Source organism: Pseudopipra pipra, chromosome Z, assembly GCF_036250125.1.
Source record: "Pseudopipra pipra isolate bDixPip1 chromosome Z, bDixPip1.hap1, whole genome shotgun sequence".
Classification (NCBI taxonomy): Eukaryota; Metazoa; Chordata; class Aves; order Passeriformes; family Pipridae; genus Pseudopipra; species Pseudopipra pipra.
Genome location: NC_087581.1, coordinates 55,637,068 through 55,746,396, shown reverse-complemented (window position 1 = coordinate 55,746,396; position 109,329 = coordinate 55,637,068). Strand labels below are relative to the sequence as shown.

Below are 109,329 nucleotides of genomic sequence, written 5' to 3'. Positions count from 1 at the left end.
TCCAAAAGCAAAAAAACTAAAAATCTGGCACAGGAGGACCTGAACACAGGTCCTGAACACCTTCTCATGCTGCTCATGAATCATCCCGAAACAATGGAAGAAAATATGGCCTATAATCACTGTACTTCATTTTTTCCTGTTCAATGTAAAAACAGTGGTAAAAACAGCATGAGAAAAGATCAACATAGAGCTTTCTGAAATCTGACTGCCAGACTATTTAGTGTTGTTACCTACTCTGAGATTTCTCCCCTCAGTTATACATCACACTACTTAGATTCAATAGTGTAAATGCAGTTCTAAGAAGACATATTTATTCTCAGTGCCAAGAGTAAACCCTGAAATTAGAGACACTGTTGATTATTTCAAAGGAAAAAACCCCATCAAACTGAAAAATAACAAACATAATGAAATGAAGTTACAACAGCCCAAAATAAACCAATTAATTTTTACATTTTGAATTTATTTTGACAAATCTGCAGCAAGCATTATCAACTGTGTGAATAACATTTAAAAAGAATAGAGATTTTAGATATTTGATTGGCGGTGTATTTTCTTACAGCTTCTATATTTCTTTTATGTCTAAAAAATAGATTTTACTCCTGGTCCCTCACTAGTATGCAAATTTCTACCAGAATTAACTAACCCATAGAAAAGGATGGAAGAAAAAATTAAATTTCTGAAGCACATAGTATTCTGTTTTGGTTTGGGTTTGTTGGTTTTTGTTTTGTTTTGTTTTTTTCCACTGCAGGTAAAGCCATTTTTCACAATTGCTCAGCAAACAAGAGAAAGTCCATTAGAATCTTCACACTGTTAACAAAGACTCTTGGCTAACAGTACTGGTCTAAAAAGTAGATAAGCCATATAATTTTACAAGAAGCAACCCACTGAATCCTTCAGCAAACACAGCTTGGCAATCTATCTTCAATTCAAAATAATGAGGTGGCAGGAGTGTGATGGAGAAATAAGTCTTCAAAAACATCACGTAAGGGAATCCAGCTGTGCTTGTATAGTTTCCAGCTATTTAAAGGAACAAAAAGAGAGGAAAAAAACTCCACTCATAAAATGTTGTTTAGAAACATGCAAACAGAAATAAAACCACATTCCAGTATCTTCAACTATGCATACCAAATCTATTTGCATAGCAATATAAAAACTCTGTACTCATGAATATTTGTTTTTACATGAAGCTATTACAATTCATTGCTGCAGTTTAAATATTCAAATTTTAAAAGAAACAGTTGTCTAAATACTGCCTCTTTTACATGCACAGATGTTTTGCTGTGAATTTCCAATGCATAATAACAAGGTAAAAAAATAATAGAGTTCACTTTGACTGGATTACAAGCCTGGCATTTCAACTGAAGATGTAACACAAAGATGCTGTTTCCAGAGAGATCCCCATTGTTAATCATCAGCTACTCCTCCTGATCTAACTGCAAGGTATGCTTACAACAACCCAAGCCCTGTCTATTCCAAATCTGAATGCGCAGGCTCTTTTTGAAAATGCTTTATGTGATCAAACAAATCCAACAGCCTTAATTTAAGATGGATCCATTTTTTTCTAGTTTTATTAGATTTAATTCATACAGGCAACACTTCCTGCTGAGCAGCATAAGGTGTTTACAAAGAAACTATAGTATTGTAAAATCTACAGACCTTGTTATAGAACTCAAACAGCTCCTGATGGCTAAATTCTACAAACACTTTCTTCAGGTTCTGTAACGAAAAAAGAAGGAAGGAATAAGCATATTTTTTCATTTCTTTTTTGCATTAATTCCAGTAAATCAGAGTATGAGATTAAGCTACATGAATGATGTTTGCATTCAATATGATGTCCCTCCTACATGTATATTCCATTTCAGTGAAAAATTCAAGTCTCCTGGTACATCCTGTGAAGAATAGTAATAAAGTAATCTATGAAAAGGATTTCGTTACCTTATTCTTAAGTCAAACAAAAATGAAAGATTACATTTGTCTTTCTTAGTAGTCCATCTAAGACTTGGTAAATACCATTACACAGTGACAAAGTTAGTAGTGTATTTGGTTGAACTGGCACAGCTATTAATGTACTGCACCAGCACAGAGCTGATACTTCTATTCATTAATCTAACAGTTCCCATCTGAGCATGCTGATACTGTTTAGGCATCTCTGCACAGATTCAGCCCAAGTTAACAATTAAGACAACAGCTTCAAAGCAGTGCTTAAACACTAAAAAAACCCACAAAATAACACAACTGATGAATATGTGGATAAAACAGATGTGGTAATAATCCTTTGCACGCATATGCTGATGTTTGTGGAGATGGAGGTTAAATTATAACTTCTGTCCTGCTTAACTTGCTGGCAGTAACAGGAAGTTTAATGCCTGCTACCTTCAATCACAGTGCAGATGTATCCAGACAGTTTCTAGCTTTATTCCTTGTACTTCACTTTGTGACTTTATTCCTTTAAAAATAAATTTCTATTTCTGCACATTCTCTTTGTTGTTGCTAGACTTTTCAAGGCTTGGAGGCATTCCTGAACATAACAGCTGCACTTCCATGAACGCTAATAAGGCTCTGTGAAAGCTGAGTCTGTGGACACCCCTACTCACAAAATATTACCAGCTGAAATAACGTACACACACTACTTTGGTTTAACTGGTACCAACTTCACATACCACTCAGGTCAGTGCAAAAACACTTGTTAATCAATTCAGCTTAAATGAGCAAGGATACTTTCACATACAGACAAGGCCAGTTTCTGTGTACTCATAGCAATGCAAGTCTCAAGTTATGCCAAACAATGTCACTGAATTTGGCGCACCAAATGCACAAGACCCATAGAAGCCCTGGGAACACAGTATAGGTACTGCCTGGTGTCTGCTCCTCAAAAGGAGCTGTAAGAGACACAGGAAAGGGATAAAATGACTGGGGCCAGCCTGTCTGGTGCAATTCCTCCTTCTTGCTCTGCAGAAAGAAGGATCCCTTCCAACAATTTCGGGAAGGGTACAAAAGCCTAGAAAAGCACCAGTGATTTGCATGAGAGACCAATCTTTTCCCTCTGGGAAGGAACAATGCAATTCTGTGAATCGTACGGTGAATACAAAATAAAACTACCAGGACAGCAGTTCTCTTTGCCATGACTCCAGCTGGTCCTCCCTCCAAAGAGCATAATGCCGTGACAGGGAAGTAAAAGCATTTTTAAAGGCTTTCTAACAGCTAAGAAACAAAAAGAAAGCAAACAAGGGGTTTCTTCAGGAAAGAAAGTGGGTAGAGGAAAGAAGGAAGATACACTAATAGCAAAGGGATCTACCATTTCAGCCAGGATGTTTGTTTGGCATTTGCCTTTCTAGAAGGGGTTTGGTGCTTGAATGGAAGGAAGCAAAACTGCAGAGAGGCGATTCAGAACAAAAGGCAGATATCATATATCTTAAAAGCTTATCAGTCACAATTAATAGGGTCATCTTGCATGCTTTCTGGTAGAAGAGTCTGCTGGATTTTGATCTGACAGTTTAGCAACGCCTCCAGAGAGGGGCAGAGGAAGACCTCTGACTACCAGATATTTCTCCAAGCTCTTTGTTTCATTCAAGACAGGCATCTTCTGGTACTACTTTTGATCAGGAAGCACAATCAGCTTCTCTCGCTCTCTCACACACACACACAAAAAAGAAATCGAAAAGCTTGTCTGTCATATTTTCTTCTAACTACATTGATTACTGTTAGTTAAAACCTAGGGTATGCAAACAAAAAAAAGTGTGGACATTTAAATTCAGATTCTCTGTACTAAAAAAAGAAAATCACTATGTTTTATGAATAGGATGAGATCTCTTTTCCCATTATTATTTAATAATTGTAGTCTGATAACTAAGATAAAATCTATCTTGTATTCTGGCAGGCAAATGTCTGTGGAGAGCTAAAAGAAAGCATGCCATGCCAGGCTATGTTTCTAACCTGGGGTGGGAAGGGAAGTATCAATGGGAGAGAGGATGTAAGAATCTTGTACAAAATCTGTTGGCTATCTGCACTTAATCATCTGCTAAAACACAATTGTTTTTATGTGTAAAAACCTGGTACACCTACTATGTCAATTCAGCAGACAGCAGTGTCACAAAAAAAAAACCCATGCAGAAGTGTGGTATCAATTAAAAATGTTATTTTTAAAATATTACATTTCTCACTAGCATGAGTCCCTTAGAGAAATGTGACAAATTATCATTGGTATGTGGTCAGAAGTCCTATACAGACTACAAAAACATCATAACTAGCTCCCTACAAGAAAAAGCTATGTCTCAGCAGGGTGACAGCCCCCCATTTTCAGCTGAGACATCCATTATTCAATTACTTGCTTTATTCTGTGTGAACATAAACAACAGTAATTAAAACTATGTGCCGCAGGACTAGGTTCCCATTCAGTTCTTTAATTACTCAGTAAAATAGTCTTAAAAACTACTGTATAGATAGAATATTGCTAAAGACTTCCAAGCAGGCAAATTCCTAATTTACTTGATGGAATCTTACTCAGATAAGTATACAAAATTACAAACCCCAATAATATTTCAACTGCAACTAAAACATAGGATAGAAAAAAATCACTTTCAGTTTACTTACTTAATTAAATGTCACTGTGTGCAGACAGAGTCTCAACCTATTTATGAAAAATGCAGCTAAGTTGACTTCTTTTATCTGCACATACAGGTTTTCAGATGTTGCCTCTGACCTAGTACGCATTTCCCAGACATAAATAAGAAAACAGCAATTTGCTCCATGTCTAACTTCTTTCTTCTTTTTATCAAGTGTATCATTCTCTTTTCCTTTTTCCTGATAAATTTTTTCCCATTCTTCACCTTCACACTACTCTTTCTCTCATTTCTGGCATCTCATTTTCTCTTTGCTGTCATTATCTTCATGTGAAAGAAAACTACATCGAGTAACCAGAAAACTAAACTGAGTTCATTCCCATTGTCACACTCTGTAACTCCAATGTTTTTTCTAATTACATCCCAAATTCTGTCACTGTGGCAATGTAAATCCTAGCTCCTACTTTTAAGAGTTTTAGCCTTGAGGATGACAGCTTCATAGTGTCAGAGAAACACAGCTGAAGCTGTTATTCTTACGAAAACAAAGAAATCTCTAAAGTACCAAATGTCCATTCTTTGGGCTGCTTTGAAAACATGGAGACAGGTTTTTTGTCTAATACAATACCCGTGAACGGTGGCAGGGACTGCACTGGAGTGATACGCTCAGTGAGCACAGCTAAAGGGTATGTGCAACATCTTCAGCTAAATAAAGTTGCTGTTCAGTTCAATGTGTTCGTCTTCTGTAAAACATGACAAAGCATTGCACTGACTACTGGAAAGGTCTGTGTGAATTGCAGGTGTCATCCAAGACAAATCTTTACATCACTCTGAATTGATTGCAAGGAATATGGTAATAAGTTTTCTGAAATGTATGGTTTAACATATTTGGCCATCACATGGATCACTAGTGAATGTATTTTAAGTATTAACATTAAACTTTAGTGCCATTTTGCCTTTATACATCTAGATAAAATCTGATTTCATCCCACCTTTTCTCTCACCCCAGGGCTGTATCAATTTACAATTTACAGCCTCCTGAGAGCTGTGAAATTCTAATAAGTTTAACTGATAGGGTTCTTTTCTCCCCTTAACTATCTTCTCACTTGCTGTTTGGTATCATTTTAAAAACATAACATCTTCATCAGTCTCTAAAACCAAATTTCCTTTGGGATGTGGGAGGGGGGCAGGGAAGAGGAGGGAGAAATGAAAGGAAAATGAAGATAAAACCTTTGTGTTCCCAATCAATATTAATATGCTATCCTATCAAAAATAGCCATTCTGAATGTACGGCTAATTCTACAAAATAGCCACAGTCATTTAATATACACTTAGCTTACAACCACCAACAAACAATTAGGTAAATTGCTAGCTGAACATGATCATCAGCATAAAATGATCAAGATGCAAGTATACAAGCTGCATAAGAGTCTCCAATTTCCCATTGCCTCAGCTAACTATTTCAAATATGAATATCGTCTTGCTGCAAAATGTTTCTGTGGAAACAAAAAATGTGTCCTCAAAATATTTCAGAAAGTAGAGGCAAATTTCTGCTTATAATCAAAGGACTCAGTATTGCTTTTGGGGCTTTGTTTGCTTATTTTTGTTTCGTTTCATTTTATGGTGGGGATATTTGTTTGTTTGCTGGTTGTTGTTTTTTTTTTTTTAATACAATGCTCTAGATGTTTCTATTTTCACGTACTACTGCAAAAAGCTTCATTACTAATGATGGAGTTTTGCAACCTTGCATACTACACAGTTGTATTCCACACATTTACTCCCCCAACCCAAGCATAAGGACAAAGTAATGCCCTAGAAGTTATAAATAAAAGGTAAACTTCTGGGTTTAAAGCTAACTTGAATATGAAAAACTGATATTGCTGTAATAGTTTTCAACTGCAAAGCTGTAACTACTTCAATGATGTTGCAAAATAAATGCCAAGTATTCTGAAGCAAACAGGTGGAGGGACAGGCTGGCTTGTATATCTATCGATATGTCTATCGATAATGGTAATGTTCTATGACTGAGGACATGTAAAAAATCACAGTATATTCAGAGAAGTTTGTTAATAATAACTAAGTGAAGTAACACATATCCCAGTCTTCATATTGTAATATAACCTTGAATGCTATCTTGAGACACTTCTCAATTAGGTTTGAGAGAATATTTTCACATTGCCTATCTCTTCTCCAATTTGTTGCTATTAGATATCCTTAAAATCTTGGATACAATAGGATGATGTGAATAATTAATCTAACCAATTTATGGACAAATTAAGATATATTCATAAACAGATCCCCCCGTAGATTCTTAGTAGTCTACATTTCCTTCTGGAAATGTAGACTACCAGTTTCTGTGCTATATCAATTCAGACTTCCTTTAAATTTCCTTGGACTCTGGAGAACTGTGCATTCCCTTAGGACTTACAACTCTTTTTCCTTTTGTATCTCACAGAATTTATCAGAAAGTTTGAGGTGCTTGGTCAGTAAATGAATTGTAAGAGGAGCATATGCATTAAAACAGACCAGTATCTCATAAAAGCACACCTGTTCCTTAACTCTCTGCAACTAAGAGACAGCAGTTAAAATTTCTTCATATTCTTACAGCTGTTCATGGATGTAATTCAGCTCAGGGATTCAGCAAAACACAGAGACTTTAATACAGACTTATATATTCCTAATTAAACTTCTTCCACATCATCAAAAAATGTGAGCTTCAAATTTCATTCTTTTTCCAAACTTATTTCTATTTGCAATACCAAATAATTACTTTTGTAGAGAAAAAAATCACGTCTTATGACCGAATTACACGTTTTTCAAGTGTCAGCGTGCAACTGTTATATAAGAAAATATCTTTCATTCTAATCCCCTCTTTTCCTGATTGATACATTAACATTTAGTTTGTATATATATTGCTGTATACCTTTAAAAGTTGAATTTCTTTTTCATATAAGCTTAAGAATTGCAAATTCCCTGTGGATTTAGGGAGATCAAAATCTGCAGCATACTAAGGATGTCTTTCACTCCCCTTCCAATCTACTTGTAAGTTCCCTAACCAAAGCTCTGTGTTGATTTCTGAGATCTAATCAATGTGTTACTGGAAATTGATGGTTTGGAGATACATACAGATAATTTTTAATCTCACTCTAGCAGATACAGGATTATTTAAGCATGTTTTCATGGAAAGTGGCGAGAATGAATTTATTGCCCAGTCTGGTAGTAAGCCGACAGACTCTGCAGGCATTTCAAGACCTACAGAAGACCTGACATACTTCCAAACAGCAACATGAACTGTCAGTCATTACCATTTTCATTCCTCCTGTTCCCCTCTGCTCTCATGAAAATATCCATTACTGGCTGGCTGAACTGGTGCAAAACTACAGACAAGAAATGGGACATAACTACTAAGAAGACCATGTAGGCTGGGAACACCACACGGCATTAGAGGCAGACAGGTCCCTTTCTTCATAGCAGGTAAGAAAAATGCTTTTAAAACTGAGAGAATTATCTGGGAAAAACCCAAAACTACAGTTTGCACCTCAGTACACCTAGTCAGAGTAAATATCATTTTGCTAAAAAAAAGAGAGATAGAAAAGCAGGGGTTTTTTTCCCAACAGCTGTATGCAGGTAAATGGTTCCTTTGCCTTCAGTGTCTAGGAATTTACATTCCTATTAATAACATCATTAGGTTGGTTAATGATACTTTTGCATAGAAAACCTCTCAAAACCAGAAATCTAGAGATGACAGTTGTCATAAAGTGATGTTAAATACACTTTTAAAAAAACACCAGTGGACAAACATGCTTTCTGGAGAAATGGGTGGTAAATGTGTATCAGTGCATGTCTGTCACAAGATATATTTAAAAGCCTGTCTTTTGTATTGATACTTCCCTGTATGTTGCATGTACAGAAAATGGTTCAGAGAAGATCTATTGAAAGGCTTCTAAGCCTATTCTGTATTTTGTATATACCTTCACATGCCCTTCCCTTCTTTGAAGACAACTATATACACAGCACAAGTTCATTATTGATTCCTTGCTAGACTCCACATGGATTCAGTCATTAACAGCATAAAGCACCTATCCACACAAATGTGTCATTGTATTTTTGGTATTCAATAGCAAAACATGCAGGTATAATTTCCAAATACAGTATAACCAAGAAAAAGTGTTTAAAAATTATAAGTTTCATTCACTAATAGGCTGCCACACAATCACTAAGAATGATTAATCAAACAAAAATAAAATTTTCATGTTTCATCTCTCATCTAATTTTGCAAATTCTACTGTACTCCCAATACTGTAGAAAGCTCTCTGAAAAAGTAACCTCACTAAAAATTTTTAACAAATACACTCTTTCTTCCTATTAAATTTCCTGGTATCAAGTTTGAAAAAAAAAGAGTCTGTGGGAAAGCATGTACAACGTGTTTATTGCATATTGCTTATCCAGTGTATTGTCTGTAACTATCAGAATACAACTTTGTTCTTTAGAACTATACCAGAACTATACTGTGATGACTAATTTTATTCCTCAGAAGAAGTTAAATTCTTGTCTTTCACATTTTGGTACACCTTATTTGGCACAGAACTTACGATATTTCAAAAATTAAGTTCAGGAACACTGCAAAGGAAACTAGGGAGTTGCAACTCTGTTTCATTTCTTTCCACTGGGGCTAGCATGTGAGTTCACACTTCCATTCTAAAGATAGCTCACATCAAGACTGACACAGTAGTCTCACATTCACCTTGAATGATAAGGAATTCACTTTTCTTCTTATGCCTGTACTCATAGGTAATGTCTGCTGAAGAAACAGCCTAGCAAGTAAGTATGCTGGTACCAGAAACGCTTTCAAGCTTTTCAGACCTCACATGTTCAGCAGATTTGGTCACAGCTACATTCATTTTTATGAAGTACATGTGAAAAAGATGTCACATAGCTATAGTTGTGAAACAGTTTCATTCTTGCACTCAGAAAGTAATCAAATTCTAGGAAACTAACAGAACTGAGTATAAATAGTAAGTGCAACATTAGCCTAGTACTGGCATCCAAAATTTAAGATTATGGGGTTAAATGGCAAACATTGCAACTTGGGTGTGTGTCTTAGAACAGGGAAGCTCAGCCTATAGCACTGAAAGCAGACTGAGATGTATTTGTGTCTCAACACACAATGGTCAAAACCTCCTCTAGTAACACCAGGCTCAGAGTGTTTTAGAGAGCTCCTCACAGTTTGCTTGCAGTTGATATAATTAACATGGAGTTGCAAATCCTTTATGTTCAAATCAGTTACACATCTTATGTTGGGTCTGAAGTAAGCTGCACTCAGAGGAAGCTTAAACTGTGATCCAAATTGCTCAGGAAGCCACCCCTTTGGTCTCATCTAAAAGCCAGATAAAACCTCCTTTGCCTGAAGAAGAAACCTGGGTTGTTGTCATCTGCATCCACATTTAGAGCTACAGATCTGACAGGAATTTTGTATGGTGTAGTCAAGCAGATGAGTAATATTTTAAGAAGGATTTATTTCTCCACTTAAGAATGGAGGAAGCTGGCATCTTTTTGCATTATTAGTTTCTGAGCCTACCTGCTCAGTTCAATAAGATACTCCAATAACCCATTGTTTTACCACAAAAGGCCTTTCTTCACCACTGGAATATCTGAAAATATCTATTGTTTCCACTGAGGTACAAAAAAAGAGGCTGGAAAAAAGATGCCAGCAGCGAGAGGAAAGATCTAAGGAAGTGCAGATCCACATGAAATACAAGTAACTGATGTGAAAACACCCTTTCAAAAAATCTGCTTAAATATTTACAAAATGTCAAGATTAGATAATATGTAAATTAGTTCTTTTTGTTTCAGATGGGTCACTCAGAGTCCAACCAATTTGGACTTTGTTAGGCAGACAAGCAAAGATAAAATGTTGGGGTTTTTTTTCTGAGCTAAAAGGGCTGTTAGTGGCTGTCAGTAAGTATATCTCTGATCTCCACCGGGTAAATAATTCCAGCAGCTAGCAACTGGGGTCTTGCACACAATTCTCAGCTCCTGAAAGACTGGAAAGCCACTCCGGAAGGAGGGATGTTAACTAGCAGTCTAGTCCCAGGCAGGATCAAAGACAGAGCTCTTAGGGAATAAGGTTGTTTGTAAAGTAATGTATATTTTATTCTTTTTATTTATTTATTATTAGGAAGTGACCTACTATTTTTACCGTACTCTAACAGCTGGAATATATCTACATTTTTTGCTAAAATGCTCACATTTTACAAATAAGTGGTCGTATCTCTTCCTGGCCTAAGGCAACCCAGCAAAGCCTTGAACCAGGGCAACCTATTTGGATCAAGGAAACACCAATGTTGGAGTGTGAACAAAATTACATTGCATCACCACCCTGACACAAATAAACATCAGCATTTCTCAGGCAACATGGCACAGTGCAAAACAGGAAGAGGTCATTAAAAACAAAGTTTCTCAAATGAGGCAAAAAAACTTCTCCTTTTTACAAGGATTAAATAAAGATTGTGCAGTCTTTTCTCGTAACATCACAAAATTAAGAGGAATGTGGAAAAAACCACACAGTCAAGCAACAGCTTCTCTTTCTCAGTTTGTCACTAAAGGTTACACATGTTCTAATGATGCAAAAAATTAGCTATTTTGGATTTAAGACAATGTAATTTCAGCAATGTTCCTTTATTACTTTTGCTGACTATTTAAAGCTTGATGCAGTTGTGTGGTGTGAATTCTCATTGCCTGCTGAAAACTGGACAAAGTTAGGGTAAACAGGTTAAGATATTAAGAGTATCTGTGCTCTCTTACTGGTGAGTGACAGAATTATCAGTTGAACACACACTAAAGGGAGATGCCATTAGATTCCAGGCATGAGAAAAGTTTTGTGTCTGTTGAAGAAAGTAATTCCAAAACCCTGCACAGAAGAATGAATTACTCAAACTGCAAACCAGTTGTTTTAATGAGAACAAATAGTCTACTATGCTTGGGACCATTATTTTAAAAGGATTAAAGCACTATTGGGTAAGAGAATCAACTCTGTTTGGATTGTTTTGCCTATCTTGGAGATAAACAGATTGACTTGTTCGCAACCATAAACTAGCCAGAACTCTGTGGCCAGGTAAAGGCAGTATGGGATCAGAGGCTGTCAAAGAATATGTAGATCTGACAGGTGGCAATCCAGCTCTCAAACTGATAAACACAGTACTTGGGTTTTTGTGGCATTGGTTGTGCTAAAGCTGAAGAGTAGATATTAAAATCTAGTATGCTAGAACCCAGCCTGAGATTACAAGAGGAAGGACCAACTGAATAAAGTGCATCTCTGTGTCAGCAAGAACTTTAATACATATTCAAAGTGAGGTTTTGTATTTGAACTAGAAGTTTCTCCACTAGTTGTTCATATTTTCTGTGTGCTGAAAATATTGAAATGTGAAAATAAACACATGGGAGGTCAAAAGCTGCAAGCCATTCAATACCTATCCTTAGTACAACAATGAATGAAGATCCAGAATACTGGAAATACAGAAAGACTTTCCATTCCTATTTATTTTGGGAATAAAAACTTTCCCTTCTGGAATACACCCTTCAATATTCATACATGCAAGACAAGAGACTTCTCTTAAAACATATTACATCATAAGAGGAAGAGAGCATTTACCTTCACTAACAAAACCACAGCCATCAGCCACAGTGCAGTGATTCTCCTCTACTCAGCACTCACAAGGCTTCATCTGAGACACTGCATCAAGTTCTCCACAACCCCAGTACACAACAGATGTTCAGAAACTGAGGGGAGTTCAGCATCATCTGGATGCGTATCATCTGCATGCACCATATGTGAAGAGACACTAGAAGTTGGTTTGCTTAGTTTGGAACAGGGTTAAGAATGGGGTATCTAACTGCAGTCCCATATGTAATAATTTTAGAAATTAAATGTATCTCTGTGACAGGTGTTTTTAGTTTATCTTATTAAATACTATAGATCTTATCTCTTTAGGGAGTTCACCTTATAACAAATAATAATGTTTGGCAACAAATAATAACAATCTCTTTGCTGAAGAATTGACAAGGAATACAGTTTCAATCCATCCATGTGCATTCAGTTTCTCCAAATGATTCTCACAGGGAGTTGGCCCACGCAAAATTCCTAGAAGTTGGCCACACCTTTTAGATGGCCACTGTTCTTCACTCTTAGAAGACCTAGATCTGGATGCACAAGTAATTTCAATAGCTACTGACTGAAGAGCAGTGAGAGTAGCCAGAAAGATGATCTAGATAACTTGCTAGCAGGCCAGTAAAGTTCACAAGTGACAAGGCTATTGAATGGTCAGTCTTGGGATCTGAAGACTTGCTGGCCTCTTGTTTATCAACATCAGTTTAAAAGTGCTGCAACTGGAGTTTGATTAAATACTTTTAAACAATGCTAAAGTATTCCAGCACAAATTTCAATAGCTCTGAAACTTTAAAAAGAATATAAAACGTCCATAAAGATCAAGTATAGAACTGAATACCCAAAGGGTCAGGAGATCTCGGATAAAAAATTGCCACTTATCAGTCAGTTACACCTCCAGACACCATCATTCAGAGCATCACGTAGCCATAGGGCTCTTGGTGCAGAATCACAGTGCTGTTGTCAGATAATACAAGGCGCTAGATTAGCTTCAGCAGTTAAAATGTCTTTAATAGAAAGTCAATACATTAATTTTGCATTAGTGGTTGCATAGCCCATTCTCTCCGAATCTAAGACAGCATAAAAACACAAGGCTGGCATAAACTCTGCATTAGTTGCATATATTTTAAATAATGTGACTGAATGGCTATCATGTACCCAACATTACAATTCATCTGTGAGCAATCCAGTAGTGCAGAGACATAGTATTAATGATTGTGAAATTGTGCCTCGACTCCATGGCATAAACTTAATTGTGAAACCATGGCATTAGACTTAATTTATTTCACAGCCAGGTACTGACTGGCTGTGAATTGAATTGAAAATGCTATTTACAGGCCAGTATGCATCAATATTTCCAAGCAAACAAGAGACTGAAGAGGTGAAGATAAATATCAAAATGGGGCTGTAAATTACCTTGCTGAAAGCTCTTACCCCAAAACTGCCTGAAATATTTCATTACTCTGAAGCCATAACAAAAGGAATCTCATGTGGCATTATTCACAGGATAATAATAACAATGGTTACTAGAAAATCCTGTATTTTCTGCACTACTCTTTTATACAGCATGGCATCATCTCCAGAATATTGTATTTTCCTGTATAATAATTTTGCTAACACTATTTTATGGAAACCAAGAAACACTAAACACTGACAGAGATTTACATTCAAAAACTGCATGAGCTAACAACATTTTAAGGCAAGTAACTTCAGTTACTTCATAAAATCTCAGCACCTCACTGCTTCTAGAAAAAGCTCCAAAATTTTTTCTAATTCAATTACTACAGTTGAAAGTACAAAATAATGCAAGGATTTTAAAACAAAATATAACTTTGTCCCAAATCCTGTCTTCCAACCTGACTATGGTGGTTTAAATATGTAATGGCTTCATAGCCAAGAAAATGTGTGAAATCAATTGTGACTGGGGACTGCAAAGAAAGTAATTAGTTCATGCAGATCAATCTAGAAATCATCATAGACCTTGGAAAAGATAGATCTTAGGATCAAGAGCCTGCAACAGTGGCTGCTGTCCAGCCCTGACATCACTCTGTAAGAGCCAGAAGGAAAAGACAGCCCTTCTTCCACCATCCCTGTAATTCCCAATTAGATGATACCTGCACTTTGATAACAGCCTGTCTCTGTATTTCTAAACTACCATGTTGGCAGCTGTGCAAAATGAGGTAGGGAGTCTCAGTCACAACCCACAGCATGCAAAAAAAAAGCAATTGAAGTTCACATGTTTTATTGATCTGAACACTTAATCAGAGAGAAATAAAATACTCACTGTGCTGGGTTTAGCTGGGGTAGTTAATTTTCTTCACAGTGGCTGGTATGGGGCTGTGTTTTGGATTGGTGCTGAATACAAGGTTGATAATACAGAAAGAGGTGTTTTTGTTATTGTTGAGCAGTGCTTATACAGACCCAAGGCCTTTTCTGCTTTTCAGACTGCCAGGCTGGCGAGGAAACTGGGGGTGCATGGGAGGTTGGGAGGAGACACAGCCGGGACAGGTGACTCAAAATGACCAAAGGGACATTCCAGACCATATGACACTGTGTTCAGTATATAAAGTGGGGGGAAGAAAGAGGAAGGGGGGACGTTTGGAGTGATGGCATTTGTCTTTCCAAGTCACTGTTACGTGTGATGGGGCTCTGCTCTGCTGGAGAGGCTGAACACCTGCCTGCTTGTGGGAAGTAGTGAACTAATTTGTTTTGCTTTGTGTGTGTAGCCTTTCCCTATTAAAATGTCTTTATCTCAACCTACAAGTTTTCTGGCTTTCACCCTTCTGATTCTCTCTCCAATTCTGCTGGTGGGGGACTGAGTGAGCGGCTGCATGGGGCTTGGTGTTGGCTGGGGTGAAACCACGACTCTCATACAAAGAGGAAGCCAAGACAGTACAGGAAGTAAACACTGTTCTTCCATAGGAGTGTTTGAAGAGCTAGGCATGAAAAGAAGGGTAGCTTTCTTATGTATTAGAACTGGAAAATAACAATGTATAATACAGGAATGGTGGAACAGAGACCAACCATTCTTACAGCAAGAAATGTTTGTTGCTTTTTTTACTGAAAGGGACTGACAATGGCAGATACCATTATCCAATTTTTTTCTACCAGTGAAAAGGAATGCTGATGGACTAAGGTGATAGACCAGCATAAAGTCTGTATATTAAAAAAATATACCTACCATCAGCTTATTCCTATTGAATAAGGATTTGACTAGAGTGCTTCACTAGTACCATAGAGAAATTTTTTTAAATTATATTTTAAAAAGAAGTTAAGTAGAAATGTTAGGTTTCGCAGTGACAAAAACTTTCTGCTCCATCAGTGCAATAAATTTATTTAATGCTTTCAACTAAGTAAACAAATTTTAAGAATCTCTCATTCACTTAATGTTAGGGTCTCAAAGTATGCCCAGTATTTTTGCCAGTATACCTACTTTTCAGTGAACTGCTGTGAATGCTTTATTATTTGAGCTTTTTTTGTAGCTGCTCTTCAGTGAATTGCAGTGAACTTGTTATCTGGGCTTTTTAATCTTTTTTTTTTTTTGGGTCCCCAATCAAGAAGCCTATCCATGTTATATCAGAAATGGTTCCTTCTGTACTACTGTTCTCTAGTATCAAAGGAAAAGAAGTTGTCCTAAAAACTGTGGATAAATATATGCAGAATTCATGACTGAAATTCTTGTATTCTGTTCTTTAAAACATTTCTTTAAATTCAAGCTTTTTTTAATAACAGGGAGGAAAATGGCACCTGAAATAAGTAAACTAATTTTAGAGATAATTTTAAACAAAAATTAAATGTGCTCATGGCACTCCACACTTTATGTAAATGCTTAACATGAAATAATTTTATTATGGTTAAGATATATTTCAGTGGACAAAATAAAGGGAATGGAACAGGGTAAAAGTGTGAGATTTTAGTGTATGTACTGAATTAAGACTACACCAGTGTAGACTAAAAGATCCACAACAGTAAATGCAACCGTATAAAAATGCATGTATATGAGCTTTCCAGCATCCCTGAGAATTTACAGCAATATACTACATTTGTTCGCAGGTTTGTGTGTCATCTACAGCCCAGCATGAGATTAGACTGGCTATACAGCCTAATGCTTTCTTGATAAGTTTACCTAGCCATGGCTCTGATGTTCAGTTCTCCCTTTCACAGAAAGATGAAATGACTTGCAAATGCTTCTGCTGATTTCATTTTCCTCTTGATCCTCAACTGTAACAGCTGAAGTTTTTTAAGTGGCACTTCTAAAAAGCTTGGGAGACTGTAAGAGTGGTAAGTTGTCTCATACATATTTTCCTACTGGCAGTTTACATTTTTTATTAGGAGTAAAGTGCAAATGTGTATAAATGAGTGGTAAATTCAGTTTCCTCACGTTGTAGTGAACAGCCATAACAGCTTGACTCTTCAGATATTTTTATTTATTTTCAGTCCAGGCTTGGACATGTTTTGCATGAGAGATGATTTGAATTTCTATACTACCTAGGTTCTACTTTCACACTCCAATAGAAATGTTAAATCACACAATGTAATACTTTCTTGTGGCCCTTTATATAATTCTTAAAAAAAGCCCTATGCCTACAGTATGAGAAAATTTCTATAAAAAATTAAGACTGAAACCTCATTTGCAAATTACTTGCTCTTCAAAAAATCCAATTAATTAAGAAGCAGGTTTTAGGCAAATCCATCTGTCCATTCCAAAAGACAATTAATATCTTTGCCCAGAACATTAAATCTTACAAGGCCACAGAAGTATAGACACTTAATTCAATACTGTACCATCTTGCTAGAGGGAAAATGTAGAATAGCTCTTTTGTAAACTCTATTAAAAATGTATGAGATATTTTTTATTTTGTAAAATTTAATTTTTTAATCCATAACCCATAAATGTCACACAGATTAAAAACCAACATGCATTCTAAGCAAAGTAGATCAGAAGCAGGCAGCATATATTAATAACAATGGGCCTATTAGCATGGAATCAGAATGCCAGTCTTAACATGAGTATGTCACGTGTCTGTACAGCAAGTGGACTGACAATATGAATTTTCTCAATATGCAAACCTTTTGTCCCAAAATACTTTCATGGCAATTGTGACACATGTATTTTATACTGTCAGGAGAAAAAAAATCAGTATTTTCATCATAGAATCATAGACTGGCTTGTGTTGGAAGAGACCTTAAAGATCATCTAGTTTCAACCCCTGTGCCAGGGGCAAGGACACCACTCACTAGATCAGGTTGCTCAGGATCCCATCAAACCTGGCCTTGAACACTTCCAGAGATGGAAAGTGTAACAGAAGGATTTTCTGTTGCAATACCAGAAAATCACAGACATATTTAAAGTTTGACTCTATTCCTAATCCAAGGAGATCCCAAAGCCCTGGTCCCAAAGCCCTTTAAACACTTACTTCTCAAAATTGAAATCACCTCAACAGTCCAGAAAGAAACACCTTTTGTCATGCTCTGCTAACCATAACTTCAACTCCATTTATATTCAACCAATTTCAATTGGTACACTTTCTTCAGACTCTCTCTTCTCCCTTCATGTGTTTGTAGGTAAGTATTTCAAACACTTTGGGATTGCTGTCAAAGGTACCCAAAACTGCCTCTTGAAACAGGGTGTCTGGCCTTCAGAAGTCATCAACCATTAATTTATTTTTCAAAACTCTACCTACAGTACCGAAAGAACCCTTGCATGCATGTCTGTCTAACTGACAAAATAAACTTTGAAATATACTCTTTGTCATTACAATGTTTGTTTAGTGTTACAGGAATAGGCCCAACTGGCTCTTCAGTTTCATTCTACCTTAGAACACAAAACGTGATGAATTCTCAAGCAAGTCATACCATGGATCAAAATGTCAGCAATTATGGAACAACGATTTGGAATGACAAAGGTAGAGGAAATGAGTAGGCACAGCTTCCCTAAAAAGATAATTAGCTTTCCAGATTAAAAAAATACACATTTTCCAATTTCTTCTGTTTCACTGTGAACATTCTGAAACCAACAACTTTAAAGGTAGAGAACAAGCATCCCCATCGGATCCCCTTCCAGATTCCAGCTGGATTTCTTGAGTCTCCTGTAGGTTTATTTTTCTAATTATCCTCAACAGACCCCTATTCATAAGCTTGTGCTATCTTTCCTTAAACTCAAGTAAAACATTTGCACCCACTTTTTGGGCAAGCCTTTCCAAGGGACTATTACATATGTGATCATACCAATACTTCAGCTTCAATTAAAAACACATCATCTAGGTTTATAAAGTTAGTATGAGTCAATGACAGTTGTATTGCTAATTTCAGTAAATGCTTTATGTCCATCTGTTAATTGTCATACTATTGTCAAATTGAGAGGAAAATATTAAGATGCTACCTAAAGGTTATACTACATTTCATCCACTCAGCTTTAGAAAGATGTATTTTATAATGCAATAATGAGGGATTTGCTTTAACTCCCAAGGCACCTTATCTCTCAGTTCAGGTTTTTTTCCATCTTCAGTCCAGTTTCTCTTTACTGAGGAATCTAATTTTCTCTCTACACACAGAACTCGTGGTTTGCGAGTCTTTCAGTTCCTTTCAGAAAAAAAAGAAGATGCTTAATTCCAGGAATGGGCAAAATATTACTTTGGAATGTGAATGAACTCTAGAAAAGCATGATTTCCTGCATTTAGTTGTTATCAATACAAAATTACTAAAAGTAAGAATCTACATTGAGTCTGAAAAAAAAAAATTATTCTGAAAAAAAATTTTTTTATTATTATGATTGTTATGAAATTGCACTGGTAGTGAAATGATTAATGCTCATCATCAACCCTCTAGCAAACATGCATTCTTTTCTAAATTAATTTTTTTCAACACCGTGATAACTCCTTCAATTTTGCATTCCCATTCCTAAAGCTGAAACCTCCTTTTTTATAAAACAGTTTTTGTCCTTTGGAGTTAGGAATTCCAGACCGTTATATTATCTATAAGTAAACACAAAGTGCAATAATTGATTCAATTGCAGTTTCTTCAGAGTAAGTACATATTATTTCTTTTACACTTACACTTTGCAAATTAAAGGACCAAATGATTTATCTTTTTACCAAATAATGGATATGTTAACTATTGATAAACTTATTAAATTTACAGTAAAAATAAATTTAAGTAGCAGCAGAACTAAAATACTGCTAAAAATCATAATCAGACTGCAAAAAGGATGTAATTGATCTATTTTTCTGCTGCCAAAATGCCCACCTCATCTCTAGATATAAATTATTCTTCCTCCCTTTTGCAAAGTTATCACTTCAATTCATCTGCTTACTCTATTTATTTCATAAAAATGTAGTCTGTTGCTATACTGTAGAAAGCTTCAAGAGTTCATGTGCCTTTAGGTGACAGCATATTAGATTATTGTAAAAAAAATTTCCATCCAGACAAATCTGGTAATGATTTGCAATAGTTGCCAACTGTTTAACAGCTTATGTTAAAATAACAGCTCATTTCTATGCCTTTGCAACTGGTTAAAGCTGTACAATATAGAAGAGTTCAGCTGACATACTTTTACCCACAGAGAGTAAACTGGGTAAGGTGAGGCAACTTCTCAAATCCACAAAGACTTTCAGGCAGAACGTAGATGGCTCATAACAGCTCAGCCTCTTCAAACCATTGCAAACTTGATATCCAACCACATGGTAGGAAGTACCATTACCAAGCCATCCCAAAATTGAATGGGCAGCAGATTTTCTATCTTCTACCAAAATTTCAGAAAGAGCTTTTTTTCAATAATGAAGCAACAACTTGTCTGAATTTAAAGTAAAAGAAGTTCCTATTTCTTGAAAGAAAAATAAAAGTTTTAAATTCAAAACACTGTTTATAGCAGACAAAATACTGTTGAATTGTTTTGGTTTTTGTCAGGGGGTTGTTTATTTGTTTCTGGACCTAAGCAATTAAAATTTTATCTAAAGACATATCAGTAGACTATTCACATTTTTTAATCTTATTTGGAATTTACAGTAAAATAGATAAGAATAACATTGGAACATCCACATATATTAACATTTAAATTCAATTTATTTACTTTCTAAGGTCATATCTTTTTCCCCACTGAAAGCAATGTGATGTGTTTCATTAAGGCTTCTGTTTATCATGTAAAACTTCTAATTAGGAACAAAGAAATATTTCCATCACCTTTATCAGAATTCTGTGATTTTTTGCCTGCAACTGTATCAACATCATTCTAAGATTCTAAGTAACACTGAGGTTTTTAATAAACACATAGACTTACATAGACTTATGTTCACTTTTTTGATAAAAATAAACAATAGGCAAGCTTAATATTCTCCTAATATGAAAAAAAGCAAAAAACAAAGACAACACTATAAAACCATAATTTATTCTGATGACTTGAGGAGTCATAACATAACACTCAGTGTTTAACATTCTTCAGAAAAGCAGAGAAAAGAGACAGAAAAGAGGAAAAAAGTCTGCAAGACACATATTCTACATATAGGGAAATATTTAAAGATACTGAAAGTGATTTTCTCTCTCTGAGTATCTGTCACAGCACTTTTCAGGAACAGTATCTATACTTACACAATTGTTAATATTACCATAATGGTTCTCTAAATTTATTCTGGCTCAAGCCTGTTATGCTTATAAAATTCAACACAACAGCAGCACAGTTCTAGCTGAAGATCTTGCTGTGTCTCCTCAGCTGCCTATGCAACAATCTCAAATACAGGCTGCAGAGAAAATCTTTGTTCTTTGTTTAGCAAACTTTTCTTCCCTGACAGCTTTGGTTTTTTTCCTTTGGTTTTGCAGTGAAGAAAACAAAGAACTTGTTGAAGGTGCATTATTGCCTTAGTCCTTGTGTACAGAAGTAGTTTAGTATTTGATAACTCTGCAAATTTACTGGTATTTGTGTAACAAAAACCAGCTCAACGTTTGGACAGCTTACAGCTTCATAGTACATCAGCAGAATTCATACATAACGTATACTTTTCTGAGGTTCATCCAAATAAAAGGAACTGAACAAACAGCAATCTGTGCTGATGACATGGATGTAAGCTTAGTTAGAAAATTTAATGCTGCATCTAATATGTCAGAATTATATTGCAATAGCTAGTTTGGACATTTAGAAAGTTCAGCCTTCATGAATGGTCTTTGCAAATATGCACATACATGCACAAAAATACTATATTTAGTCTCCTACATCATCAAGCATGAAGCGTGCAGGGCATCTAAATGAGAAAGGGAATATCGATCCTAAGGAATACTGAACACTTCATATTTAGCACTACGTTACTGGTATAATCCTATACACCTCAATGTAGAGAAGAGTGGCAGTATAAAGACAGGGAGAATATCAAAAGTAATTAATTATTGAGGTGCTTGCAGATGGTTTGCCTGAGCTCCCCCAGATTCTTTCACACTGCAGGATTTCTTAAGGTTATTATAGAGCATTAATAGAACAGAAGCTTAAATACTATTGAGAGAGAAAGATGTCAGAGTAAAAGAACATTGGAATGAAAACAAATGGACATAAATATTCAGCTCAAATTCAAATGAAAGTTTCTAAACACAGTGATTGACAAGCCTGGAAGAGTCATGCCATCAAAGTAATGGGGCCAAAATTCTGAACCAATTTTATAATGAAGATCAGAGAATTTATGAAGGTGCTATATGACAGAGCAATCTATTGAAAGCAAGGAAATCATAGCAGAGGTTTCATTTTCAGTTCCAGATTCTCAAATTCTCATTCAAAGAATGATGCACTCAAAATCAGAAGTCATTTCTGAGTGCTGTATCACTAGATATATTAGAACAAAGCAACTTCCAGAAGCATTATAAAATATTAGTTTCTCAAAACATTCTAAATGTTAAGCCACGTTAAAATTAAGCCCAAAACCCACTGGATATTGACAGCTAAGGTCATCTAGTGCCACAAACTTCCCTTGAATCTTAAAATCATGAAGCTCAAGACTTTACAAACAAGCAGCCATACCTTGCTCTCTGCCTATTGCCTACAACGCTGTTGCTAATATGACCCAATATGACATAAAGCTTTCAGTTCTACATCTACATTCTACATCTACATCTACATTCATCATCAATAGCAACATGTACCTCAACTTTATTACACCTGCAAAATCTCCGAAGCAGCTTTGTACTATTGTGAAGTGATAGAATAGTGTATCAGATTGTCACACAGTTAATTCGTTTCTTTTGCTTCAGTATATGTGACAGCTCATAAGTCAAATATCCCCTCTGCCAAGACTCTCAGTTTAGTGTAGTATCCCCAAGATTATTGGTTACACTAGCCAGCATCTCTCCCACACCTAATTTTCCATCAAACATTCTAAACCATGTTAGACTAAGCGATGTCAGAAATAGCTTAAGGGAATATTGTGTATTGTCACTGTGAAACAGGCACAGCAGGTTACTTCAGAGAATAATCTCTTTCATTAAATTTTTGAGAAGTGACATATCATTAGGTGATTCATTCCCTGCAATCTGTATTGTTTTGTGAAATAACTGAAAAAGGAGTCCATTGATCCATGTTTTACTTTTTTTCCCTTTAATTCTCTTGGGTGTAGAGGAAAGAGAACTGCTTCAAAACTCTGAGAAGCAGTTTGTTTTATTCCTGCATTTGAGACGAGTCCCAAAAGGGCCAATCTGCAGCTAAATGAACACTGGCAGAATATTTAATTTTGCTACCATCATAGGACTGATTTCTACACGACAGAAAAAAAACATTCCCAGTCAGCTCTTGTTCAAATTGAAAATCTCCAATTTCCTATCTGTTTCCATCTCATCTCCTACAGCCTATTGCTTCTGCACCTTTCTTTATTCAAATTTTTCTTTAAATGTAGTCTTCTGATGCTTTTTTCAGATACAAAACAGAAACTAATTTTAGTTTTCTTTTTGTGCTTTCATTCTGTTAATGGATATAAAAAGAACATTTAAACTGTTTTGCTGAATTTTGGAGACTTTGTAGAAGGATCCTGTCACACTTCAGTAATTGCACATAACTAACAATCTGTACTTGCATGAAAACAAGTGTCATTGTTTTTCATGAAAGTTTCCTCAAATAGTAAGAAAAGTTTCACATTCCTCAAAAAATGCTTTGAAAACTGAGGACCTGAGTAAGGCACATTCTGATTTCTAAAAAGAAGATCTGTAAAAAAGTGATGTGTAGTAGTAGCTTTGGCATCCTTAGGGTTTTTTATTTAGAAGAAAGAGGAGCTATAAACAAAACAATGACAAAGTTCATTCCTGCGAATTCTTTGTCAGGTGCATGTCTGTATGAACGAATATGGAGGAAGTAGTAACTTCACATATCAGAGAGGATGACGCTGTGCAAATTAAAGAAGACACTGTGCAAATTCAAGCTAAGTGGTTCATGGAAGCCACAGCTTAGGATCATGTCTGAATAACTTATTTTAAATGGTGAAAATGAAAAGGGACATTGTGCTTTCAAAAATATTTAGAAAAGGGCAGTGTTCCTCAGCATGGGTTGAGAGCTAACACTATATTAAACCACTAAACAAAATGCCTATCTTCACATGCTACTTACAAGGATCTCTCTGTTGGGAACAACAGATGGAAAAGAGGCAAAATGTGTAAAATATATATTATAAATTTGACACAGAAGAAAGGAACAGTACCAGCACGTGAGCACAATTTAAAGTTTAAAAAATCTGAACGTCTTGAAATGGTCAGAATGACTAATTCTCTTCACAAGCAGTTGCTGGTGAAAGATCTACAAGATATTACTATTATTACTACCACTACTACTACTACTATTACTATTATATAATATAATTTCAATATTCTACTACTACTACTACTTTTATATAAATGACATTTCAATATTGTCCTTCATTTTAAATCAAAATTTACTGTATCCCTAGATGTGGATATTGACATGATCACCACAGCTCATAGGACAATGAATTGTGTGGTATTAGACTCCAATATGTACTTAGAACTAAAGTACTGGATTTGCATAGGTGTACCCAAAAAAGGATGAAGCAGAACAGGAAAGGGAGCCTCTGCTCCTGGCCACCTGCTTTTCCTGCCTCCTCCTTGGCTATCTTTCCTTCTCTGAATGATGAATCTGTTCTATCACATTACAGTAATAACTTTTCATAACAGGCACTTTAAGATCTGATATTTCCAAATAGAAATATCAATTCCAGGCAGATAGGGGAGGAGAAAGAAAGGGAGATAATCTAATGAGAGTAGCAATCCACTTGGGTTTTTTATTTGTTCACTCTTGATGTGCTTTGGGATATATTGTTTAATTAATATTACATAAAGATAACAACTGTGCTCAAGGTAATCCTTGTAAAAATTTAGTCAAGAACATGCACAGTGATCATTCTTTGATTGCAAGTAGGTTTCATCAAGCTTTACAATGTATTTGGAAACGGGACATACTGTTCTCCCCTTCTCTGGTATGCCAGTAATTTAAATAAAAATAATTAATTGAGATAAAGGTTTTGCTATGAAACTCTGTAGTTTTAAAAAAAACTTTAAACTAGGAGCTTAGAAGTTGAACAAATATTCAGGAATAGAAATGTAAGCGTGAAAATGTTTGAGACTTCAACTACTGAATATATGAGAACACCTCGGATGGCATACCACCTCGTAAACTGTTGATTGTGATCTGCCACAGGGTAAATCAGGATTAAAATGTGAGGAGAATTAGAAATTATGCACAACCTCTTTCTTATACACAATATCTTTGTTCTCCCTCAAATTTTCAAAAAATTTCTAAATGAACTGCAAAACATTTTATACTGTTTCAAGCTTCTTCTTGGAAACCAAAGACCCAAATCCTTATTTCTTCTGGATATTCTGGTTTTCTGGCCTGACTTCAGAAACAGTATTGTAACCACACAGATGCCAAGAAGGTATCACCAACCTCCAATCTCCTAAATTTTTTTTCTTCTTCCAGATGAAAGAATTTAAGCTTTTAATACGACTGGTCAAGAATGTTCCAGTATAGCTGCTTTTTGCTAGAAAATGCTGAATTTGACATGTCCCTGCAGAAAATTTTAATTCTCACTAAAGCTGAGCTAGAAGCCTGTTTGCTCTTCTGGCAGCTCCTCTGGGAGCCCCTTCCTGGGGCCTGAAGACTGTCAAGGACACAAGGCCAATGAAGTTCCCACATTTTCTACCAATCCAGATGGCTGCTGCAGAGCAAAAGTAACAAGACACAAACAGCTCGGGATTTCCAAACTGGTGCCATCCCTGGCTTGTGAACAATGAAGATATTGGGATTTCTCAGCTCTGGGCCTATAAGCAGCACCATCAGAGCCTGCTGTAAGCTTTGCCTTCCAAGATCCTGCCAAGAAGCTTTCTGGTGGCCAAGCCAGATCATCAAGGCTACCAAGTGCTTTGGGGTGGCAGCTGGCCAAACACCTGCTAGGTCAAACACCGCAGGGTGCAAAGTCATCCAGGTTATCTCGGAGTCTGATAAGTTCCTTTGCAAAAAGCCAAGATCCCTATCTTTAAGTGATTTTCCCACACCTACTGTTAGACCCTAACAGGGCTTTGTAGTTATTACAGTGCTCAGCCTGCTTGATGAAGACAACTGCCTTTTGTTGCAAAGGACAAAGCATGGCAAGTACCTGGTAAGATCTTTTCTCTCCCCCTGCCTCTGTCTGCACTGGGACTTGATTTCATATCTGCAATGCTGCAAATTGAACCACAATTGTGTTATCAACCAAGAGAACCAGTCCGCCACTTAAAAATTTGGGTTTGGACACAAAATTCAGGCTGTTTTCACTTACACCGCAGTTAAAACATTCTAACAGAAAAAGACATTATATATACTATGACATGTTGTATCCAGAAATTCTGACCCATTCTGTATGAAATATCTACCAACCAAATCTGAAGGGTAAAATCTAAGAATTGATGAATAAACAACTATTCATTGAATAATAGATTACTTTTGGCATTATCATATAAAATGGACCAAATAAGCATTAAAAAAAGCCTAACAGTCAAGCACTGTATCCATTGCAATGTGACCAACACATAACTGCTTAAAAAGAGGAGTAAAATAATCATCTTCTGAGCACAGACAGTAAACCATGAAAAACAGAGTGGTTTCTTAAGCAAAATAAGTTTTGAAATGAAGTAGAAGTACACTGCGCTGAAAATGAATGAGAAGCTGGTGAGGTGTCCAGTAATGATGCATTTAAATAAGCAATTTGGCTAGAATTTGCAGTCATCTGTGAATAATTTATTGTGGTGGGGGAAAACAGTTTTCTCCCTGAAGCTATAAAATGGAAAATCCCCAGGGGGTGGTGACCCTTGAGGTTTGAGCCAATGAGTGCTTCTGCAAAATATAAACATATCATAAGCAGACCGGAAGAGAAGGTGAGGTAGTTGTAGTGGTAGTTGTTGTTGGAGAAGTAGCCACATTGTAGAGCCACGAGCTGAGGGGCAGGAGCCCCCCTGGGGGGCTCTGCTCCCCCCCAGCCAGCGGCTACAGGGACTTGGAACAGTGTTAAATCTCTTCTCAAAATACTGAACATCAAGCTGAACAAAGAGCATACAGACATGTTCAAAGTCTTTAGCTTAACAAAGCCAAATGACTCCAAATAACAAATTTCCAGAATACTTAATTTATCAACAGAACAGAATGGCATTTCTTAGTATTTCATGGGCAAAATATGTTGTTAGATTAAGAAAAAATTAATTTTCCTAATTAATAAACCCCAACAAAAACCTTCCACTTCACAACTTCAAAAGTAGAATACTGAAAGGGTCCTAAAGACTATTAATTAAAACACCTTGACTCATTTTGCTGAAGAAAGCCTTCAGATTGCTGAACGTAAAACAGATCATTATAAGAATATTGAAGATAGTGAGAAAGTACTCACATTTGCACTAAGCAAAACAGTGTTTCCTGTGCACTTTTGGGTTTTTTTATATTAAGAAAAGAAAAAAAAAGTATCTGCTCAAGAAAAAAAACATGCATGTATTTCTTTGTGTATCCCAGAACAAGTCTGAAAAAAACTTCTACTGACTTAACCTGGTTTGACAGTAGTGATCACTGCAATGATTTAAAAGAATGTATATAGATATACATATACATATATAAAATATAAATAACTGTTGTGAAGCACATATATGCTACTACATATATTCAGATGCTATTTCAAATAAAGTAAGTTCTACTAATGTAATCTATATTGCAGCATTCAGGGAGTATAAAAGAATAGGAGCATGATGCAGCACCCCTCAACAGCTACTTTTAAAATGTTGTATTTGAAATGCAGCAAATGGAATAAAGAAGTGGAAATTAATACAATCTTAACTCATGGGTACATAGATCATGAGTTAATTCTATTGAAATCTGAATAGAATTGTGTCAAAATGAAGTATAATGCTGAACAAACTTCCTTCGTCATTCTGATTAAGTGAATTAAACTTTTCTTGATGTATTCTCACTTGAGGCTCAAGAATCCATTACGGATGTCTAAACCAAGACTGGATAACATATGTCTTGTGGCTTTTTCATATTATCATTTTAATTTTAAAAATATCTCAAGAGGTGAAAAAGCACGAAAGATGAAAGTGCTTCTATCAAAAGAAAAAAGAAAGAAACCCCGCATAATTTAATTAGCTGAGAAACCAGAGCTTTGTTAAAAGTTGTAAATAGAATAAAGATTATCACTCAGCCACAGGAAAAAATCTCCCAGCATGCCTCTGAAGAAGGATATTTAAATTCATGAAAAGATCAATTACTGTTTGCAAGGATAACTATGAAAGTTAATAGAGAGCATTGGCAAGCGTTGTTCTCATAATAAGCCGGTAAAGTACCATGGATAAAGTAATACAAAATATTAAGACTTTAGAGACTATGGCTCTCCCAAAACACAGCTCAATCACATATAGAAAATGAACAGAGGAAGGGCATAACTGAGACCAAAAAACCACAGTCCAGAAGTTAATATTCAATCCCTTGTTATGTTTCGGTATTAGTGAGTACTCAAAACTCAAGTTCAACAAAAGTATTCTTCCTCAGTTGGCTCCTCTTAAGACCTCCCTCCCCTTAAGGTACTTCATGTACTAACGCCTCTCCATCTGAATTACACCCTGTATGGACTTGCTGAGCCATGCACACAGGAATGAAGCAACAGAACTTCAGCAATTTATACCTGGACCTAAAAACTTTATTTGAAATTTTTCTGTATTAGTGCCTTCTTCCAGGTTTTCCTATGAGAAGTGAAGATGGAAAATAACGAGAAAAAAAACACTCTTTAAATCTATATGTTTTGAATTTTCCCAAAGCATAGTTAATGCAGTTCAAGTGTGCCAGTGGTGTCTCAGATGCTTTTAGATGCCTTAAGCAATGAAAAACAATGTACTTATCACCTCTGCAATGGGACTTTGGCTATGAAGTCAGGGAGCTGCCAACAGTCCCCGGGAATGGTTGAGTGACAAGGGTTCATGGATAGGAAAAACCTCTGCAATTAGTAGAGGTTGTCCATCTTTTGATTTCTTTGGAGCTCAAAGATTAACTCCTGAAGAAAGCTACTGTCTGAGAAACCCATACAGGAAGGACAGCCAAGAGGACAGACTAAATGATGGTTCTCAGGGGCCTGAAAATTGCTACAAGATACATGAATAGATATGTGAATGAACTAGAACAATGCATTATTGTTTATGCTGTATTCACACATTTACATTCCAGCACATATTTGCAAACACTCCAGCTGCATTCACTATGTTAACGCTCAGTGTGGCAACCAGTGGAGTTGTTAGTGAGAGCAGCCTGGAAGAGCTGCATCTTGTGATTTGAAAAGAGTATATATTTATCCCAAGGAATCAAGAATGCTTCCTTTCAGGGCTGAACTGAATTGATTGTGTGGGAATGATTCAGCTACAAAAGTTCCCTAGAGATGAACAAAAATGCCTTCATGTCATGGAATTACTAATAGCCTACTGGCATATATGACAATGAATCCTGAAAGTATAGTGATGGGTAAATGAAAGGAACATCTCAGAATGAAACCCCAGGCAAGTCTGGTGTAATTTGTGAAGAGTAATCTCAGTGCTGGGAAAAGCCCCGTACCTACTTAAAAATCCAAATTTTGCCAGGCAAAGAGCAACATGTTAGGGCTTTGCTCCACAGGGCCTAGGTGTTCTGCGCCCAGAACAGTTGGAGCACCTGCAGAGGCTGTGTAGAGCATGTGAAGATACAGCAAGGCATCATTCCAGAAAAGCAGAATTAAAATCCTGCAGTGGAAGCTGAACACATTAAATCATACGCTTTCTGCTTTCTGGAGTTTTTGTATTAGCTATTCGCTACATCCTCAAAAAACTACAGAGCACCAATGAATAACCTTAACCCCATGTTGGTGAAGCTCTTATTCATTTATTTCCTTAGTCTTCAAAGCAACAAATTTCCTGGCAGGCCCTTAATTCACATGCCTAATCCTTCTATCCATTTGTGTGAATTCTTTGAGGAGACACTTCTGAATGCAGAACGCTCTAATTACCCCTTTCATTGCCCTTACATCATCCTCCCATTTCCCTGCTATTCAGCACAGCCTGGCTCACACTCTTGAGGTATCTTCCCAGAAAAGCAGACTTCAGTAAAGGTATGGGGAACCGAAGAGCAGAGGATGCAAGAATAGCAAAGGAGAGGTTTGCAAAAAGGCTGTATTTAAAAAGTTATGAAAGGGCAGGGACCAGCAGTACAAGAAGAAGATGGATAGAAGCAGGACTTACACCTTAGGAAATTCTGACTTCATATTCTGCTCTTACAAGTTTATTATGCAATTTGGGGCAAAATACTTAACACTTACCCATGCCTGAAGTTATACTGTGATTTGCCTATATATAAGCAACTACTGTTAAAGTTCACAAGGAAGTACAAAAATAACCTGGCTACCTTATCAGGGCTTGGAGAAGGTCCAAATTATCCTGCACTCCCCAGAATCAGAAAGCTATTATACTGAAAAATATAACCTTATCACTGATATCTTCCCTCTTTAAACCAAAAATGTCACCAGTAATAATAGAGGATACATCTGTGGGGCATAAGCTGCTAATGGCCAATGACTTCAGGTGCTCTTCTTCGCATCCAGACAGTCTGCCAAACCACACGTTATTCAGTGCACGAGCTGTACATGCAAACCAGAGGCTGAGTGCATGTTTGTAAAATGCTCTTAGCCAAAATGCAGAGTGCCACATGCAAGCCCAGATCTTCCTCCCCATATGGGGATGGTGCAACAAGCAGGAGGCAAGTTTTCTGCGTTACAGGAAGGAGGTGCACGCTGTTGGTGATGGCTTCCGCCTCTGATATTTGTCCCTGTCCTTCAGAGAAAGGCACAGGCATGTATGAGGGGAAGAAATTAATAAAACCTCCTAGAAGCACAAAAATAAATCCTAACACAGATGATTTCTACTAGACTAGTTAACGTCTGTGCAGGAAATCTGGCAGACTGTTGATTAGTCTTCAGACGTGACCAGCTACATGGAACTATCAATTCTCAGAACTTAAAACCTTCTGAGAGGAACCAAACAAGTACTCTAGAAATTTTTTTGCCTAAGAAAAGGGGAAGTATTGCAGTACCCATATATACTAGAACCAGAAAATACTGTTGCCACATTTCTCAATTTACTTTAGAAGTAAAAATATTGCAGGTATCCTCACTCTAAAAAACCAAAACCACATGTAAATGTGAACCACTAACATTACTTCACAACCAAAATTCTATCCAAATTCTGTATTTTAGAACATTCAGGGTAACTGAAAGAAAAAGTACCTTAATTATAGGAAGCTGGTGCTCCAAAATATTAATGATTCTAACAGCATTCAAATAAATAGATCAAACAATGATAACACAGACAAAAAGAAAATTATTCCTTCTTCAATAATTTGGTATTGTTAGATTTCAACTCTTCTGCCCTGCACAAATTGTGTGTTCCTACCTTTAGAGAAGACATTACAAGAAAGTTTATCCCTTACTTTTCTTCCACAGCAGATAAAGCATACACTCAAACAATTATAAGAAACCACTGGAATCAGTTCAAACAGTAGCCTGGGTTGCAAACAGAGAAAATGCAGCTTCTTATTACATTGAGCAATTCCTTTTGCAATTTTAATAAATGCTTTAATTAGGGAAAAAAACCCAGCAACATCTCAGCTTCTGTATGAGGCTATTACCTTCTTCCTGTTTTGTACACTATAAAAGTATTTGGAAATCAATATGACTCAAGCAGCACACAAAGTACTGAAAATAGAAACACCCAATGGCTCAGTAGGATGCAGAATTCTTGAACTTCAAATGAGAATAGTTAAGAAATAATTATTCCTGTAAAAAATGGCACTTTCATCCAAACTATAACTTCCAAAGAGCTTCCAGAAAACTTTTATAATTGCCATTATAAAATGGCATTAGGAAAAGCAGTATTCCACTTGGTCAGCACAGGGGACACAATTCTAGAAAAAAATTAAACATAAAGAAATTAAACATAAACATGACACCTACTGAACATCATGTCCTATGGAGATTACTGTACTTTTGTAAGTCACGAGACATGCTGTAAAAATGCAAAAATCCTCATCAAAATGCAATTAACTAAAGAAATGTTGATTATTTTTCTCACTCCCTTATTATTTCATCCCATTTGGTGAAATTTTTCTGCTCCCAGAGTATTTCTCTTTTACTTCATGACACCAGTTGCCTAAGATATAAGTAAAGTAGTCTTTTTAGGGACATCCCTAAGGTCCTGTCTGCATTTCTGTATCATTCAGTCTTTCCCGATCCTCAGGAGATTTGGTCACTGCATTTCTGCATGATAGTCATAGCCTAAAATTCACTTTCACTAAAAAACTGGCTTGAGAGCTGCTGGGTGGGCAAGGAAGAGTAAAGAATCACACAGAAGGGGACACTCAGGCTTACTGAGGCAGGAATAGCATTGTATTTATGAAATACTGCTCCTACTGCTTTATCCCATGAACTTGGATGCTTTCCTAGGCAGCCGGATTGCAGCCAGAGGCTGCTGCCATCAGCCACACATCTCTCCAGCTGCTTGGGGGAACCACAATGAGGATTCCAAAGGAATTCAGAAAGTTTATTCACACTTGGGCAAGGGACACTTTTAGTAGGAGTTCTTGGCTCTACATTTCCATTTTGTTAATCACATTACTTACAGCCCTTCTCATAAAACATTCTTAGAAAGGTGGTCAGTGTCCAAGGAAAAGCTAAATTATAACAGACACCAATCATTCATTCCAGACAGGTGAACCTCTTTGGATTTGCACCCCGTTGTATCTTTTATCTTCAGAACCAAAGAGGTACCCTTTTCAGGAACAGGTAGCAATAGTACTTTACCTATTCAGTCTGCTTCAGCTTTTTTAACATCACCCAATAATGTTAAGTTATAGTTTTGCCTCTTAGCCTCAGTTCAGATTTAAATAAAATAAAATATCTCATGAGAACCACAAGACCTACAATACACTGAAGAGCAGAGTGAAAGCCAATTTAAGTATTATAAACTAGGAGAAAAAGTGATCTAGAGTTGTATGGTTATTAAAGAAAGGTTTTATTTCTGAACATAAGAGCTTCGTAACAGTAAATTTGTGTTTCTTAACAATCCAGCTTTCAGTATCTATAATACCATTAGATACACCAAATGCCAAAAATAAAGAAAACAAAGAAATGTTAAGAATAAAAAAGAAACTCATTTAGAGGACATTGTATATATCTTTAAAACTAAAATAAGTGAGCCATACTTGTAGTCCACCTTCCCCTCAGTAAGACAAGTAGGGCAAATCTGAAACACTGACTGTACACTTATGCTCAAACATTCCCTAAGCACTATGACATCCATGAAATACATACGCGCTACCATGTCTTTCTGTTTATCTTGTAAGAGGAGTTCTTGTAACACTATTGTTCACAAACGTCACTTCTGTAAAATTGCCAGCATCACACAGCCTGTTTTTCCTAAGTCCAAAAATAACTTCTTTTGTCTATACTTGAAGGAAACAGTTTCAATCACATTTCAGTAAGAACGCTTGGGTTCTTTATTTAGACTGCTTTTTCAGTGCATCTCAAGTGGACTTTACATACTGATCCATTTATTAAAGATGAAAAAAAAACCCAAACGAAAATCACCTATTATTGTTCATTCATTCAGACATTTCTGAGGGAAAAACTGAGTCTCTGTAGGATTGATGAATACATACAGCCTCACACATATCTGAAATTTTGTCAAGAGAGATGTCATTCAAAGATAAATTTTTCTGAAAATAAAGAAAATCCTTAGTGTACTTTCAGAAGATCATCTTAAGAGGTGACAGAATGTGCAAGGACTCAACAGATGCTGTTTCTGTAGTTAATATACTATTGTATATTAACTACAGATTTTAACACTCCATCACTTCTAACAGAACTAGCAAACTCTTTTTACCAAAATATGTATCTGTTTAATATTATAATTTGTTTAAACTAACAATTCAGGTGGCCCTAGACTGCTTTGAAGCATATGCATTTAGCATCCAAGTCTCCTTTGCTTTCAGGTAAAGAAGTAATCTTGCCATCTTACCGGCCAAGTGGTACCAACAAGAGCACAAAAACCAAAGCCAAGCAATAAACCAAAACAAAACAACAAGCAAAACAAAACTAAACAATGCAGAAAGCATAAGTCTTTTTTCTCATTACTCCACCAAAGTGCTCAATGGAGGAACTTTTGTCTGTTCAGGAAAATGTAAAATGTGAACATAAATCCCCCATGCAATTTTGAGGCTGACGCAATAATTTTTATCTTCTGACCCTAGTTGCTCCAATCCAACAGAGTATACAAATCTAACCACTTTCAAATACCTGAGCAGTCCCATGAAAGGCAACATAAGTATCACAGGTACAACTTTAAGCACACATAAATGGGCCGTTGGACTAGAGGTCCCACACATAACATGTAGAATAAAAACAATGAAATCTTACTGAATAGTTCAGGACTTGAATGGCAAGAGCTTGACATTTCTTTAAGACATATGAGGAAAACAAAGTATTTGGAACTTGTATGGCAATCAAAGGAGGTAAAAAGATTGTTCATGATGAGTGAATATGTCGTTTTCTTGGAGAAGTAAAAAAAAAAAACAACTTGAAAACCTAATGAACTGATAATTATTAAATATGGTTCATAATGGGTTGTGCACTTGTACGCACACATTTATGTGGCCCAGGTAAGACTGAGGCATGACTTCTCTTCCCTACATGGACTCTCTTTGTTCAGAGCGTTTTACAGAACGCTCTACATCCTTCACTCAAGATTAGCAGGAAAGAAATCACCTTTGATATCTTTCTCTTTTTTCCAAACTTAGAAGTAAACAAATAATAGCTTCAGATTGCTAGGGGACAAGAAGACAAACACTGACTACATAGATCACGCAAGGTTTACTATGTAGAAAAAGACTCATCAGGATAAGAGCAGGAACCCAGCTATTAAATTGCTGGAACACTTTGGATGCCGCAGCACTGGGTACCAGTAAGATCTCATCAGAACTGAGACATGCAAATCCGGTGATCCGTTTGCAAGAAATATGATTCAAGTTGGCAGAAGAACAGGAAAAGGACGCTAGGAATTTCTGGGAATGGAAAACTTATTTTATTAGCAACAAAAGTAGTTTGGCTTACATAAGGATTGCAATACAATGACAATTAGGGAATAAGATTGCTCTTAAAATGTCAGAGGAAGCATTATAAAAAAACTCTCAGGATGAAAGATAACTCTTACACACACAAAAATAAGGAAGGTAGACTTTGAAAAGAGATCAAATATTAAAAGGTTCATTGTCATCAGATCACAGATTCTAGTCAAAAATCTAGTAGCAACAGCAAAAGTAAAGCATCTAACTACAGTAAAGATGCATATAACAATTACACAGCTCAAGATATCTTTCAGTTTCATTCCACACCTCTTAATTTTTCCCTTACATGACACTTTGTTTTCAATATAGAATCATACAATGGTATGGCTTGGAAGGGAGCCTAAAGATTATCTAGTTCCAACTCCCCTGTCATGGGCAGGAACACCTTTCATTAGACCAGGCTGCTCAAAGTCCTATTCAACTTGACACTGAACACTTCCAGGGATGTGGCATCTATCTGTGCCAGCGCCTCATCACCCTCACAGTAAAGAATTTCTCCATTTATCCAATAAAAACCTACCCTCTTTCAGTTTAAAGCCATTCCCCTTGTCCTTCCCCTACATGCTTTTTTACAAAGTCCCTCTACAGCTTTTTTATAGGTCCCCTTTAGGTACTTAATTAGCATGAACATTCAAATATGTAGCCATAACAGTTGCAGCATAAATACAACAAAGTACCATGGCCTTAGTTGCTACATTTTATTATTCTGCTCTGAAAATAATTAAATGCTGTGCCAGTAGCCCCCAAGATGAAAAGAACTTATTTCAATACATGAATTAGTAATTCTTGAATCTGATTACAAAACCAGAATAACACTAACAAAAATAACAGGTCTTGAATAACAGGGTGCAGGAGGGAGAAATCTGACTTTGCTAATGAATTTTAAAAGGTGTGTGGCTTGGTTTTTAAATACAGAGAAAGGGAAAAGGTTAAAGAGATCTACTAAGCAACTCCCAATATACATACCTAAGTTTCCAAATGATTCCTTTTCACACTAAGTTCTGGAACATATACTCATTAGCAATGAGACGTGCTACTCCAACATCTGAACTATTTTAGATCTAATGAATCAGCAGGAGTAATACATATGGTGTTAATATACCAGCCAACACTTTTCCTCTGGGAATGGCACAGTTCTTACGAAAAGCTCAACAACTGTCTAAATATTCACTGTTGAGTAAAACTTTGAGAACCAAAAAATAAGCTATTGTTCTAAATGGCAAGGCTTCACAAAATGAAACCACAAATGTAGCAGCTGTCATAATAGAAACCCATATGAAATCTCTTTGCTGTCAATTTCTGTGAAGAAATACAAACTTTCAAGGCCAAGATTTGGATAATAACCTTGTGGGCCCTCTTAGGCGCTCCTGTTTCTCCAATTCTTTTTATGTATTTCCTTGCTCTGTAACAACGGTATTACTCTTTTTCTCACACTTATGTGCACAGTAGCTGGGAATGAAACTAATTTTCAAAACCAAGAGTTTGAGTTGTCATCTGAATCATTCCATTATCAGGACTATCACACATGCTGAATTGTAATATTGAGCAAATCCTAAAAAAGAGTTTATTTCAGCTTGCTTCTGAAAGAGGTAAAAAATCTTTGCAACACAATTACTAATGACTGAAATGCATGCAGCTTCTCTATTTTGTGTGAGTTTATTACTGGCAGAGTACTTAACCTACATGCTGCTACTGGAAGCAATGCAAGGGACTGTGACAGCAACTTCTATAGATGAGAGCAAGCAATCCTGCTTGCCAGCAGCAGCCAGCTCCCTGTCCAGCAGCAGCGTTCAGATGGCTGGCTCTGGCACTGTATCCAGCAAGGTCATGGTAACTCCCCTGCCTGCAGGGCAGCAGTACCAGGTGTTACAGCCCCTCCCGAGGCACCGGGCTGTACATTACTGATTTGCTAAAAGAACTCTGTGTTTCAGAAATAGCAATAGAAGCTCTTGTGATAGGACTCGCAGGTCAAGATCTGACAATCGATTCAAGTTGAAAGAGAGGTATTAAGGACACTGCTGTTCTTCAGACAAGTTATTTCAATGATAAATACGCAGAATCCAAAGAATCATAGAAAACAGAAAAAAATGGAGCACTGCTTACCTCAAAGGTGAAAATTTCAGTCTGCTTCAGAATTAGCCTACCCCGATGAACAAGATGGGTCCATAAATATTCAGCACTAAATATACTTAGGTAAAGAAAGATAATATTTGTCTCCAGCTTTATAGGGAAAGCATTTAAGTCCATCATGACGGGATATCCAACTGCAATGTATCACCAAAGAAAGCAAAGAAATAAAAAGACAACGATCTGACTTCCAAAACAGATACTGCTCTGAGAGACAGACTGCAGAGACTCCATTCTGCAAATTAAAAATGCAGAATAGTAGAATAAGGAAGAGTCTGTTCACCATTGTTTTAAATGTTTCATATGATCTTTTAGGCTAGTGTTATCATAGCCTTTAATGAAAGAACATGAAGACTGAAGAGAAAAATGCCTCTTATTAACCTTCAAAAAACCTGAATTGCACCTTTCAGGGCATTAGGGGCTTATGAAAATTCAGAACCTGGCAGCTGTTACTAATGATAAATTATGAGTTATAAACTAGCATACCTAGATATTTTCTGAGAAAGAAAGTGTATTCAATCTCAAATTTCAGAACTCATCTGAAACTAAAAATGTGCCAGAGGCATATGTCAGTTTGTTTGTTTGCTTTACATTTTAATTTATTTACTTATTTTAAATCTGTTCTCCATGTTGGCAAAAAGCAGGGGGGTGGGAGAGACAGAGGGAATTTCCTGTAACTGAGTTTATTTTTGCAATAAATACCATCTTAATTCTTAACACAATTTTACTCAGATAAGAATAGCTCTGTCATTGTTTCTTTATCCTCCCCTCAACACTAGTCTCTAAAGTGATTATAGCTAGATAACAAGATTTAAAGGATAGCAAATTCAAAGAGTTTGTAACAGGGAAACAAAAATAAGGCTACACGGTTTTTCAGTAAAAGGACTGTATTCAGAAACCTTTTCCATGTAAAAAAAGAGCAATTTTATATAATCACACAATCCTGTGCTCACGTTCACAGACAAGGCAATATGGCAACATGTTATAGGAGGTGTACCATCTTATTGTAATTTTAATGAAAACTCCAAACACAATTGCATATCATTTCTATCCAGACTAAGTTAACCAGTACTTAACAGTGTGCCTTATTCACCCACATGGGGTGCTAAAGTGACCTTTTTCAACAAGCTGCTGCTGAGGACTCAGATAGAATAATACTTACACTGACATTTGGCTCAAACTCATATGAGTGGCTAAAAATGACATGTGCTTTGTAACCACTGTTTCATGAATATCAGTTCTCCACAGGAAAACATCTTGGAAAGTTAATACAATGATGCACACAGGTGAAGTCAATTGCATATGACTTTTGCTGGGCCTAACAAATCTGTATCAATGCTTTTACTTTAGACTTAAAACATATTTCAAGTGCAATCTAGATAAGACACTTACACTAGCAATTTCCACCCTCTCTGTTTTTTCACTCTCTCATGCAGTATCCATATAACCCATAAACATTTAATCACTTTTATTCTTCCAAGGTTTCTGCCACACAACATCATTTATTCACAGTAGATAAAATCTGCACAAGATGCAGAAAATACTAGATACTCTGGAAACTGTTAAGTTGCCTCTGCTTATTATTTTTAATGACAATTTTTCACAAGAATGCTAGATTTACATGTCGATGTATTCATTCTTTTTCATAGATTTCTTCGGGAAATATGATCTGAAACAGAACCTAAAGAATAAATTCTAATGCTCCTAGAGGGGAAAAAAAAAAAGGCAGCTGTATTCTCCTCCATAAGCTCCAAGACTAAAGAGCCATCCCTGCTCCCATAAAAATGAATGAAGAATTCTATCTTCCTAAGCCGGCTTTTGTTCTTTTCAGAGACTTTCCAATGGAAAGATTTGCATTATGGCACTCTTTCCTGAAACTTTTTCATTTTCCCTTTGGAAAAAAAAAAGTCTTAGAATTTTTTTTCTCTATAGAAGAGTGACCTCTGCAGTCAGACTCTTTTAATGCTGTTGTTTAATCTCTTTTTCAGTGTCACAGATTTTGCGAGGTAGGGGTGAGGGGGATGGAGAAGAGAGGAAACAGGAAGAAAAACAAAGAAAACAATCAACCTCTCAGAACTCTGATATCAAGCGTTTCAAATGCAGATAGTTCTCCCCTCACTTTCTTTTGATACAGGATGAAAAATGGTTCCAGATTTTGAGGAAACAAAAAACAAAGCCACTGCCAAAAAAAGAACCATGCCACCAGTACTGAAAGAAATTTAATCCTCAGATGTTCAGAGGTTATCCCTTACAATCTGTAGAAAAGAATTCTGAACCTACTGCAGACCACAAATTGAATCAACAGTGGGATGATGCTGCCCTCTCTAGTACATTAACAGGAGTGCTGTATACAAGACACACAGATGTTTTGTGTTTTGGGGGATTTTTTTGGTAGAAGTGAGGCATCAGCTGTGTCCAACTGCAGTTACTTTACTTCAAATGCAGATAAACTGAAATGAATTCAGGGAAAAGCAGCAGCATGAAGTAACATTCAGGGAACACGAACTAAAAAATTGGAAAAATAATCTGCCTCAAGTAAAAGAGCTGATCAACGGTATATACTTAACAACTTGATACATTCAGAAGACTGTAAGAGAGACTCGTGCTCCATGGCCAATTCACATCGTAAAGCTACTACACAGACCAATTTGCAGTTAGGGTGATTTAGTGTTAATATCCATATAGCAGGAAAGAAAATTCACGCCATTAGAAAGCCTAGAAGAAACCTAAAGAATCTCTGCCACTGGGAAATGTAAAGAACAGTTATGAATTATCTCCTGATGAGGGCTTAAGCACAACATATTTTTGCATCAACTTGCTTTTGCCTTCCAGCCCACTGTTTCCACTGCAAATTCAAAAGGACAAACACAGGGAGTGAGACCAGTGACTCCTTCCTCCTTGCCACCTTCTCTCTTTCACTGAGAAGTATGCCCATGTACCACAGACAGCTTCCAGAACAACTAGAACAGTTACCACAGGTGTTTTTACAAGCGGTCCAAAGCCTCTACCTTGCTGCTTGTAGGATCTTTGCACCACTTCAGGCCAGACCAATACACATTGCACCTAAAACACATGCAACCATTTTACCTAGAGAAACAATCATCAGCAAACTTCCTGCAATAATGCAGAATTAATGCAAATCCAGCAATACTGTGCAGGATCCCATTTTGCATGTCCTTCCTTATGCTTTTTCATCCAAGCAGGCAATACAACAAGCCTTCACAGATTCAGAGAGGGGTTCTGCATGTTCAACAAGTTTGCTTGCTCCCAGCCTGTTTTAAATGAAGGTCTAGATCTGCCATCAAGGAACAGTAAACAAAAATTTGCTGAATGAATGAAGGATTTGGTTAATAAATTAGAAATTATTTACTAACATACCTCATGGAGAAATAAGTAATTATGAGAAATATTTTTCTTTTCCCCAAGTCAATATACATTTTCATATATACCATAATTTCAGGCTATATTTGATTAAATGAATGGCCAACAGCTAGAAGAGAAAAAACAAACCACACTGTTGCGACTACGTAGTAAAAGAAAACAATTAAACAATACATTCCTTCTATATGCCAACAAAATGTAGTGAAAAAGCAGCGCTACAAACAGTCCTCTTCACAAACACTTTTTCAACATCAAGATCATTACAGTACCATAATAACCACCTAAGGTTATGCAGCCCATTTTGCAAGTACAGGAAGGTGCAATGTATGAGCTGATCTTAAAATAAGTGTTAACTAGGCATTTGTTCATGGTCATATTTACCACACATGGTACACAAACCACAGAAATTAGTACAGAATAAAGAAAAAAAATCCTAAATGCTTTTCCACTTGTAACTGAGTGAAAGTAAAAGAGCTGGCTTGCACTTTCAATATTCCTTGTGTAGAAAGTGTTGTATCTTTCTGATACACAACATCTTGTCCTAAACAAAGTAGTCTCTGCTCCTTGAAAGAAAAATCTTGATTTTGCAAGAACTGGTTACAAGTGAATAATGAAGAAAGTCTAAACATGATGTTTTGTAAATCTACTCAGGACCAAGGTATTGAAACCACAACAGAATGCATCAACCAGAATTTAGAGATCAAAAACACAGCTTGGATTTCTACAAAATCACCACACAATTTGTAATACAGCTGAGCTGCCTCTTCATTTACTCGGTATCTATTTTTTGCTCTCCTGTAATACTCTGCTACGCTGGGACATCCCCTTTTATTTTCCTCCCTCTCCTATCCTTCTACATCCTGCTATTTAAATGTTGTCATTATGAAATTTTTAGTCTAAATTACCATCCACTTTACACATTCTGTTGTAAGTGATTCAAATATCCAAACAGTGCCTCTAGACATGTAAGACCTCTACAGTCACACCAGTAAGACCACTGCAGTCAGGCATCACTATAAGTTCCATTAGACATTTAAGAAAGCCTATTATTTTTGTCTGACAACCTAAGCTTGTATTGTATTTGATTAGCCAACCTATATTCAAGGTACCTCTATCTGTGAAATCTAACTGCAAAATTATAATAAGTAATGTCATACAATTTAAGGCTAAGCACTGGTCTCATATCCAAAATTAAAACAGGGCAGCTGAAAATGCCAGAGCCCAGATTATAAAGGAATCACTAGTTCTGTTCTACATAACACATTATCCATAATTTATTGTGGGTTTCAATTGTGTAAGGACAGACTATTTATTAAATTTAGTATTTTTCAAAACAATGTAACAAATGGTGCAGTCAAAACAAGGACTGCAAAAAAAAAAAAAAAAAAAGGAGAACAAAGGACAAGAACTAAGATTAAATTATTTTAAAATGTGCAAAGAGAATTTTAGAGGAAGATCTCACTTCAGCAATAAACTTTTTGTTATTTATTGTCCCATAAAGGTAATAAAAATGAATGATACAATAGTTCTGAAATAAAAATGAAAGGCAACTATATTTATAGGTGCATATCTATTAAGAAGTGTTTTAATAACCAGGCAATATTTTATCACTATCAACTTCAAATCTACTCTAGACTTTTATTTAAAATACACAGTCCACAACTACCACATTAAAATCCCAGATATCACAAATCACAATACAAACTAAAAGCTCTTGTCTACTAAATCAAATTCCTAAAACCTAAGACTTTATTTAGTTCTTAGCACTATTTTTGTGTAGGCAAAAAAATTAATTTTCCAATTAGGTTTTTTTTAAATCCTGCTGTTCTGAAAATAAGATAAAATAAAACATGATCTCAAATTAAAACTAAGACTCTTGTGCTTTTTTTTAAGAAAAACATGTTTCAAGTAGTAAATCCAGGATGTAAATGTTTCTGAAACTTTTTGTGAACCTTTTTAGAAGGGCCATAAATTTAGTCACTAGCTACAAAGCACTAAATCTCAGCAGAACATGATGCACTGTCCCCAACACATAACAGCTTCTCTCTCTAAACTGTGTATTTTGTCAAATCACATTAAGCCTTAGAGAAGTATCCAAAAAGTTCTTCCAGAATGCTTCCTCCTTGTGGTGTATACAAGGTTCAAATGAGTAACAGTTAACATTCAGGATGCTTGCATTTTTCATATTTCTCTATCTTTCTCCCTAGGGTTTAGTGGTTCAATAAATGTATTTATTGTCTAGAAAGGATGTTTATAGTTAGTTTGCAGATTTTATTTTGTGGGTGAATTTTGAAAAAGGTGTAAACAAAAAGCAATAAAAAAGGATGGTTTCCAAAAAGACAGAGTTGTACTTAAAAGTCAGAATATTTTAGACGAATAGTCAGAATATTTTAGTCTATATTTTAGACAGAGAGAAAGAGAGAGAAGTTTGATTTTCAAAAGTTATGAGTAACCACTTACTGCTGTCTATGTAAAGATAATTCCTACAGTAGGTGCACTAAGATATCAACTAACACAAAAATGGTCAGAGTAACATATACAGATAAAATTAAAGAGAAATAGACCAGCGTGTAACACAATTTCTTTTTAATTAAGCTTTAAAGTCTGCTATACAACTTCAAATAAAATTCCAAGGTATTAGGAATTTGTTAAAAATTACTTTAGATCTACTGACCTTTGAAATAAATATGTCAACTCTCTGTAAGACTACATGTTATACATCTAAGCTATCTATACCTCATGAATCCATCACTTCATCCAACTCCAGTTTTCATAAGAATATACATAGAGTGTTGGGGATCTTTTTAAGAAGACTTCTGGCAACATTGCCAAAAAAACAATACTTGGGCCAAAATTTTCCATGGAGTTGTCTGCCTCAGAATTTGCTTTTAAATTCATTTACTTAATTTTTGGCAAAAATTGATTTATCTTTTCCCAAGAATTCTCAAAGAATACCCCAATCTCTTTGTCTCGACTGTTATTTCTCTTCCTGGTGCCTTTTGCCTCAGTCACTATACAGTTTCTACAAAACAGAGAAATGCTATGATAAAACAGCACATTGTCCTGTAGTCAAAGAATGTTGAGCAGATGTAGCCTCTACCTTCTGTGTTTGAATTTGTAGTCTTAAGCTCAATAATGCTAATACAAGTAATTTACTCAGGACTATTTATTAAACTTGCATCAATTCTATAGACTGCTCTCCCATCAATCCACAATTAGATATTCAATGAAATGACAGCTCAATCTTCCTTCTCACTACAGCAACACTTTGAGCAAACACATGAGGTTGAGTATCTACGGTGAAAAAACTGCAGATAGTTATCTACAGCAGTTTTTCACAAATGAGCATCTTGCACGTGACATTTTACTTTCTCTTTTGTTTTACTGACTTTTACAGAAGATCAAATTACCATGGTGAAAAAGGACCTTGAGTTTCACAAGTAATTTTGACTCCTACTGGTTTGCAAATAATGATGAATCTGGATTATAATAGACTAAGCTTTACTTCTGTATTTGTGTTATGGGTGAAGGGAAGGTAGCAAAGAAAGCCAATACCATAAAACAGAAAGTCTTTTTTTCTGGACCAGAAACTGACAGCAGGGAAGCCACATCACAGATCAGGTTACTGAAACATTTTTTAACATGCTATAATAAATATACATAATGTTGAGACAAATGTCACAGACAAAACCACAAAATACAGGACAAATTAGTTTACACTCATTCACTTAAAAATGGTAAGTCTCTCTCACTTTTAGGCCACTCACACCTTCTGTTGATAATGAGTCTACTATCCTTGAACCTTGACTCTGTTTTGACTGTAAATCTATTTATCTAGAGATGTAATTAAAACCAAAAAGCTGCTGGTGCTCTCCAAAAGATAGTTTATCAATATTTTTATACTCAGAAGTGAAAAAAAAAGATTTTAAAAAAGTGATAGTCATAAAAAACCCACTGTTTCTTTTCTTCCAATGTCACATACAGGCAATGTACAAAGTTATTTGTGTAATTCAGGAATATCACAGCGAGAATTTTTAAAACTTGGAAGCAGTTTTTAAAGTCTTGAAAGTTTAAAGCAAATGCGTCAGGTCGATTTTTTTAAAGGAATACTTAAAAAAAATACAAAAGCAAGGAAGCAATAAGACTGGAGCAGTATTTGTATCTTCTGCAAATCATGGGTTAGATGACACAAGCTTCTAATTGCTGCATGAAAAAATATACCACATCACTGTAGTCAGACTCATGATAACTCAAGCAACTAATACTCGAACTTTTCAAATTAATGAATTAAAATAAAGCCTTAGAAAGTAGGTATTTTCCTGCAATCAAACTAGGAGCTCTTTTCAGCTACACTGAGCAAAAAAAAAACCAACCTCAATTAAAATAAGTAGTTGCATGTTATTCCATGACAAAGATGAAATTACATCACTGCCAGCAGCAGCAACAGAATGGCAGGCAGTAATCATGACATGAACTTTTCAGGACAATGCAGGATCAGCAAGTAGCACATAACTAGATTAATGTCAATAATTTAGTGAGCAACTTGGCAGGTAGTCTTTTTTTTTTCCATCTACATTTACAAGGAGGATGTTTATATCAGAAAGTTTAACAGTGCCTACAAGTACCAAGTTTTTAAATAAATAAAGTACTAATGAATACTTGAGGCATATGGTCAGCCCAGAATGCATACACAGGTATACCTATAATACTTATCTAAGAATAAATGCATTGCTTCTAGACTAACTCCTTTGTATAAGTAAGGACTTCTTTTATCTTCATGTTAGATTTACAATAAATTAATTTATATTAATCCAAAACCAACAAACCTCCAATAATAACCTGCTTGTACATCTCTTAACTCTAAATGCTGTATTTCAGCAATTTCACTGAAATGTATTTCTATTCACCAAATATTTCTGTAAAGAATATACTAAATGTCAACTGCAAGGATGACTGGACAATAAGACCGAGGACAATACCGTGCTGGGATGTGCCAAAGGAGGAATAAAACTGTTAAGTACATGCTGTACTGCTTTTTTAGGTGCATTTTATGAATACAGTTATGACTGTCAATATTTTAAATGCTGTGCTCTGATACATATCTAAGGTTAGACAGAAACATAATTCAATCTTTCCTAGCTATATGAAGAGTGACAACACTGAAGAGTTTCTAACCTGTCCTTCACCTCACAGAAAAACACAGCTGGCTCTTCTGAGCTGCAACAGACTCGCAGCACCAACTCTAGTATGTTAGTTGTATTCTACAACAGCAAGCTTTCAGGGAAACTAAAATACCTTTCAAATTTCTTAGATGTCCACGCTAAATCCCTGAATTTTGCAGGATACCCATCTTGAGTTAATTTCTTCCAAAGCACATGGAGTTCTGGCAGAGCATTTCCCTCCTACTCATGACAGAGCTATGCACCCATCTCTTAATTCCTGAGCTCTCTTTTTTTTCTTCATTACCCACGATTCTCCTGAGTTTACTTTTATGATCTAGGTGTAACTTAGAAGGATTCAAAATGCTGCTGTATTAAAGAGGGATATACAGTCACTTCTGGTTTTAACTGCAAACAGTAGTAACTGGGATGAACTAAGCTCTTGTTGGTCAAGCATATCTGAATAACAATACAGATATTATTAATAATACAATTAATTGCCTTCAAGCACATCACAACAAAAAGGAAAGAATCTCCTAATGTAAGAGATCTGTTAGCAATTAGGTCAAAGATTACTGTCTTTTCAGGTGAGGAAAAAAAAAGAGACAGACATCAAATTGCAGAGCTTAAAAAATCCCAAACCCAAAATAAATTAACAAACAAAAAGAATGCCATATTTACATCTTTGTGCATCAACTTCCTACACCTTCTGAAATACTGAAAAAAAAGGCCTCTGGGCCTATACAAGACAGAGGCAATTCACTGACAATATGGCTTCAAGAAATTCCCCTTTTTATCTCATATTTCTGAAAACACGGGGATATTTCTGTAGTCCAGGACCTCCCCATTACTTAAATGTCTATGACAGTCTGAAACCTAGATATACAGGGGTTAAATACACCACTTTGAGAGGGTTATTAAGGTGCAGCATCTGCAAAAGTTTATCAGAATAAATATTTCCAGTCATATTAAGTTCTGCATTTTTTCTATTAAATGAAATTTCAGGTTGAGTAGATTTCCAAATTAATCTATTAAGATTCAATTCCAGTGGCTAAACCAAACTTGTCTGAAGAGATGGTTGGCCAGGTTCCCTCTCTGCTACACTTGGGAGAATTTTCACAAAAGCAGTGTTACTAGTGGAGATTAAATTGAGCTTGAATGCCCCAGAAGTTTGTTTGGCACCACTGTAATGTCTCCTCCATTGTGCTCTGGGTCCTATCTCCCACGAGAAAATGTACCAAGTTCTCTTCTTTAATTTTCTCTCTCTTTGGACTGTGTTTTATAATTGCTAACAAAGCACCAAAGGATCACAACCCGCCCCTGAGTAGAATAATTCTCAATGCAGAGATGTGGCAACATACAGCTACTTAAAAGCCCCTCTGATGGCAAAAGAAAAAAGCATATTTGATTGAGAGAGGGGATGAACATCCATAGATTGTATTCATATACATAGGTTGAAGTGACACATACATTTTTAGTGTTTCCTTCTCAGAACTGTCTTATTTTTAATCACTGCTTCCCATGCCCCCCAAGCTCCACAAAGACCCCAGGCTCACCATACTGCATTTGCACTCATCTGATGGTATCAGGATGAAAATATATCTGTTTAAATAGCCTTAGTTACTAAAACCACAAAACCCTACATTACATTTTTGCAATCTAGAGAATTCAAAACATATTAAAGAGGTTTGGCTGTAAGTTTATCAGCCGTTTATCTGTTTCTTCTCTTTGATCATAAGTTGCTGCTAATATTGTGATGTTAAATACTATATTATGTTGTTAAATATAGCACTCTTTTCCGCAAAAAAATTTATGGAATAATAACAGACATTAATTACATCAAGTAATTACAATAATTTTGACTGGAGCAGACAGAGAGTAGTTACAAGGGTTATTGCCAGTGTTTAAAAAATTATAGTGAGGAACCGTGAGAAAGAAAAAAGAACACACTTTGTTTTCTTTGGACAGGATCAATACAGTAAATAGAAATAGAAGAGGTATTTTCACACCCCTAAAAAGTCCTACTCCTTTTCCCCCTAAATAGTATTCAGTCCTAACACTGTGTCTGGTTACCTAGCACAACTCCTATCCCATCAATTTCTGTTGAATCATCACTGAAATGGCTTTTTCATAGATGCATCTACAGTATCCAAAGCAAAGAAGGGTTTTTTTGCTGCTACTTAGCATTGCACACTGTTGATGGTGTCAGTACCACTAAACACTACAATAAAAACAGGAGAAAATTACTCACAGCCATCTATAGCCAGCAACTTTTCACTCCATCGTTACCCATGATAGAGAAAAAACAAGCTGTATCACACACACAACTGACCTCCCCCTTGCATTATTTAAACCATTGTGGTGAAAAAACAATGCGAGCACATTAACAGAAATCCAGTTCACAATTAACTGAGCCTAGAAAGCCTAAATGACAGGAAGGTCAGCACCCATTGCTCTGGGGTAGGTTTTGCAGTGTTCTGAGCCCAGTCCTAAGCACCTCCCAGTACCCAGCATTTCCTATGGCACCGGATGCTGGAAAGTTCGTTTCCTAAGGAGAATAAGGAAATCCAAATGGGAAAGATTTCAAGCATGGAGAGACATTTATGGAGCCTGAATGGACTGATATCTTACTGGACTGACTGTTATTCCCCAGTTTATCATTGGTTTTATATCAAGTTTAATGTACCCCAATGTTATTCCCCTCAGTCCCCCAGATTTTCCCACCAAAAGTTGTTTACTCCCCTGTTCTCCCCTGGCTTTCCCGCTCCTCTGTCACTGATTGGCTGAGAGTTGTCGCAGTGCAGAGGGAGCCCCCATTGGTCCCTTCCCTTGGATACCCACAAGTCACACCCACCTTTTCCCTGTCTCCCAATCCCTTGGTTGTCAGTCCCATGCACCTCCCCAGTTATGAATCCTCCCCTCAGACTTACCCTAAAGAAGTCCCTGTGTTCTCTTAATAAACTGGCATTGCACCCAGACCCTCAGCTGCGTCTGAACCCTTTTGTATGGTGCGGCGTCCCTTTCCCTTTTCCCCTCGGGCCGTGGCAGATGGCGCCCAACGTGGGGCGCAGTTGAAGGTCTCTCATATTGAGAGAACTCCTGCGTCCTCACTTGGGCTAAGAGATCACCAGGAGTGGTGATCATCCCGCCGGTCCCCCCCAGCTGGACGGACGACTGTGGGCTGCGGAGTCGCACGGGTCGACGCACCAGAAGAAGGTGAGCAGCTGGGGATAGTCCACTTCCCACTCCGACACCCTCACCCAAAAAACAAAAATGGGAGGAATAGTAACACCAAGGACTGTTGCAGAGGTCTTTATAACATCAAAATGGGACTCTCGCTGTCTACCTCCCAAAAGTTTGTTTACAGACGCCTCAAAGATTTCATCATTGAGCACGGTCACCCCCCAGATAAAAAATCTGCTAAAGCGCTTGCCAAGTGGCTGGACCACAAAGGTCACAGACTTAGAGAAGACACCTCTGTAGATCAGTGGCAAGCCATCGGCTGCAGCCTGTGGCGAGATAATGACAGGGGGGACCGGACAGCGAAGGAGGCGCTGATAGCCTGGAGGCTTGTTCTGATGGTGCTACAGCACCAGATGATGAGCACGAATGACAGCCTCTGTGAGACCACCAAATCAGGACTGATAGAGATACAAGATGGCAGGAGGGAAGGAAAAACCACCTCACGGCGTGCACAAAATGGCGTCGGGAAGGAGGGAGGCAGAAAGCGCGAGGAGCAAAGGCGGGAAAAGTCACCGGGGTAGTCACCAGCATGGGAAAAGAGGGGGCAGGCCCCCTCAGTACCACCCTCCAGACAGCCTCTGCCCCCACCTGTGCGCATCAGGGACCCCTCCCCCAACACGCCCACACGCACGCCCTCTCCCTCCAGCTCCACCTCGTCACCAGAGAGACCTCCCTCCAGGGATGGAAGGGTAGCGAGGGGCGGGGCCAGGGCAAAGGTCAAGTCCAGTTTCCGGTGACAGGGCCGCGCCCATACGGCCTGTACCACCGAGGTCTACCCTGCCTGCCGCTACCCCGACTTGGACACGGATTACTCGCAGCACTCCCCTGAGAGGCAGTCAAAACAGCCTAACATCTGGAAAGCCTTCAGGGAAGAGGCTGCGTAGGCAAATGATGTAGACTTTCTTAAAGCATTCCCTATTTACTTGGAGGAGGGCAAGGCCCCAGAGTGGACGCCCATCTTCTATCCCATGCTGAAGGATATAAAAAAGGCAATAGTACAGTATGGGCTAGGAGCACCTTTTACTATTGGCCTCCGAGAGTCATTTTTCTTGGCTTACAGACTAATCCCTTATGATATACGGGCAGTAGTGAACGGACTTTTTTTCCCCATCCAATCATCTGTTTTTGAAACAGAGTGGAAAAAGTTGATCACTACTTATGTTAACGAAAAAATGGAACGAAGAGGGATCCTGTTGAGACAGGCCATAGACATGCTTTATGGCGAGGGAAATTATTCAAGCAAAAACGATCAGGCCAGAATTGAACCTAAATTTTTAGATGTTACAAAAGAATTGGCAATGGAGGCAGTCAAGAGGGTGGCGGACGCCTATGTCCAGACCCCCTCTTTCACATTAATTAATCAGGGCCCTAAAGAACCTTTTGTGGACTTTATTACAAGACTAAAAGAGGCAATTAGCTGCCAAGTCCAGCAAAAGGAGAGTCAAGAAATTTTATTTAATAAATTGGTAATTGAAAAAGCTAATGAGGACTGCCAAAAAGCTTTAAAAATGTTGAAAGACCCATCTCTGCTTGAAATGATAGACGCTTGCAGGAATATTGGCTCAGGTTCCCATAAAGCACGTCTATTGGCCACTGCTCTCACCGGGTCACAATCACGTTTTAATTGCGGGCAGAAGGGACACTTTAAAAAGCACTGTCCAACATTAACACCTGAACCAAACATCCCTAAAATACTCTGCTGGAGGTTTAGGGGGAAGGTTAGTGGGAAGGGCCGCCATTGGTCCTCCAACTGTAGGTCACTAACAAACATCAATGGCGAGCCCCTTCCACCCAGAAAATCCCCATGGCTAAAGAGAAAAGTAACATTCAGCTCTTCAGATCTTCGCCCGTGCTCTTGTGAGCATTCGGGAAACAAGGGGCAGAGTGCTCAGGGGGGCACGTTGACACAAGTATCCCCTCAGCTCCATTCCATCCTGCGCCCGACACCGCGCCCAGCTACCCCGTAGTGCAGGAGCCTGCAGCAGACCCAGTTCCCACTAAACATCACTGCACCCCACTAAAATGGATTATACTATCAGTGATACACCCTTCAACTCATTTAAGTTCCTATGAGCAGCTGGCCAGGGTCAGGCCATCTGCTAATGTTAACCCGGACAAGACATATTTAGTCATCTCTCACTTTTCAGCTGTGGAAAGAGGCATTGTTGTGGTTCCCACTCTCCTGACAGGGTTGGCCAATGATAACATCGCTGTGTGTCTAACTGTGCTTCTCCCACCCATAGAGCTAAAGAGCCGCTTTCCCATCGCCAAGATGATCTCTACCGATGATCTTTGCATGGTGTCCAAGGACAAGGAACAGAGGAATGAATCACTGAAGGAAGTCAACTGGGCGACCTCAGTGAGGACCTCGCGACCTCTTTTAACCTGTCTTATTTATTTTTCTGCACCTAAGCACCCGCAGAAAATTAAGGTGGAGGGATTGCTAGACACGGGAGTGGACGTCACCATCCAAGCCTCTAGAGACTGGCCGTGCGGCTGGCTGGCTCAGTCTACGGACACCAGAGTCAGCGGTGTGGGAGGTTCGCAACACCCTGTCAGGAGTCGTGAGGTACTGACAGTGTATGGGCTGGAGGGAAGGCCGGCATCTCTGCAACAGTACATTCTGAATATGCCAATAACATTATGGGGACGGGACGCCATGGAACAGTGGCAGTTAACTTTGAGAACGGAGGAAAATTTTTAGGGGGGTCACTGAGCAGGTGCAGCTGCCCAAACTTAGTTGGAAGACCAAGATCCCTGTTTGGGTAGATCAGTGGCCCCTACCTAAAAGAAAGCTGCAAATTCTAAATGACCAAATTCTAAATCAAGAATTGGCTAAAGGACACCTGGAGTCTTCCACCAGTCCCTGGAACACTCCAGTGTTCGTGATTCAAAAATCCTCAGGTTCCTGGAGATTTCTCCAGGACCTGCGCAAAGTAAATGAAGTCCTGGAACCAATGGGAGCCCTCCAGCAGGGAATGCCTTCTCCATCTATGCTTTCTGCTGAATGGCCCCTAGTGGTAATTGATATAAAGGACTGTTTTTTCCATATTTCTCTCAATCCGGCTGATTCAGCTAAATTTGCGTTCTCAGTCCCAGCCATCAACGCTTGTGAACCCCATTGCAGGTTCCAATGGAAGGTACTTCCCTAGGGGATGAAAAATTCTCCTACACTATGCCAGATGTTCGTGGCCAAAGTGTTGGAGCCAATTCAGAAAAAATTCCCACAGACAATCATCTTCCATTATATGGATGATGTATTGATCTGTGCCAAAACAAAATTGGCTGTTGAGTGAACTTTAAATTCAACAATTTCGGCATTAAACTCTAAAGGATTGGAGGTATCCCCTGAAAAAGTGCAAAGGGAATTTTTTAAATTTATTGGAGGAATCAGAAACTCACACAAACAGAAGTCCTGTTGACAAGCACTTTAAATCTGACTTTGCACAGGGAACTCAAAAAGCAAAAGTCATGTACAGAGACCCTATAACAGAAATCTGGATGGGCCCTTTTCCCCTGGGGGAAGGGGTACACCTGTATTTCAGGTGTCACAGGACCTAAGTGGGTCCCAGCAAGGAGAATACGGATACACCAGGATTTCAATACAAGATGTGGACCTTCCACGCCTGTGTTGCCTTCATCGTCACCTTAGAACTGATCTGCAACATGTGTACCTCATCTCCTTTGAGAGAATGGATGAAGCAGCCGACCGAGAACCTGTGGGTAACGCTGGCCAAGGCCACTGGGACGGACACTTTGTGCCTGGCCTGTAACCCTTTTCAAACATGCCTGGTGGGTATTCCTGTGACTCCGGGTGAGGAATGGAACACCTTTGTATCACAAACCCGGAGCATGGGAACCCCACCATTAAACTCTGCTACACTGGCACAGGTCGTTTCCCACCAGGTTTTCACTGCAGATCCACCCCAAGAAATTGACCTCCTTGGTTCTCTCCCCACCAATAATTGTATCTTATTTCATCCTTACACGGAGCCAAACCTATTCACACCCCTTAATGTATCCACTAACAGGCCAATTTACCAAGGAACCCCTTCGATATGGTGTAACAACTCGATTGCAACCACGGTAGCTACAGAACATGTGCCGAGAAACATGAGACTTCCCAGAGGGTTTTTCCTCCTGTGCGGGATAGGGCGTGGCAGGGTGTTCTTGCTTACCCGGAAGGGGGTCCCTGCACAGTAGGAAAATTGGCACTTTTTAACCCAGCGAAATTTAAACTATTGGATCAATCTTTTATCCCCAAGAATCAAGTTAAAAGATCCCTGTCTTTTGCCATGGGCGCACCGTTTAGTTTTCCTAAGCCAAAGAAAGTAACACCACCCACTACCAGCCCAAACCCAAAAATTACTAATCCCCTTACCGTTGTGGCACCACGTGTGGATGTGGCACACGGGCATGGGTGCTAGGGGTTCGAGGGCATGTGCTGCATGAATTTTTTGGATCATGCACAGTCGATTCATCAAAGTATCAATCAATTAAAGAATTTAGTTCAGGATATCCATCAATCCCGCAGTGAGGTGTTGGATGGATTGTTTGATTGGCTAAACCTTCCCTCACTTCCCAAATGGTCAAGAAAGATATTAATCATGATTGTGATCTCCGTGTGTGCCCTCGTTGCACTTTTAACCTGTTTGTCTTGCCTTATTACATGAATCCGCAAGTTGCTGCTAAAGAGCATCGATGTCAACGCCACTTCCATAAACAAAGAAGGGGGAGATGAGGAGAATAAGAAATCCAAATGGGAAAGATTTCAAGCATGGAGAGACATTTATGGAGCCTGAATGGACTGATATCTTACTGGACTGACTGTTATTCCCCAGTTTATCATTGGTTTTATATCAAGTTTAATGTACCACAATGTTATTCCCCTCAGGCCCCCAGATTTTCCCTCCAAAAGTTGTTTACTCCCCTGTTCTCCCCTGGCTTTCCCGCTCCTCTGTCACTGATTGGCTGAGAGTTGTCGCAGTGCAGAGGGAGCCCCCATTGGTCCCTTCCCCTGGATACCCACAAGTCACACCCACCTTTTCCCTGTCTCCCAATCCCTTGGTTGTCAGTCCCATGCACCTCCCCAGTTATGAATCTTCCCCTCAGACTTACCCTAAAGAAGTCTCTGTGTTCTCTTAATAAATTGGCATTGCAACCAGACCCTCAGCTGCGTCTGAACCCTTTGTATGGTGCCGCGTCCCTTTCCCTTTTTCCCTTGGGTCGTGGCAGTTTCCATCCACGTTCACTACTCCATCAGCACAACAGCCACAATATTCTACACCAGCACAACTGACAAACAGTAAAAAGCACTGAAATGAAGACTTTCATGTGACTTTGACAAAAGACAAGATGGCAGTGATCGCTCCTGAAAGAAGAACAATGGATCTTAACCACATTCAGGATGGGAGCCTCAACCCCTCAATTTAGCTTTTCCCTCAAGTGTCTCACATTTTCAGCTATGAACTAATCAAGCTAAAAAGGCAGACAGAGAGAGATTGTAATTTCTATTTTTAAATACAAAGGCACTCAGGTGCTATTAAGATGAAGGTTAGCAAGATTAACACAGGTAGGATTTATGTCTAACAATCATGTTGGTTAAGGAAAGCACATACCACTATAGGCCTTTTCCAGCAGATTTGCATAGTATGTTTCTGTGCAAGCAAAACAGGCTTGAATACTGTATTTTATTAAGATATTCTGTAATACTGTGGCTGGCCTACTACTGGAATGTTACTGGAATTTTTTGTAATAAGTTCGATATTCTTTTTCATCATAAAAAAGAAAACTTAGTATCTTTCAAAAACCTTTGTAAAATCCTCTGCCTCTTTCTCACAGCATGAAGGAAGCAGGAACTCAATGCAGTTCTGAGCCTACACATTAATTTTTAGAATCCGAAGATGAAGTGTCACCAGGGTTCCCAATTACTTCTCTAATACATTTTTGAAAAGTATGCCTAGACAGTCTTATAAAAAGGCCTAGACAAGCTTACAAATAAGCATGTTTTACATTCAGAAAAGTTCATAAGAAATTCAGAGAGACTGCTAGGAATCACTAATTGTTCTCTTGACACTGAAGAATCTCATTTTCTTCATTTGGCATTTTCATCAAGTCATGTTGCATTTTAATGGACAGATTCTCATCCAAACAAAAAAAGCTGGACTTAGATATGTTCCCATTCAGAAGAAGATAGTCTAAGGTAACTTCCTATACTGTGGAGGCAACTAATATTTTAGATGACTGAAATTAATGTCTTACAAAAATAGGTACTTCACTAGGTCTTACAATACCAAACTGTAGGGACAACAGTAAATAAGAAATAAAAAGACATATTGAATGCAAAACACCACAGGTTTTACTAAAAAAAGTGAGGCTACAATGCAGAGGGAAACTTTTGAACTAAAAATGAGATTAAGATTGGAGTTCCTTACAAATCATTGAGAGAGATGACCTTGAAGCAAAAACAAACAAAAAAAAAAAGGATCATAATAATGACACTTGATGATGGTTAAAAAAAGAATATAAGTGGAACCAGTATCAATACAGAGTAAGATCAGAATATCACATTGCAAGAACTGAATAGCCTTTGAGGACCAAAGTGACAGTAACAACAAAATACAATAGCACAAAGTCAAGGTCAAGCACTTTGGGAACAAGAAGAATTTCTACTGTAATTCTACTAGAGAATCATCAACTCAAAATAACAGAGGAGGAGAATGACTTAGATGAATTAATCAATCGAGATGAATATAAACTGTCAAAGAGATACAGCTGTGAAAAAGGCAATCTGTCTGTATCAAGGGAAGGATTTTCTGTAGAGATGGGGATGTATTAAAGCCATTTTACAAGAAACTGATAAGATCTCATCTGGAACTCTGTGAATATTTGTGGTCGCCTGTCTTAGAAAATCTATGATTTAAGCTCAAGCATGTGCAGGGAAAAGCTATGAGAATAACCAGGAAAGTATGGAGAGGACAGTATGAAGAGGATACCAACAGAGGCTTGTTTAATTAGCCCAGTAAAATACAAGCTGAGAGGCAATGAGTGCTCTATAGAAACAAATCAGAGATGTAAGAAAAGGGAAGGACAGAAACTCTTAACCTGTAGGCAACACTGGCACACAGCAAGTGGATATTAACAAGCAGTGCTGGGAACTGGAGGCTCCCATCATAAGGTGAACAGTATACTGAATGGATTTTGTCAGCAGTAATAGGGGCAAGGAATGTCACAGGAGCAAGAGGCATTTTTATTTAGTTATACACAGTACTACTGTTCTACAGGCCCGTGCCTTACTCATATTCCAAGCTCAGTCACCACTCTTTCAACTATCATTCCTTTCACATTTTCTCTTTTCCTACATACAGTGCAGAAGCACAAGAACATTTGCATGCACTTCCCTACAAAACCTCCTCACTTCAAGGTGTTCCTCAGCTCAGGGACTCTAGCTGTCTTTTCTGACATAACCACTAACCACCTAAAGGCATAGAAGTGGTTTTGTCAGGTTCTCCCTTAAACAAGAGCTCAGAGTATTTTTACTGTCGGCAATACATCCCGATGCAGCAGCACCAGACAGCAGAGATCATGCTGTTCTGCACAATTAACCAATCTAGATTTCCAGCTTTTTCTCCACATCCTTATATTGTAATCCCACAGAAAGCTGGAAATAAACTGGCAGTTGTTCCATGTTGCATTGCAGAACAAATTAAACCACTACCCAATCACTCTAACCACACTATTTAACATAAGCAAGCTCCTGGCATGGGGGGTATCTTATGTAAGGATTTCCATCTTTTGAGAGACACATAACTTTGTCATGCAACATGTCATTACATATAAAAACTGTACCATACTGATAATAAATTTCAGTATTTAAATGCTAAAAAAAGACATTTAAAAAATAATGTTCCAATTTAAAGATAAATAAATAAGGGTGCATAAAAGTTGTAACAACCTCAAAAGAGTTAGTCATCTACAATTTGTGTAGTAACTTTTCCCAGTTAGAACCAGACAAGATCATGCAACTCAGCAATTACGAAGACCTGACAAAAGCTTGGTATGTGCTGTTGCAATCAGTATCATGCCTAATAAGTTCATTTTAGTCTATATACTAGCCCTGTAATACATATATGAACCCACACTTAGCAACCTAGCAGGGCAGCTATTATTTTCAAATATGGGGGCTGCAGACTGTCAAAACACTGCTTGTCCTACCCAAAAGTTGCACATTATCCTAATGAAGAGCATCAGACTATGAAAAGCCATATGTTATAAAAGATCCACAGCCAGAAATCCAAAGCAGCAATGGTCTTCCTCAGATATGACCTTGACTCATCTAGCATGTTAGGTATTTACATCAGTCTGGCTAGATTATGAATGCGCATCCAGCACATGTTACTCCCTTGCTAGCTTGGTTTACTCCCTTTCAGCTAAATTCAGACTCTCTGCCACCATACTCTTATTTCTAATGAAAAAATCCTATCCAGGGTATATGTCATTCATTTTTAATAAAGCAGAGCTGCATCCATCTAATATGCGGCCCAGCCTGATGCATGCACACAGTAAAAAAACCCCTCATACTAAGGAGAGTGGCATGGTGATTAGGGAGAGAAAATCGAACGTAAATACCAAGCTGGTATCAGTAAGAAGGTAACTTGGAAGGGAAGGTGCTCCTTGCTGCTTCAAGAGCTACATTTGTGGAGAGAAATAGCAAGCTGCTGCTCTTTCAGGATCAGGTATACACTTAGAAGTCTCTCTGCATGGATGATATTGATTTGGAGGCATTCCTTATGTAATGGCCATCTGTAATGTTATAATTAGACTGAGCAGCATACGTGCTGGATTCCTTTTCAACTCTGCCAGCATGCAGCCCTTCACCTATAGCGGGAATATTAGGTATCTTTGGCAATGACCTTTCACTGTGTAATTTGTCCTTACAGGCTAAACAGCATTCTCTGCTTAAATATATTTAGTCTGCTTTGGAAGTATACAATAATCTCAGTAGACAACAGTATTTCTGCTGGTTCTCTAAAGTCACTCATTTGACAAGAAATATATGATTACTGAAGTTACTCAATTCATTAATTCACATTATGAAGGATTCTGTGACAAAAAATGAAGAAGATATAATAACAATAATTTAAATCAAAATGTTTTTCCTAAGAATTGTCACTTTAAAGTTACCTTTAAAAAATAACCACATCACTAATTTTCTGTTTCACTGTCATTTTTCCTCCTGCTGCTGACCTGGGGAAGATGTTCCTATAAGTATAAGAGCTACAAAAAGACAACATGTTATCTTCCTATTGTACAGTTTGTTCATCAGTTTTGAAACAGATAAAGAAGACGGTTTTTATTTTAATGGCAGTCTTTGAAAGATATGATGATTGAGGAAAATGGCTAAAACAATATAGCAAACTTCTAAATCTAATGTGACATTAAAAATACAATAATTCTTTGTGCAGCTTTTTCCTTAAATTCCAAGAGAGTATCGGGCATTTGTGGATAGAAAAACATAAAAATACTAATACAAGAGAATACATGTGGGGGTTTGATCCCAAAAATCCAATCTCCAAGCTCCCCCCACAATTCACCTCAACACAGAAGAGAAGTTTTCAGACAAGCACAACTCAGCATGCGGGAATTATATCAAAATTTATTACTACCACACTAAATACTATAGAAACTAAAGAGCAAATAAATACACAGTATTAATATAATTCCTACCACCCCTGGACCCTCCCACATCAGTTCAGGAGAAGTTTTTAGGGTGATAGTTAAAAGTCTTTCCCTCATTGGGGTATCAGGGAAGGGGTCTTCTTGCACCCCCACCAACCTTCAGCTCTTGCCAAGGTCTGGTGTAAGGGAACACTTGCGTCATGAGGTCTTCATCATGAAAGTCCAGGGAGTCAGCTTGTGAGTTCTTTCTCCCCGGTTCGTGACAGTTCCTTCCCAGAGAGTAAGACGTTCACTCTCCCTCTCCAGGTTGCAGGTTTCTGGGTCTTGCTCAGTCTTTCTACCCCAAACAGTTTTCACCAAAAGTCCTTACCCAGAAAAGGCCTGCTGGTTTGGCTTCTCTCTGTTTTAGCTCTGCAGCTTCAGCTTCCACTTGTCACAGGAGGCGTTCCTCCCCTCGCATTCCTCTTTCAGTTTTTGGCTGCTCCCGCCCAAACCTAGCATAGAGCCTCCTCTGAGCCCCTTGGCCCATCTCCCATTTCTTCAGCCTCACTCAAGGTTGCTACCCTCTCCCCCACCATTATGGGGGGGGGGGAAGAGGGAGCAGTGAGACTGCTTTGGTCTCTCTCCTCTGCCTGGAGTTCTTCCAGCTCTGCACATCACAGCTGCTTCTCTGGGCTCTGGACCACCCCTAGCCTGTCTCCTGGCTCAGCTCCAATGCCGAGCCTTAAGTCCAGGCCACCGCCTCTCCTGGGCAGTGGGGGGAAAGAGTCCCCTAGCCTTGCCCACAGGCACCCAGTCCAGTTAACATACAGTCCCGAGCTCCCCGCAGCCTGGCCGGGGGGGAAGAGGGCCTGGCCCCCTCCACAAGGGGGCCAGTAGGCCTCTCTCCTCTCACCTCATGGTCTCACACACACACACACTCCCACTCTGCCAACAACTTCTGGCTGTTGTAATATCTAATTTCACAGGGGCGAAAAAAAAACCCAGCTCCGACTGGTCCCTCAGCAGAAACTCTCCTAGGACCAACCACGTCCAGCCCCCTCCCCAGGGGGGCGGTTCAAACCATGACAATACATTTTAAAAAAATTAGTATTTACACAAGATGAAGAACCACAAGGTTAAAAACATAGGCTATATGGGTGCTTTGCCCTACGGAAATCCTACTAGGCACTTATAATGATTTAAATCAAAGTATGGATCTGTAGAGTATCAGGAGATTTCTTCCATGTGTCTCAATTTCTCAGTGAAGTGAGAAGTGTGCAACACAACCACAGGACAGCCTTATCTGATCGCAGTGTCTGTTAAGTGTCCAAGTTATTAATATCCACCAGCTTCTGGTGGCTACATATAGGACAATCTCAGATTAACTCCCTAAAAATTTGTATCTGCACTCTAATATGACAGCCTTCCAACAGACTTCCTTTTTTCATTCTCTTTTCTAGGTGAAATTTGTTCTATCCAAAACTCAGATTTGAAGCACTCCAGCAAAAAGTTGAGAGAAACTGTCTACATTTTCACTGCAGTTTTCAAGTTTCAGTGTTTGCCTCAGGGCAAATATGTGATGATGTTGTGGGACACCTTATGCATCCCACTTCAACATCGAGCTTAAATAAAATAAATTATTTTCAGAAGAAATTATGGCACAGATAATATGACAATTTGTAACAAGCAGAAGAAACACACAGCATGCTCTACTGCTCTTCTACACAATGCAATCATTCAATAACTTAGCACAGCACATGACCAGAAAAAAATTGTAATGTCCTTTTCCTGCAATACCAACATGACTACCTGTGGTAAAGCTTAACTCTCAATTACTACAAAGATCATGATTTAATATTTAGCCTGAAGTAAAACATATATTAATTCTCCTCTTCCTTTGTAATACTCCTTCTTCTCAAACTGGAACATAAAAGGAAGAGAATTCATTCCAGAGGCAGGAAAGCTGCTACAAACAGCACTGGCTCAAAGTACAGAAAACAATCAGGCAGAGGAAGCCCCCAGCGCACCACCTAAAACCACAAGCAGCACCAGTACAGCACCCTCACTAGGAGGAGGCAGTGGACTGGACAGCACGAAGCATCTTGACCAGGACTGATGTAAAGTCTGGTTTGACACTTCTCTGAGATAGCAGAGAAGGGAAATGAACAATATGTTGCAAACAGCGTCCAGACCAGTAATCTTAAATCATAACCCTTGATGCAGACTACCTCTGTTTAATAACAAATACCTCAGCACAAAAGTATATGGCACAATACAAAACAAATGCATTCAATACCCCCAGCTTCCTGAACGCTAGTAAGAAAGGCTTCCCTCCTAGAATTCTTCTTTTTGAAAACATAAAGACCATAATGATCTTTCTTCCCTACACTTAATACGAAATGTAACTTGGAAGCCATGAAATTTGACTACGATCACCAAGCAGTTCCTTAAAGAGAGAAATTACAACCAAACAAACCAAAAAAGGCCTAAACTTAAAAGTATCTTTCCTACATAAAATGTGGCATGGAATTAAATTCCAACAACTACATCAGTAATAAGAATCTGAGCTAGAATAAGACTCATTATAAGAACAATATAAAACTAAAATTAAAATCAGTACTGCATTGAACAGTGGATGTCCTTGCTTTATTTCAAAAATCCATTCTACTAATTATTCACTCTTAATAACACTGTTAATAACAGCATTGTGGAAGTCAAAGGTATAATCCTAAAAGGTACACCAAAGGAAATCAGAAAAAACATCCTTTCTTCACTCATTACTGAGCTTATAAAGTATTTTCATTGCAAAACTTCATTAAGCATTTCCTCTCCCACTCTTTAGACACAGTGAAAACTTCAAAGAAATGTGAAAGCTTCAACGGACATGAAATATAGCTGTGTTCTTTCAGATAGTTCTGAAACTAATTATACTGTAAAAGACGCTACAACAGGAAAAAGCTGATGAACCTATAACTGCATTTCCACTGGGGACACTGTGGGAGAATATTTTTTTCCACATAGGAACCACTGCTTACGGGCATTTAGAAAATTGTTAAAATAATTGGAAGAATTAAGTAGGCCACAACTGTATGCATTTGTGAAAGGCACAAACCAAGATAAGAAGCTTAACTGTGTGTTGTTAAACCTGCCTGCAAGTGGCTTTGCTTCATATTTCTCCATTGCTTTATTTCTGGAGTCAGTTCAGGCGCTGACGTCTTACACTTTGATTAAAAATCAACTTTTAAATGTGCTTTACATACTTTAAAGAGGAGCATTTTAAATGCATCATCCTCTGTCTTTCCTATATTTAGTGGCTCTAGACAATAAAAGTTCATTTGCTACTGCTCTACCACCTGTAGGGTAGTGACAGTAATGGCTAAAGCAAGGAGAACAAATGTCTGTCTGAAACAGGCATTACTGAAACAGCAGACTGTTCTCTGCTGCACAAAGGTGAAGTGTAAATACCAGTTCTCCAGACTAAAATTGCCCTCTGTATCTGCAAATAATTAGACACACTAAAGTAAATGGTTTTACTAATAACATGTAGTTTTCACTATGTATTGTTCAGTACTTCCCATGTACAGTTCAAACTCACAGTAAGTAAGAAGTCCCTCACACCTAAACTAGCCTTACATTAACAACATTAAGCCCAAGAAAATAGACCATGGATGTTTGTTGGATTATGAAGGCTAGATGCACCACGAATTCCTACTTTGACGTGAACATTTGCATTTTTTAAGCTTTTGTTTGTTTTCACTTCTTAAAAAATGCCAATACTGAGTGATTAGTTTATTTTTTAAGGAAGGGGGCCAGGAACTATTTTTTCAATACTGTCTTGACCATTACTGTAAAAGTTTCTTTAAAAAAAAAGACCACATTATTCCACAAGAACAGATTTTTATGTGTAAATTATTTGCACTTTAAAATATCATCACTTCAAATTGTAAATAAAAAAATAAAGATAGTTATATTAACCTGTGCTGGACCTGCACAAAAGAATGTTTGAGTAGCTGTCCAGCTATGTCTCAGTAAGTATTTTATTCAACCTCCAGACATTAAAAAGCTCAATTGATTGAACATGCATTAACATGTGTTATAAACACATTCTTTCTTTCTTTCTTGAAGAAAACCAGAGATAACATGCCAAATCTCTGATCTGAAAGTTGCAATTTTTTTTAAAAGCTCTTTATAAAAGAAAGGATTCTCTACTTTCCAACAAAGGATTACTCCTTATGAGTAATCCAGTTATAGCAATGTGGATATTGACATTCAAAAGAAACACTGCAAAAAAGTACACAGTTTCTCCTATTTATATCTGGCAATCCTGGTAAGACTGTCCTTTTGGACAACAAGAAAATGCACTTAAGTTTCAGTTCAAAAAGGGATCACACCTCTTCAGAAGAAATGAAACCTAAGATTCTCACATGAAACCTGGGAGAAAAGGTAAATTGAAAAATTCATGTTAAAACACCAAAGCAGCACTATAAGCACTTAACGCCTTAGACCTTAGACCTCAATGTTCAGTTACCCTTCAGAGGGCTGTTTCTTTTTAAAAAAGGTACTTCAATGGTACAATATTCCAGCAACTGTGAAAAAAAACCAAGCACTTATCTTGTAAAAACACGAAGTACTTCAAGCTCAGCATAACAAATTCATAAGAAAGACTAAGTCAATCATAGCTGAACATGAAGACAAACTTTCTGCCTTCATTTTTAAGCTTTGTTCATAATTATTTAATTCTGTGAGTTTATACAAAAACAAGTTTTAGTACTTAGAGAACAATTTGGCAACTGTGAGGAACCACTTGTATACTTGTTTCTCTTATCTTACAGTTCTTTCCACCTACAGGCTGAGTTAATCAAAGCCAAGATACCTCCAAAACATGCACAATGGATACACTTGAACTTTATGGCAAAGGAAAGTGGTAGAGTATTTATAATGTTCTATGACCTAAAAAGTTTGTCTTCAATAATGGAGTTCTACAACTCAGCCTTGGTGCTACCAGACCTGCAGACTGCCACAGTAACGCTAATACGGTATCAGCTTATATGTATATATATTTTTTTTTTAAACCTCTAGTGGTAATTAAAACAAGTCCTGATTTAGAGTCTAATTAAGAAACAAGTTAATGGGATAATAAAAGTTCTATTTAAAAAGCTTAACATTTTCAGTCTGATATCTCAAGTCAATTAACAGACTGCACTGCCAACCCTTATTATTGGCTCCCTGCATATTTGTTTATATAGATTCCTTTCATGGTGTAGAAGTGCGAGTAGCTGATCTTTTTTTTCAACCTCCTGAAGTGAGAAAATAAAAATAATCCAGAACTTCAGTGGTAGGTTTGGTTCTGGTTTGATGTCTTTCAGTTTTCTTAAGAAACTTGACTGAGTATTTGGCAGTGGACTAAGTCACACACTACACAAATAGCATCCAGACAGGAGAAACCTTGTGAGTCATCTTCTGTTCAAAAATCTTTCTCCCTTTTGCCCTACACTTTGTCCTGTTCTGCTTCACCCACTTCTTTGTTTTTGTCCTCTTCCATGCTATCTACTGCAGCACTGGGAGGCTGCACGAGTACTCCAAATAATCACTGGGTCAGTCAGCACACATTACAGATATTCATGTTTTATAGACTATCATTCTAACAAGGGGTCAGCTTCTGTAATGCCTTCATTAAGGTAACAGTAATGACTTTTTGCACTTACATAACATTTTCTTCAAGATCAGAAGAAAAAAATCTCCTGTATTTTCTTGCTGCAGCAGGACAATACAATCAGCCTCTTTGCAGTTTCATTAGTTCAGAAAGCGAATTCATGCCTGCTCAACTAATTACATTAACCAATTGCCCACTGAAGTGACCTCTGTGGATCTTTACAGGAAACCATGCAGGGAAAATCCTAAAATACAGCAGAAGAGAATTCCCACTGGTTTCCTTCTAGACTAATTCAAGGGAGAACTAGGGATCAAGTCATACAAAGCCCAATTTCAACATTTTCAATTCAAATATTTCAGTATTTTCAATATTTCAGATTTGCGTTGGAAAAATAAGTTGAAATGGCCAGACATTCAGAGCAAGATTTATGAAGCCAGAACAAGAGAGTGAATCTCAGACAAGAAAATGTCAAATTTTCAAAGTTAACATCATTTTATCAAAAGGCCATAACAGAATGTGACAGCCTAGACATCACTTTAGAAATCATCACCAAAATTTAAACTGATAAGCAGGTTAAAATAACATAAACACAAATAAAGAAATAGTGAAAATTCAGGACAACAATTCAAATTACTTTCTGTAAGAGTCAGTTCTCCTATATTGTCTTTGTCTCACTTTGCCTAAAGGACAGAAATAACCAGAATTGTAGAGCTCTAATTTTCAACTGCAAGATTAGTTCAGTGTGTTCTACCCCACAGCAGCATGTTATAGAGTATTTTCAGGCAGTATTATATATCTCTGCATTCTACTCATTTTACTCTGAATGCGGTTGGCTGGAGGTTTCATACTAAGTAACACGTGTCTTCTACCAATGAAAAAGCCTAAGCACAAAGCTACAGAACTTACTCTCCTTATAGGACAAGGAAAAAAAAAGGTCATTACATATTTATCCTCTGCTCTAACAACCTATCTATCCTCAATGCAATGCAAAAACAGTAAAAACAATAACATGTGATCTCCCACACCCTCCCCAAGCCCTGTCCATCGTTTGTCCCACTGGAAACCTACTGAAGTGGCAATTTCTTTCTCCAAATGTGTTCTCCAGTTGCTGAATTTCCAGTGAAATCTGAATTCACAAGCAAAATAAGTTTCATTAAGACACAGGCTCAGTTAACACCACCAACACCACAGTCTTTAGCCATTAACTGTGGTCTATGCCCACCCATAACAGAAAAAAACCACACTTGTCAAACCCCTATATGTACTAAAGATTTGCTACCACACACTGTGGAGATCAAATTTTATTCTTACTGACTTGCAGGTTTCTCTCAAGGCCACAGAAGTGTTTTCCACAGATACAATCGTTTCCACACAGAGCACATTTTCTCTTTCACTGTCCATCCTTCGCCTCCTCATCTTGAAAATTTTGTTTGATCTGCTGCTTGCAGAAAAAACCCTTGAAGCTAGGGTAACACAAACACTGAGTCTATTTGCCTTTTAAAAAACAAAATACCACGTGCCAAACCACTATTATAGATGAACGGGGCTTTTTTTCCAATGTTTTTATCGTTGTAGAGAAGGCAGGGAGAAAGGAGGAAATATGTTTTCTTTTTTGTATTTACAACTCTTGAAAACAAAAAAACACAGGGGAAATCACAAACTCCATAACCACTAGGAAACAATTTATATTGCAGGTCATTCTGGTATGTGAGGAGGAGTGTCAGACTACTGCTGCCCTACCCTTAAGCATCAAAGATGCAGGTCAGACAGCTATTAAAGAACTTTAGAGACAGTCATGTTCTTTGCCAAATATCACACAGATTATTTTAAGTGTCACTGCAGTTGAAGTGTTGCCACTAGAGAAAGCAGAAACACTTAGATCCATTTTGTTCCTTCAGTGTGGTTTTGCTGGAAAAAAAAAACCTTAAATTTTATTTCTAATATAATGTACTATGATAAGCATAGGTTAACCTTTTCTCCCCCTTCTCCAACTCATGCTTCGTTCATTTGAAAAAGTTCCATTTTCTTGACTCAGGTCTTTCCATTTTTTCTTCCCTTCAGACCTATTTGGAGTTCTGAAGATGTCCATCCCCCATTCAAGCCTTTTATTTTATGGTACTTCTCTATTTTTAAGACTTAAATGTTTCAGTCAATATGAGGCATTAGGCTAGAAAATAACTGTTGTGATCTGTTCCTCTCTGTTGCTTAATGAAGTAAAAAGGAAAGTTGTATAGCACTTTGGCAATCTTACTGGCTGTGAAGTGTCATTAAGTAGAAGATGGCAAGTTTTATCCATGCACCTCTGACTACTAAATTCACAAAACAAACAGAAGGTTTACCATGGGAGGTAGAAAGAAATCAGGCAATATCCTCAAGTCACTCTTCCAGTTAAACAGCATGTGGTTACTAAAATTGCTATGGGAACATGGGAGTTCGTCAGAAACACACAGTTCTAGGTGAAAATGTTCCTTAATCTTTTATATTACCACCATTACAAAAAAAAAAAAAAAAAAAAAAAAAAAAAAAAAAAAAAAAACAACAAACCCAAACATCAAGGTGAGGAGTCTGGTAAGTCTGAAACAGTGTCACGATACAATCTTTCATGCAGCCTTTTGTTGTTAAGCTGTAGTATTTGATTAAGGAAAGTCTCCACATGTGCCCTACAGTAATGCACTTCACTTGAATTTTAACACATTCTCTAATTGCGACTAAAAAAAAGAGGCCACAGCAAGAGGATAAATAAGAAACAACTGTTTTCTTTCGAGCCAGTGCTGCACACGATTATCCTGCTCAATGGACTACTCCTGTGATTTTGGAGGGAAGTAAAGTTATATTTGGTGTGTCCGTAGTGCACAACAATTCTACTGTAAGTTCCAGCCCTGTTTTATGACTCATTGATAACCAAACTGTATTTTAAAAAGTCCTTTAGGACAAGAAAACCTGCTAAATTCACCAGAATTTAACTAACTGTCTGCCATTTTATTCACAGTTTCTCTTAATCACAATGTCCTATTTCCAAATACTCACAGTTATGAAAAAAGGCCTTACTCCTAAACAGCAATTAAAAAGTATCTTTCAGGACAAAGTGAAACAGTATTCCTTAACAGATAGCTATTACAACACCTCCACAAACATATTTAGATTTTATGACAACTGCACCACAGTTGTCATAACTGTTGCACTGGGAAGCCTTGGTTCTCCGATTTCTGCAAAAGGGCCCAAATGTGGTCCAGAAATGAATATAAATGTCAACTATTAAAACCAATCTTCCAAACACAGAATTCAGATTACTAAGGTCATTTCAATTACAAAACCTGGCTTTTCAAAATACAAATTAAGTCTTCCAAACTTAACATAGAAACAAGAAAGAGAAAAAAGTATTAATTTTCCATGTATCATATTTCTTTCTGCTTGCTACCATTTAGTCTATTAGGACCGTCCTTTAAAGTGACATGGGAGAACAGGAGAGGTCATTTGAAATTTTTATGGCTTCTCCAAGGTCATGGGTATCATCGACATGATTTAATAAACCAGACCAGTTTGGTTGATAAAGCACAAGGAATTAATTAGTCCCTTGCTCATAAAAAAATTTAATCAAGAAAAACTAAATAACATACACATGCTTTTTGCCTCCAACAAGCAAGCTATCTATCAGATTATGATGTTAAAAGAATTACTAGAATAATACAGAACATATCGTGATGAGAGTGTCTATAATAAATTACTCAAATAATAATGAATATATCTGTGATCCAAAGACCTGAAAGACAGGACAATGTATTTAGTTAAATCTAGTCTAAAAATTATGCCCAGTTTTCATTTCTATCAGAAGGCAGCAAAACTCCCAGGCCACCAGAAGCTCTAAAACAGCTTCTGCACTGGTGTGGGCACAAATGGCTACTGTGAAAGCAGTTCTTAGAGAAAGCAAGAAAACATGTCCCAGTGATTTTAGGACTAGCCCAGCTCCATCCTCTATCCACTTTTCCCCTCTCTTCTTCAGATTCTCTACTTCTTTAAAACCTTATTTTACAAAATATAGACCCACCGAGATGCAAATCTAAAGTTTCATTTACACTGCTTCTAACTATGCCATAAACACCATCATTGTCAAAACCCACTTAGCCACCAGTCTCACCTCATGCCATATTTGCATTGACAGAAGTAAAACACAAAGCAGGAAGGTGAAATAATACAGTCCAGACCTGCACAATGGTTACAGCACAAAATTAAGGACAATAAAAGAATGTGTAGATTTCTTATTTTGAGCAGCTGTATCTCAGACTTACTTATTACTTCAGAGTATCTGACAGTGTAAGAATAGTTGAGAATGCATTAACTGTCACAACATACATATCAAAATATCCTTGTTCCCCTCTATTCACAAGAACCAGAATTAAGACATCCTGCTTCCCAGTAGACAGTGTTTGGGATCTATTCCTGAACTTACCAAAAAGGCACAGCATGACCTTTTGCTAATATTTTACCTCTGTGAGCATTAGTCTATTTCAGATTAAAGAATTCAAGTTTTGCTGCTGTTATTGTTGTAAAGCTTTTAACAATTTACAAATAGAAATAATATTGAAAATTTGATGTCAGTCATAGAAGAAATAGAAATAGAAAAAAGTTTCCCTGAAATGTTACTCTGCTTATTGGTACTAAACAAGCTTAAATCATTAATATTGCATCATCATCATCATGGCTGGGCTTCGCAAATGAAGATTTGGGGAAGGGCTCTACCCACGTTTGTTACAGTATTACTCCAGTAAAAATAAACTACAACAATAATCATAAAGAGTGGCAAGAGATCAGAATACAGGTCTCAGACTGTTTGTTTCCTGAACTATGAGCTCTGCCCACAGTAACTGCAACCACAAATATATACCCAAATGCTATTTTTATACAACATTAAATATGGAATACCTCAAAATTTGCACTCCAGGCACAGAACAACTATTGCCTTCAGTCCTTAATCCTGTAAATTGCTTTTACCTCATTTTGGTGCCTTCATTCTTGTCGAAACAGCCCCTTATTGTGCATGTTTCACATAATTAATATAATGTTGGACTATATTAACTGTAGTAACACTGATTAATGTTTGACATAGGTCCCACCTCTACCAGGTTATGAGCTACTTGTTATTTTCCATCATCTAGTAGAGACTGAGTGATTTTTAATGAGAATCAATTTCACTGAAGAATTCATCTGCAATGCTACAGGTTTTTTGTATATATCCCATTAAGTAGCATTTCTAATGGAAATTCAGTTGGACATCTTAACATAATACTCAAAACAGAAAATGTGACAAACTGACTAGTACAGCAGGGTTTTTAGAAAGAGTCAAAACAAATTAGGAACCTTTCACAAAAGCTAAGTTCAATTCTGACTAGGACAGAGACTCTTTGATTCATGTTTTTAATGTTCCCATTGCTTTCCTCCTCTAAAAGGATGTTCTCATCTTTGACCTTCTCTGGAAACCAGTCACTCTTGCTCACTTTTCTGGTTCAAACAAAACAGAGCAGATTAAATGCCCCAGTCACTGTAACCCTCTTTATCTTTTCTTTAACACTTTTATAATTTTTTATTTACTATTTTTATCCCTGCACACACTACAAGCAACATCCTTTACTTCTGCGATTTCCTTAGCTAGCTACACATCAATTATTAGTTGAGAAAACAAAGTGGTAGGCTAACTCCTGCAGCTCAAAGAGGGTTTTGATCCTCAGCCATTCATTTCCTGCCTCAATTAATTCCATACATTTCATGTCAGTCTTGATCCCTTAACCAAAACTATTTTGGCAATTTATCTTATCTATTACTAATGTGCCCAGTATCTACTCTAAACATGTTCCATGTTGACATTTCCATAATTCCCACTCTTCTGCCCCTCCTCTTTCATTGTGAATTGCTTCGGGTAAAAATTATGTAATTTTAAGGTTGAGCATATAAATGACACTACTTATAACTGAAAAATAATCAAATCAAATAGCACTTCAGACAAACAAGTACAAACATGATTACAAAAAAAAACCAAAAAAAACCCACACCATAAAATGCTTTTTAAATTTGTAGGAATTTTTAAAATATTTACTTGTCTCTCCATCTCACTGATTTCATTAAAAAGAGATGCAAATGTAGCAACCTTAATAAATTCCATGCAAGTAATTTCTCTTTCCTACCTCTGAAAACATTAAGTTTTACAAGCTTACCAAAAATCATCCTGATCTTTGTATTAGTAGTAATCATGGCTAGGCTTCGCAAACGAAGATTTAGGAAGGCTCTATCCACGTTTGTTACAAGCACGATTAGTAGTAATACTAAAGGCACAAACATATGAAAGAGAGGAGCTCTGAAGAGAAGATACAAGGACTCCCTGAAACAACACCTCAGCCTTGGCCATATTGATCAACATAACTGGTCTACTCTGGCCTCCAATCGGGAGGTCTGGAGACACACCATCTATAACACTGCTATGTCCTTTGAGAACGCACACAGGATCACTTTCAAGAAGAAAAGACAATGCAGAAAGAATCGTGCCTTGCAGAATATACCACCTAAGGAGTCTTTCTGCTGTGCCTTTTGCAACTGGACGTGTCTGTCTCATATTGGCCTTTTTAGCCACCAACACGCTTGTAACAAACATTGGGTAGTGCCCTTCCCAAATCTTCGTTTGCGAAGCCCAGTCATGATGATGATGACAGATTGAACAGTTTCACTTTTATCTACATCTGTAAAGCAGAATGCTAGTCTTAAGATGTCTGCTAAAATCTGGGACTAGTAGATGACTACTGTTTTTGAAAGCATGATTCCAGCAACCATGAAAAAGAAGTGTTAACAGTTAAAAACAGGGCATGGCTTAAAGTCGCATTTTCGTTGCTATGTCACACCTTTACCCATGTTAACAACTCACAATCACCTACAAATCACAGTTCATTTCCTTCTGCATCAGTACAATTATTTTGTAGATCCCACCGGAAGCATGAGGACTCATGATGTCCAGAAACCTCCAGGACACTGGTTTTCTTTCATTTTCTAATTCATTTCAGGGCTCCATTTTGCAGCTCAGTGGTACAAACATAGAGGCACAACTCTGAGACTGGTAAACTTCATTCACCAGCCTCTCCTTCACCTTCTACATAAGAAAACACACACTTGGGGTTTCAATGTATTTAGAGGGGGAATCAACACACTTCTCAACTGCCAGCAGGAGAACAGGGTTTGGCTTTGTTTTTATTTCCACGGTTCCTATCTACAGTCACAGTTTGTTGTACTGCTTTGTGCTTGCCTTGAAGTATACCTGACAACTGTTGACAAAGGTATCTACTTTCACGTGCAAAAAAATCCCACTTAAGTTTAGCAATGTTAAGGTTTAAAAACACCTCCAACATTCTAACAAGAATTGCCAAGGACACTGAATCCCATGCTGGGCTATTCCTCTTGATGCTGGTTTCAGTGGTAATCTTCTCCTCCTTGGTCAAGGATTTCCTGCCCCATTTCAAACTGGTTTCCAGGCTGCATGCAGACTATAGACAGAGTAGGGGAATTGAAAGCAAAGCAGATTTTACTGTCACTTTCACTGCCATTTTACTGCACATCTGCAGTCCCTTACTATTTATATGTATATTACATTTTATTAAGATATTTTTTATAGCAACCAAAAAAAATTATGAGGAAAATCCTTTTGGTCACCTCATCCATCTTTTTGCTAGTAAATGAGTGTGTTCTATTTCATACTTTCTGGAAATGCTGAGGGGCTTTTATTTTCTGTAGAGCATTCATCTACCTGTGGGAAGATCAGTTACCATGTCCTACATCATTTTATATGCCACCTTCATAAAGTGGAGAGAACACAGCTGATTCCCTGATTCAAGGCAGGAAGGAAGCCCAGCCAAGCTCTCTCCTTCTCCAAGGTCCATTACTTCAGCACCCGGACTACACACTCCAGAGTGCCCAAGAGTGTTACCTGCTTGATGTTTAATGATAGCAGAGCCTGACCTTAAATCAGAATGCTCATAATCAATTAGTTTTTGGGCAAAAATCCAGGACTTCTAAGAGAAACAATCAGCAAAAATGAAATGGTAATTTTCACACAATTTAAGTCAATTAAACTTGAAAGGGATTTTGTGGGACAAACTACAAGGCACTTTTCTAGCCCCAAAGCCTTTCTTCTCAACATATTGCAAGCTCTTTTGCATTTAGTAAAGATGCTAGTATTCTTTAAGAGAAAAGAAAAAAAATTAAAAAGTCACCCCTGAAAAGAGTATTTTACTGGAAGTTTCAGAATTAGATGCAAATAAGGAAAGTGATTCCATGTAACTAGATAAGTTTTTAAAAGAACTTTATTTCCACAAAGCCAAAGAATAATTTAATTTTTCAAGCTCTGAGGTAATATGAAGATATTAACATATGTTGTACATACATAATTGCAGATTACTTTTGCACCTGTTCCAGACCTGTACGTAGCACAGCACAGTACTGGATGTTGTTTCCAGCAGCAATGATAACCTGCAGTCTTCATAGCATTCACACTCTCCCTACCCCTGCAACTTTCTTTTGACAAAACTAAACACATGCCAATTCCATACAACTCTGAAAATGGGAAGCGTTTATCTTCATAAAAAGACACGTATTAAAATAATAGGATTTGGGGGTTGAGCTGCAAAGCTCTTTTTGAAGTTTTATAGGCTGACTCATGTTTGGTCCAGAATTTTTATTTCATTTTTTAGTTAAAAAAAAAAGATAGAAAAAAGAAATAGGCTAATGCTGAAAGCACATTACTGAAGTGCTTCATAAAACAGTGGGAAGAACAGAATATCAATTTTTTTCCAATGTCTGAAACCACATCGGCATAAAAAGCCAGTAGTCTCTCAAGTTTACAAGTTTTGAGCATTTTAAAAATACTCACATTAACAAAAACATTCAAGTTACTTCAAACAAATTCAAAGCTGGCTTATGTTGGATTGGAATGTTTTGAAAACAAACTGGTTTATTGCCAAGAAGGGAAGAAACGGGTTTCAAACAAATACCCACAACCTAATGTCTCAGTGCGGTGCTTAACTTACAGCACTGCACCTCACATGCTCTGTGCTGAAAAATATGTTTCATCTGTCTGTCTATAAAGAAAAGATGTACTAGATGCCTTCTGGGAGTAATTTTTTTTTGGATTTTTAAGTTTTTTGTTGTTATATCCTTCCTCTGCCTCACTGTTCCCACACATCTTTGCAAGATCTGCTATTGGTCTGTGGATCACCCTTGGAAGGCACACCCTCATAAACCTAAATAAAATGTCAGGTTCTGCTTTTCAGAAAGCAGTAGACACAGCAGGTATACTCTGTCCTAGATAAGCACCGCAGGCCTCAATGCCAAAGTCAAGGATGGCTCCAAGTGCTTTGTGACTCTCTCAAGGCCACAGAAGCATACAATTGCAGTTTGAAACAGTAATAGGAATTTTAAAGCAACTCTACTAAAAAATGAATTCAAATTATGATACACTTGAATTTTCAAGAGCTTTTCAGAATGACTTTTCAGATACCAGGTCGAGAACAAAGCACTGCATCATGTGACATAACCCTTCTTACAGTGCATCATTTCCCTGCATGATAATCATTCTCATTTTTACCCAAAAAAACTTTTACAGGTTCAACTCAACTTCAGGCAGCTCTCAATAAACAACAATTCCTCGCTTCTCTGTGTTGTTCATTGCCCTTACTGCCTCTACTTCCCCATATCTGTTTCATGCATTTCTGCTCTGTCTTACACCATTTTCAAACATCTCTGTGCCAGCTTACCTGAGTCTGCCTGGCTACAGTACCCTTGGCAAATTAATTCATTCCAACTGAGCAGCTCCTTGCTGCTGCAGTAAAGTAGTTCTCCTGAAAAGGTTTACCACTAAAACATTTCCTCTGGTATGCTGTCTCCAACACATCTGCATTTGGTAAGAAATCAAATAATTCCAATTTCAATACCTGAAACTGGTTATTCTTCATCACATCGATATTATGTACAACCTATTTTGGTCCTCAACTGAAGGACTTTCATTTTCACTAAATGTGATACGAATTCTGAACGAGAAAACTAAAATGCTCACTCAAGAACTTGTTATATTTTAGCATTCAAAAGTATAGATAGGAATATACTGCCACCTAGGAACTCTGAAACTGTCCAAAAACTGCCTACACACTGTGCTTCACATTCCTTGGGAACAGAAGATACCCTACAGCACAAGAAGGGCTTTAAGGCCTGAACAATAAAGGAAACCCACCTAACAAAGTATTGTAGTGATCTATTACTTAATCAACTATTATTCAAAAAGAAAATAAATAGAAACAAACAATAAAAAAAAAAGAAGTTGCTAGTTATAGTAGCAGCACTTGAAAGCTTGCATTAGAACTTCTTACACGTAGCAGTATCCTTAGGAATTCTGTCCCACTTCAGTGGCAACTCTGATTTTTGAGGAATTTCAAAGATACTGCATTCCTCTGATAGAAGTACAATGCACCTGTTCCTATGAAGATGACATGAAAGAAAGGAAGAAGGAATGGGAACATGAAGAGGCAAAGTGATCTTGAAATGACAACAAGAAAAAAGACAGCTCAGGAATTCTGTTTCTCTGCTGTAACAAGGATTTGCCTGAATCTACAGATAACTTTCTTCCTGCCTCTAAACTGCACCTTCAAATGAACCTTCTCCTCATGAGCATTCTTAAGATTTCCTACTAAAAGGCACTTCCTTTCTAGTAATGACTTCAGGTATTTTCAGGCAGTGTTTGTAATATTCATGCACTTCTTCTTGAACAAAGAGATGTATTTGTTTTCAAGTGTGCATGGTTAGATTTTGAAATTCCTTTATTTAGGATTCTGAATAGAGGAGTAAAGACAACAAGAATTTGAACTCCTCTGTACAGTTACTGAATCCGATACTCAGGTCCAGGCTGCAAACCCTCCAGGACTACCAAGTATGACAGCACACCTAAGTCATGAGTGGGCAGCCTCATACAGGTCATTCCTTCTCCAGAAATCTTAAGACTGCGGCTCTCTTATGCTGACGCTGTGGTTTAGATTAGATATCAGACAAAATTTCTTTACTGAAAGGGTGCTCAAGCACTGGAATAGGCTGCCCAGGGAAGTGGTGGAATCGTCATCCCTGGAGGCATTCAAACAACATGTGGATGGGGTACTTAGGGATATGGTTCAGTGCTGAACACAGCAGTGTTAAAAGTTGGACTCAATGATCTTGAAGGTCTTTTCCAACCTTACAATACGTTTCTCCAACTCATGAAGGAGACAAGTGCACCCTTAAGTACTGAAGTACCTAATCAAAGAAACATACACCAACCAGAGCTGCCTACAAATCTGGCCCTTGGCAACTTGTTTTGCTGTAGAATTCCCAGCCTCATAACATAACTTATTCCCAGGCATAAGCATCTCCCAGCTCCTTGTTTCTGTTGACATTTCAAAGGGGGACAGAGAAATAATCTAGCATTTTTAGCATTCTTAAAACTCTGCTGCCTAACTGTATGCACCAGAAGAAATCCAAAAAGCCTCAAATCAGGCATTACTGAAAAAGAGAGACAAGCATTTTCATTAGCTTTGGCTCTCTTCTGGGTTTTGTATTGCCCTTTCATTATTCCAAAGCTTCAAAATGTATTTTTAGTAACAGAATCTGTCTTGATAAGGAAAAAAGGTTTTTTTCCTTTTCCCCTTGAAATTTCTTTCTATTACTGCCTTGCCAGTGAGCATGCATTCCTAGAAATATGAATTTGTTATTTCACTAGTAGTGATTTTATACCATCATACTGAACAAGATTTGCTCAGAGGCCATGCTGTGGGTTGTGGTTTTCCTGTGAAAGAGGTCATATTTCATGTATTTTAACCAGTGAAAAAGGTCACTTGTCATAGCAGCTTTTAAAGTTTGCTAAATACTCAGACAAAACCAAGTGGCACAAATTGAGATGTCACACAGTTCCAGATACCGGACTCCTATCATTTGTAAACAACAGGAAACACGATGAGTGAAAATTGCCTCCTCTGCATATAATTGAGGTGATGACCTACCTTCTTCCACCTGAGGAGGGACTAGAAAGGATGTCACAGCATTGTTAGACACCTGTACAATGTCAAATGCTCAATGCTGATATTGTTTGACAGCATGTACTGTGTATTTATTGCCTCAAGCAGGACAGATGTTAGTGATGTGGGAGATGCTAACTTTCTACTCTTTCAAGAATACACATTCTACTTCTCCAGTAAGTCAGATCTGGCAATTACATTACTTGCAAACTGACAAAAAAATAGCAAAAGTACCAGGAAAACAAGTCCAGTAATTCTGTAATGTGGACAATCCCATTGCTTTTAATTCAAAACCATGCTATTAATCCACAAAGATGCCTGGTTGGAAACTCCTAATCACAAGAAGATTACTTTTCCTTGACAGTACCATTTTGTACCAAAACTCACAAAATAATGAATTTAAAGAACTGACAAAGGAAAAGTAGAGACCAGGGGAGAATCATAATGGTGAACACAAATGTGAACTGAATGCAAATGAAAAAGTGTGGGCTCCTGCACCATGAGCACACCTGGTGACATGATTGTCACATTAAACATCTAATTAGTTTGTAATAGTCTAAGCAATACAGAATTGCTGGCAAGTTATGAACCAACAGAGTAATTGGATATGATTCTTCTCACCATAATGTTTTCTAAAGGTACATGAGCCAAAAGCAAGGTATGTGAATTGGTCTGGCAGCTGCTCCTTGCAACCCTTTCACCCCTAAAACAGCCTCTTCTGATACAAGTGTTGACATTGTTAGAAAGAAAAGGTATGCACACGTCTTACCACAAGACACATGACAAGTTGTGGATAAAGAAAATGGAGAGGGAAGGAAATGTGACTGGGTGCAGCATGCACAGCCCTGAAATGGTCCCAAAATAAGCTGTGGGACTTGACTCTGGCAAGATGTATTTCTCTGACTCGAATCAGTTTCTCTCTTTTGGGCTGCACATTAAATAGACTCTGTAATTTCTTAACCCAAATTAGGCAGCTTCATATGCAATGTCCTCACTTTTTAGTATTACAAAAAAGACACTGTGTGCAAATGTTTCAAAAAGTTCATGGCTAGCCCTACTCTTGAAAGCTTTACGAAGGAAGTCTGAAAGTAAAATACTGTCAGGTGCTCATTTTGAAGTTGAATCTCACCGTTGTTAAACTCCATACTCACAAGAGTACTCATGGCACTGTACAATTATAGCTGCACAGTTATGAGAATTTGCAATGAATCCCATGAATGTGTTTTCCTTCTCTGAAAAGACTGAAGGACCAAGCCTATAAAACCAGCTTCAGGTGAACAGGAAACAAATTTTCTAAGAAAAAATATGGCATGAACAACCGCATTAAATGAGAAAACTCACCAGATCTTTCTGTTTTTCAAATTCCCTCAAGGCTTTAAAGTTTAACTCTGCCTAGCAGTGAAATGGGTCACCAAGTTTAAACTTGAAAGTTAAGTATTTCAGCTTCTGTTCTGCTGTTTATTTGGACTGACAATGGTACAGTTACACATTAGAGACAATTCATTTACTCCCATACAAGAGTTTCATTACTAATTGTAAGCTAAGGTAGCCCAAGGCTGTAATCAACTGAACAAACACAGTCAACTAGGACCATTTTCTTCTTTAGTTCCATGACACAAAAACACAAAGTTCTAAGAATGTTTCTGTAGGAACAGAGCATATGCAGAGGCTGTAACCAGTTACAGAGTTTGTAAATTTATGTGATATAGACTGTATTCATAAACTGTGCATATAGCCAGGTGAAATGTAAGTACACTGTAAAAAGATCCTCAGTATAAGCTAGATAATTAAATAATGTAAACTCACAAATGGAGTCAGATAATTAAGTATACCCTGCAGTAGAATTGCCAGAGGTGAGTGCATACTCCTGGAGACACACCATCTGGTAAATGGTTCCTAAGTAAAATGTCAAACTACTCACAGCTTACAGAACATGGGTTACTCTGCGGTCCCTTTCTACGTTGGTAAGAGAACAAAAAAAGTCCTCTCAGCATCTTAAAAATTCTGGACTGCATTTTTCCTCTAATTAAATGGATTTAATCAGAGGTAATAGCTATGATAGATCAAAACCAAACAGTCTAATGCAAGAATTGCTGTGCACTGTAAGTCCAGAATTTCTGGCTCTCATGGCAGAGCAATTAAATTTCTGTCATCTTTCTGTAGCAATGTGACTGCTGTAAGCAAGTTATAAATTTCAGACTCATTTTTCTGAGTTGTTCCACACATTCAAGATTATACATTCTTACTACAGCTCCTACAAATATGATGAGCTTTCTCAACATTCTGAAACCTGCTCTTAGGGAAGTTTCTGCTTTCTTAGCAGCAGTATTTATGAGATTTTAATTCTCACAACAAAACTAATTTCATGATGTGCCTTGTCAAAAGCAGGAACCTTGCCTATTCAGAAGTACAGAAAAACCTTGAGTCAGGTCTCTGATGTCTGAGGCTACCCAGGCCTCCTATTAAGTCCTCCAAATAAGAATGAAAAAAAAACTATTCTCTCAATCTCATCCTTAAACATTTTGCATTCATCTAAGGCCTGTCCTACTTTTCTTTTGCAATTGCTAGAGACTTAGAAATAAGCTTGATGAGAAAACTAAACTCAGTTAATGGGTGTACAACCAAGCTTGTTTGTGTTCTGAGAAAGAAAAGGGCGATGTCCTCACCAGAAAAGAAAGTGGTTAAGAGGTAGCTGAGGAACATGAGACATAATTCACAGTTGCTTGGACTTCATCACAGTTCTTTCAGCATCATTACTGCTAAGTGTACTTTTTTTTCCAAGGCCCTACAGATACAAATTACTCCCAAGGCAACTAAATGCATCATCCCAAAAGCTGAGGACTGAGAAGGCAAATGAAAGAAGTACATGCTCATTTCTGCCACCTCCTACCTCCCAGAAGTGGGATCATATCACTAGCATCCACCAACCCTCACTGTTATCCCACTCAACAAACACAAATTCTTTTCAAAGAGAAACAAAGGGCTAAACTGAGGTGGAAGGGGAAGCACCACTGTATTTCGTTATATACCAATCCAAGTGCAGGTCCTGCTTGCATGGCATACAGGCTGAACAGAATCTACAGCCTGAATTAAGATCTATCTCTGCTAGAAAAAAAGACTTGTTTCTCGTCTACTTTGCTATGATGTTAAAGATGAGAAAAGTAATCACAGTGGCAAACTCAGAAAGCAGAATGACATACTTATTGAAGTAAACAGAGCAAAAAGGTTTAGATTTTGTTCACAGTCCAGAAATTTATAGAAAGTCTATAAAAACTAGGAGAAAAAAAGAAAACCATGTCCTGTTATTTTAACAAGTGAAAGATAATCATTTCAGATTTCCAGACTTCTATTTACTCTGTAGAATGATGAATGTGTACTGTCTCAGTTACATATGTAATCACACCCCATTTTGATTTTCACAGAATCATAGAATATCCTGAGCTCGAAGAAGCCCCCAGAAAAACACCATGTGCCTGAGAGTGTTGTCCAAACCTTCATGAGCTCTGACAGGCTTGGTGCTGTGACCACTTCCCTGTGGAGCTTGTTCCACTGCAATTAGATAAGTGAATCCAATGACATCTATAGAATGACTTTACAGAAAAAAATTGGAAAACTATCAAAAGACAATACTCGGCAAGAATAATTTATTTATCCTAATGATTTTCAAGCATAAATGGTTACTACGCATGTGAAAATACACAATAATAAATATCTCATATAGTAACGTGCCTTACTGGATCCTCCCAGAGATGAGGTACGGCAGCAACTCTTCAAGAGCACACTCCTACTCCTCACATTCCGCTGTGAAGATATTCAGCACCAATGATGCGACATTTCTGAAGCCCTCTGACCTTTTCTACCCTCTTTACTAAAATTTATTTATTTATTTATATGGTTCCTATGGTTATAGAAAATTATCACAGTTGTTTAAAAAGGTCTGGACTAGATGACCTAAGGAATTACTGCTATTAATAGTGGGAAGGAATATAAGAATGTGTGTCTATGTAGATAGCTATCAAAGGAATTACTGAAGAAAACAGATATTAAATAAACACAGCACTTTTTGTGAACAGTCTTTGTTTGCAAATCAAAATCATAATTAGCAGCACAGATTATCAGGATTATTAATTTCTGCTCCCTCTACTGGTTAATTGACCCTATAACCATAAAAATAATGATTGTTTGTGCAAAATCTCCAGATTGTTGTGTTGCAAATCAACAGTCCAAAAATCTGAAACCAAATTATATTATTAAAAACAAACCTTATATACAGCAGACATCAATTCTAAATGTCACCTAAACTCATCAAAACATCATAACAGAAGCAAAAGGACCTTGCAGTTTAAAAATGTTTCCTATTATACCAGTTTGTTTGTGCACCCAGTTCACAGACATTTCACTTCCCTCAGAATTAGAAGTGCAATTAAACATTTCAAATTATGAATCATTGTAAGAAACCACTGTTAATTGGATTTTTTATTGAAAGCTCCTTTTTTCTCTTCCTCATACAAAACATCAGAAGCAAACAAGCTGCAAAGCAGCCTCGATCACAGGACAAGTTGGGCTGTAAGGCAGGGTCTGGCAGCCCACCCGATCCACCCCCACACGAAGCTAATTCCAGCATAATTCAAGGTCTGAGTATAAGCAAACATCAAATCTGTGACAAAAACCAGCAAAACTCAAAAATCATGGCATCTGATCACAATTATTACTTAGCCACAAGCAGCATATTCTCTGGCTAATGCAAATGTCACTAGCAGCTTGAATCACCTAAAAGAACCAAAGAACACCTTATTTCTGAGCTTCGATGGACTTATACCTCTGAGACTCTGCATTTCATCTAAGCTGACAAAATATACTCTATAAATATTTATTTAGCATATAGCAGATTTATTTTTATTTCACAAAGCACAAATAATATCCATATAGCCAAAGGTTTTCTGATTACATCTCCTGGAGAGATAATTTAAATACTAATTTTAAATGTCAGCCTCTGAATAAGAGCCATTTAAATGCTCTTTAAGTGGTGTGAGTTGTAGTAAACATTAATGTATAATTAAATTTAGTTAGTAAAAGTGAAAATAATGGCTGATTTCATTTACCGTGCTCAGTATGTTTTTTTATTAATAGGTTTTAGTTTTGTAGATGAGCAAGAGAAACTTCTATTGTCATATACAGATTAGAAATGTAAACACTTAACACTTCCCACAACGACTGACTTCAGAATTGATTATTATCTCAAAAAGGCAAAGAACCGGCGTGATAAAGAGCACTACTGCCCCCTAATGAGCCAGCCCACAAAAGCTCCTCTGTAACGGCATTTTTTGTCTTTCCTAAGATAACTTCATTATATCCATGAGTTATGAAAAAAAAAAAAACGACAAACTAAGACAACTATTAAGATCATATAAATCAAATTCACATCACATTTCTGTGCAAAAGGCACACACATAATTTTGAGGGGGAAAAAAAAAGTACCTAGCAGTGATGATTTTCAGGTAACAATACTTAGTGCACCAAGAGATCATGAACATGCAATGTACAACAGAAAAATTATGTTCCCACACTTCTGTTAGTATATAAATAGATATTAGTCAATCTTATTTACTAGGATATAATTACTCAGAAAAAAGCCTGTAGTTATCTTCACATCAGATTTTTAAATTTTAGTGTCTATACTGTTTTCTTATTGCACCGTTCTACCTAAATGCCAGTCACAAATCTATTCTAGGCTTGTAATTATTGCAAAGTAATTCCGATCTTGAAATCTAAACATACCCACAAAGAGAAAAAGAGAGGAAACAATCAAAGAAATCCACTTTCTGAATTCTTCTTGTACAGGAAACAGAAGAACTTTCTGTGTCATATAAAAGTGACATTTTTTCCTTTTTATTTTTTTCATTGTTTTGCCACAAGAACTGAATCTGTATGCAATGCTGCCCAATGCAGCTTGGGCGTAAACTTTGTCTGGTTCCTGTATGCACATTTCAAAAATACAGACTGCAAATGCTGAAAAAAATACAACTGTTGCAAGTCTTGTTGAGAAGCACAAACATAAGCTGTGTATTCTCTTTTTATTTCACCACAAATCAGAAAGCAGAACTGAGTTCTGATTTCTCCCCTCAAACTTCTTGTACTGAATTTTCCACAGATAAACATTCTGACAGACACTACGGAAGAAAAGACTCCAATTTCCATTAGCAAGATAAGGTTAAAAGCAAACCGTGTCTAATTTGAAACACTCTGGCTAACAAAAGAAACCAGCTTTGTGAATAAAAAATTATTAAAGAGTTTGGCACTGAAACACCTCCAGCTGCTAAAATTCTTGAACTTAAGACTCTACCTTAAAACCACCAAATACTGGCCTTCTGTGGCCTCACATATGAAGTAATCATTCATATAATACATAATTAGCACAGAAAGGTTGCAAGTGATGAGTAATGTCTTACATAACTACACACATGGCAGAAGGCTGCAAGCTGCTAGGTATTAAAAGCAAGAAGTACCAATCACATGCTATGTGATAAAAATAAATTATCTACAAAGATATTGTAAAGACCTAAAATAACCATATTCCATGGTATTTCTCCTGTTACAGCCCAAGGTGCTGGTAACATGGATCTCAGTCTGCTGAATATGTATGCTATTATATCAGTACTCCACAATTTCAAGTGTTTACTATAACCTTCATGAAATGTAAAACTGAAAACATCCACGAAACTAACAACAATCAAGAGTTCCAACAGATGCTTCAGAACTTTAACATAAAGCCATCACCACAACTCATTCCAACTCTGTCCAAGGTATTTCTTACCTTTGAATCTTCATTGCTCACTCCCAGCTCTAGCACAGCTTGAGGAGACTTCAGCTTTGCTTGCTTGGACTCTGCCATTTGAAGATTAAGCTGCCATCCAATTGTCTCAAGCTATAAAACACAAATTTAGACTACAATCAAATGGCACAGAAGCACTGAAGTCAATTTGCAATACTGCCAGTGGTATGTGTCAGTGAACATTGTGTCAGGCTTTACAAATGTTAAGTACTTGAATACTCCACATATTCCTGCGTATTCCACAGATTCTCCTGGACTCCAAGACAGATTTGCTTCTCCCTTTTCAAAGTTACCATTCAAACTGCCTATGACTACTCGATATAAAGCACCCTCCTATGCCTCAGATCTGATGGAACCAATACATAGAACACAACTAAGGATCCAGAATAAGGTAGTTTCCTCCCCTTGTGGAAGTTTATCAGAAAAGTTGCAGGTTTAATTTAGTTTCATATTTATTTTTCTTTTAGGAAAAAGAAAAAAATAACCAATAAATAGTAAACCAGTTAAAAATGGTAATTTCTTAATCAACAAATCTACTCATGTGTGTTGCACCATATACAGATGTTAATGACAAAAATAATTCTGTTCTGCTTTTTGAATCACTATGCTGAAATGCCAAAAACCAGCTAAGCATGTGAGCAACAGAATTTTTAATAGAAAGTTATAAAAAAACACATTTTAAATTGCTTTTTAATCATCAATAAAAATTTATATTCAAACATTATCAAGGTATACCTCACACATAAATGGAGCACACAAGAACAGAACTACAAGAATTTCACTAAACAACCTATCTGGCCTTCCTGAATAAAGAGAAGTGAAAATACAAAGTCTTACCATCTGGAAAGATAATGTACACACAAGTTCTTTTTAATCTAGAGTCTCCCCTCCACTAGTAAATATTGTGGCTGACTTGGTAAAAGTAGAAATGTGGCACATCTCACTTAATCTCTTACCAGTCCAACAGTTCAGATAAAATCACTAACAGAATAAAGCCATGCCAGAGGCCCTGTACTGTGAACAGCAATACATGCCCTGCATCCTACAGTGACAGTAATCTCTAGATGAAAGATAACAAATGGTGGCAAAAACATCTTCCATGGGCACGGCTTCAAGACAGAACATCCAAAATTTATTGCAGCTATACCATTTACATTTACACATTAATGTGTGTTATATTACATTTCTTTGTATGCTACATCAATACTATGTCATCATAACTATGTAACAAACACTGAAAGCCACACGACTAAGCAAAACAAAAGGAAAATTATCATGACATATTAACCACCACTGCAAGTCCAAGAGGGCTATGGAGTTTAGCCAAGACCAAAGTTAACGGAAAGAGACAGTGTCAGACTGACTTTAAGTACAGAAACAGGACAGTAGGAAGAACTTCAGCAGGTCAGCCTGCAGTATGTCAGCTGCTCTGCAATCGATTAGGGCTTCAATCTGTGATAAAAACAAGTAAGTTTACATTTTAATCAAATCGATGAAAGCATGCAGACAACACAAACAGACTTGGTGAAGATGCGTTAAGTCTGGTCTAGCTCATTTTGTGGTAGGCATAGCTTTAGTAACAGTATGCCCACAGCCTATGAATTAGAGGCTTTAAAGAAAAGTTTTATAAATTATAAAAGCAGATGAATTTTTAATCATAATTCTGCTTTGATTTCCTCTAACTCGATTACATCTTGGTTGGTAAAAATACCAGCGCATTGCCCTTCTCACACAAAAGTAAAGAACACTACAAAGTGGATTCTGTGTACATGTTCAAGTCAATTACACTAATGGACAACTCTGCTAAGCCCCTGTGCTGGTCAATATTTTCCAGATAATTATACCAGAATGATACAGCTAGAAACATTTTTCTCTCCACAAACTTCAATAAAATTTAGTAAAGAAATTAACTCCGGTTCTCTGAGGAGCATGAAGATACTCCCTTATTCTCGTTTTTTTATCAAGAGAAAAAGTTTAGTTCAGTTAAAGAAATTGGTAACAGTCAACAGAAAAGGCCTCAAGTCCTGAGTTATGGTGGGAGCAGCCCAAAGCAGGCAACCAGGAACAGTACCACCTATAGATAGAACACCTGGGCACTAGGGTCAAACACAGGGACAGCAAGTAAGCTCAGGCTTAGTCCTGCAGTCTCTCAAGTTCCAGCCCTCTGCTCTTCTATTTAGAAAGGACTTCCTATCAGCTACTTCAACAGTTCATCACAGCAGTATGGAAACTAAGCCTTAGACAGGTTAGCAGCTTTTTCTGCATTATAAAACAATGCCACTAGAGAAAAAAAAAATATCCCAGAAAGTCTGACTTCTAAGACTTTTCTGAAGTTGTTAAATAGTGTACTCTATTAGTACACTATGTAGCATGTTCTTAATGTTGTAGCATGAAGAACAAACCATCAAAAATAAATACATTTAAATTTGTGTCTTCTTTTTCACTTCTAATACACATCTATCCCAGAACATCATAGAAGACTCAGAACAAATACAATCTACGTGGCAGCACAGCGTCCTGAGTTTATAGCTGAACAGCAGCCATAACTCTTGTTTTATATTGCTTTACCTTAAAATTACTTGTTTTCCTGTACAATTCATGTCTCTTTTCTGTTTTAAACACAGTTGTATGAGAACAAGTTTTGATTAATAAATTACATACTGCCTAAGGCTTAAAAATGGTCTATTTTCTTGAAAGAAAAATGTCACACATATTTGGTTATGGTTATGTTTACTTAGAAGACATTCAATAGCCTGAAATGTCAATTAACCTCTTGAGAATGGTGACATGTCTTTGCATGGCATTTGTGTCAAGGCAGAGTATTTGTTAGCCACGAAGTGGCATACATTTTAGAGCCAATTTTTTTTCAAATATGAAAGGACTACAAAATTATTTTCTACAACAAGTCTTACAACAGAAGTGAAAACAGAATGATGGAAGACGCTATATGGTGCCAGAATCCGTGACATATTAACTGAAAAGCATTTACTGGGGAGGGGCAGAAATATTTCTCCATAACTAGCATGAAAACAAAGCCATGTTTTTAGCTACTGTAGACCTTTAGCTTCTTTTTACAATTTCTTATCAGCAGTTTAGAAATGTGCTGGCTACCTTGTTACTGCAACAATAAGCACTGTGGGAAATGTACTATTTAGTGCTGTAACTTCTCACTGGTATCTCTGGCACTCACTTAACCTCAGGGTTATGTTTAGAAAACAAAAAACAACAGATGCAAGCTGGAAAACAAGGAAAAAACTATAGATACTAAATAAAACCAATAGTAGTAAATGTATAAAAATGCTTCAGATCTGCTCCATGAACCCAGTGGCAAATGATTCATGGCAACAAAGTTACACAGAAGCTTTTGACAACCCCTGTAAATCCTCAGTTCCTGTGTCCATTTTGTTTCACTCAGGCTTCCGAAGAGGATGTCATGATACCCAGGACTAAGAGAGATGGAAGAACTTACACACTTCCCCCTTCCAGCACTCACTCAGTACTAGCTGTAGAAGAGATAAGGTGTTATACCTGCTAAACCAGTTGTGTATCCACAGACACAGTGCTTCTCAGTGACCACCCACAACTGTCCCAGGTCACATCCACATTAGAAAGCAGCTAGTTCTATTAAAAGAGGATCTGACCCTTCAATTGTAGATGAGCGGCACCTTTACAGGTACATAAATATATCATCTCTGTTCTATTATGAACTCTATGATAGCCACAGTCATTTTCCTCCAGTGTAAAACATGGCATCTTCCAACTCATGCCCACTGTCCTGTCCACCAGACTATTTTCCACGCTAAATAGTAGAATGTAGTATTTTACATAATAAGACAAGATCATCAGCAATCTAGCATAACTATGGTAAAACACCTGGGTCAAAGTCAGTCTCTGCAAAAAGCCCATGTGCACTAAATGTCAAGACAGCTTTCACAGCTTATCTAATATAAACTTCAAGCATGATCCCCAACCAAATCAAGGATTTCACATAGCCAAAATTAACATCCACAGAATCCACCATTTCCCTCATCATTTATGGCCCACTATGTTTTTACATATTCTCTTGTCTCTTGCTGGCATATTTTTACCACAGTTCCTTACTTTAACTTTTAATCTGCCCATAAACTTTACTAAAAATTAAACCCAAACTGGGAAGAAATTCAAGGAATCTGATAAACACAACAAGTTTCTATATTAGTTGTCAAAAAAAAAAGTTCTCTTAACTACATAAATATATACTCATCATTGAGAAATCCAATAAATGTTCATTGGCAAAGAAATTCAGGCTAAACACAATCATCTTAACTATATAAGAACCAGGCTATCAGACTCATAAACAAAGGACTACGACTTTGAGAAGGAAAGCAGACTGAATGTCCAGAACAGTCATCCTTCAAGTTGGAAGGACCAAGAACAGAGCTAAAGTGACTGAGAAGCTCACATTGAAAAAGATGTTGGTAAGAACCCAATTTGAGGAAAGAAAATAAGTGGAAATATGGAAAACTAAGAGTGGGAACAGAATTTCAGAAAATATGCAAGCACCTAAAATGTCTTCCCTAATACTTCCAACTTCAGCCATTCAAAATATCTGGAGCAGGGTGCAGTACTTTTAAAGGAAGACAGGAGAAAAGGGTTTAAATGCTCAGTCAGTACCGGAGCAGGGAAAGGGGATATTTTTTAGTTTTGGTCTTGTTTGATATAATCAGATCACACCTCCTGTCTATCGCTATACCTACGAAAACTAGAAAACTGGAGTTTTCATACAAATCACCTGCTTCCAGAAGGTGGAGCTTTCAGAAGGTCATCTAATGTCTTAACAAATCATTATAGAAACTAGAGAAGACCAATATTACAGCTCTCAGAACTGATTGATACAGCACAGCTTACTTCTTACCACAATGCAAACATGGTGCCATAATACCATGCATATTTCCCCCCCATGGCTAATCTGTGATTTGGCACCTATTTACCCCTTAGAAAGTGCTTTAAACGTTAGCTCAGAGAAACAGGAGCAACAATGAGTAAACAAAGCACTGAACCTGCAAGAATTATGGTACAGAAATACTGCTTGGACACATAAAATCAACATGACTGCAGTTTTTATAACCACCAGACATTTACACAGTTATGAAACAGCCAATTACTTTACAGTTCTAATTCAACCCATTATGAAGATCTAATTACTCAGTTCAGGTTCCTGCACTCCATTCTCTTGGCAAAATTTTCTGCTTTCAGAACACCCACCTTTCACTAAATAGAGCAAAATATTGTATACTTCAGGTCTGTGTAATTCTAAACCATAAAATCATAGTCTTCAGTTAATGTGAGAATAATGACATTATATTCAGAAAACATACATGCTTCAGAAAATGTGGGCAACTAACCAGCATTATGGGTTAAATACTACTTAACAAGCCACTACAGACAAACTGGCAACAGAAAAGATTATGAAGACCCTGGCATATCCATTATTAGCCTCTCTGAAAAGGAAATGACCGTTAGTGTTTGTACAGGGAGAAATATAAATGCTGATCAACATTTAGCAAACAGAAAAAAAAAAAATCTCAAAACTAGAGTTTCATCTTTAAGTCCAAAAAGTGAGAAAAGCACACTACTGGGCTGAACTTGTTAACAAGCCTGATGGGCAGAGAATGCAGAAGCAATTCTAAACTGGCAGCAGTGTTTTCTGTAGTTTTATGCTTATGAGAGAAAAAAAACTTATGAAAATCCTGGATGGGAAAGGAACACATAGCATAAGCAAACTAACATATACAATTTGTAGAAGTCTACTACTACTACAACAAAAATGTTTTCAGTATTGCCAAAACATAATTGGTAAATAAAAGTGGTAACATTACTATATATTTGTTAATATTTGAAAATCAGCAATACAATAATACAGATTTTCAACAGTATTATTTCAATTGGGTATTTGTCAATGGGCTATAGTTTGTCTGTTTGGATTTTTTTTTTAAAGCAACAAAACTCTCCAACATGTGCCTTTTTAAGTAGCAAAATATTTTCATTACTCTGAAGTTGCTAAGGGGCTGCTGAAGTTTTCCAACATGACTGAGGAGAATTTTAAAGCAAACTGAACTTGTGGCCCACAGAACTAAAAGCCAGTAACAGTAATCTTTAGAATAACTAGGTCACACGTCGTGAATATTGAGAAGACAACCGTGTGCTTATAAAAGTATGGTATGATACTAAATCTTATTCATCTAGTTCATAACACACGCATCAGTTCAGTCAAATCAGACTCCAGTGACATCACTAATGTGAGCACAACTGAAAATAAATCCTAAAATCTCTTCTGAAAATTCAAATCTTGGTACAAAACAGAGTGCTTCTAATCATAAAATGGTTTGGGTTGGAAGGAACCTTAAAGATCGTCCAGTTTCAACGCCCCTGCCATGGGCATTGATACCTTTCACTAGACCAGGTAACTCAGAGCCACAATCTGGCCTGGCCTTGAACATTTCCAGGCATGAGGCATCCACAGCTTCTCCGGGCAAACCGTTTCAGTGCCTCACCACCCTCACAATAAAGAATTTCTACATAATATCTAATCTAAACCTACTCTTTCTTGGTTTAAAGACACTACCCTTTGTTCTATCACTACGTGTCCTTGTAAAAAGTTCTCCAGCTCTCTTGTAGGCAGACCCCTTGTGGGGTGGACCCCTCCTGATACTGGTGGTGCTGAAGGACTTGATTAACATGGACACCCCTGTTCCTGATTGTCAGTAGCTTCCTATGGCACAGAATGCTGGTTTAGACTTGCATAGCTAAGAACTGACATCCAGGTCTCCTGACTTTAGGTCCATACTCACAGACTCACTCCAGGGTAATTTAAGTGTATCTATAGTTACTTTCCTTCCCAAACAGTCTGATTAATTTAAGGACACACTGTAACTGACACAGTGTAACTGACTTAAATTCTGTGAGGTTTTTAAAAACTGCATAAAGGAAACAGATTGCCAATAACTTCTTACTGACTCATTTTTTACAGGTACCACAGAAAACAGTCTTCCATTAGGCAGAAGCCTAATAAACTATTTCAGATAAAGTAGGACAGTTACAGCAATACAGAAATTAGTTTCGTGCTCCACTGGTATATAGAGCCACCCATTTGATTTTCAAATAATTTAATCCTTATTTTGAGAGGCCATTTATTTCAAAATGATCTGATATTTGTGATAATTTCAATGTTATGACATTATATGCACATGAGATTATGCTTTTCATAGCCTGAAAAAAAACTGACATGCTTATCAATAAAGCTTTTTCTTCTATTTCTACCAAATATGGTGTATTTGTAAGAGCATGGATCAGTTTACACACAGCCACTACTCATGGAATTAAATTCAGCTTCATGACTACATCAGTGCTGGAGTGCTCCCTAATTAAAAGGCCACTTTAATTCACGGTCTAAAGTCAATATTGACAATTTAAGATTGCAAAGTCTAAACTACTATTTTAGTGTGAAGACTGAGTAACTAACACAGTGGGAGACTGCATAACAGAGGGATGAAAACCCAGCCTTCAGTCCATTCTTGAAGAAGTAGATTTATGATTGCTGGAGAAATAAGGAACTACACTTTAATAGCTCCAGTGTGAGCCAAAACTATCAGATGCTTTAAAAATGAAGCCTGACGAACTCAAAAAGGGCACTATATGAGGTACCTGCTTGCAGTAATGGGGAAACTTAACAATTCAGTGCCTCTGCCCACATGTACTTAAGCAAGATACCTTTGGTGTCCCTGAAGACAATTACAGAGAGAAATTAAATCCAATTCTAACAAATGAAATCAGAATTTTGTCTTTTTATCTGGGATATTAACTCAATTAATTTCAGTTATTTTTCCCTCTAATTTGAGAGGGATAGTTCAACTTTAAAGATTAAGTATTTACTGTAATAATTGAAAGAGCTGTTTATGTAATTTAAGACATCCATACTATCATCACTGAAACTGTTATGAACAGTGAAGTAGGAGATAAGGGCATATGAAAGACATCTTCAGGAAATCTTTGTCTCATATTATTGGAGTAGTATATAACACACTGACACAAAACATTTAAGAATGTTTTCCAACCAACAAAATATTTGGAGGAAATTAATAATGTCTCATATAACATGAGACATTTTCTAGTGCAGCTCTTTCACTTACAATACATTTATTTCAGTTTTCTAACAAATAACATAGAGGAAAATTAGTATGGACACCCACTCAGTTTAATTCTTGAAAGAGTAATTGCCGTAGTTCCTCCACTGAAGTCAAAGTATTCCTCAATTCATTGTAGAAAAAGAAGATCAGAATACTCACATTTGAAGTTTGAGGATCTTCTCCATCTTTCAATAATTAATTAGACAAAATGTACTAAGCTGAAGTTGAATACATGAATACTTTTCATTTAAAGAAAGTATTGCAACATGTATATTCGCTTTTAACATATTAACTGTCAGTTTTGTATGAATGGGAAAGGACTAAATGTGCATTATACATTAAAAAAAAACTAGCCTACAATGCACTACTCTAAATTCATACCTGTGTTATCATGCCAGCATAAAACTAGAGGAAACTATTAACTCTGCTTTCTAAAATTTTCAGCCAAAGATGTCAATTCTGCTTTTCATCAGCACACTCAGCACTCCAGAATCAAAAATCAAAATTAGATATGAAAAGGTCAATTTTGCCTGCTGTGATAATGAAAATAATTTAGGAATAATTTAAGATGGATAACAAAACATTCCTGGATTTGAACTCTTTCAAAAACTCTCCCCAATTACTTAAAAAAAGAACATTTCCACAGAGGACACACCAGCAGGATGAAGCCAAAAGTGTACTCAATATAGAAAATAAATATTAAAACAGAAAAAAAGGGGCAAATTTTTAAGAGACAGCAATGATCGACAGGCACAATTTGCCAATCATCACAGCTAGGGTCTTCATCACAGAAATAATCTGTAATCAGAAGGAGAATGTTTCCTTTAAAATAAGTCCCAGATCAAACACAATGGGAAACTCAAGCACTGAGAACATGGGGGATGACCTGCATAAACACATTGATTCCTATTCTCTGTTGTTGCTACCAAATTCAGCTGAACTAAGGCAGTATGAATATCTTTGAAGGAAGTTCTGGATATTGCAGCTTCTTTCCAGTAGGTCTCACTGTAACAACTGATCCATGGGTGAGGAGGTCTGCAGTAAAACAGCTGGATTTTCACATTGGTTGCATAAAATCTCTGACTACAGTCCTTTACCGTTTTCTTATTAGCAATGGAAAAACCTGACGGTATACAGCAGTTAAAAATCTGCCCCTCTACTGCACAAACATATTCAACTTCAATACAATTCAGTATCCCCTTTTCATAAATGGATTACCAAGACATTTTGTAGTTTCAGTGAAAAGTACTTTTTAATGGCAGATTTAAAATCCTCATAAGACTCGTATTTTATCTGTAGATGTGAATCACAAATTGAAGGAACAGCATCTTCAGCTAACAATACTAGGCAAATCTTCAAATTAAACGCAAGACTTGGAGCAGGCACCACAAAAATGGTATGTAACTATCAATAAAACCTTACACACAACCACTCATTCACAGAACAAATTCAGGATAATAGACTGGGGTTTTTAACTACAAGTCTGTAGTTAAAGACAGTCAGAACACATGCGCAGCCAAGTTTCAGCTACAGTGACTCCTACTACATTTTAAGACTGGACTTTGAAACTATAATGATAGTCATAAGAAAATAAGAATCCCTGGATGGATCTTATCACTGGATGGATCTTATCTATCTGAACAAACTACTGGAATGCAATGTCAAATCAGATTCTGCACTAATCTTGCAGATACTGCAAGACCATCAGCAAACAGGCAAACAAAACAAAAAAGCAACTGGGAACTACATTTTTCACCAGTAAATAAGAATAACTAGAAATAGAGCAAGTTGTAACATAAAGGCAAGGAAAGGGTTGGATTGGGTTAGGCAGACAGACAGTGAATTTACAGAATCCTGTAAAAACACTGATCGAATAGAACACAATTCCCGAGGGGGAAAAATAAAATCCGAAAGTTTAAAAAAAAAGAAAAAGAAAAAGGAACTATTTACGTAGCTTTGCATCTTAGCCTCAAAAGAAGCACTGTTAAGATCAAGAGACTGAAGGTAGGTTAGGCCAAAGACTTAATCGAGTGATTAAACCAAGTAAGTGGGATAGAGGCACTGGATGTGAAGAAATCTTCACTAATGTGAAGAAACACATTATGTTTGCTGTGAAATCCTTGGATTTCTCAGTACAACTTTTCCTAGTGATATCAGTAATTTTAGGAGGCAGGAAAAAAATATTAAAATTAAGTGCAGTAAGCATTTTAACTTTGTAAACTGGGATTTTCAGCTTATACTTAGTGCTAGAAAAGGCAACAGGAGCAAGCCAAAGAGCAAGTACCACAGTTACCCCTCAGAGAAGATATTAAGAGCATATTAAAAATAAAAAAAAGAGAGTGAGATTTTAATCTACAAGGAAAACATGCACTAATTATGTACCTAAATCCACCTTAATTGGTGAATATGTAAAGCCAACCAGATGCTTCATCCAAGATCACCTCTCTCCTGAAGGGGTAATTTCCTCTGAATTCCCATTTTTGTCTTCAAAGATAAAATCCTTTTCCCTTGAGCAAACCTTACTTAGCACTTATGCCAAGAAAAGTGATATTTTCAGACATCTTTGCTCAATATTCAAAGCAAAACCCCTCATCTCTTAATCTTTGAGTTTAAAAAAAGAAAAAGACAGACACTGAAAAGTACCAGTGTACTTCAAAAGGGAGGAAACAAAAGAAATAATATGACATGAAATTGGTAGAGCAAGACTAGTGCTACACAGCAACTTCAAAAGAATTTTCCCTCAGTGAAGTTACTGCAAGTTTTCATCTTAAACGGATTTTTACTGATAAGCAGCTACTTTGAAAGCAAGTAGAAAGAGACTGTATAATAAACATTACAAACAGCCTGCAAGTTTCCCAAACCCCAGAATTTCAGGATTCCCTTTGTGTAAAGGTAAATGCAGTGGTGTACTCCGTCTCTGGGAAATGTGTTGGCACAGAGCTGGGGTAAAAATGCACACTATGACCACTTTAATCAAATCATAGTAGAAGAATATATGGCAAGGTGGGAAGGTTAGACAGATTTCAATTATCCTTTGTATTACACAGGAAGTTACACAGGATAAGCATGGTACTCTTTTGCAACTTTAAAAGACGGTATTTTGCATGTAGGAACAGAACAAAAGTTTCAGATGTTTTAAAACATTCTCAAAAACTTACTTCAGCCTTTTTCAGAAGACAGAAAAGGGCAAGGAGAGGAAGAAACTCATTAAAAAATCCTCAAGTAGTACCTAAAAACTGTAAACAATTAAAATTCCTACTTAGAAAGCTGAGTAAAAGAATAAGACTCAATTGTGCTGTAGCTGGCTACTAAAATAGATCTCAGCAGGTACAAAGCTGTGTCTTTAGTACATATTTCATCATTTGCATTGTCTTTGCCTCTGTCGGCATCATATAATGTAAGTGGGTTCACAATTCATTGTGACAGTGCCCATAGGTACAACACTATTCGTGACCGCTGCTTGTCACTCTAAGAATGACTAGTTGATCAGACATAACAAGGAAACTAAGATTCTTTCTGTTTGAGCTGTATTCCTCCTATTTTGCATTCTTCTGATATCTGAAAGCATTTTCTGCCACGACATGCATACACAGAGTACATCAGTTCTCTTTGCCATAACCACCACAGTATGCAAGTGTTTCAGACTATTTCTGTAGATTTGCCAGCCTTTAGCAAAGGGAATTTAGCATATTAACATTGCATATACACCCATTAGCAAGAAGGCCAGTTTCTGAGAAAACCACTTTCAGAGTTTTTCCCATATGGCTTCAAACAGGCACTCAAGATACAGAATTGACAGCTCTGTCAAGAATTTTAGGTACATAATTTCACTAGTTGCATTCCCACGCATCATTATATTAAGAAATGCTGTCTGAAAGCTATAAAAAGCTTCTCTTGCTTGGCAACATAAGACTCTTATCTTTTTCATGACATATATTTTAAGGATACCCTGAATAGTTTCCCAAAACAAGACTGGTATGAGGCATTTAGATGGATCTGCCTTTAAAACAGAGATCTGCACAGAATACCAAAAAAACATACAGAGAACATAATATAGGGGGAGGGGGAAGTGGAAAAAAACAACAGAATTGATGAAAAATTGCCGTAAGAATTCAGAGTGAACCCTACTAAAAGTCTATCTCTTCTATGCAGAGAGGAGAAAATACATTGTAATCTGATCAGTGTGTTCTCATTTCTAAACTGATATATTACCAATCAAAGACTTAAAAACTCGATCAGATTGATATTGGAATATTATCACTCACCTGTCATTATAGAGGCCAAATTAAGAATGTGTTCAAAGGAAAAAAATAATAAAAATACCATCATTCTGATTGACTAGGACTGCATTATACAGAAGAAATAATATCATACAGACACTGCCATATGAATAAGGATTCAATGAACCAATTAACACAGCAGAATATACATAATTAATAACCCCGTGCAGCTGAAGACTGCCAATAGCTCAGTGAAGAAAAATGAAAAGATTAAGTGAGAAAACTAATAGTATTAAACTGTTGAATTTTTGGTTAACTCTACAGTTTTTATTCATTCCTCGAGTAAGAAATATCCCTATCTATTAAGCAGTGTGCACAAAAAAGACCTACATTCAAAAAAGAACAGGTTTTCTCAAACAATTAGTGTCCAATATGCCACAGAAATCTTCAAGTAATCAGTACTCTAGGAAATACTTGTTCTGTTGCTCCAACAAACTCAATTTGATTTGCCATCCTAATGAAGGGATCAACCAGCACACTACCACCTACATCTCTTGCACAGAACTGACATACCCGGAACTCAGAATACTGTTTTTTAACAACCTTTACTTTATAGGCAAGAAAAGAATCTGGTTTAAGAGAAATAACATATCCATACAGGCAAATTATCTGTAAGAAATTACTTCTCATAATAACTAGTGGTCTTGAGTCCAAACCTGAGCACAGGTTCCAATGTTTGCTCAGTATGTAAACCATACCCCTGATAAATAAAAAATAAAACTTTCTGCCATTTTTTATTATCTTAAAACAGCAATGAAAGATTACTGCCTGGTCCTTCTTGTGTACACTACAGAAAATAGGCTTAGTGCCAGCATTTCAATACTTTCAAAATGGACGCCTTGTAAGTACCAGGTGTCAGAAGAGACTCAGGATTATTTTGCCACATGGATTTTAGTAAAACACATGATAAAATTCCAAGATCTTTCTCAGTTACTTCATAAACTCTGTCTTGTACACATTTTCCCTGTACATGCTCACATGTTGGAACAGAACTATGAAGACCTCAGTAACACTAATCATGACCTTTATTCTACACTTGGACCCACATGAGCAATCCCATGGACACATCCATTAAAGCTGCTTAAAAAAAAATTCATAGTTGCTAAGTGTACAGAGAAGCACACGGTAAGAGAAAGTACCAAAGAATCACATAAACTGAGTTCTAAATTCATATGTAATTCTTCACACCACCTGAACAGGTCAGTAAAAGTCTCTACCAGGTCAGTAAAAGTCCCTACCAAATATGCTAGTGATAACCAGAAAGCCTGTATGTATTTTTAAAAGAATATGAAAAGTGAAAAAACCCCAACAACCAGTATTCATAGACTCGTAGAATGGTTTGGATTAGAAGGGACCTTTGAAATGCATCTAGTTCAACTTCCCTGTCATGGGCTGGAACATCTTTTAGTAGATCACATTGATCAATGCCCCATCCAACCTGACTTTGAACACTTCCAATGATGGGGCATCCACAACCTCTCTGAGCAGCCTGCTCCATTGTCTCACCCCATCACCCCCTTCCCTATATCCAGTCTAAATCCATCCTCCTTCAGTTTAAAACTGCTGCCCCTTGTCCTGTCACTACATGCCCCAGTAAAAAGTGTCTCTCCATCTCTCCTGTAAGCCCCCTTTTGATTCTTGTAGCCCCTTTAGAGTACTGAATGGCTACAATAATGTCTCTCTGGAGCCTTCGCTTCTCCAGGCTGAACAATCCCAACTCCCTCAGTCTGTCTTCATAGCAAAGGTGTTCCTGCCCTTGTAGGACTTTAATGGCCCTCCTGTGGACCTGTTCCAAGATGTCCATCTCTGTCTTCTGCTGGAGGTCCCACAGCTGGATTTAACACTCCAGATGAGAGGAGCAGAGAGGCAGAATCACCTCCCTCAACCTGCCGGCCATATTTCTTTTTATACAGCCCAGGATACAGTTGGATTTCTGGGCTGCAAGTCCACATAGTTGGCTCAAATCAGAATTTTCATCCACCAGCACCTCCAAGTTGTTTTTCTGCAGGGCTGTTCTCAACACATTCATCTCCCCAGTCTGTGTTGATACCAGGGGATGCTCCGATCCAAGAGCAAGACCTTGCACTTGGCATTAAGAACCTCATGAAGTTTACACAGGCCCTCCCCTCAAGCCTCTCAAGGTCCCTTTGGATGACACCCCTTCCCTCTGCCTTACCAACTTCACCACTTAACTTGATGTGATCCACAATATTGTGGACAGTGACACAGTCTCACCAGTCTAAACATGACCTTAAGTCATGTTGGTCCCTCTCTCTGAGGTAGACCTTTATTATAAAGTCACCACAAAAAGTATTAATATTCCAGTAAGTCTATTTCATACCCTATTCATATTATTTTCTTCCAAAATATAGCAGAAGTATGTCAGAGACAGATAACGTGAAGGATTAGAAGGAGGGAACTTCCATGGAATGAGAGTGAGAAATCTCACACTATGTTGTTTGAAATAAAAAACACACTCTTGTTTAGTATTTCTCACAATGACAAAAGAGATATACATTAAAATCAAAAGATAATGGATATACGGGTTTTATAAAACATCAGTTTTCCCTCAACTGGTAGAAAATTAGAAATCAGGCAAGTACACAGACTGAAACCTCCAGGTTCAGGAAATAAAGGTGAGAAATAATCATCTTTGAGGGTGCAAGACAGCTTCTAAGTCATAATGTGAGGCATAAATTTCCATCAAAGAGGTTAACTGGAGGATTCCACCCCTATGCTTTCATCCAAGGTGCTGAAGAGAGGGCATCCAACAAATAGATTTTCTGATCCAGTTCCATAACTCCCATATTCCTGGAATCTGAATCACATACCAAACTACAAGGTACATTTGACCAAAAAAAGCCTCATTATGAATCCAATATCAACCATACACAGAGCATGAATAAATCAGTCTTAAAAAACTCATGCAAACAAGCAAAAGAAATTCAAACATCCCTACCACGCATCAATCTTCAAGATTCCTAAGGAAAGCAAATGTCATTCCTACCTTCAAGGGTAAGAAGTAGGACCCCAGCAACTAAAGGTCAGTCAGCCTCACCTCAGTCTTTGGCAAGATGATTGAACAACTATTCCTTTTCTATGTTACTAACAAAATCATAAACTAACAAAATTAATCTTATCTCAACAAGATATATAGCAATGATAAAAATAAAGAAAGAAAAAGCGAGTCAGTGTTCCACAATTCTTTCCAAATATTTGATCTTGGTTGCCACTTATGTGTTCTATACACAACTCCTTATGCATTTGAAGGCTTATTAGGAATCAACAAAAGGATGTTATTATACCTTCTCATAGATGTAGACATCTATGCTAAAGATACAATGAGACTTCATAGCATGTAGCAAGTTTTAACTGGTAATAGGCACACAGGAAGCAAGATTATCATGCCACCATAGAAAAGTATCTCAAAATTGTAAGAAGTATCTCACAAAATTCACCACCCAACAAGCTCACAAAATTAAAGATGGCAGGTGCTCATATGCAAGTAATGAGAATCAACAGGCTGATGAGCTAAACTACCACAAGTGTTCATGACCGCATTTTACCCTTGCCCTATTGAAGGCCTGTTCACAAACACCTCCAAAGGGTGAGTTGGCTGCACTACTTTGCACTGCTAATAAGTATGCTGGCTTCTCACAAACTTTGTATCTTAGTTTAAACTCCTTGCTTAAAACCAAACCAATACAATTCTCTCTCAGGAAAAACAAACAAAACAAAACAAAACCCACCAAAACAAACAAACAACAAAAACATTACCTTCTGAGGGGTCAAAACCCTCTGCCTGAACTTTTCAATCGTATCTTGACCTGCCGCCGCCCATGCAGTAGCAAATGCTTCGGCTTTGTCTTGATCCAGGTGAATGCTCTGTAGCTGCTGTTGCAATGACACAGGCTTCAAATTATGATAGACTGCCTGTTAAGAGGAAAAATAACTGCTGTTGTTGAGCTCCAGATATGTTCTACCATGGATGGCCACCATGTTCACACAAGATTTTTACGAGCAACTCTACTGGGGGACTACAAGCATCCCGTTGTTCTTCTTAACCTTCTAACCGAGAAGACAGAAAAGCATAACTATCTTAAAATGCAACATTACAAATAACTCTTCTCAAGACAGACAAATTATGAAAAAAAACACACATACAAGCGAAATCTGAGTATTTGAACAGATTTCCACTGTACATAATACCAAAGCAGTGATCACTGAAAAAAAACTGGGCTTTGAAGGCAATTGTGAACAAAAAAAAGGATAACTTTTCCAAATTCACACTATTCAAGTAAGCCTGAACTACGAAGTAGTATTCCAAAAAGATGAGTTCACCAAAACTGAAGGAGTCAGATATTACCTCCCTATTAGCACCATTTTTTTGTGTTTCACATGGTGCATAGTATGCTGGTCTCCTCTTTCATCACCAGGTCAGGGAAAAAAAAAGAAACAACACATGTGGCAAAGACCATACAGAAGTCCTTTTATCTCTAATGTGTCCATAGACCAAAGGGCTGCTAAAAAAGTTATGCCCTGTGATATGGTTTGAAGCTGGATCCCCGCCAAGTCTCCAAACCTTACCACAAGAAGTACCCCCACCTCAAACCTCAGGGAGAAGAGGGAGAAAAAACAACTAAGAAAACCCGAAACGAGAGAGAGACAGTTAAAGTGATATATAAAAATATATATAAATATATTTACACTTATGTTACAGTTATATACAATTGAAATATATACAATTTCACAAGGGAAAGGGAAGGGGGAAGGGAAAAGGAACAAAACCAAAATAAAATATATATATATCCCAATTAGTAACCCAATATCTAACAACTAAAAGAGTTAGCAAAGAAATATCTCACTACTCTCCTGGGACAACCGAGAGTCGCTCTGGAACGATCGCCGGCAACCTCTGTCTCCCAAGGTCGGCAAGGCCTCACCAGGCCTCGCTCCCCAACACGGCAGACTCAACAGCAGGGAACCTGCACCTCCAAGCTGCTGGAAGGAAAGAGAGCAAAGGCCTCTCCTCCTTTCTTCTTATAGTCTGGTTTACGTAAAAATCGTAGGGAATACTGGGTAAATCTGGACCCTTCCTTGGTTACAAACTGGTCACCAAGAAAGGCCTTGGCCAAACTACCACACCCTGACAGAACAAGTAGCTCTAAGAAGCACAGCTATCAGCAAGAACACATACATGTGTTCGCATACATGTAGTCCATCTGGGACTCCTTTTTTTTTTTAAATGCAAAAGAAGCAAGTCCTAGAGGAGAATAACTGCTTTTCTGTTCATCTTCAATGATTATAATATAAATTAAGCAGCCTGATGAAATAATGACCAGGCAATAAACAGGTAAGTCTGATGTTTGGCTGAGATGAAAATTCAAAATTTTAGTCTGGAGGTGATCTCAGGTTTCATTTTCACTTTTTTGGTCGGTAGGAGCCATGGGGAAGACTGTTTGCTTTCCTTCTAAAGCAGTGGAATGTGTCAACTAAGTGTAGTGATCATAAACTGACGTGTAAGAAAGGACCAGATTCAAATCCCACAACAGACCATCACTATGTGTTCCCCTGGCACAGACTATAGTTTCTATAATTACAGGAAATGGACGGAAAACATCATGGGTGTGACAATTTTTAAGACAGTTAATATATTTACCACATAATACAATGGCTTCCTAACCTTAGTAGAGGCAGACTGAAGAATTAGAAAACCTTCTCTGTTTACAAGGTATTTAGCTCTACATCATGCAGCCATCCACTCCTCCAAAGCTAGAGCTGCATGAGGTGTGACTGTTCACCTCAGCACAGGCTGCTTCTGGGCATCAAAGTTTTCCATAACTGAATCTTAAGGCAACTTAAGCAGTGATCAATAATGTTATGTAGTATTTTCCTTACAAGAAAATGGCTGACTTATTTACAATGAATAAGAGGGAAAACTATATCTCATAATTACCATCACTTCTCTTGGAGTCATGCAGACCTCCCTTCTACCAATAACATCTACATTAGCTGGAAAATCAATCCACAAAGGCAATTAGTCCCATCCAAATCAGGAAGGCATGAAAACAAAAGCAGTAAAATCATGAACCCAACACATATATAATATACTACAGATATATGTTTCCACTAATTCATTTTTAACTTGACTTTTATATTTTTGAAATCTAATGTGGGATAGAAAAATACATTTATCAATGCATAAGGATGAAAACAAAATACCTGTTCTAAAATGAAGGATATAGTTTCAAGAACCAGATGAAGATCCTGCTTTTCCAATGAAAAAGCTATTTGAAGTTTTTCTTCCTCCTCTTCACTGAAGGTACTTTCAGCCTGAAGCACAAAAATGTTTAGTCACAATATTTCATTTAAGGACCACGAACTTACTTGTTAAAATAAAAACATAGTGGCTGTCCAGTTGTTTCTAAATGGAAATAGCAAAGTAAAGTTCTTTTCCAACAGAAATATACAAGCAATTCCTCTCACTGAAAATCAAAATTGAAAGTCAACAGTACCACAGGATTACTTGAAATACAGCAGAAGAAAATGCTTTCTCTTTGCACCTGAGAGACACTAAAGAAATATTTTTCTTTCAATTATCAGATCCAACCACCTTTTATAAATAAAAATAAGACAAGTACTAAGTCCATTACCTAAGTCAGACCCCAGAGAAAACAGAAGGCAAAACTGTAATGAAGTCAGTTGTGTATGTTTCTTCCACTCCAGATATCCTTCTACAAACCACCCACGCTGTTATTAAGGAAATAAAGGCCTAATGCATATTTATTTTTTAAGTCAGATTTGAGTCTACAAACTACTCTATTACTGGAGACTATTGAGAATGTACTGTACTTTTAAAATACAGCAGTTGTACTTATTATACAAGAGAAAATTAAACAGTAATTTAAATGCAGATATTGCCTTCTTTTAAAATGTAATTACTAACAAATCTATAATACAGACAACAAAACACCATATTTAGATCGCTTAGTAATGCAAAACTGCAAAGAAAACAAGAAAATCAATTCAGCTGTCAGAATAAAAAAATGAGGCAATTACAAATTTCAATGATTGCAACATACATTACAAGAGTATCAAAATGGAAACATTATTTGAATCATTAGCTGCTGGAGGGAAACACAGAGTGTCTGCTTTGTTAAGGAAAGTGAGTTCATTTAAAGTTTCCAGCAATTTAACCAGCTCTAAATACTTCAATACTTTAGAAAGGTCAGCCGAACCACTCAGGAGATTGAGTTGGTTAAATTGCAAAGACCATGTCCCTCATGTAAATGTTGATTAAAACTGTGAAGAGCTACTAAAATGTTATGGAGTAGTAAAAAAGAACAAACAAACCAAACAAAAAAAAGAAGTTAGTGACAGTTCGGATTTAACGATGAGTTAGTATCCATGCAAAACAACCGATAAAACTCTGCAATAACAGCAACATCCAAGCTAGTAATTTTGATAGGAAAAAAACCTCAGCAATTGAATCCAATGAATCCTTATAGCCTCAGAATTATAACCTTTAATACATTCACATTTTTTTCCATGTTGCTCCTAACCTGTAATATTTTAACATTTAGTTTGTAGCATGTGTACAGAAAACAAATTCTGTATTTCTTATTCTACTTTTTCTGGACACAAAAGAAGGGAATAAACAAAATCTAACACTGAAAGACAACAAAACTGACAAAATATATTTCTGGTGTAAGATTTATCTTACAGTTTCTGCTGCAATATTTAGTGCAAAGTTTAGACCTAGTCTCCATTTGACATTTTGGCACTGTACAATGAAACTTATTTTATTATTTTTTTATTTATTCTGCAATTACAAATATCTTCTGTAAAGGTGACAAAAATATTCACTAAAAGTTCTGGGCTTTATTTTTAACCTCAGTTTCACAGGTGGCTTTGGTTGACAGATATACAGAAATGCAGAAAAATAAACAAAAATATGCATTTAGTGTTTCGCTCATGATGTACAATGTGGTATACGTAAAATTTTCCTTAGAAAGGATGTTCTTTGATGTTTGATCTTTGTATATTTTGAAGCCTAAACATCAAGAAAGGAGATTTAATCCACAAAACAGAGAGCAGCTAACAAGCTCTAAGTGATGTCCAGGTGTTAGAAAAACAAATTACTTGCGGTAGAATTGCGTTTTTAAGGTTTAGGGTTCACATGCTTCAGGGATCTCAGACCTAGGGGGAGGTTAACAAACCTTGGGAAGAAGGATGTATCACTGATAGTGGATACAAAAAATGCAGAATTTAGGGTCCACAAAGACATCTGGCAGAACTCCAAAGATAAGGAAGAAACTAACAAAGCCAACTCAGCAACCGTGCGGAATCCACTCCGACCGGGTAAAAGGTAATTCTGGCAACAGGAGAGCACGACCACAGACCCACAGCCACACACCCAAGTAACCCACCGACCCAAAAGCAAGAGACTGAGCATGTGGACTAATTAGCATGAGAAGCGATGGAATCATTAACCAATAGAAGACAGGATACGAAGTAATAAGACTACTATGTAACTTGCAGCAAAGGAACACTAATTCCTTTGTTTGCTAAAATGTATAAATAGTAAAAAAGTTTTGATAGTTGGTGTGCTTCATTTGTGAAATTCCACCAGGCACCCAGCCTTGCACAACTCTGAAATAAACAATCAATGTCTCTCTCGAGTGTGCAATTGTTGGCTTGCTGCATACAAGGTAACGAATCCGATTTTTGTGGACAACACTCGCGAGGGCAGGAGCGTGGTTTGTGCCAAAGGCCAAGGAATTCGCGTGTTCTGACAGCGCCCTGAGGCACTGGCGCCAGGAGGCCTCGGTTTATTAACGAGCACCACTCGCCCTCACGCCATTCACCTTCTGCCAGTAGTTACCGGCTCTTACTTAATCCACCTGAAACAGTTCTGAAAAATTAGTGATGAATGAAATCAAGACCTAAAATCCTCTAATCGAGGAAATATCAGGCTCCGCCCGCAGGCGCGCGGCCCCAGCGCCGCCGGGCCCGGCCCCGCTCCCGCCCCTCCCGGCGGTACACGGCCCCGCAGGCCCTCCGCGCCCCGCCAACCTTCAGGTGCAGCTTCTGGAGAAGGCGGGAGAGCAGCCGCGGGAATCGGCCGGAGTCCACGGCGTTGAGCAGCGACACGGCCCTGCGGATGCTGCGCGGAAGGACAGGGGGCGGTCAGAGGGGCCCTGTCCCTGCCGCGCCCCAGCACCGCGGCGGGACCTGCCCCGCCCTGCCCTACCCCGCCCTGTCCCGCCCGGCCCGGGACAGCGCAGCCCGGGGGAGCCGCAGCGCCGGTACCTGTCGCTCTCCGGCACCACGGGCGCCGCCATGACTGCGGCGCGGGCCCGCCCCCGACGGCGGCCCGGCGGGGCCAAGCGCCTCCGCCCCGCTCCTTTCGCAGAGAGGGCAGCGTGAACCCACGGAATGACAGAATCAGTTAGGTTGGAAAAGACCTGTGGGATCACCGAGTCCAACCTGTGACCGAGCACCACCTTGTCAACTGGATCATGGCACTAAGTGCCGCGTCCAGCTCCTTAAACACCTTCACAGGTCGTGACTCCACCACCTACCTGGGCAGCCCATTCCAAAGTCTAGTCATCCTTTCTGTGGAGAATTCCTCCTGATGTCCAACTGAAACCTCCCCTGGCGCAGCTTGAGGCTCTGTCCTCTCGTCCTGTCCCTGGTTGCCCGTGGCCAGGTCCTGGCTGCACTTCCCACACGGCTCTGCAGGAGCTTCAAAGCTGGAAAGGTCCACAGGGACGTTTTGTTCCCGTGTGGGAGTGCACAGACAGCCCCAAAACACCTGTCATCACGATTCTTTTCTTGTCATAGCAAGATGCCACCCTGTCGGTAACAGAGTCCGTGGAACCTACAGCAGCTGTCTTCCTCAAATCACCTGTGCCCAGGTACGATGCCCAGAGTGCCACCCTGTCACATGCCATTTAACTGCCCTTGTAAGGCACGGAGCACACCATGCCTTTTTTCAGGCCAAGTACAAGGTTGTCAAGCCACATGAAGAGAACCATTAAGTTTAAAGCCCCAGGAGGAAGCAGCACTGGACTGTGTGTTTGTACTTCAAGGGTATTACCTCGAGCGGATGCAATGCCTGTGAGACCTGTAGTTTCCATCAGATTTGGCTGAAATTGAAAAATGTGTTCAAAGACAATGGGATGAGCACACAGAGGAACAGGCAGCATGGCTGTATAAACCTTGTTTTCCTAGGAAACTAACAAAAAGTTTTAATAATCTTGAAAGGCTTTTGAATGTGGCTGTGAAGGTTTATAAGGTGTGTCATGAAGGGTTAGTTGTACGGTAATAAATTATGGTAGGCTCAAGAGGCAGGTGGAAAAGGTTGGAATTTTTTGCGGGTACTATGAAGAAATGTTTTATAAACATATATGCTGAAATCTTGCCTGTGTTGAACTGAAGGGAATTTAGTCACTAGGATCAATTTCAATATCGCCAGGACATCTGAAAAGATAATGTCTGTTTAAGTACACTCGGCCTAAAGAAGCAATTTGGGGGGGGGGGGGGAAGAGGGGGAAGTGACAAGCCTGGCTGTACTCCAATAGGAATTTTAAACTAGAGAATTCCTAGCTGAGACTTTAACAATATTTGTGCTATACCTCTTACCAGAAGTGGGGCTCACAATCATTGTTATGAATGGCAGTTACATTTTTCAAGCTATTGTTCTAGGACTAAACACAATTACATTCAACTATAACATCTGGTTTTCTGTACTCTTATAAAACATGAAAAAAAAACAATATTCTTGCAAGAAATTTACTTGGCTGGAAAAGAGAAATGAGTGTTTTGCTCCACACTGAAAAAAAATAATGTAACTTCTTGTTCTAGGAAATCACCCCCGAGAATAGAATTTTTTACAGTTTGTTCAGGCAAAATGGCCAAGGACAGCTGGAAGTCTAGACATATGCATACTTATTTTGTAAAGTTCCAGCTGATACATGTATTGGATGCGCCACTCAGGTTTGCTGCCAATTCTCTGGTTTTATAACCTGGACCTATTTTAAAGTGTTTTCTTTCACATTTTGCTGCATCAAATAAATATTCAAAATAGATAATCAAAACAACAAACATTAAGAACATATCTGGGCAGGATCCTGAGCAACCTGCTCCAGCTGGGCCTGCTTCACAAAGGAGGTTTGACTTAAGATCTCTGGAGGCTTCTTCCACCCTGTATGATTCTGTGTTCAGAGACTCACTGAATAAAGACAGGAAAGAGAGCACCTAATCGGAAATAATAAATAATTAGGCTAACCTGACAAGGTGCTGTCAAGTGCAAAATTAAATAGTTTTTTTTCCTAACAGCTTTTCTATTCCTGAAAAAGAATTATAAAAAGTTGATACTTCTCATGCATCCATTCACCTATTATTGATTTGTACTTGCATCCATGACCCACTTTTCCAACATGAAAAACAGGTTTCTTTCAGTGAGCTTATGATACTACACAATGTATTTTATCAGTTGTTTTAACTATCCATCTAGGTAAGACATATTTTGACTCAAAATGTTCCACTTGACATGCAAATGGATGTTGTATGGGCTTTTGGATTAGTCTGCTCAGCACCCACGACAAAATGTTAGGCATCAGGGAGTGACACTTCAGAGCATTTAGCTGCTGATAAATGTTAGTAATCTTGCTCCCTGACAATAGTCTTGAAAAGCTCAGTTTCCCCTGCTTTGCATTTCTAGAAATTGAAGTTGTTTTTTTTTTTCACTGTTTTGTCTGTGCTCAAGCCTTTTTCTGCCATTTTTATCCCTGTAATTTTTCCTTACTTTTGAAGCTGCACACAAAAGAACATGTTGAACTTCTTCAAGATCTGATTTGGACAATATTCCTGGCAATGTGTAATGACTAAATAGTTGTCCTAAAACTCAGTGAAAATAAACCAGTAATGTTTGATGTAAATTTTCACTTTTGGCCTGCAAGTGGCTTAAGCAATTAAAGTTAGCAAGCTGTAAATTTGTGTGGCAGGAATTGATTTGAAATATTGTTGAAAAAAGTTGTTTGTTTTTTGGTTTTCTTTTCTTGTAATGTAAGTTCTAAGTGCTTCAGTTAAATTACATCAATCAGAAATAAATACTCCTCTGCTGCTGTTTGTGACTTTTACCATTATGAAACAATCTGCCATTATTTCTGTTTGCAGAATGTAATCTCATTACAATCACTGGGACTACTTGGATTCTGCTTGGAAAGAGACAAGGGGACTCTTAGTTTATTGGTTCTGCCTGCTGGTTCATTGTTTGCTATTTTTGTGGTTATATATGAATATTCACCAGTCATGTGAAGGTCGTCAGTTTAATTGGGTGATGCAGTTCTTCAGAATAGAAATCGGGGCTGGATAGCCTGTGCTAATAAAAGGCGTCTGTGACCATAGAGAAGATTCATGTGTGGACAACAGGCCTTGATTTATGCCATTATGACACAAACAGATACGATCCTGTAAGGAACCAGCATTCATATCTTTGCACCTGCGTAGAGTTAGAAGAAGGACAGTGCTTCGCAGAGCCAGGCTGATGGAGAAGAGATACATTGCCCTCTGCAAATTATAAGACACAAAATCTTTATATGGCTAATGAAATGCAAGTATAACGTTCTCACTGACACGCAAAGTTTCAGCTGGCTCAGACTTGATATCTCAGTTTTCCCAATAAAGTGGGATGAAACAAATAGCCCACTGAAACATGCATAATTTGTTTTAAAATGTTTGGAGATCATGAGTAATGTGACAAAGGAAGAGCTACAGTTAATATTGCAATCACTGGCTAAGAAACTCACAGAATCATAGAATTGTTAGGGGTTGAAGGGACCTCTGGAGATCATCCAGGCCAGCTGGCCTGCCAAGGCAGGGCCACCTAGAGTAGGTGACAGAGGAACTCATCCAGGTGGGTTTTGAATGTCTCCAGAGAAGGAGATGCTACAACTTCCCTGGGAAGCCTGTTCCAGTGTTCTGCTTCCCTCAATGTAAATAAATTTTTCCCCATGTTGAGATGAAATTTCTTGTGTTTTAGTTTGTGTCCATTGCTCCTCCTCCTGTTTCTGTGCACCACTGAAAAGAGTCTGGCACCATCCTCTTGGCACCCACCCTTCAGATAATTATATGCATTAATGGGATCCCCTCTCAGTCTTCTCTAGACTAAACAGGTCCAGCTTTTGCAATCTCTCCTCATAAGAGAGATGCTCCAGATCGCTCATCCTCTCTGTGACCTCTGCTGGACCCTCTCCAGTACCTCCCTATCTTTCTTGTACTAAGAAGCACAGAACTGGACACAGCACTCCAGATGAGTTCTCACTAAGGCCGACTAGAGGGGAGAGGATCACCTCCCTCAGCCTGCTACCCCACTCTTCCCAATGTACCCCAGTATACCATTTGCCCCTTGACCACAAAGGCACACTGCTGGCTCATGGTCAACTTATCACCCACCAAGACTCCTGGGTCCCTCTCTGCAGAGCTGTCCTTTAATAGACTTGCCCCCACAACCTGTAATATGTGGGGTTATTCCTCCCCAGGTGCAGGACACTACATTTGCCCTTGTTGAACCGCATTAGGTTTCTCTACGCCCAATTCTCCAGCCTACCAAGGTCCTACTGAGGCAACACAGCTTTCAGGTGTACCAGCTGCTCCCCCCAGTTTTGTATCATCAGCAGCCTTATTTAGGGTACATTCTATTACTTCATCCAGGCTTTTGAGGAAACAGCTGAGTAAGACCAGACCCAGTAGTGGAAACACCACTGACTATAGGCCTCCAACTGGATTCTATTCCACTGTCATGACCTTCTGAGCTCTGCCATTCAACCAGTTCTTGATCCACCTCCTCTGTCCATTC

At 37.7% G+C, this 109,329-nt stretch overlaps 1 protein-coding gene across 2 annotated transcripts; it reads right to left on the bottom strand.

Annotated features, from left to right (window-relative positions):
• Window positions 1–439: 439 nt before the first annotated feature.
• On the bottom strand, window positions 440–105,259 carry COMMD10 (COMM domain containing 10). Of its 2 annotated transcripts, none has more exons than XM_064642671.1 (7): window positions 105,050–105,259; window positions 104,541–104,631; window positions 101,688–101,798; window positions 99,243–99,398; window positions 83,003–83,113; window positions 1,657–1,716; window positions 440–1,017 (listed from the first exon to the last, which is right to left on the bottom strand). In XM_064642671.1, the coding sequence occupies exons 1-7, from the start codon at window positions 105,076–105,078 to the stop codon at window positions 979–981; spliced, it is 597 nt and encodes a 198-aa protein (XP_064498741.1). In that variant the 5' UTR covers window positions 105,079–105,259; the 3' UTR covers window positions 440–978. The 2 variants fall into 2 exon arrangements, with proteins under 2 accessions (XP_064498741.1, XP_064498740.1); XM_064642670.1 differs by lacking the exon at window positions 105,050–105,259 and adding an exon at window positions 104,778–104,879.
• Between the last annotated feature and the right edge of the window lie 4,070 nt (window positions 105,260–109,329).

Coding starts and splice junctions, on each gene's coding strand:
- COMMD10 (XM_064642670.1), bottom strand. CDS start 104,809: ATGGCGGCGCCCGTGGTGCCGGAGAGCGACAG. Junction 1,717..83,002: donor TGAGCAATGAAGATTCAAAG/GTAAGAAATACC, acceptor TTTTCGTTACAG/AACCTGAAGAAAGTGTTTGT. Junction 1,018..1,656: donor TGTTTGAGTTCTATAACAAG/GTCTGTAGATTT, acceptor TCCTTTAAATAG/CTGGAAACTATACAAGCACA.